General features: G+C 44.7%; 2 protein-coding genes and 1 pseudogene across 2 annotated transcripts; all 3 read right to left on the bottom strand.

Annotated features, from left to right (window-relative positions):
• Positions 1–34,591: 34,591 nt before the first annotated feature.
• On the bottom strand, positions 34,592–38,234 carry LOC122686128 (myosin-binding protein C, fast-type-like). The gene is given in 2 exon segments (XM_043891240.1): positions 34,592–34,926; positions 34,928–38,234. Coding segments are annotated over 2 exon segments (3,399 nt in total). The 5' UTR covers positions 38,111–38,234; the 3' UTR covers positions 34,592–34,710.
• A 9,378-nt stretch (positions 38,235–47,612) lies between these two features.
• Positions 47,613–122,596, bottom strand: ANXA10 (annexin A10). Its single transcript, XM_043891242.1, has 12 exons — positions 122,365–122,596; positions 88,320–88,401; positions 79,298–79,392; positions 69,412–69,525; positions 67,013–67,103; positions 65,960–66,039; positions 58,124–58,177; positions 57,943–58,036; positions 55,979–56,074; positions 55,413–55,471; positions 50,476–50,598; positions 47,613–47,949 (listed from the first exon to the last, which is right to left on the bottom strand). The coding sequence occupies exons 1-12, from the start codon at positions 122,380–122,382 to the stop codon at positions 47,881–47,883; spliced, it is 975 nt and encodes a 324-aa protein (XP_043747177.1). The 5' UTR covers positions 122,383–122,596; the 3' UTR covers positions 47,613–47,880.
• A 7,493-nt stretch (positions 122,597–130,089) lies between these two features.
• On the bottom strand, positions 130,090–134,827 carry LOC122685754 (annotated as a pseudogene).
• Between the last annotated feature and the right edge of the window lie 1,556 nt (positions 134,828–136,383).

Raw genomic sequence — 136,383 nt, 5'->3', positions numbered from 1 at the left:
TGGAATAATGCCAGATCTAATTAGTTGATGACTCAATCAGGTCCCATTTTCAACACATTGCTTTATTTCCACAATATATCTGCTGTTTTAAGCATGAGAGCATTCCTCTCTTTCCTTCCTCCCTCTGATGAGAGCATGCTTCTGTGTCATCAACCATGAAACTTGGTTAACACTGTGCTCTGTTCTTAGAACTAGAAAACCCATTTATGCATTTATTTTTTTCTGTTCATTATAAAATTATAAGAAAAATTGGAAAACTGAAGAAAAATAGACAATATGTACTCCTAGGCTACCTCTCAAACTGATGCTGGTAACTGTTAGTATTTTGACTTCATTTCTGCTCCTGTTTTATTTTAGGGCATAGATTTTGTTGTTGCTGTTTCTCTCTCTCTCTTTTTTTTTTTCACTTTTTAAAAAATTTGACTGAGTTGGGTTGTCACTGCAGCATGTGGGGTCTAGTTCCCTGACCTAAGGGTCAAACCTGGGTCCCCTGTGTTGGGAGCACGGAGTCTTATCCGCTGGACCACCAGGTCCCTGTGGTTGTTTCTTACATGGCTGCAATCATACTATATATACTGTGCATTATTTTACCTTAAAGGTATTTCCACTTTTCTCACAGCACTGTGAAAAAATAATTTTTATGACTGTTAAGTGTTGTTCAAGTGACCTACTATAGTTTATATAATCACTCCATTATTACAGAGCATTAGGATAATTTTCAGCTTTTATATCATAAATGCTGTTGGTCTCAAGAGTTGTGTTTAAAGATTTCCTTCTAATTTGGAATGAAATTCTTAGATTTTCTGAAATAGAAAGTGAGATTATTGGCCAAAAAGCTACTGAAAATGTGAGGATCTTCGTACCTCTCATCAAATTGTCATGGAAGGCAGTTAGTAACACGTGTGTGGGCAGCCAGCACACGAGTGAGTTAGTGCTCCTAGCCCCTCGGCTGTCCTCCCTGCTCTTCTTCTGGGCATTGGCTAGTTTCCCTCCCTTCCCCACCCGCAGGCATTGTGGTGAGACCCTTGGCTTCCTGCTCCTGCTGCTCTCTCTGCCTTCCTCCTTCCACACAAACTGGAGCTCTAGGGGCCACTCAGCCCACAGGGAAGGGGGGCCCTCCCAGAGGTCAGGCTCCCCTTCTCCAGCAGGCAGCCTGGCTTGGAGTGCTGTCCACCCCCGGGGACCACGGGCACTGTCCCTTTGGTGCTCCCCAGGGTGCTCCCCCAAAGTCTGGTCTCCTCTGTAGGCTTTCTTCTCCTTTTGCCCCCACACCAGTCTCATCTCCCCGACCTGTCCCCTGAAGCCCAGAGCAGCTGCTTCCGCCCCCAAACTAAGCCCAGGCCTTTGGTTCTTTCTGTCACAGACTTCCCCCAATAGATTTCCATATGTTGTATTTTTGTTCACATTTGTTTCTAGATATTTTTAAATTTTTCCTTTGGTTTACTTGATGACCAGTTGATTATTCAGCAGTGTTATTTAATTTTTTGTGTTTGTTTTTTCCATTTAAAAAAAGTTTTGTAAGTTTTCTACTGAAAAATCTGCTGGTAGCCTCATGGGGGTCCTCTTGTATGTAACAAGTCGTTTTATTCTTGCTGCATTTAGGATGCTTTCTTTATCCTTAAGGGCTTCCCTGGTGGCTCGGTGGTAAAGAATCGCCTGCCAATGCAGGAGGCGAGGGTTCAATCCCTGGGTTGGGAACATCCCCTGGAGAAGGAAATGGCAGCCTGCTCCAGTATTCCTGCCTAGGAAGTCCCAAGGACAGAGGAGCCTGGTGGGCCACAGTCCCTGGGGTCGCAAAGAGTCGGACAGGACTGAGCGACTAAACAACAACAACATAGACCTGCTGAGGAGGACCGGGTCTCTTCCGGTTTAAGACCCACTTTGCAGGCCGTAAGGGCTCAGTAAGGCTAACTCCCTGGGCTGTGGGAGGTGTCAGAGCATCCTCGTCTCAGAAAAGCTTATTTATAAACGCAGGTTCAAGAGGGAGGGGATACATGTATACCTGTGGCTGATTCGGGCTTCCCAGGTGGATCAGTGGTAAAGAACCCCCCTGCCAGTGCAGGAAACGGGGGTTTGAACTTGGGTTGGGAAGATCCTTGGAGAAGGGCATGGCACCCCACTCCAAATTCTTGCCTGGAGAATTCCCATGGACAGAGAGCCTGGTGGGCTGAAGTCCATGGGTCACAAAGAGTTGGACTTGAGTGAGAGACTAGACAATAACAACAGTTTTATCCTGAATCTTTACCACTTCAGTGTTCCTGTGCCTTGCTGTGGCCTCTTTGGGTTAATCTTATTCAGAACTCTCTGGGCTTCCTTCCTCAGATTTTTCCTTTCTCAAATTCCTTCCTCTGGTATTTCCTTCTTCAGATTGGGGAAGTTTTCAGACATGATTTCTTCTAATGATTTTTCTCTCTTGCACTTTCTCTTATCCTCTTGGGACCCCTATAATGCAAATGTTATTCTGCTTGATGTTGTCCCTAGGTCCCCTTAAGGTAGCTTTGTTTTTTTCTTAACACTTTGTTGTTTCACTTTGCTGCTCTGTCTGGGCGAGTTCCTCTGGTTTGTCTTCCCGTTTGTTGATTCCCTCCTACCCGCTGTTGAACCTCTCTGGTGTGTTTCTCAGCTCAGAAACACGACTGTTTGGTTTTTTTCTATCTCTTTGTTGAAGTTCTCACTGTGTTTGTTCATCATCTTTTCCCTGAATTCAGTGAGCACTTTCAGGACTATGACTTTGAACTCTTTATCAGTTAGATTGCTTATATCTGTTTCATTTAATTATTTTTCTGAGATTTTTTTTGTCTTGTTCTTTTGATTGGAACACATCTCCTTACGTTGCCTAGTTCTCTGTTTCTATGTATCAGGTGAGTCAGCTCTCACATCCGGTCTTGAAGGAGTAGACAGCATGATAGGTTGCTTGTGGGCTCGGAGGCACAGCCCCCCCGGGCCGTAAGAGCCAGCCGCCCAGGGGCTGCGTGCCTCTCGGGTTGTGATGAGGCTGTGCAGTGGGTGCGGCGGCCCCTGGAGTGACTGTGCGGCCCGCCACAGCAGCTGTGGCCGTGGTGAGTGTAGTTCAGTTTGTACCACGTTAATCTGGCCAGATCTGAGGCCCTTACTAGGAGCTAATTTCCCTTTCTTGTCCAGTGTTTCAAGCCCACACCCCAGCCGCCTCCCATATAGAGCTCCCACACTCCAGGCCACCATGCACCTGCCCTTGTTACCCCCAGGCAGGTGCCGGACAACCAGAACTGGTGGGGTTTGTTTGGAGTCTGGACTAGGCTGCTCACCCTGCCTCACCAGCTCCTTTGCATGGAAACCGCAGGCCAGGCACCACCTGCTGTTCCCCTCTCCTCGGCCCCCTGCCTGACCCCAGCGCTCCCTCTGAGGGGCCCCGCGTGGCCTGCTGTCCCCGTGGAACTCGAGTGATGGAGCTGCTGGGCTCTCTGGTCTCTCCTCTGCTTCTGGCCTTGCTGTCCCTGACTGAGCTGACGTTGTGAAGGGGAGTCCCACGCGCTTCCCGTTTACCTCCACTGCCCATTCCGCATGCATTTGAGGCTGGGAGATGAGGAGGGGAGTCCGGGGCCTGTCCTGGGGGCCCAGTGCAGCCTCGACGCAACTGCTTCTTCACAAAAAGCCCTGCTCTTTCATATGCTGGTCGTTGGAGTGGACTGTCCTCCACCCACCTTGTTGAATCAAGACCTTGAACTCATCTCGGCTCTTGGCTTTCTTCTCCACCCCAAGTCCTGCCATAATCCTGGGTGACACCAACACCCACTTGTCTGTCAATTCCACACCCTGGAGTCTTGCTTCCTGTCTGTGATTTTATCTTCCTACACCTGCTGCTTTTCACCTCTGTTCATTGTCTACCCCTTGATTGTCCGGCAACACTTATGTCCTCCACTTCCAAAATTCCAGATCAAAATATGTATCAGTATGTATTGCTGTATAAGAAACTACTCTCAAATTTAGAGGCTTAGAGCAACAGCCTCAAACCTCATGTGATTTTAACCAGAGCATTAAATGAGCCTCTCTGACTTTAAATACTTGAAACGAAGTGTCCTCTACTTGGGGCCAGCTCTCGTCTGTGGACTGGCAGATCTTTAGTCCATTTGTAAGTGGATTAGCATCTGCACACTTTAAATGTTCACACTTTACAGCATACTTTGACCCACTCATTCTCTCCTGCTTTGAGCACATGTGTGATGCCATGGTCTGTATAACAGTATTTATAGTAGCAAACAGTCAGTAACAGCCTAAATCTCCAGGGTATGGACTGGCCAAGTAAATTCATGGAGTTTAAAGTGGTCATAGAAAGTGATGTGAGTGAAATGTTTATAATTGCATAGGAAAAGCTCTCTGTAGAATGATAATGAGAAGAAATAATAATCATCTGTGTTTACAGTATGAATGCATTGTTTAAAATGCAGCATCTTTTAGAATGTATCTGTTTTCTGTTGTGCTGGCTCCTCACTGCTGTGTGGGCTTTTCTGCAGGTGGCAGTGAGCCGCGGCCCCTCCCCAGCTGTGCGGGCTTCCCGGTGTGGTGGTTCTCTTGCCGTGAGCGTGGGCTCCGGGGCTCGCGGGCTTCAGCTGCTGCGGCTCCCGGCTTCTGGAGCACAGGCTCAGTAGTTGTGCAGCACAGGCTTAGTTATTCCGCGGTGTGTGGGATCTTCCTGGACCAGGGATTGAACCTGTGTCCCCTGCATTGGCAGGCAGATTCTTATCCACTGCATCAACAGGGAGGCCCACAGCATCTTTTTTTTGTTGTTGTTATGGTGGCAGACTGCACTGTTTTAAGTTGAGTCGATATAAATAAAAGGAAGTAAAGCCTTATGGGAAGAGGTAGTTTGGCTTTTTTCTCCATTACAGAGGAAGGCAGATTTGCCAGGATAATTCGATGTCTAATAGTGGCTTTGAGACTTCACAGCCTCAATCCCAGCTGACAGCCTCTGCTTCTCCTAGAGGTCTTGTTTTCTCTGCCTTGGGGAGACATGGGGTGAGGCGCATCAGACTTGCCTGGGGAGCATTTGCTGCAACAAGTGGGGACATGGGGACAGCTGCCCACAGCTTCAGGGGCAGCTCCCCACGGAGCCTGCCCTGGACCATGTGGCCAGGACTCCCCGGGGAAAGCAGACAGGAAGGAAGAATGTATCAAAGGGGGAAAGCGGCTGTTGGAGCAGAGAACGATTTAGACGCTGAGAAAAGGCCAGCGTGGGGGCCAGTTGCTGTCCACAGAAACCCCGGCTCTGCCCTGGCCCGCTGCGGCCGGACTTGCTCTTTGCTCAGCGCCTGCTATTCTGGGAAGGAATCTGCAGGAGCTGGCAGGTCTTCAGCCCCGAGGTTTCCTCTGATGGACTGACGAGCAGGTGTTGGAGAAGCCCGTGTCAGAAATGTCACACACCCGGGGGCTCATCTTCACTTTCTACTGGAGCCTGTGATTGTGTTTAAATGTTTTATGTGTTTCTTCATGATGAAGAGATTAGTATATTATTGGTGACACTTTTCCACAGGGATACATAAAAATTGATTAAGTCCATTGTTTATTTATGTTTTGTATATTTAATACTGAGGTTATTATTACACAATTCAAACCAAAGCAAATTCAGTAGAGAGGAACTCTGTTGGTAATAAAAAGTGTTGACTTTATGACCTTAAGAAAGCATGAGACTATATTGGTGCTAAAAAAAAATTCATTGTGGGACTCCCTGATGGTCCAGTGGTTAAGACTCTGAGCTTCTGATGCAACAGGTACAAGTTCAATCCCTATTCAGGAAACTAAAATGCCACATGCTTTCTGGCAAGACCAAAAAAATTCAATTACATCTGAAAAAGTAAGTCTTGAGATTCTATAGAAAGCCACATGTTAGGTAAACTCCTGAAACAATAATCACAGCATAATCAGAAAAAAAAAAAGTAAAAAGTGAAACAGCAGAGTATTCAACTGCTGCACTCTTGACAAATAGTTTTCATGAACTGAATCATGTCTGTGTGTGTGTTGGACTCTTTGCGACCCCATGGACTGTAGCCCACCAGGCTCCTCTGTCCATGGGATTCTCCAGGGAAGAATACTGCAGTGGGTTGCCATTTCCTTCTCCAGGGGATCTTCCCGATCCAGGGATTGAACCTGCATCTCCTGCTTGGCACCATCATTGACCTCGTGGTGAAGGGGTGGTAGCCCTCACTGGCTGTCCAGGCAGTGAGTGTGCAGAGTGTGCACTCTCAGCCTGAGAGTGCCCCCTGCCCCCACCGTGGATCCACTCCTTTCATGGCTCCGGGAAGCGCCCAGCCCCCGTCACTCCATGCAACGCAGCTGGTACATGACAGTTACAGAAATGCACAGCTGTTCCGTGCTTTGCCTGTTTCCACAGCCCCTCTGCTGTCTGCAGTGTCCCGGCTCTGAGGGGCCTGGCTCCCTGGGGAGGGGGCAGCAGCCTGGATGTGCAAGTGCTTTGTAGGTGACATCTTAGCCAGGTCACCTTTCTCCAGGGACACAGGTGTGTCTCATCTGAGGAGATCCCTTCTTTCACTGAAGTGCTCATCCTGGACTCACAGATGTTGACAAAGTGCCCAGTGCGTGCTGGGGGTGGATGCTGCACAGACAGACGGTGCCAGGCCGCCACCCTGGAGCGGGCTCAGGATCTGATTGGTGAGTTGAGGGCTCCGCTGCTGACAAGGAGTGCAGAGACCTGGTGACCGGCCCCCATCTCATGTGTGGACACAACGCTGACGGCCTTTAGTCCTGGTTGGGTCCTGGGGACAACACGATCTGCATCCACTCATGTCACCTGACCCCTGGTGTGACTTGCAAGTCACTGTCTCATGGGGGCCCCTGCACCACACGCTGTAAAACCTGCCCCTATGGAGCTCTGTGCACATTCCAGAGGTGCCCTCCCCACTCCTTCGCTGGAGAGGCCCCCTTGCGTGACTCCTCAGTACCTGGCTACCTGCAGTGGCCACAGGCACACCCAGGCTTGTGACGTCAAGTGCTGCCTTCCTCAGCCCTGCACTCAGGATCCCGGAAAAGAGGGCTCACGACCCTGAGCCTGTGACCCTCTGGACTCTGCCCTCCCCGATTCGGTCGGTAACAGCAGCACCCCACAGTGTGGCGTTGGGACCAGGCCTCTTGTGTAGGGCAGGGTGTGCGGCTGAGCCTGGGGCCCCCGCAGGCCCTGCCCTGGAGCAGGACTTGTCCCCTGTGGCCCTGCCCTCAGTCCAGGCCCGATGCTGGGGAGTTGGAGGAGGTACCCCCATCCCAGACCAGCAGCCCGGGTGAACAGAAACGGGAGTTGGCAGATTCTGTAGATGGAGTTACCGCCAGTGTGTGTGGGAACTCAGAGGTGTGGGGCTACTCTCGCATCTCTCAGACCAGGTGTCCTGGCAGAGGAGGGGGCCACGGCCGAACAGCTGGCTGCCCTTCCGCCGCGGTCTCAGCTCCAAGGCTGGCCGACCAGGGCCCTGTCTGGGCATCTCCACGTGTGCCTGCCCCTGGCCTGGAAGGCCCTCCCTTTGGGTGGAAGGAGTCCAGAGATCTTTGCTTTGCAGATACCCAAACAGAGAGCCAGTAGCAGACTTGTCTACATCTGCTAACCCCCAGACAGCCCTCCTGGGACATGCCTCGTCCCCTTGGGAGTGCTAGATGTCATCCCGATGTCACGCACAGCAAGGACTCCGGACCCATCTCAGAAGACATTGCTAGGCCTGAAGGGAGTGCTCAGGCACCTGTCTTCCACATACACCCCTGGCAGCCAGTCTAGCTGGCTTAGTTTAGACAACCTAGGGACTCTTCCAGAGCTCTGATTTAAGTTAAATAGTAGCACATGCCACCTTCCCACCTGCTGTGAGTGTCACCATTACTACAGGCACCAATCAAGCGAACTTTCTGCCCCAGGGACTGCACTTCCCCCAACATCCCCACCCCCACCACTCAGACACCCCAACCACCTTTAGTGGCCATGAGGGCAGGTACCTCTGAGGGTCTCATTTCCAGTGGCCCGCTCCCCACCTGACCCTGTCCCGCCTGGTCAGGGGCCTACTTTGCTTCCTGAGGAGCATTTGTCCTGCTCCCTGCGAGTCATCACCAAGGTTTAAAAGGATGTCAAGGTATTGTAAGACCTAAAATCCCATGTGTACTCTGTGTGTGCTCAGTCCTGTCTGACTCTGCAATCCCGTGGACTGTATCCCGCCAGGCTCCTCTGTCCGTGGAATTCTCCAGACAAGAATATTGAAGTTTGTTGTCATGCCCTCCTCCAGGGTATCTTCCCAACCCAGGGACTGAACCTGCATCTCTTGTGTCTCCTGCATTGGCAGGCAGGTTCTTTACCACTGAGTCACCTGGGAAGCTGTAGAGAGGACAGACCTCCTCTGGTCTCTTAGGGTGTGTGGCTGAGCCTAAGCATTAAACGGACATAAGACAGATGAGCAGGAGGAAAGCATACACATCTTACTGATATTTTACACATACTTGGGACCTTTCAAAATAGAATGAAGTCTCAAAGAACTGAGCAGAAAATTTAAAAAATTTTTTTTATTGGAATAGAGTTGATTTACAATGTTTTGTGGTTGTGTGTTTCAGATGTACAGCAAAGTGAATCAGTTATGCATTCACATATTTTCACTCTTTTTTAGATTCATCAGTGGAAGGAGGCTTATCAAATGGTTGGCAGGTCCCAGAAAGGAAGCCCTAATGAAGTTGATTTAATTCAGAAGCAAAAGAAAGTGTTGGAGTGTGTTCAACAGGGTCAGTCAGCCTCCATCTTACGTGCTCACTGGTGGCCCTGGCAGCAGGTGGAAATGGGATGGAGAGATGGCCAGCAGTCTGGCAGGGAAGCACTTGTTTCAGCCATCTAGGTGAGCATGGTGATGCTCGCGCCAGTCTGTGGAAAACGGGAGTACAGAGGTGCCAGATTCTCTTGGTGCTAGGAGCTCAGGTTCATTGGGATTTGAGTGAAGATGCCCAGTGAGCTTCAGGCTTCTAATATGAGCAGTGATTACGTGGTGATTGCATTAATCCCAAGAGAAGAGAGGAAGAGAAATAGATCTAAGAATACTATAACTGAAACCCAGGGAGAAGAAGCTCTTAGGAAAGGAGAGACTGGCAGGAATCTTCCACATGTTTCAGAGAGAAGTTAGTGCGCTGTGGGCCAGAGGAGCATTGTCTGGATTGCTCTATCACTGAAGCATCACTGGTGTTTGAAGAGCAGTGTCAAGGACTAAAGGGTCCCAAGAACTCAGAGGAAGGGGAGGAAGTGCAGACAATGTGTGTAGACCACAAGGGGAAACCATGCCAAAAATAGGAGGGAGGAAGTGCCACAGGAGATGGGTCTTGGTGGTGTTTTCAATGAAAGTGACCTCAGTCTGCTAGTGGAATGGTCAGCAGTGCCTTCCAGTTGCCTGGGTCAAGGGGAAGTACAACAGGCTGATGAAGAAGGAACTGGGGTGTTTGAGGTGGTGCCTGGTCCCATCATAGGGAGCTAGTGTTGGGTCTGGTGGTGGCTGGTGTATTCTCAGACTCTAAGACCAAGAGGGTGTTCATCACACCCTCACTCACCATTCATCACAAAGTTGAGAGAGAACTGAAAACAGAGATGTCCTGACATCACAAAGGACTGGAGAAGAATGTCAAGGGCTGTGGAGCTGTATCATCAGTTCTACCATCACTGTAGAACATGCAGAAGTCTTGGGGGAAAGGCATCAGCTATGTCTACAAACAGTTTGATGGGACACGAGCAGGGTTAACTTCCCCTGTGTCCAGAGAGAACACTGGGGAAAGTGGATCCAGATTGTCAGCTGCGGGCAAGGTATGGAGGAGAGCCAGCAGTGGAATGGAGTGGAATGGAGAGCTCACCAACAGGACTTGCTTCTGGGAGGTCCCCGGGGAGGCAGCTGGCGGGGGCGGGGGTGCTGATGCACAGAAAGGGGGTTTGTGATCGTCGACATACTGGACGCGGTCCAGGTGTGGTCACGGGAGTAGGTTGTTGAAGTGGAAAGCAAGACTAGAGCTCCCAGTGCTGCTGAAATATGCTGGGTGGAGAAGGGGAAGGACTGGGTTGCCGAGTTTTCACTTCCTCAACTCATTAAAAACCCTGAACAACCACAAAACACCATGCATACCGAAACACTTCCCGTCTCAACAAGTGACCTGAAGGAGAAACCAGAGTGAAGTCAGCTGTCCTTCAGTGAAAGGCTCTCAGTTGAGGAGCTTGAAGGGTGGATCAGGTCACAGAGAAAGCTGTGGGCAGACCTGTGGGCCAGACAGGGTGTTGGATCTTGGCACCATTTACTGTTGTGTTACCCCTCTAAGTTTTATTTCTCTCATTTATGAAATTATAAAAATAATAGTGCATATCTCATGGTATTGTTATGAAGGTTACTGTGGGAATAAATGTAAAAAGGTCAGCATATTTTGAACATACAGTGGCTTTGGCTAATGCTACCTCTTATAATGCAAAGTCCATATTTCTGCTGTTGACAAATGTGTTATTACTTTCTGACCATATTAATTTACAATATTGTGGTAAAGTACAACAGACTTAGTGGTTTGAAACAGCACCCATGCACTTCTTTACAGTTCTGCAGGTCAGTCCCATGGGGCTAAAATCAAGGTGCAGGAGTGCTGGTCCCCAGAAGCTCTCCAGGACAATCCGTTTCCTTGCTTCGCCAGCTCGTAGAGACACCAGACTCCTTACACTGTGGCCTGCCCTCCTCCCGACGCAGCAGTGTGGCCGCCTGGGCTGCTGATCTCAGTGGGCCTTGGCCTGCAGTGGCTTGGAGCAGGGTTCGCTTCCCCACCAGAGCCTGAGGTCGGCCAGTGCAGGGACAGTGCTGAGTCTGAGCCGTTACACCACCAGGACCAGGGGCCAGATTTGGCCTGTCGGCTGTGCAGAGATGAGTTTCCTCATAGAGATGGAAAGTGGTGAAACCAGTAAAGTGTCTGTTAGGAGGAAAAAGAGTACCCGTGTAGACACATGGGTGGGCTCAGAGATGGTCATGCCCTCATGGTGGTTTGGATCACATTTATGGGGCCTGTCTTCTGGGTTTCCTTTCACCAGTCATCTTGTTCCTCTGAGACCCTGTTTAGTTCATCTCAAGACCAGCCCCTGTGTGCACAAGCATCTCTTAGCCAGGACGTATTCTAGCGAAGAGGCCTATGGGTGGCTGCCATCACTTACTATGGGGTGGCATTCCCTCCCTTTTGACCTCCAAGGAGCCTCTCTGCCCCTGTGTAGTTGGGGAGTTCTCCTTGACTATGCGACCACTACATGGTCTTTTATCTCTTATCTGGGCAGGGCCCAGCCTCCTCCATCTTGCTGCTGAGTTTCTGTCCACAGGGGAGAAACTGTTCAGCCTGGGGCCATCTGTCTCCTGCCTCACTGCCACAGATGCTGATATCATCACAGAGCCTTCTTGGCCTCCCTCTAGTAAGGACCTTCTGTGATGGTAGGTAACCCATCACATACTCAGCTCAGAAGTCTCCCTGTTGCCAAACTCTTGGCTGTCTGTGCACCAGTGCCAGACAGAAACACAGAGTCCTGGAGGAGGAGGGAAGGGTGGCTCTGTTCCTTTGCCAGTCAGAGGCGGAACGCGGTAGGCCAGCTCCTCTAGAATGGTACCCCCTCCCTGGTGATGAGGCAGGGGTTATATAGTCAGGAGGGGACTGTGATAAGGATCAAGGCAGTAGCAGTCTTGTATGCTTTCTTGCAGAGTTTCAAGAATATGGGGTTGCTGATGAGATTAGAGTATGTGCAGGGTCTTAGGGAGTCTCCTCCTCTTGAGGGGCATCTCTGGTCCTTTTAATCTTGCTTCAGGTGGTTTCCTAGCTGCTCCTCTCTTGATGAGCAACTGTTCAAAGCTGCCCCTTGGAACTCAGGAAGGTCATGGAGACTGGAGTCTTGCCTACAAGAAATGGGGGACAGAAAGGCCCAGAGCCCCACAGTGCCCTGCTTGGCATCAGTCTCCCTTTCGAAACTTTGAAACTCCTCAACCTTGAGGAGCATAGCAACCCTTTCATTTGTCTTCAAGTTGCTGCTCAGGACCCTGCTCTTTTTAACACTTTCAGCAGCATATCTCCTGCTTTGAAGGGATATAAGGGAGCTTCCAGGCCAGAGGGAGGCCTGTGGAACTACTCCCTATGACATCAAATACTGGAGAAAACTAACTAAACTAAAACTAAACATCAACAACTAGAGAAAACTGCATGGGGCCTAAAACCTGTCAGACTAGAAGGCTTCATCTGACAACAGAATTTAGACTATCTCTAACTTGTTCAGTCTTGGAAGGAAGGAAAACTGTTGCCTAATCATCACTTTGAGAGGCAACCAAAGCTTTAATGGGCCATCCTGAGAATAGAATGGAAAAGGAAAAAAAATGGAAGGAAAATTAAGAAATCTCCCCCTACTCAAATCCTGGAGCCCCAAATGAGGTCTCCTTAAGACTTCCACCTTTCTGATTTACATCACGCTGTGATTGCTATGTCAGTGAAAAGCATCTTTGCCTTGTCTAACCTAATTCACAGTGATCAAATTCTCATGGGTATGAGACACTGTCCACCCAAAGTTGTCACTGCACTGAGAGAAGAGACAGTGTCCAAAAAGGTGGATAGATGGACATGGGTGCTAAGAAGGAAAGTGGGCAAAGATACATCCCATCACATTTTCTCAACACCTTCCCACTACATGTGGCACAAAATGCAAACTCCTGAACAGTGCGGACGTTGTGTTGGGGGTCAGCACCCCCACCAGCCGGCTCTCCAGCCGCATTCCAGCCCCCTTCCCTTCGTGCACTCACTTCTCTCCAGACACACTGCCTGAATGATGTATCTGGATCAGAAACCCAGCTTAGGTAAATAAATAAGATAATTTGGATCCTGCTGAGCCTCTGATGGCTTTCTTTTGCAAACAGCCAAAGGCACAGCTCCTTGGTCAGGCTTCCAAGGTCTTCCAGGACCCAGCCCCGAGTGCTTCCTGCTCATCCACTTGATGGATTTTACTGGACGCCCTCTTGGTTTATCTGTAAACTGGAGTGTTTCACCACAGATGCACAGTACCGGTCGTCCAGACCCTGTTCATCTCTGATGGCTCTTCTCATGGGAAATCTCTTCAGAATCCTCTGTGACCTGCTTAGCTGGAGGGAGTCTTCTCCCCACACACCTGGTCTGTATTTTCTGTCCGACAACAGTCTTGGTTGGCTTGCTGCTGAAGTTCCTTAATGGCTTGTCTTCTTACCGGAATAATTCCTTGAAGACAGATTTTGTGCCCTTGTGGTTTGTAATTAACTGGATTGAAATGTTTGTTCCATGAATATAGACACCCAGAGTGAGCACATACTTTGGGCTCTAAGGATTTTATGTACCTTGCCTCCTTTAAGCTTTGCAAGAATACGATGGATGCCTTCCCGATACTCCTGTTTGACAAGCAAGGGAGGTAGGGCAGAGAGAACCTATGCTGCTGAGGAAGCGGTGGGGCTGGGGTGCCGTCTCAGATGGACGACTCCAGAGCATGCAGTTTCATCGCTGTGTTCTGAACAGCCTGGTGGACAGGCGTGTGAGGGAGGGACTGACTGAGAATCACATTGTGGCCTTTGGGCTGTGACGCAGTAGCTTCTAAAAGCAACAGAATGAGTTCAGCGCAGTAATTTTCCAATAGGATTTTCTTACGGGACTTTCTTTTTTGTGTGGCAATGGCTCCATCTACATCTAAAGAAAACTGAAATGTGGGTGAAATTCCTGTGACCTAACTCACACCCCAAAACTGGAGTAGTGATGATAACCCACACATAGATAACAAGCCCCTTTCTCTGTGTCCATCTCCTTTTCTCTTCTCTTTCCACCTTGTCACCAGGCATTTCAGTGCAACATTTGCACAGTCCTCTGTTCTGTGTAGATGGTTCAGGGCAGGCTGTCTTTAGGTGGCAGTAAGCACAGTGATTGGGAGAACTTGGTGAGGTTGGCATCTTGCTCCAAGTGCCTGCCTGCTATCTCAGTGGCTATTAATGGGATGGCTGGGAAGCGGCTCCAGCTACTCTAACCCCATGTGACTCCTGCAAAGGTCATGCTGCTGCATGAGTCTCCTTTTGCAATAGGAACCCAGCTTGGACAGCATTAAATGTGTATGCTGACAGTGTGTGTGTAGCATGTGTTCATATGGAGTGTTTCCTAAAGCATCAGTGGTAAAAGGCGTGGCAGCCTCCCTGAACAAGGAGATGATTCCTGATCTTGAGTAGTAGACCTCAGGTAGACGTGAGGAGGTTGGGTGGTGAGGCCACATGAACAGAAGAGCTGTCCCCATAGGTGTCTGCGCTATGGCTCTGCTGTGGTCTCTTTGAGATCCCATGGACTGCAAGTTGCCACTTTTACATAGTAATAATAAGAGAACAAATGCTAACATTTCAAAGTAGCATATTCAAGTACTATTTGGCAAAAAGCAATTTTTTCTGCTCAGCTAGTTTACTGCTGAGGTTGAGATGCTGAACTGTGGTCCAGGCACTCACCTACGTTCTGTTGATCTTTACAAGCTCAGTCAAAGCCTGATTGATTATTATTTTTTTTTGATTGATTATTTTAATTGAAGTATGTTTGGCATAAAACCTTGTGTAAGTTTAAGGGGTTCAGCATGTTGATTTGGTATATTTATTTTGCAGTATGATGGCCATCTGTGTCAAGTCTGAGGCCTCATCCTTTTTTTTTTTTTTTGTGGTGGGACAATTAAGATCTAGTCCCAGCATGTGTAGGGCCCCCCAGGTGGCTCAGTGGTAAAGAACCTTCCTGCCAATGCAGGTTTAATCCCGAGTCGCGAAGGTCCCCTGGAGGAGGAAGTGGCAACCCACTCCAACATTCTTGCCTGGGACATCTCATGGGCAGAGAAGCCTGGTGGGCCACAGTCCTTGGGGATGCAGAGTCAGATCTGACTGAGTGACTGAGCGCACACATCCTCAGAATGGTTGGTGTTCATAATACGGCTTTGTTGCTGTAATCACTGTACTGGGCATTAGCTCTTCAAGTCTTACTTGTCTCCTAGTTTAAAAAGCCCAAAACCTTGTGCTGAGGTGTTTGTCTTATTTGCTTTTACCATGACTGAGCGACTTCACTTTCACTTTTCACTTTCACACATTGGAGACGGAAATGGCAACCCACTCCCGTGTTCTTGCCTGGAGAATCCCAGGGACGGGGGAGCCTGGTGGGCTGCCATCTATGGGATCACACAGAGTTGGACATGACTGAAGTGACTTAGCTGCAGCAGCAGCAGCGGTCTGTAAGGTGGCAAGAGAGATACTTGGATCCTATGTTGTATGAGCAACCAGCATTTACAGGTGGAATTAGAGTTAGATCTTCTGATTCAAACTTGACTGTACTTTCCAGCCTAACAAACAATTTTTTTCAACTGTATTATTTGAAGTGGCTTTTTTTTAGCCCTGAATTTCCAAACCTGAGTTTCATAACTTAGTAGCTGTTTGTTAAAACTCATTCCCTATTGTTAAATAACTTTGGAGAAATCTGTGTACATAGCCCCTTCTTGAAGACATAACCTTTCCAATGAGAAACCTTGAGGAAGCCTATTCATAAACCAATCCCCCCTACCCCAACCTTTTCTTTTGAAGGAAATCTACCAGCATTTCAGGGATCATAGTTTCACAGGCAGTGGATTCGTAGCAATAGTGGTTGAATCCAACAGAACTTACTGCAATACAGGCTTTTGGAGAACAGGACTTTTAAATTTATATATTAAAATATCTGAGGAAAAATGAATGACGTGGATATCCAGAAGTCTTAAAGCAGAACCAAGTCAGTGACCTGGGGAGAAGTTTCCTTGAGTGTTGTGAAGGTGACCTTCAAGTGATCTTAGGACTTGAGACTTGCCCCTTTGAGGCTGGTGCTCAAAAGCCGGGAATCATATTCATAATGAAATCAGTTTCACTTCTGGCGCCAGTGAGAGGGTAACAGGCAGGAAGGCCAGGGGTCTCCAAATGGAGGAAATAGGCTGCAAGTATCAGACATTTTTATCTCTCTTAAGCGGCAGGAGGAAACAAACTAGCTATATTTTTTTTCCTTCTCTATACAAATTTAAAAGGAGGTTTCTCTTAAAATACTGTGTTGCCATGACACCTGGTTTCACCTGAAGCTAACTATTCTCAAACCTTGAGTTAACCAATACATTTTTCTTATGGAAATGTTTGTCTTAAGCTATGTTAATGTGCTATGCATTTACCCCAGACTCTGTCTTTAACTCGGTTCTGCCTAATGGCTCAGAACCTACTTGACAAACCAGTATGTTATACTCAGGTATTGTTCCCCTAATCTATGTAAACAAAACTATTTGTATGGTAATCTGCCCTTCTACAAGATTTAAGTCAATCGTTTTATGGCCTGGGATGAATCATCTGGTGCCAAGATTATCCCAAAATGCATCTTATGGATGAGGGGCCTGGTGCCATTCTGAGTTTTAAGACATTCCTTCCTTTTCATTAACAGACTGCTAGTGACTATAGAACATCCAGCTGAAGACTAGCAGGGGGGTGCTCTTTCTGCCCCCTTCTGATGCATACATCATAAGCTTTCTCTGACATGTAGAGAAATTTCTTCTTTATATTTTAATAAAACTTTATTACACGAAAGCTCTGAGCGATCCAGCCTCGTCTCTGGCCCCGGATTGAATTCGTCTCCTCTGGAGGCCAAGAATCCCGGTGTCTTATCGTTCAGCAGCAACCTTTCGCCAGGGTGGAGGCTGTGTGTTCTTGTCTGAACTGAGTTCGTAGATCTTTTAGACACCCCCTCACCTCTGCCCTTATAGAGAACTGGCCTGGCTGCAGGATCTCAGGAAATATAAGAACCCGGTGGCGGGCTGTTGGGTTTTTCCCTCTCAGTAAATCAGGGACACTCTTGGTTAGTACTGTGTTTGCATCAAGCATTTTAGATCAGGGATAGCTTCAGTGTCTGGGTTCACGATAGTGACTCTGAAGCAAAGGTTAGAACTTCCAATGAAATAGAAAGAATATTAAATTTTTCAATTTTATTTTAAATGTAGATTGAAAAGTTTGGATTCCCTTCTGATCTTACCCTTTCACCTCGAGAAATGGTCCAACTTTATGATACCATGTTTGAATTCTGGAAAAGTTGTCTCAGTGCTCAAGTAAACAGTAATTCTGTAATTGCTTTTGAATTGATTACAGTGGATGGTAACTGCCATTCACAGAGAGGAGCTATCACCCTTCCTAACCGTCTGCATCTGATCTTTGAAAATCACCAGTGGATTCTTTACAAAATAAGGTTGCTCCTCCCCTGACAGCCTTCCTGCTCACGATCTGTGTTTCCCTGTAACTGGGCGGAAAGCCCCTCAACTCCTGACCTTGCTTCCTCTCTTGCTTTCTGGGACAGGACCACCCTTCCATCTCCCCCACTGTGTGCCGAGTCCTGGGTTCTATTCTTGCCTGCCTCTCCTCTCATGCCCCTTCCTTCTCTCTGCCCATCTGTGTTCACCTCCTGGTTGGTTTTGCGGCACACTCTTCTGTAAGGGTTCACCATCCTATTAGTTTTACGTACCAGGAATGATCGGGAGATAGTTCGCCCCCTGTTAACAAGACACTTGTAACTCTGTTAATGAGGCATATCGTTGAGAAGCACTTGGATTTTCTTGGATGATTTTACTAAACTCTGTGGCATTCCTTTTCAAGGAGTTGTGTCCAGAGGAATTCATTCATTTTAAGAATAAAATAGGAAGATGGATGCTAGAAAGAATGAAGAGAGCTTAAAGGCAGAATTGGCAAGCTGGGTGAAGAACGGCCACACCAATGAGATAATTTTCACACATGTTTTGGGTGAAGCATCTCTGTGTTCTTGTTTCCTTGAGTTATACTGTGCAGTCATGACTATTGTCTGGACTTTTTAATCTTCAACCTCTATTTTAGGATTTTCAGTTGAGCGTGAAGTCCAGTGGTTCTGAGATAGACCAGAGAGAAAGGACATTGGTCCTTGACTTGTCCCCTGTCCCCACCCCCCACGGGTGCTCTGAGTTCTGACGGATGCTGGGAGCCCTTCCCATGGACCAGATAGTGATGCCCAGACAGTGTGGGGCTGGAGTTACAGTGATAATAGCCGAAAAGAGCTTTTGACTTCTTTATCTCTTTTTCAGAAAGGTTTTTTTTTTTTTCTTTTATGACTTTTGTTTTAATTTGCAGAAACTATGTTTGTGTTAAAACCTTCACCCGGGGTCATATGAGTTATGCATATTTAAGTAAGCTGATGATCTTTTTTATTTTGGTGTTTGCTTTGTTGTCATATGTTGAAGTTTCTGGTTTTTAGGGTGTGACACATATTAGACTTCTCAGGTGAGCTTTTCCCATTATCTTTTAACTTAGATTATCTCCTCCTGCTCAGAAACATAGTTTTATTTTATTCCACTTATTTTGCCAAAAAAAACCTTTAAAATATATTTATAAGAGATTTTTACATGATAAAGAGAGAAACTGATTCACCCCATCTGCTGCCACAGTGAAAGTAGCATTATTTACCAAATAATCCTCTTCCTGACTGATTTGTGTTGCCTTAAAAAGTCGCATGTTAAGTTGCACCTGCGTGCATGGTTATTACTTTTTATCTTTTTGTTCTCTAGTGTATTTCTTTAGTTCTTTTGCAGTGTTTTATCTTATACTTTCATCTTAATATTTTTGTTATATACTCTATTAAAGAGCCAGAGGCATATAGATTAGATAGCGACGAATATGTTTTATCAAGAAGTAGGCACTCGTGTCTTCATTGTGCAGAACTTAAAATAATTTTATTTTCCTGCTGCAGGCTGGAATGGTCCTGAGGAGTGTTGGTCCTCCTTCAGTCTGCGTCCCATGGTTGTTAGCTCAGAAAACATGGCAATTACGTCTCCACTTCTCCTGAAAAGTGAAGGGAAGTGGAGAAGTCACCTGCCCTGTTTTTCTGTGAGTCACTTTGTTTTTATTAGATGCATTCCTTTAAGGTAAGAGTTATTCAAACTTGACTGTCGCAGCGTTCAATATGAGTTTTGGTTCCCTTTTGTTATCAGAGTACATATTTACAACTACACCTTTCCAGTTCAACTTTAAATGTTCTCACCACAAAAGGAAAAAAAGATAACTTTGGGAGGTAATGGTTTTGTTAACTAACCTTTTTATGGTCATCATTTTGCTATATATACCTGTATCAAATTATCGTGTTTTCTTTACCTTAAATGTGTACAGTGTTATATGTCAGTTTTGTCTTAATAAAACTGAAAACAAAAAACACAGAAAAAAGCAAAGGAGGCACTACAATTCACAGAAGATTTGACCATCAAGAAATCTAACTTACTTCGCTAGTCATAATATTCTCTGGTGAAATAAGTCAAACAGAGAAAGACATACACTCTATGATCCCACTTAAGTGTGAAATCTAAACAGTCATACAAATGAGTGTACATTGGAAACAGAAATGGTCCCACAGACATAGGAAACAAGCTTATGGTTACCAAAGGAAAGAGGGAATGTGGGGAGGGACAAACTGGGAGTTTGGGATTCACAGACACACACTATTAATACTGTATATTAGATAGCCAACAAGGACCTCTTATGCAGCACAGGGAATTATAATCATGGTCTTGTAGTAACCCATGATGGAGTAGAATCTTCAAAAACACTGAATTACTATGTTGTACAACTGAAACTAACATGATATTACAAATCAACTATACTTCAGTAAAAAATAAAGTCAGGACTTATTTAGCTCATACTAAGGGTCTCTGGGGGCTTCCCAGATGGCGCTAGTGGTAAAGAAGCCGCCTGCCAATGCAGGAGACATAAGAGACACGGGTTCCGTCCCTGGGTGGGGAAGCTCCCCTGGAGGAGGGCATGACAACCCACTCCAGTATTCTTGCCTGGAGAATCCCATGGACAGAGGAGCCTGGCAGGATACAGTCCATAGGGTTGCAGAGTCGGACATGGCTGAAGTGACAGCACGCACACAGGGTCTTTGATTCTGTTACAAGACAGATGTAAAGGCCACTGGAGTTAAATACAGGGACAGCTATAATAACAATAAAAATAAATTTTAAAATAGTAGAACATTTTTTTGTTAATTTTTTCCCCTCTCTTAAGAGTACACAGGGGCGCACCTCTCTACTGTAGACAGAGAGGGCGCACTGGGGCCGGCCCCTGGCCTGTGGGTGCCTGACCCCGCCTACAGCAACATTCTCCAGGGGCGCGGCTTGCTGCTGCCCCGGAAGGGGGACTTCTGACCTCCCAAAGGTGGTTAGTGATGGGTCTGTGACCCAGAGGGCCCCGGGTGCCCATTCAGGTATTCAGTCTTGACAGCCTATGTCAGGGGCAGCAGTGGCTGCCTGGATAGTTGAATTGTCTTTATCACATCACTTTCAAGGCACGTCTTCTTTTCCTCGGTTTCCAAGTTTGATTTAGGGGCGGTGGCGAGAAGGGCTGAAAGTGTGAAAAAGTTTCTAGAGCAAAAGCCGGAGCACAGAAGGCCCCCCAGGGCAGATAAAGAGGCCCACGACACAGCGAACAAACTGCGCAAAGTGAAAAAAAATCCGTGGAGAAATACAAGACAGTGTGAGAATGCGGCTCAGCACGTCGTGCTGGGAAGCCCGAGATAGTCGCACGTCCCAGCAGGGCGGCCGCTCGCTGCACGGACCAGGTAGTTGTTGCTTGGACTTGTTTGCTGGCCAGTTCTGTGCTTGGAGAACTGTGTGTGCGGTGGGCCCCTCTGCCTCGGGGCCCTCATCCTGGGGTCTAATTCTGACTCCTCTGGGTCTGAAGTGCATCCCCCCGGCCCCCATCCTCATGTCCTCAGTGACGTCCTGGTCTCGAAGTGTCCACATCTTCCTTGGTTGATCACAAAGTCCTTCTTCTTGGAACCTGCCCTTGAGGCTCCCTCCTATATTGCAGCTGACATTCAGCCTGATAAGCTCACCTCACTTGCTCTTCCTTCTTCTGGACTGCTGTCCACAGGCCAGCACATGTGGGCTTTCCCTCACCGCTTCAGGCGCACTTCCTGCTGCTCTCATCCGACAGGACCGCACACACGCCTCTCCCTGGGGCCGCGTCCCCCTGTACTGTCCCGGAATCTCGGGCCCTCCGTCCCATGCCCCAGAGCTTCTGCGCAGCAGCCCGCCTCCCTCCCCCACCCCTGCCTGGACTTGCCCCTTTCTCCCAGGCTCATGCCACACTGCAGTGCTTGGTGGGTCAGTTGTGATGCATCGCTCTCTTTCTTCTAAATTGCCGCTTCCTCACAGCAGGGACCGTGCATTTTCCTCTTTTTATCTCCAGCTGTTATTTTATGTGGGGTCCTGCTGCCCACCGCTTACAAAATCAGTTACATTCTCACAAATGTTGGTAGAAAGGAAAGGTGCTTTTAATCAGGATGCCGGCCATCTGGGAAGAGGGCGGGCTGAGCATCTGCTAGAAACACCTCTGAGATCCTGCTTGGCCATGAACGTTTTAAAGGGAAGGAGGGGAGTCATCTCAGTGAATCACTGAGATGGGGGGGTCAGTTACCATCCCCTCCAGGCTTGAGGGTGCCTCACAATCTTCCTCTGGATGTTCTCTTGTTCACATGGTTTGGTCATGCAGTTTGCACGGTGACTGAAGCGGAAGCTCGGGAAGAGGTCTGGTCACCTATTAATTACTAATTCTCATTTCTTCTTCTCTGATCTCTGTAGAGAACCAACCAGTCAGGCAACATATCGTGTGTCAAGACTTGAAAGGTGTGCTTGGGCAGAGATGAGTAGAGCCTGGGGCCCTGGTTAAAAGTCTGAGCCAGTGTAGCTCTGCTACGTGACAAGGACAGGACTTCGTGCTGAGGAGGGCTTCCTGCAGAGAGCTGCATCCACAGGCCCAACGCACTGCTGGGTGGGTCACAGCCGTCCATAACTACTTTGCAGTGAACGGTAGTTACTTCCTTGAAAGTGGAAACAGCTTTCAGAGCTCCTCTGACTCCGATTTCTCACGTTCTAGAGCAAGTTAGGATTTCCTGCTGACACTCCTGTGTGTCTTCCTTCTACCGGCTGTGGTTGTTTCCTTGGTCATGACAGCAGGTGTCGGCCTTTTCAGTCTCTAGTCTTCCAACAGTTTTTCTTCTGGGCTCTAGAAGTCACGGTTTCAAGATGGATTGGTGGCCAACAATTCCGACTACAAAAATAAGGAGAATGTTTTTGGGAACTAGGAATGCTGCTTGCCATCTTGGTACACAGAGGGTGTTGCAGCTCTCAGCCACTGCAGCCATCCAATCCCCCGGCTGGGCACTTGAGGGGACTCAGGATGGGCAAGCCCAGGACACAGGCCCAGATGTTAGCTGAGGGCACATCAGAGAAGTGATTTCAGAGACCCCAGACTCTTGCATCTTTCTGTACGTAAAAGGGCGCTAAATTCCCTAACTTGAGATGTCTGACTTTCTTTAACAGTGATCTTCTGATGTTCTGACTACCTGTATCCTGACTCCTCCCTCCCCTCTTTGGAGCGGCCCCTCAGAGCTATCTGAGACACCACATGGGGGCCTCCGTTAATCGTCTGCCTGTGCTTTGCTGACAGTCAGGCCAGGCCCGCTCGTCCTGGCACTGCCGCGGGGGTGAGGGGAATATCAGCGGAAGGGAGTTGGTGGCTCTGCTGCTTGGTCTCACCCATGACACAGGGTCAAATCAGACACTCGTGAGCACATATTCTCATAGTAGGAGCCATGAGCACAGTCAAGAGTGTCAGCTGAAAAATAAAGCACAGCCTACAAGCTGAGAACTTACTCATTTGGTAGACATTCTGGGGACTTAGACCCAGGACACAGCATCTCAGATAGCTCTGAGGGGCTGCCTGAAGAGGGAGGGCAGGGGCCAGGATACATAGGAGTTTTTGCAACAAAGACCAGTAAACATCACAAGATTAATGTTCATTAGAGAAAACCAGACCTCTCTAGTTGATGAATGTAGGGCTTCTCTGGGTATGAAGATGCAAGAGGCTGGGCCCCATGAAGTCACTCCTGTGACATGCACTCAGCTCTCTGGGGCCAGTGTCGAGTGCTTTCCCGTCCTGAGTCCCCTCAGGGCTCACCGACGGGGGGCTGACTGCAGCAGCTGAGGGTTTGCAGTGGGCAGCAGCTTCTTTCCTTCACAAGAGACAAACCAAAGAAGGACCAGAGATGTGTGTGTCTGTGAATGGTGGTTCCCGTGAGGAGTGGTGGATGAAGTCCAAGCCAGTGTGTTGGGGGCAGTGTCTTAGGTCTGGTCCCCATGGGGATCTGGACCTCATTCATGCAAGTGATCTGTTGAGGGGTGTGCTTGTGAGGAGCCCGCAGGAAAGTGAGGGGCAGAGTGGGGTTGCTTGTGAGGGGCAGAGCGGGGGACTTAGGAGGACGCATGAGGGTGTGCCTGTTGCTGGAAGGCTGCCGACCCTGGCCAGCACGGAGGGCTGGGGGTGTTGCAGAATCACGCCGGCCTTGGGCGAGGTGGCTGATTTGTGCCACCTCCCCCCCAGGAGCCGTTGTACCTTCCAGGCGCTGCTCAAGGCTTTTGTCAAGTGGAGGACAGTATTGTCACCAGGAGCCCTTGAAATCCAAGTTCAGAACATCTGTGGCATCTGCAGTAGGGGAGGAGGGGGGCTGCACTCCGCCTGTGGAGCCTGGGGGCACCTACCTTCCTGCAAGCCTGTTGTCAAAGGGCTTCGAAAGAGGCAGTAGTCATCAGTGTAGTAAGGGGAGGGGGGCCATACTGGGAGAACTGGGCTGGCAAGTACGGGGGCCATACTGGGAGAACTGGGCTGGCAAGTACGGGGGCCATACTGGGAGAACTGGGCTGACAAGTACGGGGGCCATACTGGGAGAACTGGGCTGGCAAGTACGGGGGCCATACTGGGAGAACTGGGCTGAAAAGTACTGGGGCCATACTGGGAGAACTGGGCTGGCAAGAAGGGGGGCCATACTGGGAGAACTGGGCTGGCAAGAAGGGGGGCCATACTGGGAGAACTGGGCTGACAAGTATGGGGGCCATACTGGGAGAACTGGGCTGGCAAGAAGAGGGGCCATACTGGGAGAACTGGGCTGGCAAGAAGGGGGGCCATACTGGGAGAACTGGGCTGACAAGTACAGGGGCCATACTGGGAGAACTGGGCTGACAAGTACGGGGGCCATACTGGGAGAACTGGGCTGGCAAGAAGGGGGGCCATACTGGGAGAACTGGGCTGGCAAGAAGGGGGGCCATACTGGCAGAACTGGGCTGACAAGAAGGGGGCCATACTGGGAGAACTGGGCTGGCAAGAAGGGGGGCCATACTGAGAGAACTGAAGGGGGCACCATACTGGCAGAACTGGGCTGACAAGAACGGGGGCCATACTGGGAGAACTGGGCTGACAAGAACAGGGACCATACTGGGAGAATTGGGCTGGCATGAAGCCTGCTAGACCTGGAGGAAGGAGGGGACAGCTAGAGACAACAGAGGACTTTTCTGACGATGGACACAAGTTCCAGAGGCTGCTGAGGGAGAGGACTGGTTCATGGTAGTCCAGGTATTCGTAGGACTGAATGTCTCAGCAATGAGGGAGATCCAGGAAATCTTGGGCTTCCTGTGATGGCCAGATCCGACCGTTCATTACTTAAGATTGTGAAGCCAGAAGAATCCCAGAAGAAGGAATCAAAGCCTACTCCATGAAGCTGAGCATGATAACCTACTCAAGGTTCTGGAGAAGAACTTGGATATCCCTCAGGACTGCACGTATGCCGACCAGAAGGCCACCGATGCTGAGGTCAGCCCTGGTGGAACAGTTCTCGGGGCGGTCACGCCACACTCTTCCTACTGCTGCTCCATCTGGACGGGGCTGGGTGTGGCCCCGCAGGGCCCACCTTTCCAGAGCAGAGCTCCCTGGGCACACCCTCTGGCTGCGCTCGAGCCCACGGGCCTCGCAGAGCTTGTCTGAAACGACAGGTGAGCTTTACAGATGAGCTCTTGCTTGCTGACTGTTAACCCTGCCGGTGCCTGCCCTTCCATTCCCTCTGTCTGTGATACTGCTTTTCACAGTCCAGATTCTACACTCCGCTCTCACTTGCCTCCACCGAATATTTCAGTATGTGGATCCAATACACTGGAAATAATTAATATATACACAGTTTTTCAAATGCTGAAGCTTTTTCTGTATTGTAGTCAACACATGTCACCAAAAAGACATTGACATATATAAACATGGTATGCCATTTCTTCTTCAAAATGTTTCTTAATGCAAGTAATGCATGCGTTTGGTAGACAAATTTGAAATACAAATTAGTAATAATAGAAGCCGTGCCAGCAGTCAGAAGCAACCACTGCCCTTCCAGGTGAGACTGTCATCTTTGTGACCACATGTGTGTGCACACACGCACACACGTACACATACACATACACGCACACACACGTATGTGAGTACACACAGGCACATGCATGTGCATTGTGTGCATTATATATAATATTGGAATATTAATAATATAATAAAATAATAAAATATAATATATCATTATATTAACAACAAATATAAAGTATATATAAAGTAATATAGTTTATTTGTATATATAAAGTAATATAATTTATTTGTAATTAATTTTATTTATTTAGAATTCACCAAACATCTGAAAAGTGACTTCAAGTCCTTCTTACCTTGAAATTTTAAGTTTAGGTACTAAGAACTGATCAAACATATTTCTAAAATGATGACTTTTGTTCTGTAAAGTTTTGAAAAATTACATTCTTTGTTTTAAACAGGCCAAAAGACATTTTCTGAAGACATAATGGAGACTTTAGTGGTGCTGTTAGCAAATCTTTTTGGGCGACAATATTTTCTTCAGTGTGTGAAAAACTTTGAAAGAGATTTTTTTCATTCAGTGGTGAGAAAAAAATATACCACCACCTTGTGATTTTATCAGAACTCTTCCCATTGTAACATGCAGTGAAATTGTATTCTTATAATGACAAAAACTTCGCTGTTGCTCACTAGAATCACTTCTTCACCCTGCCTCAGCCAGTTCTGGGCGTTTGCCAGAACTTCTCAGACAAAGCTAAGCTCAAGCTCCTGTTTCAATATGGAAGACTTTATTCCTGACAGAGATTCTTAGCAAGCTATAAGAGAGGAGTTTTTTGTTACATTAAAATCAATTTCAAACAACATCACATTCAAAATGGAGAAATCATAGCCACAGGGACATTTACATCTGAAATGAGAACATGTGAGCGTTCAGTTAAGCGGTCATTTCAAAATGTCATTATGGAAATTTTAGTGACTGCCAAATGGCACGAAATAAAACTAGGATGGATGCCTTGGGTAGGTGAGCAGAGCAAGCAGGGAGCAGGGTCGACTGATGTAAAACCGGGTTCTGTCCTGGCCGAGCCACTTAGCACGTGGGTGGCTGTAAGCACTTTCTTCATCTGTCAACCTTTGCTGGGAGGACTGAATGAATGGATGTGTGTGGTGGTGTAGAACAGCGCGTGGCACAAAGGAACAGTAAGTGTTCGATCTCATTTCATAATTATTGTTGTTTATGGACAAAATGGCCCCTGAAAAAGGCAGAAGACTTGGCAGAAAAATAATTACAATTCATAGCAGTTTAGTATGTCTTCAGATGCAAAATAGGACAGCTTTCCCATATGCTAAAGTGATGAAGGAAATAAAGTATAAAATAATTGAGTAGAAAATGGAAATTAACAAGACACCACAGCTCTCTTGTAAATCTGGCAACGATTACAATGAACAGTTATGTTGATAGGATTATACATAGGTAGCTCCTTTGCAAGTGTTAATATAGTATCTACTTCTTGAAATTTACAGTAGTGATGCAATCAGAAATACAAATACAGGGATGTAAACTCTGTCATTCGTTTCCTCAGGCTGCTGTCAGACACGGGGTGGGTTAGACACGGAGTGCTGCCTTCTCACCGCTGGAGGTGGGTCCAGGCCGGACTGGTCCCTCCGCAGGCAGTGAGGGAGGGCTTGCTGTCCGCCTCCCTCCGCCCTCCTCGGCTAGTGGACACATCACCATCATCTCTGCCTCTGTGTGCCTGAATACAGTCCACATCTTCCCCTTTATGTGGCACTGGCCACTAGGTTAGAAGCCCGCCCTGCCTCATCCTAGCTGACTGGGTGTGCAGTGACCTCTTTCTTTTCTTTCCCCTTTTAAATTTTATTTATTTTTGGCCGAGCTGAGTCTTTGCTGCTGTTCAGGCCTTCTCTAGATGCAGAGAGCAGGGGCTAGTCTGTCGTGGAGCATGGGCTCTCGGCACGTGGGCACAGGAGGTGGGGAGCCGGGGTCAGCTGCTCTGCAGCGTGTGGGACCAGGGACTGAACCCATGTCCCTGCACCAGCAGCTGGGCTCCTGGCCACCGGACCACCAGGGACATTCTGGCCCTGTGTCTGTTTTATTTTTAATTAATTAGTTAATTGGTTTCTGGCTGTGCCGGCTTCCTTGCTGCGTGGGCTTTTCTCTGGTTGTGGCCAGTGGGGGGACGCTCTCTGGTGGTGTGCAGGCTTCTCACGGCAGTGGCCTGATTGGTGTAGCTCCCAGGGCGCACGCTCAGTAGTTGGGTGCACAGGCTTCGTTGCTTTGGCATGTGGGGTCTTCCTGAACAAGAATGAAACCCATGATCCCCACATTGGCAGGCAGATCTTTGCCACTGAGCCACCAGGGAAGCCCTGACCCCATTTCTTAATAAAGTTACATTTGTAGGTACTGGGGCTTAGGATTCCAGGATAGGATTTATTGAGGGACACAATTAAACCTAATGTAGAGTAATTATTCATCATTGAAAATTGAATGCCACTCACATGTCAACAAGAAGGAAATGGTTAGGTGAATTCTAACATACCTCATATGGAGTAATATTATATAGCCACTAAAATTCATCCTTTCAGAAAGTATCCTGTGATGTAGAAAAGTGCTCCAGAGGTAATGTTGGGTATAAAAATCACACAAAAATCCTGCAACATCAGTTTGTGTGTAAAAGACAGGAAGGAAATAACATATGCCAAAACCTTTATAACCTGTATGCCTGGGTGGTAAGATCACAAGCAACTTTAGTGTTTTTTTTTTTTTAATACTTCGCTGTAAATAATGAAACTTACACTTAGAAACATAGTCCCATCCAGACTTGTAAAATTCTTGTGACCCTGTGTCTCCCAGACCCTGGTCTCCCCTGCCTGGACTTTGATTGGCCACACCCATCTCTTTCCTGTCCCCAGGTAGTTCTGAAGGGCCAGCCTGAGGACTTTGCCACCGAGGTAGAGGAACGCAATGACAGCATCCAGAAGAACGCTGTTTCCTTCCTCCTGACAATTTCTAAGCTGGCTGACATGAGAAAAGATTGCCAGCAACCTCTCTCAGAGGTTGGTAAGGCTGAGAATGTCCATGCTGTGTAGTCAAGAGCAAAAGATAAATGTCAAAATCTTGAGATAAAATTAAACATTAGAATACAAGGAGAAAACTCAGGCAGAAAGAACACTTAGGAAACACACATCATCCTCCAGACTTTTGCCATGCAACGGTGCTCCTACACTATGTTATTTGGAATTAGCTAAACCACCATGGATTTGATTTGACACTAAATGCTTAAAACATCTCTACATTTTCTGGCATTACGATAAGCTAACAGACCATCAGTTCAGTTCAGTCACTTAGTCGTGTCCAACTCTTTGCGACCCCATGGGCTGTAGCACGCCAAACTTCCCTGTCCGTCACCAACTCCCAGAGTTTACTCAAACTCATGTCCATTGAGTCGGTGATGCCATCCAACCATCTCATCCTCTGTTGTCCCCTTCTCCTCCCACCTTCAATCTTTCCCAGCATCAGGGTCTTTTCAAGATGAGTCAGTTCTTTGCATCAGGTGGCCAAAGTATTGGAGTTTCAGCTTCAGCATCAGTCCTTCCAGTGAATATTCAGGATTGATTTCCTTTAGGATGGACTGGTTGGATCTCCTTGCAGTCCGAGGGACTCTCAAGAGTCTTCTCCAACACCACAGTTCGAAAGCATCAATTCTTCAGCGCTTAGCTTTATTTATAGTCCAACTCTCACATCCATACAATTTAGTCCATAATATCCCTTTTTCTCTTGATGCTGTTTTTCTTTTGGTCAGTACTGATGTCCTCACTAGTTAAGCTTTCAAATCTGAATAACTTTGGAAATGTAAGAAAAGGACCATTGGCACATTTACGGGGCTCATCAGTATGTGTGAACTTGCTTGAGTACACTATGAAGGCAACAGGGAAGTCCTGGCATTGCGCATGCTTTTGAGGAAAGGATAGAGTAAATGAAAAAAAATAATATAAGGAAAGTGCACCCATCTGTGCCAAATGAAGTAAAGGCTTAGGAAGTAGAGAATACACTCCATGTCCAGGACGAAGAGGAGGAGGAGAAGAGGAGAGGGACTGAGAGGGATGTCAGAAGGGGCAGCGTCCTTCCCTCCCTTCTGGAAGAACCAGGCCGGGAAGAGGAGCCGTCAGCTCCACCTAGCTTCATTCATATTTCTGGATAGACTGTTCTATTGGAGTGTGGGAGGCTCGGGAGCGACCAATAGGAAAGTGTGGGTTCATTCAGTCATGGGATATGAAATTAGATAGCAGTGAGGCACTTCGCAGGAAAGAATGTCACTGTTTCCAGGAAACCACTTGCATTTCTGACGCGGGCTCAGTACACTTATCTGTCTTCTGACTTTCTCTGGGGTGATGTCTATGGGCAGGCTAATGCCCCCTCCCCGCAGAGAAGTGGGGCCCTGGTCCTGGGACCCCCTGAGTGGGTGATATGGTCAAGAGATGTTCTCTGCCCTGCTGATCTCAGAGAACAAGTCTGGGGCGGGGGAAGGGGGTAGGGGGAGGGCAGAGTGCAGACAGAGGGAGATCACATGAGACACTGCTGTACCTCTCCTCCACTCACACTCACCTCTCAGGCCTGGGTAGGGGGGGCTCAGTCATAGCTGGTGGGGTACAGGGAGGGGAGTGAGGCCGCCATTCCCTGCCCTGCTGGGTTATCAAGAGGAAACCTAGCCTAACTGGGCAGTGAGGCCAATTTTCACACTGTTACAAGAAATCTTGCAGCTTTTGTAGCTCTGGGGCATCTTTTAAAACAACTTTTTATTTGAAATACAATGATTTACAATGTTGTGTCAGCACCTTGAAAGCAATTAACCAATGATGAAATGCATTTTAAAGGACTGGTTGGTGGTCTTGGGGTTTGACCTGAGACTGTCAGATCACTGGCCTCCGTTGCTTTGTCAACGGTGTTCATCCAGTTCCCCGGTGGGGACGCAGCAGCCCCCCGGGGCCCGTCGATGAGGACAGACAACAGCGCCCGTGACACAGACCACAGCGGCTGCAGTGCGGGAGGAAGGCCTGCCCAGCGCTGGTCCAGCAGTGCCGTCCTTAACTGTTCATCTTAAACATTTTCCTCTTGAAAACCCTCAATCAGGGAGGTGGGAGGGGGGATCGGGATTGGGAATACATGTAAATCCATGGCTGATTCATATCAATGTATGACAAAACCCACTGGAAAAAAAAATAAATAAAATAAAATAAAATAAAAAAGAATTAAAAAAAAAAAAAAAAAAAAAAGAAAACCCTCAATCAGTTGCCTGGTAACAATGGAATAAACTGGGGCTTCCCAGTAGTGCTAGTGGTAAAGAACCTGCCTGCCGATGCAGGAGATGCAAGAGAGTCAGGCTCGATCCCTGGGCTGGGAAGATCCCCTGGAGAAGGAAATGGCCACTCCTGTATTCTTGCCTGGAGAATCCCACGGACAGAGGAGCCTGGTGGGCTACAGTCCACGGGGTCACAAGAAGTTGGACATGACTGGAGGAGTGACTGAACAACAAGAACAAATATATCTTACTCTTATTCCAAAATAAGAATTCAAGCTTTTCACTGAAGTGTAAAAACAAATCTTTTTAAAATACTTGAGTGTTTTAAGATAGAAAGTTAAATGAGGTAAGGAAGAGAATGTCACGTTCTCAGCTTCTCAGCACTTGTGGATTATGCCTGACTGTGAGGATGGTCTCCCCAGAGTCCCTGGCTGCTCCGGTGTGGACCAGAGACCAGCACCCCGGCCAGAGACCCCACCCCACGGGCCCTGAGCAGGCGCACATCAAATGAGGCCCCTGCAGTAGGTTGTGTTTGTGTGTCCTCATTCTTGTGATCCTGGCACCTAAGATGGTGTGGGATAGAGGGGAAACAACAGATATATAACACACACTTTAATTTTTAAGATGAACACAAGAGCCGCTGTTTCCTGCCCCAGGTGATGAGAGTAATGAGCCTGCTGGCCGGCCCTGCGTAAAATCCTGGCGCCTTATCCACGACACATGAAGAAGCAGTACATTTTTGTTTTCTTAGATGGAACTTCTGGCAAGTATTTCCTCATGCTTTTTTAATTGAATTATAGTTGATTTGAGCTTCCCTGCTGGCTCAGATGGTAAGAATCCACATGCAATGCAGGAGACGCAGGATTGATCCTGGGGTCAGGAAGATCCCTTGGAGAAGGGAATGGGAACCCACTCCAGTGTTCTTGCCTGAAAATCCCATGGACAGAGGAGCCTGGTCAGCTACAGTCCATCGGGTCTCGAAGAGTCATACATGACTGAGCAACTAAACCACCACATAGCTGATTTACAACGTTGTGTTAATTCCTGCAGCACAGGAAAGCAATTCAGTTACACACACATATACGTATGTGTCCGTTTTTCACAAATTGTCTCTGTTACGGTTTATCACAGGATGCTGGATACAGGTCTCTGTGCTGTACAGTAGGGCCTTGTTATTTATCCATTCTGCACACAGACATTTACATGTGCAGACCCCAGCCTCCCACTCCACACCGCCCTCAGCCCTGCCCCCCTTGGCCACCACGTCTGTTCTCTGTGATTCCGTCTCTGTTTCCTAGATACGTCTGTGCCGTATCTGAGATTCTACACGCAGCAGGATCACATGGTGTCTGTCTTTCCCTTCTGACTCGCTCCCCTTGCTGTGATCATCTGCGCTCTCTTCCCTGGGGCTTGAGCTGGCGTTATGATGGCCGAGCCATTAGCATGCACTGTGTCTGTGTCCCCCGTCTGCTGGATCCACTCACTGTCCCTCTTCCCTTAGGTCGCCTCTGCACCTTGGCTGTTGTACCTGGTGCTGCCCTGACCATCGGACTGCAGCTGTCTTATAAAATTGTGGTTTTCTCCAGATCTGTGCCCAGGCACGAGTTGATGGGCCACACGGTCCTTGTATGTCTAATGTTTGAAAGAACCCCCATACTGTTCCCCCTAGTAGATGTTCGGATTTCCATCCCACCAACAGTGTAGGAGGGCTCCCTTCTGTCTGCACTCTCTCTAGCGTTTACTGTTGTAGATGTTTTGAGATGGCCCTGCTGAGTGGTGTGAGGTAATGTCATTGGACTTTTGACTTACATTTCTCTGGTAATGAGTGATGCTGACTCATGGGCTTTCATGGGCTTCATGGCCATGTGTGTGCTTTCTTTGGAGAAATGTGCATTTATATCATTGCACCATTTTTATTGGATTGCTTGTTTTGATATAGAGTGGCACAAGCCATTTGTACGCTTTGGAGATGAATAGTTTGTGGGTATCTTTGCTTGCAAATATTTTTATTCCACTCTGAGGGTGATCTTTTTCTTTGGCTTGGTTTTCTTTGCTATGCTCAAGCTTTTCAGGTTAATTACATACCATTTCTTTATTTTTGTCTTGTTTTCCATTATTTCTAAGAGATAGGAAAAAAGAACTTGCAACGATTTATGTCAAAGTGGATTCTGCCTGTATTTTCCTCCAGAGTTTCCTAGTATCCTTACATGGACATCTTTAATCTCTTTGGGGTTGATTTTTTTGTATGATGTTAGGGAGTATTCTGATTTCACCCTCATTTTCACCATTTCAGGAACCTGTCCTCCATAGTGGTTGTTCCCAAGTAACATTCTTAACACCATCTCCAACACTGATTGTTTGTAGAGTTTGTGACAGTGGTCATTCTGATCGAGGCAAGGTGAACTCTTTTTGTAGTTTTGATTTGGATTTTTCTAATTTTTAGTTGATGTTGATATCTTTTCATGCGATTCTTTATAAACAGTGTGAGGTAAATTTACCTCTTGAAATTGGTTTCTTGAAGTACTGCCCTATTTGGAGTTCTTTTTGATGACCTTCCTTAGGACATTTCTTGAGGGCAGAAGAAGATTTTTACTTGCAACCCTACAAACCTTTCCTTGTGTGTACATTAAGTGCCCATTAGCAGAGGTTTTATAGTTGCAGTTCCTCAGAATGGCCACAAAGCAGCAGCATTTCTCCATGCTGCTCTTCTTGCTTTGGTGGCGGGGTGGGCTGTGGAGGATTTCATTTTTCTTTTATACTGGAGTAAAGTTAATTTACTCTACCCTACCTGCCTCCTGAGAAGCCTGTATGCAGGTCAAGAAGCAACAGTTAGAACAGACATGGAACAACAAACTGATTCAAAATTGAGAAAGGAGTACGTCAAGGCTGTATATTGCTTATTTAACGTCTATGCAGAGTACATTATGAGAAACACTGGGCTGGAGGAGGCACAGGCTGGAATCAAGGTTGCTGGGAGAAACATCAATAACGTCAGATATGCATATGACACAACCCTTATGGCAGAAAGTGAAGAAGAACTAAAGAGCCTCTTAATGAAGGTAAAAAAGGAGAGTGAAAAAGCTGGCTTAAAGCTCAACAGTCAGAAAATGAAGATCATGGCATCTGGTCCCATCACTTCATGGCAAATAGATGGGGAAACAATTGAAACAGTGACAGACTTTATTTTTTTGGGCTCCAGAATCACTGCAGCTGGTGACTGCAGCCAAGAAATTAAAAGATGTTTGCTACTTGGAAGAAAAGCTATGATAAACCTAGACAGCATATTAAAAAAGCAGAGACATCACTTTGCCGATAAAGGTCTGTGTAGTCAAAGCTTTGGTTTTTCCAGTGGTCATGTATGGAAGTGAGAGTTGGCCCATAAAGAAGGCTGAGCACCAAAGAATTGATGCTTTTGAAGTGTGGTGTTGGAGAAGACTCTTGAGAGTCCCTTGGACTGCAAGGACATCCAGCCAGTCCATCCTAAAGGAAATTAGTTCTGAATATTCATTGGAAGGACTGATGCTGAAGCTGAAACTCCTCTACTTTGGCCACCTGATGCAAAGAGCTGGCTCATTAGAAAAGACCCTGATGCTAGGAAAGACTGAGGGCAGGAGGAGAAGGGGACGACAGAGGATGAAATGGTTGGATGGCATCACCGACTCAATGGACCTGAGTTTGAGCAAGCTCCAGGAGATGGTGAAGGACAAGGAAGCCTGGCGTGCTGCAGTCCATGGGGTGGCAAAGAGTCGCACACGACTGAGTGACTGAACAACTACAACAACAAAGATTTCTGATGTTGTCGTTGTCTTAAGTGCACGAGAACTTGATGCAGTTATACTCAGACGTATATCTATTCTTTACTGTGTTCTTTTTCCCACTTAGGTTATTAAAGTATGTTCAGGAGAGTCGCCTGTGCACTTCCCTGTCATTTTTGATATGTATTTGATAAATGTTAGTGTGTATATGTGAATTCCAAGCACTTCATTTATCCCTTTCCTCTTTTTTTCTATTTATAAGTTGTTTTTTTTTTCAAGACAAGACTACCATCTTCTCACTTATAATTCGGGAAAGGGAAACGTCTCTGGGGAAGTCTGGGTTAGGACTCAGCAGCCAGTTAGTCATCTTGTTAGGTGGAAGACAGAACTTCACTGTGGCACTCGGACTTCCAGCTTGCACTCGGCCAGGGCCTCCCCCAGCTCGTTGACGGCCCGACACGAGTAAGTCCCCGAGTCGAAGGGGGATGGGCGGCGGATGTTCAGCGTCAGGACCCCCTGGTGGTTGGTCATCACGAACTTGGGATCTTCGCGGATCTCCATCTTGTTCTTCATCCAGACCACCTTGGGCTTTGGGTGGCCTCTCACTGGCACAGTTGAGAGCTGCAGCGTAACCGGCCACCACCACCCGGTCTAATAGAGGCGTCAGGAACTTGGGGGCCGTTCGGAAGTCGTGCTCCTTGAACTCGGGCAACTTGAGGGTCATACCTGTCTTGAGGATCCGGGCTGTGTTCTTGGAGACACCAGGCAAGTCACTGAGCCCACAGATGTTTTCGGTGTAAACTCGGAAATAGTACTCGTTGCCCATGATGAGATCGGACACGGTGCAGGAGGTGTGCCGGCTGCGCTCATAAACCGTGAACCACTCCATGGTTTTCTTGTCGGCTTTCTGGACCAAATACCCGGTGACCTCACTGTTGCCGTCATCCCTGGGGGGCTGCCACTCCACCAGCGCGTTGGTGCCCCACACCTCCTTCACCATCACATTCTCCGGGGGCCCTGCCTTTTCCACAACGCGGATGCGGATGGTGGCCGTGTCCTTCATGTTCTCGATCTGCACCGTGAGCTCGTACTCCCCGGAGTCGGAGCGGGCCGCCTGGCGCACGAACACCGTGTCGAAGTCGCTGGTGCGCACGTGAACTTGGGAGGTGTCGAGGGGCGCCCCGCCCTTGGTCCACACCACCTGCGGCCGCGGCTTTCCCTGGAAGGGGATGACCAGGTTGAGATACTCCCCGACTTTGCGGACATAAGTCTGGCGAAGGTGGCGGGGTAGCCGGATTTCGGGTTGTTCCACAATCTCCCGGATGGTGACCGGCTGGGTCAGGGTGGCCGGCTGGCTGCGGCCCGCGATGTTGACCCCGACCACAGGGAAGGTGATTTTGGCTCCTGTGGGGAGATTCTTGACGGTGAAGCCACAGCGCTCCACGGGTTCCGTGTTAGCAGGGATCCACTCGTCAGAGCCCTCCACGCAGTACTTGATCAGGTACCCATCGATGCCACCCGCCCCGATCTTATCCGGGGGCCGCCACTTGAGGGTGGTGGTGGTGTCGGTCACGTCCTCCACAGTCAGGTGCTGCGGTTCACTCGTGGGCGCAATAGGCATGAAGGGCTTGGTGTTCATGCTGGGCTGGGAGACCCCGATGGCGTTGACGGCAAAGACCCGCATCTCGTAGAGGATGCCCTCGATCATGTTGGTGGACTCGTAGGTGGTCTCCGTGAAGACCTCGAAGTTCAGCTTCATCCAGCGCTGGGAGCCCTTCTTCTTCCGCTCCAGGAGGTATCCAGTGACCGGCCGTCCCCTGTCATACTTGGGGGGCTCCCAGACCAGGATGGCCCAGTCCTCTCCAACCGACGTGACTCGCACTGCCTCCGGGGGGTCTGGGACATCCACAACCTTCAGGAAGATGGAGGCCACGTCCTCGCCCACAGGATTGGTGACCTTGATGGTGTAGCGACTCTCGTCACCTCGCTCCGCGCTCTCGATCACGAAGCTGCTGATGTCACCTCGCTCCTCGATGCGGACCCTGCCCTCGGTGCCCGTGAACACCTGATCCTCCTTCATCCAGGTGGCAACAGGCCGGGGCTCCCCTGTGATGGACACGTCCAGCCTCAGCTTGTTTCCGGCCACAACCACAGTGGAATTTTCTGAGGTCTGCCCGGAACAGTCAAGGTGGATTTTGGGTGGCTCCTGTTTGGGGACATACTCCACTTTGATTTCCAGGAAGTTGAGCTTGGCCGAGAGGGACAGGGCATAGCCGTCAGGCACAAACGTGTAGTCTCCCTCGTCCTCAGGCCGGACGTCATCGATCACCAGCTTGTGGAACCTCCCCACATGGGAGATGGTGATCCGTTTGCTGGGCCGCACCTCCACCCCGTTCTTGTACCACTTGCCCGTGACCTTCTCGTCGGACACCTCACACTTGAACATGGCCTGTTCCGAGGCTTTGACGGTCAGGTCCGCGATGTCCTGCAGGACTTCCAGCTGTTTCTCTTCCACGATGAGCTCCGCCTCACACTGGCCGCCGTTGGTCATGACCTGGTAGTGCCCCTTATCCTCCATGGTCACTTCCGAGAAGATGAGGATGTGACGCTTCCCATCCTTCTTGAGGCGGTACCTGGCCTTGAAGGAATCCTCCCGAGTCAGTTCCACGCCATCTTTCAGCCACATGACTTGGGCACCCTCTTCTGACACTTCCACTGCCATTTCTACCCGATCGCCCACAAACACCTGCTGGTCCTCCAGGGGTGTGACAATCAAGACTGGGGGTTCTTTGACAAAGAGCTCGGTGAAACACTTCTCGTCTTTGAAGGCAACCTCATAAGCAGCATCGTCTGCCAGCGTGCACTTGTTGATGGTGAGGATTCGCTTCTTACCAACGTTCTCAAACACGTATTTGCTTCTTGGTTTGATTTCCTGGCCATTCTTGAACCACTTGAGGGGAAGGTCTGGATCGCTGATCTCTACCACCAGCTTGATCTTGTTGCCTCTGTCCACTTGGTAGGCTGGATCCAGCTTCTTTGTGAAGGCTGCGCTCTTCTTGACCTCAACCTTGGCCTTCTTGAGCCACTTCAGCATGCCCCGGAGGTCGGTGATGCCGTACTGGAAGGCGATCCTCTCATACTCACTCTTCTTTGCCCCTTTCAGGAGCTCCCAAATCTCTGGCGGGATGCCAAGGTCATCGTCATCTTTCTTCTTTTTCTTCTCCTCCTCAACCACCTGCCTCTTCTTCAACAGCCCGCTGAAATCCAGCTCACCCGCGGTGTCTGACTTCGCTTCACCCGATCGCTTGAAGCTTTCTAGACTCTGTCCAGCGGAGTCCTGACGGGGCGCCTCCACATCGATGTTAAAGGCACAGCTATCACATGAGTCCTTGGCTTTGACCTCGATGCGGTAATCCCCGCGGTCCCCCAGTACCACCTTCGAGATGTGCAGCTCCACAGTGTGCACATTGCTGGCGGCGTCATGGGACTCCTTGAAGGGGAATCGGGCACCACTCTTGCTGCCCAGCTCCAACCACTTCCCCTTGAACCACTTGATGTCGGGTTTGGCCGGCAGCTCTTTCCCATTCAACTTGGCCACGATCACAGTTTCCTTTCCAGTCTCCACCGACACGGAGTCTGGCTTCTTCAGGAAAACGCCGGTGGGTTCCTCCGCGGTGGGAGACTGGTCTTCGGGTGGGGCTTCTGTAGGGGGCGCTTCCTTGGGAGCCGGCTTGGCAGCAGCGTCTTTGCCCGCGGGGGCCTTTTTGGCCGCTGGTTTTGCCTCAGGCATGTCGTAGGGCCTCCTCCAGCTCCTCCGACCGCAGCAGTGTCCCGATGGGCCCTAGGAAGGACAGGTGGGCCCCCCCGGGGGGGCCCTTTAAAGAGTCGGGAGACTCCCAGGAGGCTCCGGGAGGCATTAAGTTGTTTTTTTAATTCTGTCAGTCTGTTTCTGTTGTGAAAATTGGTTTTTTGTATGAATATGTAGATTCCCCCTTTAAGTATGCTGTATAATATTATTCTTTCTATCTCTGATTTACTTCACTTAGTAATGTTATCTCTTTGTCTGTGCTGCTTCCAGTGACACTGTTTTGTTCCGCTTTATGGCTGAATAGTATTCCACTCATAGATGTAGCAGTATTCATTTTTCTCTGGTTGGACATTTTGGTGGATTCTGTGTCTTGACTGTGGTAAATAGTGGTGCTGAGAAAGTAGGGGTGCACAAGCCTTTTGGAATTATGCTAGCCAGGTGTTGGCATAGGAGTGCAATTGCTGGATCATGTGGTACTCCTGTTTAAAGGAACTTTAATTTCTAAGGAACTAAAGTTCCTTAAACTTTAAAACTTAAAAACTTAAGGAACCTCCATGCTATTCCATCCTGGCTGCACCCATTTCCATCTCCACCCAGAGTGATGGAGGATGCCTTTTTCCCGATGCCCTGAGGCAGCATTTATTCTTCATAGATCCTTCAGATGATGGTCCTTCTGACCGATGGGAGGGGATTGCTTATCATGATGTTGATTTGCATAGATTTACCGATGAGTGTTGTGGAGTATCGTTCCATGTGCTTTTTTACCTTATACAGTGTGACTCCAACTTTCTGCTTGAAACTGGCTTCTTGTTAAGTCTGACCTGTTTTGAGTTCTCAGATGATTTATCCCAGCACATTCCTTGAGGGCAGGAGTCCTTTACAGCCCCACAGGCCTTGTGAATATGAGGAGCCCATGACCACCGGCTTCCAAGTGGTTGTTCCAAAACAAGGCCACAAGGGGGCAGCATCGTTTCATGCCCCACTCTTTTTTTTCCCCCACAATTTAGTCTATTGGATTTGAGTTGATTTTCAATGTTGTGTTTCTTTGAGGTGTATGGAGTCTGATTCAGTGATTCATAGACATATAGTAGACGCATATCTACGTCTATATCTGGGGCCTGGCCTCTTCTCATCATCAGGATCTTTTTCTCAGGCCTGGCAGCCTTAGAGAGCCAGAATACCGCCAGCCACCCCACTCCCTGCCTGAGCCCGGCTCTGGGAAGGCCCTGGGTCAGTGTAAGTCACCCCTTCATGTAAGTGTGGGTCAGATGGTGACGGTTAAAGCCGCAGTGGGCCCGGCTCTGGACACTGTGCCCACGCCTGGCATCATCTCAGAGCCGTAGAGCAGAGCCCCTCAGTGCCCACAGGAGCCAGAAGGACGATCTCCGTCACAGGGAGCTTCTTAAGCTCCCTTCGCTGGGGTCCAGTCGGTTTGCAGCGTTGTGCTGTAAGCCAGCACAACAGCGCTGTGCTGCACGCCGACCCAGCTCCACATGCTCCGAGTGTCCTTTTCCACTGTGGTCTCTCCCAGGAGAGTGAGTGCAGCTCCCGTGCCCCACGGTGGGACCTGGCTGTTCACTCCTGCAGGGACGGGTTTGCACCTGCTCACCCCGACCCCCCAGTCGTCCCCTCGCCCACTCTTAGGCCTGGGCGACCACCCGCCTGGGCTCTGTGTCTGTGAGGCGCGTCTGTTTTGCAGATGGGTCCTTGTGTCCAGTTTTGCTCTGCACGTAGCTGATCTTGTATGCTTGCCTTTCTGTTTGACTTACCTCACCTGCTTTGATCATCTCTAAGTTCATCCACGTTGCTGCAAGTGGCATTATTTCCCTCTCTTTTTGACTGAGTACGATTCCCGTCTTCTGTATCCGTTGATCTGTCCGTGGACAGTTAGGTTGCTGCCGTGTCTTGGCTGTTGTGAACGGTGCTGCTCTGAACCTAAGGGCCGTGTGCTTGTTGGAGCAGCCTTCTGGCCAGAGCGGGGCTGCTGGGTCATGTGGTGTTTCTGTTTCTAGCTTCCTGAGGAGCCTTCATCCTGTGCTCTGCGGTGACTGCACCCACTTCCCCCAGCAGTGCAGGCGTGTTTAATGGGCAGTATGTTCTAAGGACTGAGGACAAAGTCAGATAGTTATATTCTGAAAGGCAGTTTAAGAAAAAAAATAGGTATATGTGGAGAGGGGAATGCTACTTCTCTTATGTGTAGCTGGTACAATATCAGTTTGTAAAGTCATGAATATTTTTTCAGGAAAAATGGATTTCAGAAAAATATTTGTAGTATACCAATGTGATAAAAGTGACTCTGACCGCACACTTCAAGCTCCGGGGGTTAGTGAAGGACAGGGAGCCTGGCGTGCTGCAGTCCATGGGTCACAACCAGTCAGATACGGCTGAGCGGTGACCTGATTTCTATGATTTCTAAGACTCAACATTTTGAATATTGATTTTTTTTTTAACTGACTTCGGTCACTTATATTAAAGTGAAGAAAACCTTAATATATGGCTGCAACACTTGACAGTACTTAATTAAAACATATTATTGTTTAGATAATAGATGTAAGGAACCAAGATAGTCAAATTTTATAATAGACTAAAGTGAAAGTGTTAGGAGTTCAGTCGTGCTTGACTCTTTTGTGACGCCATGGACTGTAGCCCACCAGGCTCCTCTGTCCATGGGATTCTCCAGGCAAGAATACTGGAGTGGTTGCCATTTCCTTCTCCAATAATAGACAAAGGTGCATCTCAAAAAAGAGATGGTAACAGTCTAAAATCTCTGCATGTCCTCATGCTACGTTACGAACAATTGATGTGGATGCAGAAAATATTCCTCTCCTTCCCTTGAGTAAATGCGACAACATTGGAGAGCATTCCCTTTGAACGGTTATGTACTGAACACGGCTCACTGCCTGCCCTGACTGAGGATAACTGGTATGAGCTTTCCTGTGTTAATATGCTCTACAGACATGCACATGTGTTTGTGTAATGAGGGCTGTTTCATCATGACGTATGAGATTAGTTTTAAGATACACTGATTTAAAAAGAATCACTAAGATGCAATTTATTTCAAATGGTTTAAAGGATGCTTTTTCAAATTATGATTGAGGTAACGGTCACGTATAAAATTGACTATTTTAAAGTTAACAACTTGAGGATGTTTGATGCATTCAGAATGAACAACCACCGTCTCCATCGGGGTGTTAAATACTGTCAGTAGCCCAAGAGGGAAGTCTGCATCCATGAAGCAGAAGCTCGCTCTCTCTCTCCTCCCTCCCCCTCTGGCAGCTACTGTTCTGTCTGCTTTCCATCTTGTGGATTTAGTTCATCTGGGCGGTTAGCATGAATGCTCTTTCAGTTATGTGACTTTTTGCATCAGACTTCTCTCACTGGGAATTTTTGAGGTTCACCATGTAACATTATCAGTTGTTATTGTTCAGTCGCCAGATCGTGTCTGACTCTTTGTGACCCCATGGACTGCAGCATGCCAGGCTTCCTTCTCTATCACCAACTCCCAGAGCTTGCTCAAATTCATGTCCATTGAGTTGGTAATGCCATCCAACCATCTCATCCTCTGTCGCCCCCTTCTCCTCCTGCCTTCAGTCTTTCCTGGCATCAGGGTCTTTTCCAATGAGCTGGCTCTTTGCATCAGGTGACCAAAGTATTGGAGCTTCAGCATCAGTGCTTGCAATGAATATTCAGGGTTGATTTCCTTTAGGATTGAGTTTGTGTATATACAGATTGTTTATCTGGTGGATGAACATTTGAGTTGCTTCAACTTTTGCCTGCTGTGAATGGTGCTGCCATGAACATATGTGAACATGGATTTATTTCAGTGCATGTTTCCAGTTCTTTTGTGTGTATCCCCAGACATAGAATTGCTGGGTCATGCATTAACTCCATATTCAATTTTTGTAGAATTGCTGAAATATTTTCCACAACTGAACCATTTTACACCGCCATCTGTACTGTACAAGGGTTCTACCTTCTCTATAACCGCACTACTCTTGTTTTCCTTTAAAAAAAATTATAGCCATTCTAGTGTGTGAAGTGATCCACATCTCATTGTGGTTTTAATTTACATTTCCCTAAACACTAAAATTTTGAACTTGATCTTATACTATGAAAGAGATGCATGTAGTCTTTGGAGAAATGTGTGTTCAAGTCCTTTGCCCAGATCCAAGGTCATGCAGACTTAGCCCTGTGTTTTCTCTAAGAGCTTTTCTATCTGAGTTGTTGGTCCATTTTGGATAGATTTTGGTGTGTGGTGAAAGAGAAGGTTCTGACCTCATTCGTTTGCACGTGGATACGCAGTGGACCCAGAAAAGTCTGTTCAGTTCTTTCTCCATGGAATGGTGATGACCCCCGTCAGGACTCAGCCGACAGATATCTGTGCCCTTCTTTCTGAATTCCTGGTGCTCTTCCATTAGTCCAGCTGTCTGTCCTCATGCCAGTAACACCCTGCTGGAGCTTCCCTGGTGGCTCAGATGGTGAAGAATCTGCCTGCAATGCAGGAGACCCAGGTTCAATTCCTGGGTCAGGAAGATCCCCTGGAGCAGGGCGTGGCAACCCACTCCAGTATTCTGGCCTGGGAAATCCCGTGGACAGAGGAGCTATATACAGTCCATGGGGCTGCAAAGAGTCGGATACAACTGAGCAACTAACAGTTTCACCACCCTGTTTAATAAATATAGCTTGTGAAATGCGTGGGTCTTCCAACTTTCTTTGTGTCTAACATGGTTTTGGCTGTTCCAGGTCCAATGTAATTCCACATGAATTTGAGGATTGTCTTTCCACTTCTGCAAAAACAGCTGTCCAGGTTTCCACAGAGACTGCCGTGAATCTGTCGATCACATTTAGGAGCACTGGCATCTTAACAGTGTCAAACCATTCAATCCATAAAGGCAAGATAGCTTTCCATTTTTAGGTCTTCCTTAATTTCTTTCTGCAATGTCATAGTTTTCAGGGCACAAGTCTTTGACCTCTTCTGTTAAATTTATTTCTAGGTATTTCATTCTTTTGCATGCCATTGCAGTTGAAATTTTCCCCTTAATATTCTTTTCAGAATGTATTAATACCTTGCTTTCAGGAAGAGATACAATTGGTTTTGAGTGTTGTTCTTGTACTCTATGGGGCCTCCCTGCCTGCCAATGCAGGAGACCGGGGTTCAATCCTTGGTCAGGAAGATCCCCTGGAGAAGAAAATGGCAACCCACTCCAGTATTCCTGCCTAGAGAATTCCATGGACAGAGGAGCCTGGTGGGCTACAGTTCATGGGGTTGCGGAGTCAGACACCACTGAAGGACTGATTAACCTTTTTTGGCTTGTACTCTATATAACTTTGCCAAAGTTGTTTATTAGCTCTGATAGTTACTTTGTAAATCCTTCAGCATTTTCTACATATGGGATCATGCCATCTATGAATAGAGGAGTTTACTTCTTCCTTTCCTTCTTTTTCTTCTCACCTGAGGGCTCTGTCTAGTACTTCCAGTAGAACGTTGAGCAGCGATGGAAGCAGACGGTTTTCCTCCAAGGTGTTCGTTGCTCAGTTGTTTGGCCTCGCCTGTCACGTTTCTCCCTTGGCAGCTGGGACAGCTCTGAGCTCAGAAGGACAGAGACGAGCACCTCACCTCAGTCCTCGCTGCAGCTCCCGACAGGTTAGGACAGACACATTTGGGAGCCAGCGGCCAGTATCCCACAGGGGGACACAGGCTCTGTCTTCAAGTCTGATGCTAAGCTGGTTGGAGGGCAGGGAGATGGTGAATAAACATGTCTCAGTGGTTTCCTGCTTTCCCTACTGTGTTCTTGACTGAGTTAAATCCCAGCTTATTTCCCACACTTCTCAGCTGATTCTGGCAACTTTTGCTTGCGTTTCTGATGTTTTTCTGCGGGGAAGGGCCCTCACTCTGCCTTCTCTTCCATCTTCTGAGACATCCCAGTTTGGCACTGTTTTAACATGTTCAGTGACAACTTTGGTCATAATAATGTTCTACTATATAAGAGCACTAAAAGTCACTTTTTCTTAGCCAAACAACTAGCCTCCTTTCTGATTCAGTCCATTTAAGGTTTTATTTTGTCTCTGGAAATGCCAGCAATTCAGTGCTAATTTATCTTTTCCTCAGCTGTAGACTAAGAACAAACCCAAACAAAACTCATGCCTTTTACGCTGCTGGCTCTTTTCTATAGGTTAAACACCGGTGATGGGTTTCAGTTCATCGGAGGCCTCGCGCTGGTCACTTGGGCCATCGGGTAGATACACCTCCCTGTGTTTGGGGTTCCCGTGACCGCTGCAGGTCAGTACGCACAAACAGCCACGGCCCTAACATAACGCGTCCTCTAGCACAGGACCTCAGTGAGTGAGTTATGAGAAGACGAGGAAGGCAGTGTTGTGCTGGCATTTAAACAACTAGGTGACGCTTTCAACAGAAAACTTGGGAGAAAAGAAAGGCCCTGACTGTGTCCAGTTTTCCTGAGCCCTGGGCACCTGGGAAACTCAGCTGGCCCAGATGCCCCCTTGCGTGTCAGGATGCGGTCACCACCCCTTCCCACATGGCTAAGATGGGCTTGAAGCGACTCCTCCTTACCCACGACCATCCTCAACGTGCCCTCCACACTCTTCTGCTTCATCTCACGTGGGATGAGCTGGACTGGTTTCCCCTGCTGACCAACTGGACAAACATTTGCTAGCTTGACCAGATGTTAGGTTTCTCCTGTCCACCCCACAGGTCCCTGAACTATATAACCCACCTTCAGGCTCCTCCGAAAAGCTGCCTGGAGGGGCCCCCAGATCTGTCCGCACCCAGCCCCTGTGAGGGTCACTGTGAGGTCAATGGTACCATCACACCACGCCCCCCACTCCCACACTGATCCTCTCCAGCCTCTTGTACTAACCCTATGAATTGAAGCTGTTTCCTGCTGACCTCTGAGACCCTGCACACCCGTGGTCAGCGTCTTCCCTTTGTGTTTGCCTCCTCCACTTACTGCAATAAAATCTCCTTACCTAAGTCCAGAGGTTTTTTATTCCCCCCATACTATGCCAAAGACACAAAAGATATTACTTAGCCGAAGTATAAGTTTCACAATTCCTTGAACAATGTATATAAAGATGTCTTAAGGTGAAAAGTTTTTTTCCAAGGAGTTTTTTTTAATTAATTTTTTTATTGAAGGATAATTGCTTTACAGACTTTTGTTGTTTTCTGTCAAACCTCAACATGAATCAGCCATAGGTATACACATATCCCCTCTCTTTTAACCTCCCTCCCATCCCCTGCCCCACCCCACCCCTCTAGGTTGATACAGAGCTCCTGTCTGAGTTCCCTGAGCCGTAGAGCAAGTTCCCGTTGGCTATCTATTTTACATGTGGTAATAAGTCTCCATGCTACTCTTTCCACACATCTCACCCTCTCCTCCCCTCTCCCCACGTCCGCAAGACTATTCTCTATGTCTGTTTCTCCATTGCTGCCCTGTAAGTAAATTCTTCAGTACCATTTTTCTATATTCCATATATATGCATTAGAATATGATATTTATCTTGCTCGTTCTGACTTACTTCACTCTGTATAACAGGTTCTAGGTTCATCCACCTCCTTAGAACTGACTCAAATGCATTCCTTTTTTATGGCTGAGTAATATTCCATTGTGTATATGTGCCACAACTTCTTTATCCATTCATCTGTTGATGGACACCTAGGTTGCTTCCATGTTCTAACTATTGTCAATAGGGCTGCAATGAACAATGGGATACATGTGTCTCTTTCAATTTTGGTTTCCTCAGGGTATATGCCTAGGAGTGGGATTGCTGGGTCACATGATGGTTTTATTCCTAGTTTTTTCAGGAATCTCTATTCTGTCTTCCATAGTGGCTGTATCAGTTTACATTCTCACCAACAGTTCAAGAGTGCTCCCTTTTCTCCACACCCTCTCCAGTATTTATTGTTTGTAGACTTTTTGATGAGGGCCATTCTGACCTGTGTGAGGTAATATCTCATTGTGGTTTTGATTTGCATCTCTCCAATGATGAGTGATGTTGAGCATCTTTTCATGTGTTTGTTAGCCGTCTGTATGTCTTCTTTGGAGAAATGTCTGTTTAGGTCTGTTTCCCAGTTTTTGATTGGATTGTTGTTTTTCTGGCATTGAGGTGTATGAGCTGCTTGTATATTTTGGAAACCAACCCTTTGTCAGTTGTTTCATTTGCTATTATTTTCTCCCATAAGGTGGAAAGTTTTTAAGTTCTCATCGGGAATTCTAACAATATTTTTCTTCTAAGAGTTTTGGCTTGTATAACAGCTATGTTAAACATCTCAAACAGTACTACTTTGGCTTGAAATGCTAATGATTTTTTTAAAAAATGGAAATAAAACCCAAGTTAAAATTATATAACATCATATGCATCAAGACAATCAGTTGAAGTCTTGGAAGTAGTTTCAGAAGTCTAATTATGAGCTGTTTCTACATGTCCTGCACCGTCCCCCCAGGCAGACCCCAGTTCTGAGCATGTGCACTACGTCCCTGAGCCCCGGGGCCTGGTCTCCCGGGACTGTGCTGTGAGCCTGCACAGTGCTCCCCGGGGAACAACGCACCCCTGTGAACGTCACTTAGGTTTCTGTCTGCCTGTCCTTATCTCCCTTCTGGCCTTCCTCACCAGCTGCCTCCAGGGTCTCGTTTGTGCACTCACCCCTGCCCCCCGGCTCTGTGTATCCTGGGACTGCACCCCTCTGTCGTGGGCTCACCCATCCCTGTCCCCGATTCTGTTCTTGGCTACACTGTGGCTTCAAGCTCCATTCTCCCCAAATCTGACTCTGTGAGTACATTGTCTCTGCTTCCCCTACTTTACCAAATCTCTAGACACCAAAGGGATCGGCCTCACTGATGGTGCTAATCATGCGCTTGCTTCCAGAGAGACCTTGCTGCTGCTGTTGAGCAGTGAAGATGGAAACCAGGAGCGAGGACTCCTCTGAGCGGCTGGTTCAACACCAACGCCAAGGAGAACAGAACCTGGGATGAGCTTCTGTCACGAGGGCGGCTGTCAGATACACACACGCATGCCTGTGTTTATGTCTCTCACACAGCTCAGCTTGACAGGCATAAAGCTGGCTGCATGATGCTGTTTTGTGTCTTTGTGGTGGTGGTTTAGTCCCTTCAGTTGTGTCCAACTCTTTGTGACCCCTTGGACTGTAGCCCACCAGGCTCCTCTGTCCATGGGATTCTCCAGAGAAGAATACTGGAGTGGGTTGCCATTCCCTTCTCCAGGGGATCTTCCTGACCCAGGGATTAAACCTTCATCTCTTGCATTTCATGCATTGCAGGCAGGTTCTTTAAGTGAGCCTGATGTCTTTGCTTTCATTTAAAGGGGCTTTAAATGCTCACTTAGCTTTATTTTGCCCAGAGTCTTGAATGGGGGAGGGGGTGGCCACCCACAGGTTGTCCTGGTCTCCCGCTGGGACAGACATAAGCCAACCCACTTCTTGTAGGAACTGACCCTTCACATTCAATAGCATATATTTCAATGCAATGATTTCCTTTATTATTTCAGTATATGTACAATTTAACAAATTGCTGATTTAGATATCTCCAATCCCATGTACTTTCATCAATAGGTTTTTATTGAAGAACCTATTGATACTAATTATTCTTAAAATACTTTTAAAGACAGAAAAGAAAATACGATTCTATACTTTCATAGTAATGCTCCTAACAAGGCAAATTAATAGCCTATATGTGACGTGTCTGTGAAGATGAGCGCGTACTCCAGATTCTCCTTTTCACTTAGTAGTCATCAGTGTCACCCGCACAGATGGCCAGCAGAGCCTTCTCATAGTGCCCTGATGCGAAATTCTGAAAAGGAGCAAATATACGGCATTTGAAACACAATGTCATAAAAAGAAGCATAATTCCTCTAAACTGTACAATGAGACACCATGGGCCATTAGCATCTCAAAAAGTATTTGTTTTTTCCATCCTGATGTAACATGTCCCGGGGACTCTTCCCAGTGGAGGCTATTGAAAAGTAATGCCTTGGTCACAGTCAATAAAAGGGGTTTATATAAAGCTGATGCAACCCTAATGGTTTTTATTTATTTACTTATTTTTGGCTGTGCTTGGTCTTCATTGTTGCATGTGGGCCTGAATATGTTTTTATAAAGAAGAATGCTTAGCAGTAGAATTAATTCTTCTCCTCACCTTTAGATAAAGAGGTGTTCTAATGTTGTTACAAATTAGTGTAGAGTCTAGAGGGCACACTGGACAATATGTCTCAAAAGGTTTAAAGATGTTTATACTCATTAATGCAGTCATTCTACTTCAAGAAGGCTATCCTAAGGAAATAACGATCAATTGTTGATGAGCCCAAGATTTGTGCTCCAAAATATATGTCATTATAATTGTGTACAATAATGAAAAAGTAAAAGATAATATTTAATAATATAGGGCAGTTTATGCCCTTTACAACTTATACAATGGGATCCATGATTTAAAGAAATATTTCTTTAAGTAGTAAAACTTTGATATTTACGTATAGTTCTATAAAGAAAACACATACAACAAAATTTCACTGTTGGTTATCTGTGGTGAATAATTTGCTGTTATTGCTCAGCCACTCCGTCATGTCCAACTCTCTGCAACCCTATGGACTGCAGCACGCCAGGCTTCCCTGTCCTTCACCATCTCTCAAGAGTTTGTTCAAACTCATGTCCATTGAGTCAGTGATGCCATCCAACCATATCTTCCTCTGTTGTCCTCTTCTCCTGCCTTCAATCCTTCCCAGCATCAGGGTTTTTCCCAATGAGTCAGTTCTTCACATCAGGTGGTCAAAGTATTGGAGCTTCAGTTTCAGCATCAGTCCTTCCAATGAAAATTCAGGACTGATTTCCTTTAGGATTGACTGGTTTGGTTTCCTTGCAGTCCAAGGGACTCTCAAGAGTCTTCTCCAGTGCCACATTAGGGCAATTTAAACCCTTTTATCATCTTCTATAGTTTCTACATTGTTTTCAAAAGTGATAGTAATAAAAGTATTATAAAACTTATCTTTGTTAAAAGTCAACTCTCACGTTCACGTTCTCTTACACAGTGGTTACTTATAATTCACTGCTTTAAGTGCACAAAGTTGCATTAATTATTTGTGAATATTAGTAGATTTTGAGGTGGCCAGTTAACTGCTGTATAGCATTGAGCTAGTTTATTCATTGAGAAAATGAGTTAAGGATTTCTCAGTGAGAAACGTTCATCTTCACTAAAGGTTTATAGCTTTGAAGGTGGATGTGAGAAGAGTTTTATCAGAGACAAAGGAAGAAGATGTCTCTTAAGTGCTCCAATAATCCTTCCTCTGAAACCATCTCGACTTCCTGAGGCCTACAAGGTCTCCTGGGTTATATGGTCTCTTGGTCCTCTGGTTGTCAAGTTTCTCCTGGATCTTTCAGTAAACTAAAAAACTATTTTATGCAATTAAAATTTTCAATGGAAACAATATGGACAAGATAACAGGACTTTTTCAGTGGCTGAGTCATGTCCGACTCTTTCCAACCCCATGGACTGTAGCCCGCAAGGCCCCTCTGTTCATGGGATTTCCCAGGCAAGAATACTGGAGTGGATTTCCATTCCCTTCTCCAGGGGAATCTTCCCAGCTCAGGGATGGAACCCAGGTCTCCTGCTTGGCAGGTGGATTCTTTCCCACTGAGCCTCCTGGGAAGCACAGAGGACTCAGCTGTGCTTAAAATACACCTTAATATACATTCCAGGCCCCATCTTGGAGTTCTTTATACTTTTTTGAACCATGGGTCAAACATCATCATTTTCCACTGTGTCCCCAAGTTACACAGATGGGCCTCCATATGCTGACAGTTCTTGGCTGGGCTTTATCAGGATCCAGGGTAGAGTCTATATGTGTTAGAGTGAAGACTCCAGGCTGCAGATTTTGGAGTCATTGCATCAGCACCCTCCAGGGCTCATGGGTGCACATGTGCAGAATGTTACGGCCCCACCGTGTGTGGGGACCCGACAGGCTGCCCTCCCCTCTGGTGGCACAAGGCAGCTGATCTCAGAAGGCGCTCTGCAGTTAACGTGCTGTCATTGCAGAATGAGGTCTTCTGGTGCTGGTGGTAAGGCCTCATCACACCATCAGGGGATGAATAGCACGCATGACCAGACCACTGACTTTTGCTTAAAACACATCAAAGAGGAGTAAGTGAGGTGAAGGGGTTTTCTCCCCTACTGATGCTCTCAGGCTGCCTGACCCATTAATGTAGACGACCCCTGCCGGAAGCTTGATTGAACTTTTTAGATTCCACCATGAAGTTAAAGTTAGGCTCTCTTTTCAGTTTCAAAAAGGATGAAATATGGCTGCAGGTAGATGATGAGGAGACTTACCTTGATGTCGTGGAAAAGGGACTTCCCATATCTCTCTTTGTATCGCTTCCTTATGCTCATCAGGTCGATTTCACTTCTGGAGATTAGAATCCTGATCACGGTTTTATTGTGGAAGCCCAAGTCCTAAGAGACACAGCCAAGTGGGGGTGACCACCATGAACAAACAGCAGCTTAAAGACAGCGTGTCTGAAATGGACCCAGCCCTTTTCGTGACCGTGTCCTGTATTCCTCAGACCCTGGTGTCCCCACCCATGAGCACTGACTCAGACTGCACCTCAGCTCTGTGACCACCCCCGACCATGGTGCACACACAGTGAAGCGGTCCATCTCCTCCGCTTCTCCAAGGCCCTGTCATCTCTATTTCCAGGGACACAGCCTTGATGCTGGCCCTTCTCATTTCACCAGGTTCAGCAATAATCTTCCCTTTTCTTTTTATTTATTTTTAAATTAATTTTTATTGGAGTATAGGTGATGCACAAGGTTAGCTTCAGGTGTAGAGCAAAGTGAATCCGTTGGACCAGAACCTGAGTCGCCCAGCCATATCCGACTCTGTGACCTCATGGACCGTAGCCACCAGGCTCCTCTGTCCATGGGGTTCTCCCAGAAAGCATACTGGAGTGGGTTGCCATGCCCATCTTCAGGAGGTCTTCCTGCTCCAGAGGTCGAACCCGGGTCTCTTACATTGCAGGCAGAGTTTTTACTGTCTGAGCCACTAGGGAAGCCCTCCCCCCCCACACATATGTATGTATGCATATACATATCTGCACTCTTTTTTAGGTCCTTTCCCCATATTATCATTACAGAATATTGAGCAGAGTTCCTTGTGCTATACAGTAGGCACTAGTTGATTATCTATTTTATATATAGTAGTGTGTATATGTTGATCTCAAATTCCTGTATTTATCCCTCTCTCCTCTTACCTGCTGGTAACCATGAGTGTTTTCTACATCTGTGACTCTAAAATTCTCCCTTTAAACCTGGCCAGCCTCCTCAGCGTCTCCCAGATGCTACATTTTAGGATGCAGATTTGCTCTTTCTATGTAAACATTTTTCCTAGGCTGGGAGGTGGTCCCAGCTCTGGTTGAGGAACCATTGGTATGTCTCTAAGATCATGATTACATTTTTAAAATGAATTTATTTATTTTATTTGGAGGCTAATTACAATATTGTAGTGGTTTTTGCCATACATTGACATGAATCAGCCATGGATTTACATGTGTCCCCCATCCTGAACCCCCCTCCCACCTCCCTCCCCGTCCCATCCCTCTGGGTCTTCCCAGCGCACCAGCCCTGAGCACTTGTCTCATGCATCCAACCTGGACTGGCGATCTGTTTCACACATGATAATATACATGTTTCAAATCATCCCAACCTCACCTTCTCCCACAGAGTCCGAAAGACTGTTCTTTACATCTGTGTCTCTTTTGCTGCCTTGCACATAGGGTCATCGTTACCATCTTTCTAAATTCCATATATATGCGTTAGTATACTATATTGGTGTTTTTCTTCAAAAGAAAAACGATTACGTTTTTATTTTATCATCTGCTTGTTGTGGTAAACGGTGCAAATAAGAATTCCAGGTATTCAAAGTACTTGATGATTTAACCTCTAGTATTGAAAAATACACAAAAATTAATTTCTGTGTACTTTCTTCAGAAAGAATACCTCTGCACAAAGCAAGGTCAAATTGCCTGTTCAGATGGAGTGATGGTGACACCTGGTGGCCAGGAAGATCAGCTAATTTTTGAGGTATGAATGTTTTATGTATAGTAGTAGTGGTGTTAATCACTCAGTCGTGTCTGACTCTTTGCGACCCCATGGCCTGTGGCCCACCAGGCTCCTCTGTCCATGGGATTCTCCAGGCAAGAATACTGGAGTGGATTGCCATTCCCTTCTCCAGAGGATCTTTCCGACCCAGGGATCAAACCCAGGTCTCCTGCATTGCAGGTAGATCCTTTATGTCTGAGCTGACTCAGGGAAGATCCAGTTTTATGTATAGGCTCCAGTATTCTTGGGTTTCCCCGGTGGCTCAGCTGGTAAAGAAGCTGCCTGCAATGCAGTAGACCTGGGCTTGATCCCTGGGTTGGGGAGATCTTCTGGAGAAGGGAACAGCTACCCACTCCAGTATTCTGGCCTGGAGAATTCCATGAACTATATAGTCCATGGGGTCACAGAGAATCGGATACGACTGAGCAACTTTCATTTTTTTCAGTGATCTGTCTGCCAATTCAGCAACCATGGGTTTGATCCCTGGGTTGGGAAGATTCCCTGGAGGAGGGCATGGCAACTCACTCTAGTATTCTTGCTTGGAGAATTGCACAGACAGAGGAGCCTGGGGGTCGAAAACAGTTGGACGCATCTGAGCAGGCATGCACGCGCATGCACTACTAACAAACTTTGCCGTAAGATGAAGTGGTGAAAACGAATGATTAACCAAGTTTCTGTATTTAAGTTGTGTGATTAGAGTGCATTGGAGAAAATCAGAGATGCTTTCTTTAGTGAGGGCTGGTGAAAACAGCTTTCACCTGAACTTGACACTGGAGGGTCCTGTGTTGACACAGTCCTGACTTGACATAGTCCTGTGCATGAGATCTCTGACTGCTGGAACACAGGCCTCTCCTCTATACCCGTGACTGTGAGTACACACACTTTCCTTTTTGCACTGACACACCTCAGCAAAGTAGTTTTTATTTATTATTGGGGGCTCTCACTTGGCGCATAATTGGAATCAGTAATTGGATTATCTTCCCAAGGTCACTCACAAGCAAACCTTTACTCTTGTTGGAGAAAGAAGAGTTGAAGTCATCCAAAGTACATGCTAAGCTCTTTAGTCGTGTCTGACTCCTTGCAAATCTATGGACTGGAGCCCGCCAGGCTCCTCTGTTCCTGGGATTTTCCCAGCAAGAATACTGGAGTGGATTGCCCTGCCCTCCTCCAGGGGATCTTCCTGACCCAGTGATTGAATCTACATCTCCTTTGGCTCCGTCGTGGCAGGCAGATTCTTTACTGCTGAGTCACAGGGTAAATCCAGTCACCCAATTCTTCAGTTGCCCAGTTGTTCAGCTGACTCTTTGTGATCCCATGGACTGCAGCATGCCAGTCCTCCCTGTCCCTCATTATCTTCTGGAACTTGCCCAAATTCATGTCCACTGAGTCAGTGATGTCATCCAGCCATCTCATCCTCTGATGCCCTCTTCTCCTTCTGCCTTCAGTCTTTCCCAGCATCAGGGTCTTTTCCAGTGAGCCATCTGGTTTGCATCAAATTACCAAAATACGGGAGCTTCAGCATCAGTCCTTGCAAAGAGTATTCGGGTTGATTTCTCTTAAGATTGACTGGTTTGATCTCCTTGCTGTCCAAGGGGCTCTCGAGACTCTTCTCCAGCACCTCAGTTTGAAGGCATCAATTCTTTGGCGTTCTGCCTTCTTTATGGTCCAGCTCTCACAATCGTATGTGACCACTGGGAAGGCTGTAGCCTTGAATATATGGACCTTCGTCAGCAAAGTAATGTCTCTGCTTTCCAATACACTGTCTAGGCTTGTCATAGCTTTCTTGCCAAGAAGCAATCGTCTTCTGATTTCATGGCTGCAATCACCATCCGCAGTGATTTTAGAGACCAAGAAGAGGAAATCTGTCACTACTTCCACCTTTTCCCATGCAGTAATGGGGCCGGATGCCATGATCTTAGTTTTTTTTAATACTTAGTCTTAAGCCAGCTCTTTTCACTCTCCCCCTTAACCCTCGTCCAGAGGCTGTTTAGTTCTGCTTCACTTTCTCCCATCAGAGTGGTATTATCTGCATATCTGAGGTGGTTGATGTTTCTCCTGCCTGTCTTGATTCCAGCTTGTGCTTCATCCAGCCCAGCATTTGTCATGATGTGCTCAGCGTATAGGTTAAACAAACAGGGTGACAGCAGACAGACATTCCTTTCTCAAGTCACTCAATAGCCTTGCCCAATACACTTTTAGACAGATATTTAATCCAATCAGGTTTTCTTCTTGGAAATAGAATAACAAAGAAGCAGGGGACTGTGAGCATCAATCTTCCTCTTATGTTCCAAGGATATAGAGGTTCTTGTACATAATAAAAAATACGTACATAAGTATAAGTAAATAAATTATTCTTGATGATTAGCATGTTATCCATGCTTTCTGGCTACCTCTAAGAAGCTGGTCTCTAAAAATCACTTGGAGGATAAAACACTCTATTAAAATTACTCTACTACTGAATTTTTAAAATGATTTCCATTGAGTTTTCCGGGCTGTGATGTGTATAACGATTGGCATCAGACCTTATCAGTTTCTCAGTGTTTCGTGCATGTTGTGGATGCTGTATGCGTCGTCTCAGGCATGTAAGCATTTGTTTCTTTGAACATGGATGCACCAAAGGGTGTGCAGTTGACTATCACCTGAAAGTAAAGACGTTTGTACTTAATTACAAATACAGCTTTAGAGTGTACTGTTGTCCGGCTGTTGCCTTTTAAGTGGCTTAAAAAACCACTATGTTGAGAAACAGTCACTTCTTACTGAAAGTGTGTAGTGCTTTGACATTGTCTTCTTGACTCCATATGCCGTGTGATTGCCTGAGTATGAGGTGGCGGGGCTGGGTGGCGTCTTTGGAAGCTGTGAAAGCATTTGGTCTTTCAGTTTGTTCAGATGCTAATAAAAATGCTGAAGCACACCTCCTGGGGGAAAAGGCGCTAAGAAATACTTCTAAGACACCTCCATTTGATATAGAAAGCAGAGCATTATTTTTACTTGATGGGTCTCATTTTGGTGTGTAATAACTTTTCACTTGAGCATATCTACTTTGAAGGGAATATATTTGCATACAAATTCAAAAATGAGAATCAATACTTAAATGATTGAAGTAAAACTAGTCCTTTGGGAAAGTATACATGACTTCTGGAAAAATATTAAAAATATGTGGGTATACTTACATGGATTGCAGTATACAGTCTATAAGCAAAATAGGCTGGTTTGTCTCGAACACAGAGAACTAGGAAAAACCAGAGAGAAAAGAAGAAAGTTTGAGAGTAACAGTACATGTTTTTTTTTTTTCAAAATTTGGGAAACGAGAATAATTTTTGTTTCCAGTTATAATCCTAGAAAAGTGATATTTTGTGAGTTCTCTGTGGGATCCCTCATTGTACACTATATTACAATGTCAACATTTCAAATAGTGGTAAAACCATAACCTCTTTACAAGGGAAGGAAATTAGCATGTATACAATGAATTTAAAGATGTGAGACCCCAATGACCTGAGAAGTCAAGGTTTCCTACTGTGAATACTGACAGCTCTTAGGAAGAGTGTAGGCTCATGAAAGACATCAGCTTGCCACTGTATCAGGAGCTGATGAATTTTTTTCTCTACAGAGAATGCAGAGAAATGTCTAAATAATTAAATTCAGGGGAAACTAACTCCATCAGTTTAATTCAACTGAATGCATCTTTATGTCAGTCAGAGCTAATCGGCACTGATGCATCAAGTAGATGATTACTCACCAATAGCTACTAGCAGCTCTCGGAAGTATCCCTCGTAACACTCATTAATGGCGTCTACTATGTCTTGCCCAGAAATATTCTGAAATTCCTGGAAAACTTTAACAAATTGATTCAAAAGAGATTTTTATGAATATTATAAATTTAAAATGTAGGTATTGATTCGACTGGTTATACCCAGGAAGGCATCTGCAAATAAGTGTTGGGTTGGAGGGGGCCACCTTTTAAATTATTATAGACTTCTGTGTGTTATGGATAGTAGGAAAAACAAAACAGAAAAAGTATTGTAAAAAAAATACTGCCTGACCTGCCTCTTGAGAAACTTGTATGCAGGTCAGGAAGCAATAGTTAGAACTGGACATGGAACAACCTACTGGTTCCAAATAGGAAAAGGAGTACATCAAGGCTGTATATTGTCACCCTGCTTATTTAACTTCTATGCAGAGTACATCATGAGAAACGCTGGGCTGGAGGAAGCACAAGCTGGAATCAAGATTGCCGGGAGAAGTTTCAATAACCTCAGATACGCAGATGACACCACCCTTATGGCAGAAAGTGAAGAGGAACTGAAAAGTCTCTTGATGAAAGTGAAAGAGGAGAGTGAAAAAGTTGGCTTAAAGCTCAACATTCAGAAAACTAAGATCATAGCATCCAGTCCCTTCACTTCATGGGAAATAGATGGGGAAACAGTGGAAACAGTGGCTGACTTTATTTTTTGGGCTCCAAAATCACTGCAGATGGTGATTGCAGCCATGAAATTAAAAGACGCTTACTCCTTGGAAGGAAAGTTATGGCCAACCTAGACAGCATATTAAAAAGCAGAGACATTATTTTACCAACAAAGGTCCATCTCGTCAAGGCTATGGTTTTTCCAGTAGTCATGTATGGATGTGAGAGTTGCACTATAAAGAAAGCTGAGTGCTGACGAATTGATGCTTTTGAACTGTGGTGTTGGAGAAGACTCTTGAGAGTCCCTTGGACTGCAAGGAGATTCAACCAGTCCATCCTAAAGGAAATCAGTCCTGGGTGTTCATTGGAAGGACTGATGCTGAAACTGAAACTCCAATACTTTGGCCACCTGATGCAAAGAGTTGACTCATTGGAAAGGACCCTGATGCTGGGAAAGATTGAGAGCAGGAGGAGAAGGGGACAAAAGAGGATGAGATGGCTGGACGGCATCATCGACTCGATGGACATGGGTTTGGGTGGACTCTGGGAGTTGGTGATGGACAGGGAGGCCTGGTGTGCTGAGGTTCATGGAGTCGCAGAGTCAGACATGACTGAGTGACTGAACTGAACTGAACTGAAAAAAAAATAAGAGAAACAGGGACTTCCCTGGTGGTCCAGTGGCTAGGACTCCAGTTTCCACTGCATGGGATGCGGGTTTGATCCCTGGTCAAGGTAGTAAGATCCCTCATGCCACGTGGTGCAGCCAAAAAAAAAAAAAAGAAACAGTTAAAAAATAGTAGAAATAGAAAAGTACACAGCAGCTTGGGGAAAGCCAAAGAAAGCACCTTTAAAACCAATAAGGCAGCTTCGTGTGAATCACATTAGTCACAATGACCTTGGCTCCTTCCAGACTTATTAACCTGTGTTCAGCATATTCTGTTTAAGACAACGTGTGACACATTGAACCGGACACAGGTAATATATGTAGGTTCTTCAGCAAAACCAGAGATGGCTTTCAAAGGTTTAGTACTGAAAGGTTGTTGCTGTTCAGTCGCTAAGTCGTGTCCGACTCTTTGTGACCCCATGAACTGCTATAATTCAGTTACTGGCAGAATAAAATTCTACAGAAACTTCCTTCCTGAGCAGTGTTAATAGATGAGGCGTGTCTGCACAAACGTAATCTAAAATAGGTGCCTTGAGAGGCCTGGCTTTCCTCTGTTTGTAACACCCCCTTCCCCGCAGTCACCTGCTTGCTTCTTACTGCATGGTCGGAGAGGAGCTATAAAGGAGGACATTACCCAGGCCCAGCTGCTGGCAGCTCTTGTTACACAGCATCACTTGCAGAAGCGTCTTGTGCTCCCCTGTCCTCTGCTGGCACGCCTGCCACAGCACCTGAAACACCCAGGCCGCCCAATAGCACCGCAGCCCCGGGCTTCCCGACAACGGCGCCACAGCTGCCCTGGGCACTGGTCTAGTTACCATCGCGTCTTGAGTGGCCGTGGCTGGGTCCGCGTATCCTTCCTCCCTGGTTCCCTGGGAAGCAAGCACAGGTTTCCCTTGTAAGTGTTCTTTGTTTTTAAATCGGAGCATGGTTGATTTTTCATACTGTTTATGTTCATGGGGTTCTTACAGCAAGAACCCTGGAGTGCTTTGCCATTCCCTCCTCCAGGGGACCACATTTTGTCAGAACTCTCCACTGTCATCCGTCTATGAAGCTCCAATATTTTGGCCACCTAATGTGAAGAGCCGACTCTGGAAAAGACCCCAATGCTGGGAAAGATTCAGGTCAGGAGGAGAAAGGGGCAGCAGAGGATGAGATGGTTGGATGGCATCACCGACTCAATGGACATGGGTTTGAGCAAACTCTGGGAGATGGTGAAGGACAGGGGACCCTGGTATGCTACAGTCCATGGGGTTGCAAAGAGCTGGACATGACATAGCAACTGAACAACAGCAATAGTTGCTTTACAATGATGTGTTAGTCTCTGCTGTAAAGCAGAGTGAACCAGCCACATGTATACATATATCACTCCCTCTTGAACGTAGGATAACTGGGTGACAAGCCTTTGAACCACCAAATACAGTGGAGATGCCTATGAAAGTGCTGTCACTAGTTAGAATTAGTCTACATTTCTTGGATACTTTATAAAATGCTGGTCTGTTAAAAAATGTGGGCACTTTTCGTTTTTTCTTTGCAGCCGAGGTAATCTTTCGAAGGAGTTGATGAGCTTTTCACTTTGCCAACCCTCTGTGCAGTATCTTCTCCTCCCTCCAAACAGCGTCTGCTGCCTGGCCAGCTGGTAGAGACAGGATTTAATGTTGTAGGAGAAAAACACACAAAGAAAGCATGAGTTAATACTGGACCTCTGACTCGGAACATCACACATAGGCAGCAGGAAAATAACCATGAAATCCAGATTTCGTGCAGTGAGAAGAGAGCATTTTGTACTTTGTTTTACTCCTGCCTCTTCATCATATAAGGAAAGAACAGACATGGCCAAGCTGACCTGAGAGGGCATTTCGAACAGGATGGAAGTAGGGCTCACCAGCGCAAGGTCCTCTGGTCCCTGAAGGTCATGAGGACACAGAAGAAAGACAGGTGGGAGAGACATGTGATACCCCAGTTTATGTCACGCTTCCTGTGGGAGATCTGAAGGAAACACGCTTTTTGAACTTTGCAGAAATACTGAGTACTCTGTCTTTTGCTCTTACTGTTTTTCGGACTCTGCAAATGAACTCAGTGACATGGGACAGGGCAGGGGAAGACACCTCTCTGCGTCATCTCCATCCGGGAGTCCCGTGAAGGACCCCAAGTGTCTCACCGCTCCTGATGGAGAACCCTGACTGCTGGCTCAGAAGCACACGGGGGAGCCTGACAGGTGGAGCGGCTTGTGGCCATGGCAGGCAGACCCCTCCAGCAGCCCAGGGCCACGAGGCAGGCCGCAGAGGCTGGAACCGTGTAGGGGACACAGCTGGACATGACGGGATTCTTCAGTGAGAGCAAAGGTGAGGCCAGACCATCAGGAGAGGTTACCTGCTTCTGACCAAACTGAAACGGAGAGAGGGCTCTCCATTAACCAGCTGAGGCTCATCGTCTCAGTGGAATTTGCTCTGACAGCTATGGCATGTCTTAACTGACCCACCATCCCCTCCCCTGCTCTATTCTTCATCAGCTAACATGCTGGGAAATGCACCAATTTATTAGCTTTCTTCTGTCTGAATCTCCCCTCTACATTGCAAGCTTCTTAAGACTGGGGTCTTTGCCTCTTTTGATAATTCCCAGTCATGCTTGGCATACTGAAGGCTTTTGATGAATACTCATGGAATCAATACTGCACAAAGGAAAGAAAGATAAAGAAATACCTTCGATGTCACAGAAGTTAAACATCAGTTAGTAGAGATGGGAAGATTTTCTGGATCACTGAAGTGTTTTTAGTGATTTCCAATCACACGATGTAACTAAGTTGTGAGAAATATTTAAGAATTTTCTGCAGTTCTGTGCATCTGATATTTTTTTGAGAGGTAAGAATTTTGGACATTTAACTTGAAATGGGGCCCATATGTGTACTTCTTTGTGCAATTAATTGCCAAAAGCACTTTAAGCAGACAGGTAGATTAAGAAAATCAGCTAACGTGTGATGTAGCTTTTCCCATCAAGCAGATTTGGTCACATAAAAAGCCCTAGGTTAAGACAGTAGCCTGTTAGGTGATGCAAATGCCAGAGAAATGGCATAAACAGGTATTTGGGTTAGGAATAGAATAAACACGTGACAGGAAGAAATTAACGGGGTTCAAGTCTAGCCAGAAGTGTCGGGAACAAGCACAGTGGCTGCAGATGGTCCCGGGGGCTCCAAAATCACTGCAGTTGGTGACTGTAGCCAAGAAATTAAAAGATGCTTCCTTCTTGGAGGAAAAGCTATGGCAAACCTAGATAGCATATTAAAAAGCTGAGACGTTACTTCACTGACAAAGGTCCATAGAGTCAAAGGTATGGTTTTTCCAGTAGTCATGTATGCATGTGAGAGTTGGCCCATAAACAAGGCTGAGGGCTGAAGAACTGATGCTTTTGAACTGTGGTGTTGGAGAAGACTCTTGAGAGTTCCTTGGACTACAAGGAGATCAAACCAGTCAATTCTAAAGGAAATCAGTCCTGAATATTCACTGGAAGGACTGATGCTGAAGCTGAAACTCCAATACTTTGGCCACCTGATACGAAGAACTGACTCATTGAAAAAGACCCTGATGCTGGGAAAGATTGAAGGTGGGAGGAGAAGGGGACGACAGAGGATGAGATGGTTGGATGGCATCACGGACTCAGTGGACATGAGTTTGAGTAAATTCTGGGAGTTGGTGATGGGCAGGGAGGCCTGGAGTGCTGCAGTCCATGGAGTTGCAAAGAGTCAGACACGACTGAGTGACTGAACTGAACAACTGAACTGATTCATTGGAAGGACTGATGCTGAAGCTGAAGCTCCAATACTTTTGTCACCTGATATGAAGATCTCACTCACTGGAAAAGATTCTGATGCTGGGAAAGATTGAAGGCAGGAGGAATAAGGGGATGACAGAGGATGAGATGGCTGGATGGCATCACCAACTCAATGGACATGAGTTTGAGCATGAGTCTATCTTCTATCTATCATTTATCATCGATCATCATCTATGTAAGGAATCTACCTGATGTATCTATTTGTCTATCTATCATCTATCTGTAGAGAGAGCTTGGGGCAGAGAGAACAAGGATCCCAACTGGGGGAGAGAACGGTCTTGGTCCTGTGACAGCACCCTCAGTTGGCTGATTGTTTCAGCTGTCTCCATTATTAGCAACTCTCAGTTTCACAAACCTGTAGGACCAATTCCATTTCCTTTCTGTGAGATATCGGGACTGATTCTGTGGCATGGGGTGTACCAGAGATCGTGGTCAGCGGACATGCTGGACTTCTTCAGTTCCCTAACTCACTTTTCATATTTTTCCAGTCCTCTAAGTTTACTGATTCCAATCCTAAACTAGGAGTTCCAAAATGAGTCATTAATGTAGAAATCAGAGTAGTGGTCAAATTTCAAAATATTTAAAAATTTATGAGAAATTATACATTTTACTAAGCATTGCACAGGACTCCTGATCTTGAATAAGACTATTCATAAAGGGTATTCTACCATGTCTTTTGTAAATTTCTTACATCCAGTTTCAATTGCGAGTTAAGTAACTTCTGTAAAATCTGTATTATACCCATAAGGTGTGTTTTACAGTTTAAGGGAAATACACTGTGAAACCTCCTAAATATATAATATTTAAGTACATATTATTAATTTTCCTTGGCTTCTTATAAAATGTAGAACTCTCCTCATATTTTATATTCTATGTTGAAAGGGCAATTTTAATGCTCTGAAAAGCTATTTTAAGGTTAAACACACACACACACACTAAAGTTCCAACTCTAGAAATTGAACTTCAGAAGTAATACTTTATCCTGTGAAGTCATAATCAAAATCAGGTGAAAGCCAGTGATAAAATAAATTGTGTGTTATTTCAAAATATATATGTCTATACAGATAATATTATTGCATATACATGTATAATCTATAAAAAATAAAGCATTATTGTTTAATTTCAGGAAAAAGGAACTGCAGTTTTGCCAAGGAAAAATATTGTGCACTGATTTTTTTCCCTTTGTGACTTATTTTCTCTCATGTTTAATTTTCAGAACTGTGTGTTTTTCCTGAAATACAGAGCGTTTGCTTTATAAAAATCCACTGCAATCCTCATCCTTGGATATCAGCTACTTTTAGGTGGTTTGTAGCTCAGCCTTTGAAGAAAGGCAGAGATTCTGAGAGGCAGAGCACTTGATCACTGGAATATCACCAAATAGAAACAGAAGTGGAGAGGAATCAGGCAGGGGTGGAAACAATCCCACTTACAACTGTGCTACCCTGTTTTCGGGCTAGGCTGTTACTCAGCAGACGTGAGGTGTCCGTCCAGCCACAGGGCCTGTCTGAGCTTCCAGGGAGGAGGTGCCGTCAGCACGCTTCCCTGGGGAGCTGATTCTGAGATGCAGGCCAGCAGTTATCTTTGTTTTTTTGCCTTAAATTTTTTGTTGTTGGTGTTTAGTTGATTTATAATGTTGTGTTAATTTCAGGTGTATACAAAGTGATTCAGTTATATACATATCAAAAAGATACATGCACCCTAATGTTCACTGCAGCACTAGTCACAAGAGCCAGGACCTGGAAACAGCCTAAATGTCCGTCAACAGATGAATGGATAAAGAAGATGTGGTGCGTACACACGATGGAATATTACTCAGCCATAAAAAGAATGAAGTAACACCATTTGCAGCAACATGGATGGGACTAGAAATTGTCATTCTGAGTGAAGTTAAGTCAGAGAAGGACAAATATCGCATGATATCACTTATATGTGGAATCTAAAAAATGGTACAAATAAGCTTATTTACAAAACAGGGGCCTTGTAACTGTGGGGAGTGCTCGGGACCAACTGTGGACCAGAGAGAAAAGAAGCCAGGCTTGGAAGGAGAGTCTGGACTGGGATACAGCCCCAGTGGATACAAAACAGTCCTCATGAAAAGCATTTTTATCCTACTTTTATTTTTCTTTAATAAATGGAAATACATTTGTTTGGATACTAAGAAAATAAAGAAATGTTTGCTATTAAGATGCAACTTGTGGATTTATAACAGGACTGTTGTCTTTACTCTGTTGGGGCAGTACTAACGCCAATATGAATTTCTGACTGGAAACTGTCGTTTTAATTTACATTATGGAGTGTTAGTCCTAGAAAGCCAAGAAATGATGACCCTTCTAAGTTGAGAGAATCTTGTAGCTAATCTTACAACATTTATAAGTTAGAAAATATTCAATTGACGCTTTGCCAAGTGAGATTATTTTTAATATTAATAATGATTATTAAAAACTTGTTTCATATAATGACTCAACTTCTGTCACAAATTTAAATAGGCTTATAGCTTAGTTAGTAAAGAATCCACCTGCAATGCAGGAGACCCTGGTTCAATTCCTGGGGCAGAAAGATCCACTGGAGAAGGGATAGGCTACCCACTCCAGTGTTCTTGGGTTTCCCTGGTGGCTCAGCTGGTAAAGAATCTGCCTGCAATGCGGGAGATCTGGATTCAATCCCTGAGTTGGGAAGATCCGCTGGAGAAGGGAAAGGCTACCCACTCCAGTAAAGAGTCAGACACAACTGAGCTGCTTATTATTATTTATTATTTCCACAGCGGCTTACACAGAAGCCTCCTGTTGGGCAATGTAAAGCCAAGCTCTGTGTTCTGTATTGATGCTATCATCCCAGAGAGTAGAATCCTCAGAATAGGACTTGATGGATTATATGGGCAGTTTTGTGAGGTACACAGCCATGCTGTGCAAATCCACTTAAAACAATATTTGATTTTGTTTTTACAAATGGAAAGTTTTACTTTAATTGTAAGGTCAATGGATTTGCTTAGTTCTGCCATTTTTTTTTTTTTTTCAGTTGAACAATTTGAAAAAAGCCAACCAGCCCATCACCAATCTCTCCTCCATTGGAGCAGCTAGTACTTGGCTTCCTCAGAAACCTTTCCTTTTGGGCTTCTTTATTCCTTGGGCACAAAAAAAAAGTTTAACAAATTAAAATTCTTGGTGCTTGGCAATGAATGGAATTCTCAGTTGGTGTTACAATCGGGCTGATGTATTTATTAATTTTTTAACTAAATGATACCAAATATTGTGAAGTACCATGAAGCTTTTAATCACAATAAACACACATTTCATTGGACATGTGAAGCTACCCTGGATGAGAAAGATGACAAAATTTGAAGATTAAGAAGGAAAATAAAGTAGTTATTTAAATTTGCACACTGCCATTAGTGTTTTAAAGGAAAAAAATCACTATCAATAGTTGTTTTCTCATTTTAACTCTTTTCTATGCACAGACTAGTTCTAGCCAGGGTAGAAATAATTCTTAAGTTTTACCTTTCTCATGCAAAGTGCTACACAAAGCTGCCCATTTTTTAAAAACAAAGTTTTGTAGAATTAAAAAAAAAGAAATTTCCCAAGGTAAAGATTTGAACCTGAAGTTTCAGAAGAGAAATTAGTGTACGGCTATGGGTCTGTCTACCGTGGAATTTCCTGGTGGCTCAGACAGCGAGGGATATGCCTGCAGTGTGGGAGACACAGTTTTGATACCTGGGTAGGAAGACCCCCTGGAGGAGGAAATGGCAACCCACTTCGGTGTTTTTTCCTGGAGAATCCCATGGACAGAGGAGCCTGGTAGGCTACAGTCCATGGGTTGCAAAAGAGTTGGACATGACTGAGCAAGCAACACTGTCACTATTTTCCAGAATGGGCAGGAGATTTTCTGCGCTCTTCCCTGACCTGATGCCCCCTTGTTCTCTTTCATTTGGTAAGTTCTATAACCTGGGCTGGAACATCAGGAACTCCACCCACTGCTCCCTGCTGGAAGGTGGCCGGTCAGCAATCTGACTGATGACACAGAGGGACGGGGGCAACTTTGCTTGATCAAATTCAAGCCCCTGGCTTCCTTCGCCGTGTCATCAGACACTGAGGCTGTGTCTGAACAATTCGGTCAATACAAACTCAAACAGAAGATGGAATTACCGACATAAAGAGCTGGTAAGGAGGGCTCCCTGGTGCCTCAGATGGTAAAGAATCCCCCTGCAATGCAGGAGACACAGGTTTGATCCCTGAGTCGGAAAGATCCCCTGGAGAGGGAAATGAAAATTCACTGCAGTATTCTTGCCTGGTTAATTCCATGGACAGAGGCACCTGTGGGCTATATATAGTCCACGGGTCGCAAAGAGTCAGACACGACTGAATGATTAACACTTGTACTAAGGAGGGAAAACTAGTTTTTGTTTTCAATAAGCCAGAATCTCTTACGTCATGTGGGAGGCTCCTGGATCCCAGTTTCTTGTATTTCATCTGGTGGTTCTGACTGTTCACCAGATGGGTGGATCCTGGGCTCCTGATGCCTTAGATGGTGTGCACATTTACTAATTGTAACTGTAATATTGTCAGTCTGTTAACTCCCTCATAATATTTAATCAACTATGCATTTATCTATAACTATGATCATTTTACTTAGAGTAGATTGTTTTGAGGACAGAGATAGTGTCTTATTCATGCTTGTTTGTCTCTATATTCAACCCAAGTTTCCATTGTAGTGCCTTGAATTTACTGGCATTCAATAACTGTTATTACTGGAGTTTCCTGTCCTATTTTTCGAAAATGAAACATATCTATTTTTCAGTAGTGCAAAGTGGAGCAAATCTAGGAATCTCCTACCTGGACCAAGCTCACGAGCATGTCTCTGAAGTGTCCTGAGGTCTCTGAGTAGATGTCCTCCTGCAGGTCGCGGCTGTATTCTGGGGAGGGCACACCCACATGGAAGGGTTAGTCACGACGGAACTGCACATCCCTGTGTTTGCAGAGGTCAGCGCTGCTCCCACAAGGGTGACATTTCTTGGTCTTCTACCACCTTCTACTCACATGAGGCCCATGAACAGTCCACCCAACCAAACTGACCCCAACGATAACACAGGCCCAAGTCTGCTTTCTTATAAAAATACTATCTCTATTCCAAAATTGAAAACCAACATTGAGAATCATTTCACATTCTGTAACCCTTAAAATTCAGGACTATCTTCTCTCTCCTTAGACAACCGCCTGGCCCAGCGGTCCCCCAAGTTTTTGTCTCGTCTTAATATTTTCAGTGAAGGGTCTTAATTCTCTCCCCCGGGAGAGCCTTGTTTTTGTCTGAGTGAAATGGAGCTGACTGTCTGGAACATTTTGTTCATAATCATTGTCACATGATACATGATGCAATGGAATTTAAGGTCTTGAAGCTTTTTTGAATATGAAAGTAGTTAACCTTTCAGCTTTTAAAATGCATAAAAATCAGATTCTGAGGTGGATTCAGTGATTCTGAGGTTTATGAAAAGTGAAGTTGTTGCCTGTATTTGTAGAACTCACTGAGTGATCGTTACACTTTGCTTTGCTCTGTCTTCATAACTGTCCCTCCGGGGTGAGAGACAAGGTCCTCCCTGAGCCGCTGACCTGAGTGCTCACAGTCCTAAACTAAGGTCCACCTCGTAGAAACTCATCATTACTTTCCTGGAAACTTTGCTTCACTCAATTATCTTGGGATCACTTTGTTTTTAGTGCCCTAATCACCAACTCTACTTAGACAATTCATTAGTCTTGAGTGAGTGCTATCTCACATGTGAGTGTCTTAGATAATTCTTTAAAATACATAAACTGGAGTATTTTTCCTGTTATTTGAAAAATATGAAGTTTATAACGTGTATAAAACATATGTAAAAATGTGTATTTCCTTACGCAAATAGTAGGCTTCTCGCATCTGGAAAATTTCTCTGTCTGTTCTCGAAGCCAATATGTCAATGAGGCAGTTCTCATCAGTGCCTGCTCCCTGGAAGGACAGAGCAAGAGACACATGAAGGCACCTCCACGGGGAGTAGCCCTGTAGTGAATGGATGCCGCCCTGGTGCTCCGGGAGGAGCTGAGGGCGGGCGTGTGCTCAGGGTCAAGACGGGCCTGCTTCGGTCTGGCTTTGGTATCGACTAGGTGCGTGGTACTCAAGAAGATGGTATCATCTGAAATGAGTTCCTTCGTAAAACAGAACAGCACGGGCATCTCTAAATCATGTGGGAAAAGACGTTTAAACAGCACTCATGACACTCCTTCTCTTTGCTACTAGAATGTCAATTCTTGGGCAAACTGGTACTTGATTCTGGGTCCCTAATTCCCCAAGGATGGTGCAGAGACCTCACCCCACCTCTCCCCAGGTGTGGAGTTTTGTACCATTTGCCTGAATATTTGGACTGTGTACTCTCTGCAGCCTTTTCCAGTCATAGGATATTCCTCCCTGATGGTGATTTGAAAGACAACACACCTTTTTCAGAGAGCTTCAGAAATCCATACTATTTTATGAGACACTGAAAAAATATAACAGTTTCATCTAAACATCAACATAGGACTTTCTCCTTAGGTTTTTAGTTACATCATTTTGCAAGAGGTACAGACTGACATATGCAACCCTTAAAAAGACGTTAGTTGAAATTCATATTTTATATAAGGCCTGTGCTGATCTCCCGGTCTTCCCTGGTGGCTTAGCGGTAAAGAAACCACCTGCCGGAGCCCATCATACAGAGTGAAGTAAGCCAGAAAGATAAAGACCAATACAGCATACTAACACATATATATGGAATTTAAAAAGATGGTGACGATAACCCTATATGCAAAACAGAAAAAGAGACACAGATGTACAGTACAGACTTTGGGACTCTGTGGGAGAAGGTGAGGGTGGGATGTTCAGAGAGAACAGCATTGAAACAAGTATACTATCAAGGGTGAAACAGATCACCAGCCCAGGTTGGATGCATGAGACAAGTGCTCAGGGCTGGTGCACTGGGAAGACCCAGAGGGATGGGATGGAAAGGGAGGCGGGAGGGGGGATTGGGATGGGGAACACATGTAAATCCATGGCTGATTCATGTCAATGTATGGCAAAAACCACTACAATACTGTAAAGTAATTAGCCTCCAACTAATAAAATTAAATGAAGAAAAAAAAAAGAAACCACCTGCCAAGTAGGAGATGCTGGTTTGGTCCCTGGGTTGGGAAGATCCCTTGGAGAAGGAAATAGCAACCCATTCCAGCATTCTTGCCTGGGAAATCACGTGGACAGAGGAGCCTGGAGGGCTACAGTCCATGGGGTCACAAAGAGTTGGACATGAGTTAGCGACTAAAACAAACAACAATGCTGATTTGTGAATATGATGGCCATGACCCAGGTTCCCTAATTTTCTCCCTCTCCCTTTTCGTGTTGTTCCCAGATGGGGGAAATCAGGTCATTGGCAGGCATCCCCCTGGAGTGATTGCAGCATCTCTATAGGTGTCTCGTTTAGCATTCGGAAAGATCTGGAAAGATGTGAAAAGTCATCTGTCCCCCTTCCCTAGCCAACAAACCTCTGACAAATCTGCAGTCAGTTTCTCTCATGACTTGCCTGTAAGAAAGAATTGTTCTGATCCTTTAGAAGCAAGATTTTGCTACATTTGAGCAGTAGTTTTGGTAAAGGGCTAATTTAGGGTCACAAAAATACAGATGTCATCTATGTTTTGCCTCTGCCTCAGCATTACTGACTCATTACTTTATGAGCCCAATGTATACAATAGTTTAAAGAGATTCACAAGAATGCTAACATTTCCACTTAACATAGGAAGACAAACGGACTGATGCTGCTGTTTAGTCGCTAAGTTGTGTCCTACTTTTTGTGATCCCATGGACTATAGCCCGCCAGGCTCCTCTGTCCATGGGATTCTCCAGGCAAGAAGACTGGAGTGGGTTGCCATGCCCTCCTCCAGGAGTTCTTCCTGATCCAGAAATCGAACATGTGCCTGCTTCATTGGCAGGTGAATTCTTTACCCCTGAGCCATCAGGGAAGCCGAAAGCCATACTGGGGAAGAGATAAAAGCAAACAGCCCCAAAAGAAGCTCATTTCCTCTTTCCTCTTGGCAGCTCTGCATGGGGCCAGGTCATGGGTCTGAGTTTGCTCAAAAGAAGAGTCAAGTGATCCTGCTGCTGGACTATGGAGGCCCCCCCCCACCACTTTCATGACAACCCCCTCTCCCCAAGTGTTTCTCTCGTTTCTTCTTTGCTGACATGCCCCCTCCCTCCCTGATCGCATGTGGCAGTATCACAGGGTGACCCGCTGTACCTTCATGGCATGCCACAGCTCGTGGGCATCATACGAGGGTGGGGGGTACATGAGGCCGACCATGACGTCCTTGAAGTGATTGGAAAGCTTCTCCTTCAAGTCCCCAACCAGGTCCTGTGCAGGGAAAGCAAATACTTGCATTACACCACTTCCCAAGTTTGTGGGGAAAATGGGATAATTGCAGAAAGTCTTCTAGCAGGATTCCCCTCTCCTTGCCCCTTCACATAATAGCTAGTTTGGTTTGGGTTCACATGTGTGTACGTGGGTTACATGAGATGATGGACTTGAGGGTTTGAAAATGAGTGATGTGGTCATATCTCCACTCCAGATGTCATCTGTATGGATATTCTAGTTACACAAACACAGAGCCATGATCCTTCTTTAATCCCAACACAACTCCTCTTCTGAGCTCATAAATAAAAGTTAAAATCTGAAAAGCTTAAAATAAATAAAAGTTGAAACTGAAAACATTTCAGTAGTGAGTATAATAGTTTTGTGTGGAATTAATGAAATATTAGTCCTTAAAGAAAACATTCATTTTGTTTTACCATTAAAGCAGTGTCTTTTAGTAAAAAGTTTCTGGTTATACTGTTGCCAAAAAGCTTGTGTAAATAAGTTAAGTAAGCAGTCTTGGAACTTTCTTCAAATAGTCACCTGAAAAAGAAAAACAAGCATGCTAGATTTTTGCCCTTGAAATACAGGCATAAAGGCATGAAACTGATGGTTTTAATTGAGTTCTCATTTTACTCATATAGAGTAGATGTTTAAAAACATAAAATATGCACAATTTATGTTTTCTAGGGTTACAAAGATATCTGAAAGATTTTTTAAATGTACCATTTCTTGTTAAAATGTACAATATATATTCAGTTATATGTTAAAATATGCAACAGTTTAGTTATGTGATGATTCAATAAGATAATTCAATAAGGCACAATAAGCTTTGTTACAGTAAAAAACAAAATGGTCATAATTTTCATTTTATTTGGTATAATCTGGCATTATATTTCCTGTGTTTCTTTTTGAGCAAAGAAAAGCATCACCCACAAGGTGGGTAATTGGCAACACAGAGAATCTATTGAATTGTTGCTCAGGTCAAGGCAGTTTGTTTAATGTCTGGAGTTGTGGCTGGTCTTGGAGTATATATAAGACTTAGAAGATCACCTCCTCACGGAGCTGGTATTCCAGTCAATTCCCTTGTCTTTTGCCATCAATTGTTTCTAATTTCTGTAACGAACAGTTCTGTGTGCTGTCAGGAGGCAGGCAAAAGCAATGATAAAGCCATCGTGAACACGTGAGCTTGTGAAGACTGTTCTCCTGCCCACGTGAGCTCAGCACATCGTTTTGAAGGAAAGACAGCAGTGGACTCAGTGGGTTTTTATTTCTGCTTTTTCTCAGACAAGATGGTGAGAGCTGGAGAAAAACAACACACAGTCTATTTTCAAGAGGACCCGCATCCATAAACATCCCAGACATAATGTAAGTGAAAATGCGAGCTAATGCTTTGGAAGGCTCTGATAGTCATTTTTCACATCATAAGATCCTAAACAGTAGTTTAAGAGGGTTCTAAAAATTCAGGGACGCGAGACAGTCAGACAAGGAAGAAGTTGCTTTGGCATGGGCGTTCAGAAGTTGCTTCTGATAGTTAACTTTATTCACTTTCTCTGGGCCATTAACATTGTTCTAGATGTTTCTGTGAAGGTGTTTTTAGATGATTTACTTTTTTAGATGATTAACATTTAAATCAGTCGACTTCCAGTTAAGTGGATTGCCCTCCACAATATGGGCGAGGCTTCTTCAGGCAGCTGAAGACTTCCCCTCAAGAGTTCTGCCGGCAGCCGGTCCTTGACAGCAGGCTCCTACCTGCTCTGAGCCTCCAGTTTGCCTGAGTCTCGGCTGGCCTGCCCTGTGGATTTTGGCCTGTCCGCCTCCACAGTCATGTGGCTAATCCCTGACATCTCCCCGCGTCTAGGTGCCTGTGGGCACCCTTCCTATGCGAGGACCTTGCATGACAAGCGTGACACGCTTCCTTTAGCATGGCTCATGACTGTCTCTCGGTGAGTGTGTTCTCCCGCCGCAGCAAAATCAACCGCAAACTAATAGTGAACATGTATCTGGGGAATCCCAGATGCGTTATTTAATGAACCTGAAAATGTAACATGTCAAAATTCGTGACATGCAGCTGAGACAGTGATTGAACATCCATTTGAGCTTTAAATATTTATATTAGAAGGGAAACAGGCAGTCAATGACCTAATCTTCCACCTCAAGAAAACTAGAAAGAGAAGAATACATTAAATCCAATATAACAAGGGAGGAAATGACAGGATGGAATGCAGACTGTGATAGATTAACGTAACTGTATTACACATGTATGAAATATATATTCATATAGTTTAAATTTTAAAAAATGTAGGAAATGAGAATAAGATCATAATTAAATGAAATAGAAAATTAATAAATACTAAAACTGTCAATGAAATCGAAACCTAATTTGCTGAATGTTAATAAAATGCTAATTAGACTGACAAGAAAAAAGAAAATGCAAAAATATTGGCAATGTAAGAGTAACATACACAAATACTATAGATATTAAAGGAAAAAAGAGAATATTATGAACAGAGTTATATCACTATATATATTTTTAGTTGAAATATAATTTATTTATAATGTTGAGTTAGTTTCAGGTGATTCAGATATACATATATATATATATATATAATATGTTTATATGTTCTTTTTCATAATCTATCTCTGAGGTTATTACAAAATATTGACTAAATTTCCCTGTGCTACACAGTAGGTCCTTGTTGTTTACCTATTTTATATATAGTGATGCATATATGTTAATCCATCCTGCTAATTTATCCTTCCCTCCCCTGCATTTACTCTTGGCAACCACAAGTCTGTTCTCTGTGCGTGTGAGTCTGTTTCTGCTTTGTAGATAAGTTCATTTGTGTCATATTTCAGATTCTACATATGAGTGATATCATGCAGTGTCTGTCTTTCTCTATCTGACTTGTTTCACTAAGCATAATGTTCTCTGGGTCTCTCTATGTTGCTGCAAGTGGCATTATTTCCTTGTTGTTTATGGCTGAGCAATATTCCATATACAAACCACATATACACACCACATCTTCTTTACACATTGCTTTGTCCATGGACATCTGGGCTGCTTCAGTGTCCTGGCTATCGTGAACAGTGCTGCTGTGAACACTGGGGTGCACGTGTCTTTTTGAATTACACCAGCATCATAAAGCCTAAGATAATACCTGCTGGAGAGGCTGCACTCAGCACCTGTAGGTCATTCCTGTGCCCTGGCCGCTGGTCCCCAGAGACCGCCTGTGGCTGTGTCACGGAGCCAGGCTCAGTTTGCTGGAGGGGGTGTGGGGGCAAGGGAGCCCTTCTGCACTCCTGCTGGGAATAGGAATTGCTGCAGCCTCTTTGGAGAACAGCATGGAAGCGCCTCAGAAAACTAAACATACAACTACCATGTGACCCTGCGACCCCACTCCTGGGCATATATCTGGAGAAAAACGTAAAGATACACTACTATATTTTAAAATTTAGTTGAAAAGTATAAATTTGTTGACAGCTACAAATTACCAAAATAGAGTCAAGGAAAATTTTGAACTCAATCTAAATTTCCTTATATTAACAAAACAAAACAAAACTGGATTCACAAGTAATCCACCCTCTTTTATCTCTAGACCCAAGCGGAGTCACTTCATAAAATCCACGACACATTTTAATGTAGAAGTAAAATCAAGTCTACACAATATTGTGTAGAAAGCAGAAGGTGAAAGAAGACTTCTCAATTTATGCAACTAATATTCTCCTAATACCCCAATTAAAAGAAAATTAAATCCAGTGCCGTGCCTCGAAGGTTTAACGGTTGGCAGATGGAAAGGGTAGAATCAGCAACTCTTTGCAAGCCTTCCTCCGCCCCGAGGGCAGCTGATTGTTTCTCTGCCACTGCAGCCCCTCCCTTGAGTTTATTACACTAGATGAATGACCATATCACATGAATTTAATCCCCACCGCCCCCACCCCTGCAAAGTCTTTTTCAGGCTTCCCAGGTGGCTCAGCGGTACAGAATCTTCCTGGCAATGCAGGAGAGGTGGGGTTGATTCCTGGGTCGAGAAAATGCCCCTGGAGAAGGAAATGACAACCCACTCCAGTCTTCTTGCCTGGGAAAGCCCATGGACAGAGGCACCTGGCGGGCTACAGCCCATGGGCTAAAAAGAGTCAGAGATGACTGAGCGACTAAACAACAAGAAACGGCCTTGTCACAAATGTTCCCAAATCTGGCCGAGTGCTGAGTGGTCAGATGTGCAGCGTTTATGGTGTATACCCTGTATAAACGAACCTGTAACAAGTTGGAGAATGAAGGAATGACGTGGGAGGAGAAAGCCCTGAATTTACTGATTAAACGTAAAACATACAGGCAATGGCTTGGACATGGCAGAATCCTCCATTTGATCTTCAGTCACGTCTGGGGTCCCTATCTCTCCCGAAAATTCGTAACAGCATCTTCCCCATACTTCCCCTGTGATCGCTGTGGGCTCTGACCCTGAACACCTGCGTCGGTTCCACTGCCCGGTGGGGCTCGCGCGGCCGCTAGATGGCCTGGGGAGCTGCGCGCCTGAGCGCGGGGTGCACGGGTGCGTGTGTGCGCATGGCTCTAGCACGCGCATTTGATAAGGGACCTCAAGGAAGCTGGAGCACTTCGGGGAGAAAGACTGCCGGTGGCGCCCGGGCGGGAGGTGGCCTGGGTTCAGTCCGGGCCGAGCATCAGCTGTGAGGTGGGTGGCTCCCCTGTGTGCCCGTCCGGTCTGTCCAGCGAGGACAGCTCCCACCTCAGCGTTGACCTTACTGGACAATGTCTGCGCAGGTGAAGTCCTTAACATGTTTTCTGGCTGGTATGAGGCACTCAAAATGTCTCTTTTCCCCCAAAATATTAGGTGATTTGCTGTAGGTTAAAGTGGCGGGTACTAGCTGTGTCCTCTCCCCTCCTTTCTCTCCACCTCATTGCTTTGTTCCCTTGGGTTTCTCGCAGGCTTCACAGTATCCAGTTGTCAGTAATTCCATGGCCTCTAACTTACGGATGCATCCAACGCTGACAATTTCATGCCCCGTTACCGCGGCAGCCGGCCTCTCCTGGTCATCGCTCCTGCGGTCAGTGCCCAGGCCTCCAGAGCGCCCCCTCCTGCCCTTCCGTTTGCCCTCCCAGCACACTGACAGGTGACCCTGGAACGTGCACATCAGCTAGTCACTTCTCCGCAGAAAGGCCCTTCCCCACTCCAAACTGCAGGATGATTTACAGCTACTTTTGTGCAGCTCAGCTCAGAATATAGCAAACATGCGGGTGTTTTATGTGACGGTCTCCAGGGCCTCGATGGGCCCGCGGTGGTCACATCCCTGCCCTCACCTCCCGCCGCTGCTATCCCTGCTCCCCACCCGCTCCACCCCGCGGGCTTCCTGCAGCTCCTGGGTCTGCAGGCCTCTCCCTCAGGGCCCGGCTTGGATTCCTGTCACCTCCGCGTTCCTTTGCTGTCTGTGGCCTCGGCCTCCTTCACAGAGCCTGCTGTCACTGTTTACAATATGCCCCGGGCCCGGCACTCTGTTTATCACCAGGCTTCATCTTTTCTCCAGAGCGCTAGTTCACTCTAACATGATATGCGTGCGTGTGTGTGTTGTTTCAGTCATGTCTGACTCTTTGCGACCTACGGACAGTAGCCCGCCAGTCTCCTCTGTCCCTGGAATTTTCCAGGCAAGAATACTGGAGGGGGTTGCCCTTTCCTTCTCCAGGGGATCTTCCTGACCCAGGGGTCGGACCTGGATCTCTGAAGTCTCCCGCATTGGCGGGCAGGTTCTTGGCCACTAGCACCACCTGGGAAGCTCGCTGTAAAAACGGGTGGTGGCTCGTTTTTCAGGACGTCATGAGACAGTATTTTCATAGGGAAAATAGATATTGAGTAACATGTGAATTAGCCAACTTGTCAAGCTCAGAGCAGAGCCTTCAACTGTGTTGTCTAGTCAGCGTCTTAAACGCTCTCCGGAGGGGCAGACGCAGCTTTGCAGATGCAGTCTTTGCAGGGTGCCTCCCCCCAGCCTGACGGCCGCTCTTTCCTGTCTGCCAAAGACTCGCCCCAAAGGGGCTCCGTGGGCCCCACGGCCTGAACTCGGCTGGTGAGCAGGTGCTGTGCAAGCGGATCTGCTGGAGCCGCAGGTGGGCCGTGTCGCAGCTCCGTCAGCTCCACTTGAACTAAAAGTGCCCTGGCGGTTCCCTTTTCTTTCTTCCTTTCGCCTTCACCTAATTGTGTGCACTCAGGGCAAGACACAGGAGGATGGCCAGCACTCTGCTTGCTGGAATATGCTTTTAGCTTCTATCGCTTTTCCTACTTGCTGTTGAAGCCATGCTGTAGACCTGTATGAAGTGTGGCTTAGAAGCTGTCTTAACTCTGCCCACCCCAGTGCTCATCGTGTAAATGCGCGGAAGATGTCATATTACATTATAAAAACACCTGTGCAAAAAAAAAAAAAAAAACACCTGTGCAGTGGTAAGTAAATCTTTAAAAAAAGTATTTACTTGTAGTGACATATAGTTGACTTACCATGTTGTATTTAGTTTCAAGTATACAGCAGAGTGATTCGTTATAGGTTGCTACAAGTTATTAAGTAGAGTTCCCTGTGCTATACAGTAAACCATTTTTGTTTACCTATTTTATTTACTGTGGTATCTATCTGTTAATCCCGAACTCCTAATTTATCCCCCCACACCTTTCCCCTTTGATACCATATGTTTGTTTTCCATGTCTGTGAGTCTGTTTCTGTTTTCTGTGTAGATTCATCTGTATTATTTTTAAGGATTCTATGTTTAAGTGATATCACATGGTATTTATCTTTCTCTGTGACTTCATTTGGTATGATAATATCTCTAAGTCCATCCATGTTGCTCCAAATGGCATTATTTCATTTTTTTAATGGCTGAGCAATATTCCATTGTATGTATATACATATCGCATCTTCTTTATCCATCCTTCTGTCACTGGACATTTAGGTTGTCTTACATGTAATAGTCACATCTTGGCTATTATATGCTGCTAGGGACACTGGGATGCATGCCCAGGAGTGGGGTTACTGGATCGCATGGTAACTGTTTTTTTTTTTAAGGAATCTCCATACTGCTCTCCATTCGTCTGTCATTGGACATTTAGGTTGTCTTACATGTAATAGTCACATCTTGGCTATTATATGCTGCTAGGGACACTGGGATGCATGCCCAGGAGTGGGGTTACTGGATCGCATGGTAACTGTTTTTAAGGAATCTCCATACTGCTCTCCATAGTGGCTGCACCAGTTTGTATGCTGGAGCATGACTTCAGGTGAATCTGCCTCCTCTAGGAACCACTGTCAGATTGCCCAGCCCTTCAGCTGGGACAGTGCCCCGAGCCCAGGGGCGTCTTGGGTCCCAGCCTCCACTGCACTGGGGAGAACTGCTTTGGGTCAGGGCCTGGAGTGCCCGCACTCCTTACATGACCAGGGTGTCAGCAGTGTTCCAAGGCGTCTCTCCTGTGTCTCAGGACGAGTGTCCCCAGCTCGTCTCTAATGTAAAGTATCAAACTGTAAGAAGTATTTATGGAATGCGCCCAGAACTGTACCTTATTCAGCAGCTAAGAAAGTAATTTCCTCTCATCTTTATTATTCATGTTAATAAAAATCAGTGATGACATACAGGAAATCTATCAGCTCTCCCACAGGAAGGGAAAGCTAGCCTTGTCCAGGTGGAATAAGTCATTCTGAATGTGAGCAGTGGGGGTGGTCAGGAAGCCATCCCCAGTGTCCAGCAGGGTGACTGGGGGCGGCCAGAGGAAAAAGTGAAGGAAAAGGGAAATTTAGGAAGTTTGTCAGTGTTTTTTTTAACTGTTAAGTGTACCCTAATGGGATTTTTTTCCCTCCTTTTTATTTGCAGGCAGAGTGGACTTCTGTGAATGCAGTTCCTGTTCTGTGTCAGACCCTGGCTGGACCTGGTCCCTGACTCCAGGAGGTGAAGGCTGAGGGGCGGGAGGTGAGGTCAGTCCGCACACCTGGTGGGGAGGGAGGGGCAGGGAGCCAGGTCTGTGTGCGGCAGGAGAGGATGTGGTGTAGTCTTGGGGGGTGTGTCTGGGGCGGCCTGAGTGTGCAGGTCCCTGGGGGAGTACACGGAGCCCTGGCCGGGCAGTTTGCAGACCTGCTGGGCCTTCTCTTGATGCAGTGGGCAGAGCAGGAGGTGGCCAGCCCAGCTTGAGGGTCAGAGTGCAGATGCTGGGGACGTGATGAGAGGGGTGGGAGGATGGATTGAATTCGGTGCACAGATGGGTATTTTAGGGGGGAATTGAGATTAATGCTCCGGTATTAAAGCTAGACAGTGGAGATTTAGGTTTGGACTCCTCCTGCCTTCAGTTTAGGGATACCCAGGGTAAGGTCCCGGGGCAGCAGCTTGGGGGGGGCCCATTTCCACATCCATCTGGGTACCACGTGGCGATGCCCATATCAGGCCCGTGTGAGCCAGGGACCCGCAGCAGTGAAAATGACTAGGAGACTGGGTAACTGCCCTGATGGGGTCTCTCAGAGCCGAGGGGCCCCACTAGGCTCCTCTGAGGGTCCTCAAGCTCCCTGGAGGCCTGGGGCCCTAGCACAGGGGGTCTGCCCACTCTGAGACCTTGGGCGTGTGGTAAGGCCTCTTCCCTGGAGGATCCAGTGTCTGAGAAGGTACAAATGCCTCATTCTTAGTTTTTTCTTGGTCTGTTTTAGGGCCATTTTGTAGAGAGTGATAAAGTATTACTTTTACCTAAGTTAACCTCATCTATGAAAAGCACAGATGTATGTGAACTTTTGGGATAAGAAGTTACTGAGAATGACCTCTCTTACGGCAGTATGCACATTACAGCAACATTGGGTGGCTGATGCTGCAACTCGTATAGCTTTTACGTTTCTTTCAAAGGAAAAATACTCTGGGTGTCATAGGAACATAAGAAAAGGAACAGTTTTACCTGGAAAAAAAACAACTGGTTTCCTACTATGGCTTAATTCAGCTAATTTCATGAGCAGTGGTGGCTTTTTAGACGTCATTCGTTCTAAAGCAGAGAACACCTTTGTTTTGTGTACTGTGGTTGTTCAGAGCCTGGGGTTTGGAGATGGAGTAAATCTTTACGAACTAGTCTTAGAGAGAAAGAGTTATGATGGTATTTCATCTATAATGGTCAGTTGACAAAAAGTAATTGCTATTCCATGTCCTTTTGGACTGAAGAGTTTTCATTCTTAAGCTATGGTTTAACTGCAGAAAAAAGGAGAGAAATCCTTAATGGCACCTGCTTCGAAACCAGTGCATGATTATGTAAAGTACTCTGGACGGCTCTATTGCCTGAAACTATTTTTGAGCACCATTCTTTTCTAATGGTCTCTAACTGTAGCTTTGGGAGGAAAAGCTAGTGGGGAAGCCATTTGGATAGAGATGCGGGTGAGGACCTCAGGAGAACTGCAGGAAAATATCTTATTTTTGGGCCTGGATTATTAGTCCCTGTATGCCTTCCCTGGAGCTGAACATGGGGTGTTCCTAGGCAGTGCCTAATTGGACCAGCTGGTGGTGTCGGGCTGTGAAAGCTTCTACGTTATGAAGCTTAATGATTTCTAAGGAAGGGCTGGTGGGGTCACACATCACGTACAGGCACTTCTGATGTGTCTCTCCCCCACATTCTGTGCAACACGTTTGAGGCAGAGGAACTGTCTCTGATGCTTGGTGAAGTCAGACACCTTTGGGATCAGAGACTGGAGAGCGTACTGGACCCTGTTCGGAGGTGACTCAGAAGTTTGCCTGGAAACGGGAGGAGTTGGGGGGACTCACCCGGCCGAAGGCACCCAGGTAAGCCTCGGCGATCAGCAGCCTCTGGGTGTTGCAGCGCTGGGTCAGAATGTCGATCAGCAGGTCCTTGTCACAGCCTGGAAGAGAGTTGTGTTGGAGAGGCAGTGAGTGCCGTGAGTGCCGCACTGCAGGCAAGGAGAGCCCACGGTGCAGGGGTCAGGCCGGTGGGCCAGCTCGTCCCCTGCCGCTCCCAGTGGAGGGAGGGGGCCCAGCCTGAGTGGAAGGGTCCGGGTACCCCTGCTGTGGCCAAGGTGCCTCTGTCTCCCCCTCTCCTGGTGCTACAGACTTTTCTTTTAAAAGATTCAATAAAAATAGAGGGAAGGAGAGAACGTGGCCTTTCTTCCATCTCGCTCCTACCCCACCAGCAAAAGGCTTCCCTGAACTCCATGCTCATCCGGTTTGAACAGACCCCATGTCCTTCTCACCACACAGCTCTGAACGACTTACAACAGATGTGCATTGGGAGAAAAGTCACTGCTCTGGTCCTGCTGACAGCAGGCGAGACCACCAGGGTCCTTGTCTTTTTTGGAGGAAGCATTCCCCACAGAAATGGGGTGAAGCAGGCGCAGAGTTTATTGGCAGCACAGTTTGTGCAACGGGAACAAAGAAGCAGTTCATGTAGAGCAGGAGCAAAGCAGAAACAGACCCGGAGAAGAGAGCAGGCAAGGTCCCTAACGAGTGTGCCCGAGACGTGGTTTAAATCACCGATGTGGGGCCCTTCTTCCAGGGCTCTGTTCCGCTCTGGCAGGTTATTGCGCCTCTTTCCCCACATCTGACCTGTCCCAGGGCCCTCCCCATATACATGCTCATCTTTTAGCCAAGATGGATTCTAGCATAGAAGACTGGGAGGTTTGACAGCACTTACTATGATGTGAGAGCTGGACCATAAAGAAGGATGGATATGAAGAATTGATGCTTTTGAACTGTGGTGCTGGAGAAGACTCTCGAGAGTCCCTTGGAGAGCACAGAGATCAAACTAGTCAATCCTAAAGGAAATCAACCTTGAATATTCATTGGAAGGGCTGATGCTGGAGCTGAAGCTCCAATACTTTGGCCACCTGATGCAAAGAGTCAAGTCATTGAAAAAGACCCTGATGCTGGGAAAGATTGAAGGCAGGTGGAGAAGGGGACAACAGAGGATGAGATGGTTGGGTGGCATCACTGACCCAATGGACGTGAGTTTGAGTAAGCTCCAGGAGTTGGTGAAGGACAAGGAAGCCTGGTGTGCTGTAGTCCTTAGGTCGCAAAGAGTCGAATGTGACCGAGCAACTAAACAACAGCCTTATGGGATGGTGCCCCCCCATGACCCCTGAGGAGCCTTCTTGCACACTTGTGCCTGGTGGGACGGGGTCTAGTCTCCCTGACCTCAAGAGTGACAGATGTGCTCGTCCTCTCACCCCTGCAGAGCTGAGCTCCTGCCACTGACTCTGTCCGGGCAGTATCAGGGAAGACTCAGCCCCAGTTTAATCCACCTGACAAACCCCAGCTGCTCTGCTCAGGGGCCCGTCTGCCCCTGACTCAGCGCAGACCCTGCAGAGGAGGAAGAGCCTTGGCGGAGGGAGCTGTGAGAGGAGGGAACCAGGCCCCTGCTTGTAACAGAGGCCCTGCCCCTCGGCTCTGGGGCCTGCGCTTCCTCCTTCACCAGCCCATCCACCTGGTAAAATGCCTGGATGCACAATCGCTGCAGGGAGATTCAGCTATAATTGTGGTCACATAGAACAGCCTGCCAAAAAAAAAAAAAAAACAGCCTGCCAGTGCAGGAGACATAAAAGACACAGGTTCGATCCCTGGGTTAGAAAGATCTCCTGGAGAAGGAAATGGTAACCCAGTTTTCTTGCCTGGAGAATCCATGGACAGAGGAGCCTGGCGGGTTGTAGTTCACGGGGTCGCAAAGAGTTGGACATGACTGGGCAGATTAGCATGCACACACTCAGTCACATAGTGACCAGGAAGACCTCAGCCGCCCCTCAGCTTGACCAATATTTAGATAAACTTCTCCTTATCATAAGCCTTTGATCTCTTTTCTTTTTCTGAGAGCATTTACTTTGGAAAACTTGTGGTTGTAAATTCTTTCTTTACTCCTTTGAGATGTAAATCTTCTCCCAACCACTTGCTAGAAGGCTAGAAATGCCTTCCTCCAGGGCTTAGGATCCACCCCTTTAAGCTGAGTAAGACACTTGCTGTCCCTGGGCTCTGTGGCAGGCAGAACCCTCAGTACCAGTGGGCAGACTCAGATGTCCTCATTGCGTTGGCCGGGTCCCCACCCTATGTCCTCTGAACTACTCGCTAGCTCAGCCCAGGGCTCAGACCTCGCCTGCCTCTGTCCCAGAGGAGCTGGGGTCAGTCTCTCTCCTTTTGTAAGGGCATCCTGGCCTATTGAGTTGTGTGCGGTACACTTTTTCTCTGACACATTATGGAGATGAGTAGAAAAGCAAGTTGAAGCACTAGGATGTTAAGCAGATCATATTTTGGGGATTTAAAGCCATCCTGGAAATGTTGGGCTCATAGGAAGGCAATGAGTCGGGTGTGGAAGCATGCAGTGAGTAAGGGTGAGGATTGGGTAAAGGTGGATGAATGTATCTCTAAAGACCCAGTGTGGGGCAGGGTGTCTATTCATGTGAGAGAGATGGTCTGGCAGCTGCAGAGTGGAGGTGGGGAGGCAGAGAATCTTCTCCAAAGACTGGAATTTCAGATTTGTGACAAAAAGGTAGACTTTGGTGAAGTGGAACCGAGCAGCAGGGTGCCCAGGCTCCAGGGTTAAGTCCTCGACCCAAGGGACACGAGATGGTTCCAGAGGAGTCTGTTGACTGCGTGATCCAAAATGAAGGTGGTTTTAATAATAAGTAGAAGGCTTTTTGGTATAAACCATCTGGTGATGTCCATGTGTAGAGTTGTCTCTACTGTTGTTGGAAGAGGGCATTTACTATGACCAGTGTGTTCTGTTGGCAAAACTCTGTTAGTTTCATTTTGTACTCTAAGGCCAAACTTGCCTGTTACTCCAAGTATCTCTTGACGTCCTACTTTTGCATTCTAGTCCCCTATGATGAAAAGGATATCTTTTTTTTTTTTTTTTTTTGGCATTAGTTCTAGAAGGTCTTGTAGGTCTTCATAGACTTCAGCCTCTTTGGCATTAGTGTTCAGTGCATAGACTTGTATTACTGTGATATTGAATTGTTTACCTTGGAAATGAACAGAGATCATTCTGTAGTTTTTGAGATTGTACCCAAGTACTGCATTTTGGACTTATTTGATGACTGTGAGGGCTACTCCATTTCTTCTAAGGGATTTTTGTCCACAGTAGTAAAATGATCGTTATCTGAATTAAATTCACGCATTCCAGTCCGTTTTAGTTCACTGATTCCTAAAATATCCCTGTTGGACCTTACGAAGCATTACTATGAACAAAGCTAGTGGAGGTGATGGAATTCCAGCTGAGCTATTTCAAATCCTAAAAGATGATGCTGTGAAAGTGTTGTACTCAATATGCCAGCAAATTTGGAAAACAGCAGTGGCCACAGGACTGGAAAAGGTCAGTTTTCATTCCAATTGCAAAGAAGGTCAATGCCACAGTGTGTTTAAACTACCGCACAATTGCACTTATTTCACGTGCTAACAAAGTTATGCTCAAAATTCTGCAAGCTAGGCTTCACATAGTGACGCTAGAACTCCCAGGTGTTTCAGCTGGATTTAGAAAAGGCAGGGGAACCAGATATCAAATTGCCAACATCCATTGGATCATAGAAAATCAAGAGAATTCCAGAAAAACATCTATTTCTGCTTTATTGACTATGCCAAAGCCTTTGCCTGTGTGGCTCACAACAAACTGTGGAAAATTCTTAAAGAGATGGGAGTATCAGATCTCCTTACCTGCCTCCTGAGAAACTTGTTTGCAGGTCAAGAAGCAACAGTTACAACTGGACATAGAACAACAGACTGGTTCCAAATTGGGAAAGGAGTGTATCAAGGCTGTATATTGTCACCCTGCTTATTTAACTTACATGCAGAGTTCAGTTCAGTCCTTAGTTGTGTCTGACTCTTGGCGACCCCATGGACTGCAGCACACCAGGCCTCCCTGTCCATCACCAACTCCCAGACCTTGCTTAAATGCATGTCCGTCGAGTCGGTGATGCCATCCAACCATCTCATCCTCTGTCGTCTGCTTCTCCACCTGCTTTCAATCTTTCCCAGCATCAGGGTCTTTTCCAATAAGTCAGTTCTTTGCATCTGGTGGCCAAAGTATTGGAGCTTCATCTTCAGTATCAGTCCTTCCAATGAATATTCAGAACTGATTTCCTTGAGATAGAGTATATCATGCAAAATGCCAGGCTGGATGAAGCACAAGCTGAAATAAAGACTGCTGGGAGAAATATCAATAACCACATATATGCAGATGATACCACCCTTATGGTGGAAATGGAAGAGGAACTAAAGAGCCTCTTGATGAAGGTGAAAGAGGAGAGTGAAAAAGCTGGCTTAAAACTCAACATTAAGAAAACTAAGATCATGTCATCTGGTCCCATCACTTCATGGCAAATAGATGGGGAAACAGTGGAAACAGTGGCTGACTTTATTTTCTGGGGCTCTAAAATCACTGCTAATGGTGACTGCAGCCATGAAATTAAAAGACGATTGCTCCTTGGAAGAAAAGCTATGACAAGCCTAGACAGCATGTTAAAAAGCAGAGGCATTACTTTGCCAACAGAGGTCCATCTAGTCAAAGCTATGGTTTTTCCAGTAGTCATGTATGGATGTGAGAGTTGGACTATAAGGAAGGCTGAGCACTGAAGAATTGAAGCTTTTGAACTGTGATATTGAAAAGACTCTTGAGAGTCCCTTGGACTGCAAGGAGATCAATCCAGTCAATCCTAAAGGAAATCAATCCTGAATATTCATTGGAAGGACTGATGCTGAAGCTCCAATACTTTGGCCACCTGATGTGAAGAGCAGACTCATTGGAAAAGATCCTGATGCTGGGAAAGATTGAGAGCAGGAGGAGAAGGGAACAACAGAGAATGAGATGGTTGGATGACATCACTGATTCAATGGACGTGAGTTTGAGCAAGCTCCAGGAGATGGTAATGGACAGTGAAGCCTGGTGTGCTGCAGTCCATAGGGTGGCAAAAAGTCAGACACAACTAAGCAACTGAACAACAACAAATAAGATTTTTCAGTTATATATACATATTGATTTTTCTGTCATCACACATCATTATTATAATGTGATTTTTGTTGTTATTCTTTTGGGATTATCCACAATACACCTCTCTGAATTACTCTCCATTTTACAAAGTTCATAGCAATTCTGGCTCATTTATTCTTCTAGAAATATTTCAAAATATTTTCATATGGATCTCAAAAAATGTTATTCAAATATCAATTAAAATAACTATAAACTTAGGAATCAATTTAGAGAAGTCACTAACATGACATATCTGTTGAACTATTTATGTGTTTTTCTTTTCTAAAAGACTTAGTGAACATCTGTATGTTGCTGCTGCTGCTGCTGCTAAGTTGCTTCAGTCGTGTCCGACTCTGTGCGACCCCATAGACAGCAGCCCACCAGGCTCCGCTGTCCCTGGGATTCTCCAGGCAAGAACACTGGAGTGGGTCGCCATTTCCTTCTCCAATGCATGAAAGTGAAAAGTGAAAGTGAAGTCGCTCAGTCGTGTCCGACTCTTAGCGACCCCATGGACTGCAGCCTACCAGGCTCCTCCGTCCATGGGATTTTCCAGGCAAGAGTACTTGAGTGGGTTGCCATTGCCTTCTCCATAAAACATTTGTATAGTTTTGCAAATTACAAGAAACTTTATTTGGTTAAAATTATTCATATTTGTATTTCTATCAATATTTCAAGTTATATTATTTTTATTTTGGTCTTAACAGAATAATTCCTTAATGAAATAGATGATATTGAACTTCATGTGGACCTTGTGTCCAGAAAAATTATTGAACTCTCATGCTGCTGCTGCTGCTGCTAAGTCGCTCAGTCGTGTCCGACTCTGCGAGACCCCGTAGATGGCATAGACGGCAGCCCACCAGGCTCCTCTGTCCCCGGGAGTCTCCAAGCAAGAACACTGGAGTGAGTTGCCATTTCCTTCTCCAATGCACGCATGCATGCTAAGTCGCTTCAGTCATGTCCAACTCTGTGTGACCCTATGGACAGCAGCCCACTAGGCTCCTCTGTCCACAGGATTCTCTAGGCAAGAATACTGGAGTGGATGCTATTTCCTTCTCCTGAACTCTCATACTTCTAATAATTTTTTACTGGATTACCTTGGATTTTGAAATTTGCTGCTAACGTCTGCTGCAGAAACAAATAATTTTGACTTATTCTTTAGACATTGTGTCTTTTTCTCTTTCTTGTCCTATTGCATTAGGGCCAGGAATTACTAAATAATTCCTACTTGATGGTTTAACAGAAAAGCATAGCGTAATGATCCTTAGCAATTTTATGGGCTTGCATGATGTATGGTTGATTCTTGTTATTCGTGATGTGTTTCTACAAAGTCACCATGAACATGAATTGGTAGATGCTGAATGTTTGCTTCCAGGGGAGATACAGGAAAACTCAGACACTAGGTGTAAAGGGACACTTCCTCCACTTGTATAAATAGCGTCTGCGCACACCCTACAGCTCACACCATATTATTGCTGAGTAAGGTCAAGGGCAGGTGGTGGTGGATCTAACTTAAGTAGCACTGAGGGTCCCACAAAGGTTCGTTTTGTCTTGCAGGCAGCTTTGCTGTGATTCAGGCGTGTAGGTCAAAGATAGTTCCCGTTGTTCAGGATCTGACAGGGATGGTCTGGAAATTATATATGCTAAGTGAGACAAAATAAACACAGGTGTCTGTGCCCTAAGAGTGCATGGGCAGGAGAAGCAGCTGGTCACAGTTGGGATTGGCAAGTGGACTGTTCGAGACCGTTACCTGGGAGGTACTGCTTTTCCTTGGTGAACTGTTATACACTGTAAGACAAGTTTTATTAAAACAACTCCCTTTCATTTGCATCAGACCATATTTTTGCTTTCTTATTTTTCTAAGTATTAATAAAACACAGAGCCAAGTAAAAAAATCAACAAGTAGGATTACATCAAACTCAAAAGCTTCTGCAAAGGAAAAGACTACAGTTAACAGTACTGCATTGCATAGTTCAAAGCTGCTGAGAGAGTAATCAGTGAATGTTCTCAGCATAATAACAAAAATGGAAATGATGGGATGAGAAGGATGTGTAAGCTAACCTTACTGGGTTAAACATTTAGTGACGTGCATGTCAAATCATCACATGTACATGCACCTTGAACTTACACTGTTGGATGTCAGCTATGTCTCAGCAAAGCTGGGAAGAACCCACAGTAGCCAAGGAGAACACTCGCAGTTGTCATTTTTGGTTGAACTTTGCCAGGAGCATCAAGATGGCTTGACTTTCCAAGCATGTTGACCTGTGTCCTTGCTCTGCCACACTGAAGCATGCCTGTTCTGTCACATGCAGAACCTCCTGGAAGCCTTCAGCTAAAACACTGACAAGCAAAAGGCTGCAAGGGTCGAAGTGAATCTGAATTCTGACCCTAAAATTGCAATGACAAGAAAACTGAAGCTGGTGCAAAGAGAAAAACTTTTTTTTTCAATGAGTAGATTGCTCTGATCTATAGTTGTAAAGCAAAATATTCTCCAGAAGGAAGAGTTCATCCATAACTTTCTATTACCCTCCCTTTAGATTTTTCTAGTGATGATTGATATTTCAAAAGGCATGGAAGCAGTGCAGATTCTTAAAGTGGACTTCAGAGCATATTTAAGTTCTTTATTGTTTTCTTCTGGGGTCCTGCCAGTGGACACACACACACACACACACACACACACACACACACACACACACAAATACACAGACACACACACATACACATAGTATCGCTCTCATAAAAGTGACCTTGTCTTCCAAGCTGACGGTTCGCTTTCTCCTGAAAGGCTTTGTATGTTTGGTGCGAATGTTCTGGTGTCAGTGTTTATCTCCCTGCTCACCAGCAGCCTCCTTAGCACAGATTGACGTCTCACAGCTCTGTGTTGAGTCTTAAAGATTAAATCTTTTTTTAAAAAAACTCAACAACTTCCCCCTCCTCTCTACATTTCTTTCCTAAACTCTTGTTCGTTCATTGGACATCCACGTCTAAGGTGGGCGACCCAGCCTCCCCACCCTGGGAACTCACAGACTGGTCTGCAGTTGACAGAGGTGGACAGCCTGGGTGGAGGGGGCGGGGACAGGACTGTGCAGAAGGAGGCGTCTGGCCTGATGAGTTTGGAGGACAGAGAAGGGTTCCAAGAGGAAGGCTCACATGAGGAGGTTCCTGAGAGATGAGAGTTTGAATGCCAAGTGGATGGGAGAAGAAAACAGCCTTCCAGGTGGGGTGGAGGAGCGGTTGCGGGATTCTGGGCCAGTTTGCAGGATGTAGAGGAGCTGCCCCCCGGAAACAGCAGGAAGAGGGCTGGTTTAGCCAGATATGGAGGTCGCAAAGGAAACAGGCTAGAAAACAGACATGGTGAGAAAGGATGCTTATCCCAGATAAAGTTTTTGACTTAAGAATTTCATTTAGGAGTAGTGGTGAGACACTTAAGAATTTAAGGCAAGAACATATCAATCACATGTGCAAGGGTGAGAGGCAATTCTGTTCATCTTGTCTATTTTTTTAAATTCTACTTCTTTGCCCAGCTTTTTGTTTGAATCTGTGTTTGCCTTCTGTAGGGCTTCCCTGGTGGCTCAGATGGTAAAGAATCTGCCTGCGGTGCAGGAGAGCCAGGTTCAATCCCTGAGTTGGGAAGATCCCCAGGAGAAGGAATGGCAACCCACTCCAGTATTCTTGCCTGGAGGATCCATGGACAGAGGAGCCTGATGGACTACAGTCCATGGGGTTGCAGAGTCAGACACAACTGAATGAGCATGCACACACAATCATAAAACAAGGTAAAAACACAGAAAAAATAACCCCAAAGGAGCTAGACATCCCCAGGCTTACCGAATCCCTGGAGTGCGCCTCCCAGCAACTCGGCATCCATCACTGGGTTGAAATTAGGAGCTGGGAAGATGGTACCCTGAACCTGGTGGGAAGGGGCAAAGAGAGAGGAGCTGGGTAATTCTCAGCAAAGACTTCAGCGTGTTTTTCATATAAATAAAACAAAAGTACATTCTATATGCTTGAATTACTCTAAGACACACACACGGGTATTTTAAACAGATGTGTTAATTGTATGTCAGTTGTGGTGACTTAGTTGTGTTCTTTTTAATCCCCTGTTCTCTCCCGTATTGGGATCTAGAAACTGAGAAACTAGAACTGATAGTAGAAAAGTGTAAGAATCAGATAAATACATGTCTTCTTAGTAAACTGTAAGCATTTTCTTAGGAATTGGAGACTACTTAGAAACTGAAAAGAACTATTATGGGGCTTCATCCCATTTAAATGCTGCTGCTGCTGCTGCTAAGTCACTTCAGTAGTGTCCGACTCTGTGCGACCCCATAGAGGGCAGCCCAGCAGACTCCCCTGTCCCTGGGATTCTCCAGGCAAGAACACTGGAGTGGGTTGCCATTTCCTTCTCCAGTTCATGAAAGTGAAAAGGGAACGTGAAGTCGCTCAGTTGTGTCTGACTCAACCCCATGGACTGCAGCCCATCAGGCTCCTCCATCCGTGGGATTCTCCAGGCGAGAGGACTGGGGTGGGTGTCACTGCCTGCTCCGCCATTTAAATGAGTTACAGATTAAGCCTTTGTCTGTTGCTTCATTTGCAGATATTTTCTCCCTTTCTGACTGATGTCTTTCCCTCTTGCTCATGATTTCCTTTGCTGTGCAAAAGCTCTTAAGTTTACCTAGGTCCCGTTTGTTTACTTTTGCTTTTCTTTTCATTTCTCTAGGAGGTGGGTCAAAAAGGATCTTGCTGTGGTTTATGTCAAAGTATGTTTTTCCTAGGTTTTTCTCTAATAGTTTTATAGTGTCTGGTCTTATATTTAGGTCTAAACCAGAGAGAGAAAAATAAATATTGTATATTGACACATATATGTGGAATCTAGAAAAATGATGCAGATGTACGTGTTTCCAGAGCAGAAATAGAGACACAGATGTAGAGGATGGCCTCGTGGGCGTGGGGGTGAGGGGAAGGGGGACAGGTTGAGAGAGTAGCATTGACGTGTATAAATTGTTGTTTGTTGTTCAGTCACTAAGTTGTGTCTGCCTCTTTGTGACCTCAGTGGACTGCAGCACGTCAGGCCTCCTTGTCCGCCATCTCTGGAGTTTGCCCAAGTTCATGTCCATTGAGTCAGTGACGCCATCCAACCGTCTCATCCTCTGCTGCTCTCTTCTCCTTTTGCTTTCGATCTTTCCCAGCATCAGAGTCTTTTCCAATGAGCTGGCTATTCACGTCAGTTGGCCACAGTATCGGAGCTTCAGGTTCCACGTGTAACACAGATAGCCAGTGGGAAGCTGCGGTGTGGCACGGGGAGCCCAGCTCGGGGCTCTGTGATGACCCAAGGGCGGGACGGGTGGGGGGAGGTCCCGGGGGGTACATGTATACGCGTGGCTGATTCCTTCACTGTACAGAGGAAACCTACGCAACACTGTAAAGCAACTGTACCCCAATAAAGAATAAACAATGACTTAGAAGTGGCAGTTACCACCACAGCTTAAAAAAACATTCAGGGGCCCTAAAGTCATGTAGAAAGTTGAAATATTGAATCCAGAATCGAAATTCACAAAAATCTAGATGATGCAGGTAGGGTGGAGGGTTTTTGGCAGAAGCTTGGAAGTGCAGAGGAAGACATGAGCTTCCGAAGCCCCTCCTTTTACACTCTGTGGTGTACCAATAGTAGAGTGACCCTGCGTCTCTTACTTGAGACCGAGCCAGCAGCACTGGGCTGGGTAGGATCACACGCAGAGCAGGAACCGCCAGTTCAGGTGTGCTGAGAAGGGAGCTCCCCCTGTTTGTTGTGAGTTTGCCCAGAGATGATGGGGAGAGAGCCTTCCCATGGCGACAGGTCTCTGGGCCCTTGAGCAGGCAGCTTCGCAGAGCAATGCTGCTGAACACACAGCATTCTGGGGCCCATGTTATAAGAGCAGAAAATTAGTTAATTGATGAGCCTGGTTTCTAGTCTTAAGAAACATGCATATACCACTGCCAAAAGATTAAGGAAAAAAATTTTGGGGGGGGGGTGGTAAGAACATTGTTCACTTGTGTTGAAGCTAAGAATTAAATTCAATTTGTGTTCCACTTGGCCAATATTAATAAGTTTTTATACTCAGAGGCACAAACGTGTCCATGAAACGTTCTTTTTAAATCCTAGATGGACAGATGTGTGATTAAAATACGGACACAGTTTAGGATCTTAGGATGCCCACACGTGTGTCTGCAAGCCGGTGTCCAGTTCACTTCTGATAAAGTGAAGGTTGCTCAGTCGTGTCCGACTCTTTGCGACCCCAAGGACTATACAGTCCATGGAATTCTCCAGGCCAGAATACTGGAGTGGGTAGCCTTTCCCTTTTCCAGGGGATCTTCCCAACTCAGGGATCAAACCCAGGTCGCCCGCACTGCAGGCGGATTCTTTACCAGCTGAGCCACAAGGGAAGCCCAAGAATACTGCAGTGGGTAGCCTATCCCTTTTCCAGCGGATCTTCACGACCTAGGAATTGAACTGGGGTCTCCTGCTTTGCCGCTGGATTCTTTACCAGCTGAGCTATGAGGGATATCTCAAGCTTATTGGCAATGAGCCAGAACTTAGTTTTCTTGAGCCAACCCTCATTTCTATACACTATTGCACAGGAGACGATAAGAGTTTTATTTGCCTATTCACTATCATCCCCTTGAGTGAGACTCTATTAAGAAAACAGACTTTGATTTTTCTTTCAGTCACTAAATTGAGTTCAGAAAGTAGACTCTAAGGTAAACTCCTAGACTGAGTTCTCTTCACCTCAGTTGTTTTCTTTGGAATCTTATAGTCCTAGAGCAATTTAAGATTTAAACTTTTGAAAGACAAGCCCTGCCTTCAAATGTGAAATTTATTCTCTGCTCTTTGTCACTGTCTTTTACTAAGTCCCTTTTGTCTGCGTAGCTTTTTCTCAGTTTTTTCATTGGGAAAACTAAAGGCTCTTTGAAGCATGTTCCTTGTAGGAGTGAGAAGGCTGTTGCACAGGTCTTGGGTGATGGTGCCATTCATTGCCTGCTGACCTCGGTCTTGCTGCAAGCTCTCAGACAAAGGGCAATCTTATTTATTTATTTTTTAATTCATGGGAGTATAATTGCTTTACAATGTCTTGTTAGTTTTGTTGTACCATGAAGTAAATCAGTTATATATATATACATATATCCTCTCGAACTCCCTCCCAGCCCCCAGCCCACCCTTCTAGGCCATCACAGAGCGCCGAGCTGAGTTCTCCTTGCTTTGTGGAAGCTTCCCGGCCATCTGTTTTACACATGCTGGTGCACATATGTCAGTCCCTGTCTCCCCGTTTGTCCCTGTCTTAAAAGCGTAAGAGAGAAAATGTGTTTGGAAACAGTGAGACATATTGTTGCATATGTGTAAGTAGCCTAGGCAGTCTAGTCTCTGAATGTGCAAATGTCCGTCACAAACTTGAGCATTTCATTCCTGGCTGGACTAGGGTCCTCCAGAATTCCGACTGGAGTAAGTGCTATAAAATGAAACCCTTCATATATTTTGCAAAAAGAAAAAAAAGACACACACACAAAGCTCTGAAAGTAATACATAAGGAAAGGAAAGTTGTTCAGTTGCTAAGTTGTGTCTTGACTCTTTGTGACCCCATAGACCGCAGCACGCCAGAGTTCCCTGTCCTCCACTATCTCCTGGATTTTGCTCAAACTCACATCCACTGAGTCAGTGATGCCATCCAGCCATCTCACCCTCTGTCACCCCCTTCTCCTCTTGAACTGTCTACAGTGATTTATTAGACAAAATTTGTATGTGAAATAAAAATCCACAGTTTTTTCTTCATAGTTTTTTTTAAAATCCTCACACAGACTACTAATACAATGTATTTTTACAATATAATGCAAAAATTCTTTCTTTCTTTTTACACTTCTCATCTCTTTTGCCACTTAAAGTTCTCTCCTTATCTATTCGTCTTAGAATAAATCAGTAAAAATGTTTTAGAAGTAAATTCAACACTAAAAGTAAAAAATAATTGTGAATGGTCAGTAATTCAAACAACACTTTTCTAGTGAGCTCTTGTCATTCATGCCCATTTATATAGCATATTAAATCATTATATTAATTTCATATCAGTCATTATGTTTCAGTTAAGCTGGAGTCAGCAACGCTGTTCCATGTAAGGTACCTACTTCGGGTTCCTTGGAATGCTGACCCCGTCGTTTAATGGCCATATTTCCGTGTGTCCCTCAGAAGTAATTGGCGTGTAGTGCTGGGCAAATGCGATATGATGCCGGTGTGAGCTGTGAGTGCTCCCCTCAGTGCGGCTAGTTGGCACGGCTGCCGCCTCACATGGTCTGGCTTTCTTCTGATGAGGACACTTGAGACCTGCTCTCTTAGTTGTTGTTGTTGTTTAGTTGCTTCTGTCATGTCAGACTTTGTGACCCCATGGGCTGTAGCCCACCAGACTCCTCTGTCCATAGGACCCTCCAGGCAAGAATACTGGAGTGGGCTGCCATTCCCCACCCAGGGATCGAACCTGCGTCTCTAATATCTCCTGCATTGGCAGGCGGGTTCTTTGCCACTTGCGCCACATGGGAAGCCCAATACAGATTGTAGGGGTGTCTCATTCTGAGTCCCCTGGAGGTATAATGTGCACCTGAACTGAAGCAGATGGCATGTTCTCGATGAATACAGATCGCTTGTCTGACCGAGTGTAATTTTACTTACTGATTTTCTAGGTCTATTTTTAGTTAACCCAGTCACTGTAATTTAACCTTTTGAAAGAGTGAGAGACTGTTATGTTAGGTATTTTTCAGCATGTATGCCTCTTAAAGCAAAGTCCCTTTTTATATATGTGTTTCTAAATTGTTCATGTCTTAGAGCAAAATGGAAATTTTGAAAAAGTGGACACTTTCCAATGTGACATAAAAAATGCATCTATGATAAAAAAAATTTTTTTGCCTTGAAAATTGACAGCTTTAGACATAGTGTCACTTGTTACAGGAAAAATAAAAGTCCTAATGCCTGTCATTTCCACTTGAATTCTTACCATAAGGTAAGCAGAATATGATCTTCACTTCTACTCATTTGTGAGTTTAGATTTTGATAGAGGAATGAAACATACTCCCTTTTAAAGAGACAGAATAAACTGCCTCATCAATTTACTATGCAGAAGGTTATGAGTAATTTGTAAATTTAAAATTGGTTCCAAAAGCTACTCCCCTGAGTGAATAATGAAAGAATTTCTTTAACTGACAGAAACATGTCAGAATTATTATCTGGAACTGCATACAGCCTGGAAGACTCACAGATTGTTCATGAAGTTGATAAAAAACGTCTTAATCATCTCATATCAATAGGCACATGGATCAGTGTATATTTCACCTCTTCATGGCTGACCTAGGGGCCAAGGTCCGTAATCCCACTCAGCGCCCACCTTTAAGTCCTTTCTCTCCTCTGCCTTTTGCGTCACCCACACACTAACCGCAGGGGAACCTCAAGAGTTCCCACCGTGAAACGTCAGCGGGCCTGACTGGTGCCTGCCAGCGGCCGGGTTTCAGAGAATGACTCAGCTTAGTTTCCATGTCATGGGGATTCCAAGATCTCCAGGGAACTGAGGAGTTTTGGAGCCCTGTGAGGAATCCCTCCAGGGGTCCTGGGCCTTCATTCATGAGCATATTGTTACCTTTGGGGCACTGGTCCCTGGTCTCCACTGACTGTTCTGAACACCCTGCACCCACTCACCTCTCACGCCTGTCTGCAAGAACGTCCTGAAGGATTTCAGTGGCTTGGAGACAAACAGCACCGTGGGGGTGATTAACCCACCCTCTCCCGGCTTCCAGGAGCCATCTTCAGTCCATCTGCTCCCCGCACACCTTCCTTGGGTCCCCTTATCTCAGCCGCTGCTCCTGCTTCCTTGATGCTCCTCTCTCCCCCAGCACCCCCACACCCAGCAAACTGTCCCCGCAGCCAGAGAGGTTCCTCCTGGGTCAGACACACCACCTATCCTCCCCTCAAGTGCCCCTGCCCAGAGCCGGGCTTCCCATGCTGGTTTTCTGCTCTGGTGCACAGGGGGGATGCTGTTCATGTGAGAGAAACATCCGGGGACACCGGGATTTATGCGCACATCCCGGGGCCTGGCCTTGAGGACGCTGCAGGGCGTCATCAGAGCCGTCCTCACACCCCGGAGGGGGGGGGTGCAGAGCAGGAGCCTGAACCTCAGCGCAGCGGTCGGCGTCCACGTCGACTCTGCCCACGACTGAGGATTCACCGCAGTCCAGAGGTTTCAACCACGTGAGCTGAGCTCTCCCACCATCCCCGGCTGTCTGTGTGGGTTCCTGTCTGACTTCCTCTCTCCTGAACCCCTCGGCTCCCGCACGCAACAGCCCCACGCTCCAGCCCCCGGGCACTGCTGTCGCCCACCCGTGCCCACCCCCGGACTCCTCCGTGATTCTGGGGAGCATCCACTCCGGGTTTGACTGATGGCTCCAAGGCCGTGTGCAGGAGTCCCTCCTGACGTCCCGCCCACCCCGGGATTGTCTGCGCCCTTCCAGAGTGCAGCCGTCTGCCATCCCTTGCCAGTGGTTGGTACCCCATCAGGAAACGACCCTACTTCCCTCCTTCCTTCAAAATACCAACAGAAAGCCGCCCCTGCAGCACTGCGCAGGACCCCAGGCACCTCTCAGACACTCAGAGGGGTGGAAGAATACACACAGACTGGATCAGTGGGCCGGAGCACCACGCACAGAGGGGAATGTTCCTCCCAACTTTCCCGGGGCTTCCAGAGCACGAAGTCTCCTTAACTGGGCTTCCTGCATTTCGTTGAGGATGGACCTGAATGTGACTGGTCGTGCAAGGTTAGAGATTGAACATTCTCATGAATAAAGGAAGAATATTTGGATTTCCAGGCATCAGTTTAGGAAGAGACACAAGTCACGAGAATGGAAGTAACCCAGGATTACACTCTTTCTTCCCAGACTCTGGAGTCAGCTCAGATTGTACCTGTTCTGTGGAGTCTTCCCTGATTTTATCGTGTATTACCTGTGGCTGACATTGCTTATTAAACATGGCCTTGCATTTTTTGCATTTACCTTTTCCTCCAAATTTTCAGTTTCTGCAGGGCAGTGACACTTCCTGCTTTTCAGAGCATTTAGGGCAGCACCTAATTCAGGAAGTGGGCCCTGAGGATGTTTGTAAAATGCTAATTAGAAAAGTGTATGCACCCAAAGGCCTCTGCATGCATCCCCCAACTTCAGAATCCGCTCTTCACACAAGCGGACTGTGCTCGGCACGCCTTCACCTGGGCTTCCTGGGCAGTTGCCACAGCGGTCTCATGAGGCTGGGGTGTCAAGTGTATTTCACAGGTGAGGAGGCGCTGGGGCTGAGTGAGTGGTGTGTCAGGAAGCCCACACTCAGCTCCAAATTTACTTTCCTGGCTGGTGCTTTTTCCATTAGAGCTGGAGTTGATGTAAAATAAAATAACATGTACTGTTGAGGCCCCTTATTCATTTCTTTTTGCCGGGGAAAATGTCCCTATTTGCAAAGGTTCCTGTGGGTAAAACCAAAACTCCAAAAGCATAAAATTCTTACTCTTAAGCCAGTTCTAATAGAACAAGAAAGGTGCGTGTGTGTGTATGTGTGTGTGTGTGAAGGAGGGGTTGAGGAAATTAGAGAAAGACAGTAAAAAATAGATCCAGTGGCTAGGCCACTGAAGTGCATTCAATAATAGAATGTCTAATAGTTAACCTCACAAAGAGCGTTAGTCACTCAGTTGTGTCTCTTTTGAAACCTGACTGTAACCCACCAGGCTCCTCTGCCCATGGGGTTCTCCAGGCAAGAATACTGGAGTGGGTTGCCATGACCCTCCTCCAGGGGATCTTCCCAACCCAGAGATTGAACCTGGGTCTCCTGGGTCTCCTGTATTGGCAGGTGGATTCTTTTTTTTTGAAGGATAATTGCTTTACAGAATTTTGTTGTTTTCTGTCAAACCTCAACATGAGTCAACCATAGGTATATATATATATCCCCTCCCTTTTGAACCTCCCTCCCATCTCCCACCCCATCCTACCCCGCTAGGTTGCTACAGAGCCCCTGTTTGAGTTTCCTGAGCCATACAGCAAATTCCTGTTGGCTGTCCACTTTACATAGTTTCCATGTTTGCATGTTACTCTTTCCACACATCTCACCCTCTCCTCCCCTCTCCCCAAGTCCATAAGTCCATTCTCTATGTCTGCTTCTCCATTGCTGCCCTGTAAATAAATTCTTCAGTACCATTTTTCTATATTTCGTATATGTGCATTAGAATACAGTATTTATCTTTCTCTTGCTGACTCACTTCAGCCTGTATAATAGGTTCTGGGTTCATCCACCTCATCAGAACTGACCACTGAACTCACCTGGGAAGCCCAAGGAAATATGCATCTAGCATGTAATAAAAATAAAGCTTAGTGATCTGATGACTACCATAGCTACTGATATTAAGATGTGCTAAGTCATTTAAGTGCTGTCTGACTGTTTGTGACACTATGAACTGTAACCCGCCAGACTCCTCTGTTCGTGGGATTCTCCAGGCGGGAATGCTGCAGTGGGTCGCCATGCTCTCCTCGAAGGGATCTTCCCTGATATTAAGATAGGCTGAGTTATGTTCTCAAATTGATGCAGAAGTGTTTATGACTATGAACCAATTACTAAATTAGTTTCTGTAAGATCTTTATAACTTAGTAGATGGACTTAAGGAGTTTAAGAAAAGGATGGAGGAACCTGGATTCAACCACACAGTCTCTAATGATTGTGGTCCAAGAGTGTCTTCCCTCACAGGACTTTATATTTTGAGGAAACAGTTATGAAGGAAGATGTAACTGAAGATAACTTTATCTGAATAACAGTTACTGTGAACATTATCTTAATAATATGCAGTACAACGCTATAAAACTTACCCTCTTCAGAATGAATTGATGGCATCAAGTGACTGCTTTCTCTTGAAGCCTCAAAATATTCAATTCCTAATCCCAGGAATCTAAGCTGCTCCCGTATTTGTAGGTGTGATTAAGTGAAGGGGTTTGAGGTAGAGAGTATCCTGGATTATCTGGGAGCCCCAAGTATAGTCCTACCTATTGAGGCAGAGGGAGATTTGACTACAGCAGGTGATATGAAGCTGACAGCAAGCTGCCATGATGCAGGCTGTGAGGATGAAAGAAGAACACTTGTGCAGGGAGGTAGGCGACTTCTAGCTGTTGAAAGGGTGAAGAAACCCCCTTCCCAGAGGCTCCAGGAGGACCCAGCCCTGGGCACAGCAGCCTGGTGAGACTGATTTCAGGTTCCTGAGTTCAGGGCTGTCCGAGGATACCTTGGTATTGTCTCCACCTTTCTGATACTTTGTTACAGAAGTAACAGAAAATGAACCATTCACCTTGGAATCCTCCTCTCCCTGTGTCCTCCCAGCCTGAACTCTTAGCTCAGGAACTTGCTCAATCCATCAGGAACCCCACCCCCTCGTCAAATGACACCCTTAAGCCAGCCCCCCGCATTCATAAATATCCAGCCTTCCCCCACACCCCGAGACGCTGTTAAGACTGTCAAGGTAGAACTTCACCTTCTATTCAATCTGCTTTATTGTTGGAGTGCTTTGGTGCCATTTCTAGGAAGCTCGCATTTGATATGATACAATGAGGAAATCTGAAATAACATTCTGTCTGGATGAATAAAAGGCAATCGGTTATTCAGTTCAGTCAGTTCAGTTCAGTCGCTCAGTCATGTCCGACTCTGCAACCCCATGAATTGCAGCACGCCAGGCCTCCCTGTCCATCACCAACTCCCGGAGTTTACTCAAACTCATGTTCATTGAGTTGGTGACGCCATCCAGCCATCTCATCCTCTGTCGTCCCCTTCTCCTCCTGCCCCCAATCCCTCCCAGCATCAGGGTCTTTTCCAACAAGTCAACCCTTCGCATCAGGTGGCCAAAGTATTGGAGTTTCAGTTTCAGCATCAGTCCTTCCAATGAACACCCAGGACCGATCTCCTTTAGGATGGACTGGCTGGATCTCCTTGCAGTCCAAGTGACTCTCAAGAGTCTTCTTTTTTTTTTGAACACCACAGTTCAAAAGCATCAATTCTTCGGCGCTCAGCTTTCCTCACAGTCCAACTCTCACATCCATACATGACCACTGGACAAACCATAGCCTTGACAAGATGGACCTTTGTTGGTAAAGTAATGTCTCTGCTTTTTAATATGCTGTCTAGGTTGGTCATGACTTTCCTTCCAAGGAGTAAGCGTCTTTTAATTTCATGGCTGCAGTCACCATCTGCAGTGATTTTGGAGCCCCCAAAAATAAAGTCTGACACTGTTTCCACTGTTTCCCCATCTATTTCCCATGAAGTGATGGGATCAGATGACATGATCTTAGTTTTCTGAATGTTGAGCTTTATGCCAACCTTTTCACTCTCATCAAGAGGCTTTTTAGTGCCTCTTCACTTTCTGCCATAAGGGTGGTGTCATCTGCATACCTGAGGTTATTGATATTTCTCCCAGCCATCTTTATTCCAGCTTGTGCTTCTTCTAGCCCAGCGTTTCTCATGATGTACTCTGCATAGAAGTTAAATAAGCAGGGTGACAATATACAGCATTGATGTACTCCTTTTCCTATTTGGAACCAGTCTGTTGTTCCATGTCCAGTTCTAACTGTTGCTTCCTGACTTGCATACAGGTTTCTCAAGAGGCAGGTCAGATGGCCTGGTATTCCCATCTCTTTCAGAATTTTCCACAGTTTATTGTGATTCACATAGTCAAAGGCTTTGGCATAGTCAATAAAGCAGAAATAGATGTTTTTCTAGAAGTCTCTTGCTTTTTTGATGATCCAGCGGATGTTGGCAATTTGATCTCTGATTCCTCTGCCTTTTCTACAACCATCTTGAATATCTGGAAGTTCACGGTTCACGAATTGCTGAAGCCTGGCTTGGAGAATTTTAAGCATTACTTTACTAGCGTGTGAGATGAGTGCAATTGTGCAGTAGTTTACTGTTCTGTAAGTATTGAACTGTGGTGTTGGAGAAGACTCTTGAGAGTCCCTTGGACTGCAAAGAAATCCAACCAGTCCATCCTGAGGGAGATCAGTCCTGGGTGTTCATTGGAAGGACTGATGTTGAAGTTGAAACTCCAATACTTTGGCCACCTCATGCGAAGAGTTGACTCATTGGAAAAGACCCTGATGCTGGGAGGGATTGGGGGCAGGAGGAGAAGGGGACAATAGAGGATGAGATGGCTGGATGGCATCACTGACACAATGTATATGAGTTTGGGTAGACTCATATGATGGACAGGGAGACCTGGCATGCTGTGGTCCATGGAATCACAAAGAGTTGGACACGACTGAGCGATTGAACTGAACTGAACTGATTTATTTATTTTAACTGGAAGATAAGTATAATATTGTGATGGCTTTTGCCATATATCAGTAGGAATCGGCCCCAGGCACACATGTGTCCCCCATCCTGAACGCCCTCCCACCTTCCTCCCACCCTCTCCCTCTAGGTTGTCTCAGCGCACTGGCTTTCGGTGTCCTGTGTCATTCACTGAACTCACACTGGTCATGTATTTTACACACGGTAATGTACATGTTTCAGTGCTGTTCTCTCAAATCATCCCACCCTCGCCTTCTCCCACTGAGTCCAGAAGTCTGTTCCTTACGTCTGTGTCTCCTTTCTGCCCTGCATGTAGGATGGTCAGTACTGTCTTTCTAATTCCACATGTGCATTAATATATAGTATTTGTCTTTCTCTTTCTCACTTCAGAAAGAAATAAGCTTTGTTTTCTAAGATGTGGTACCTATATACAATGGAATATTGATAGATATTATGATATCGGTATGATATTATAAGATAGAGATTACATTTAATGTGTGAATGGAATATTATACATATGTACAATATATACAGGCTTTGTTTTCTAACCCTAGCCCTAACCCTAGGCTTTATTTTCTAAGATGTAGTACATATATATAGTTCAATATTACTCAGCCATATAAAAAGAGTGAGATGATGGCATTTTCTGCAACATGGTTGGAGTTAGAGACTGTCATACTGAGTGAAGTAAGTCAGAGAAGGACAAACATTGAGTGATATCACTCATATGGAATCTGGAAAAATGATACAAATGAACTTAAACAAAACATTGAGTCACAGACTTTGAAAACCAGCCCCCATACTTCCTTCCATACGTGGAACAGATTCCGGAGGGAATATTTTATCATTAAATAATTAACCTACAGTTAGTATAGTCATGTTAGCAAATAAGAACAGAACATCTCTGACAAGTTAAGACATCATTGGTGATCTCATTGTCTACAAATTATTGGTGAATATTTAGTGGCAACAACAAAAGGAAATATCTGCCAAGTCCTCTTCTTGTGCTTGTCGTATCTTTACATATAATTGTGTTTGTCCAAATGGAAGCATGTTTTACATATGTGGTAATTTGCCTTTTCCTATGGGCTTTCCTGGTGGCTCAGATGGTAAAGAATCTGCCCGAAGCGGGGGAGACCTGGGTTCAATCCTTGTGTCGGGAGGCTCCCCTGGAGGAGGGCGTGGCAACCGGCTCCAGTGTTCTTGCCTGGAGAATTCCTTTCCCTAGTGCACCAGTCTGTAGGAGAGAGCTTACAGTCTCTTCTGCTCTCTTCTCTGAAGATAAAATTATGCAGCAGCTCTAAAAATGCTACTCAACCTGACTTACAAATAATCTAGTTAGTAGTAAGGTATCCTAACACTCTTTTAGTTCTCGTCTATGTCATTTAAAGAGACCTGACTCATACATGTGTGCTGAGCCCTATGGGCTGTAGCCCACCAGGCCCTTCTATCCATGGGATTTCCCAGGCAAGAATACTCGAGTGGGTTTCCGTTTCCTTCTTCAGAGGATTTTTCTGACCTGGGGATCGAATCTGCATCTCTTATGTCTCCTGCATTGGCAGGCAGGTTCTTTACTACTAGCACCACCTGGGAAGCCCAAAGAGACCTGAAATCCACGTCCCAAAGGGAACCAAGTGTACGTGTGGGTTTGCAGACCCTGGTGTTCTGAGGTGAAGGAGTCCTCTGTACCTCTTGCTCTCTGCCTGCCTACTCTGCAATTTAAACAGTGCCTTTATGGTCTTTGTTTGATTCAACGTTATCAACAAGGCTGTAGCAGGCAAGGCAAGTGTTCTTATTTCTATATTACATATGAAAATGATGACTCAATATTTGCATAACATCCTTGGCTTAATAATTGGCAAACCAGAATAATAGTGTTCTGATGTTAAACCCAGTGCTTTCCCTGTATATCTTCTCATTCCTCTTCTCTCTTTTTTTTAACCCTTTGTTCATTATTATTCTTATATTTCAAAAAATTAATGCTGCTTTCATATTTGTTTGTGTCTCTTTTAAAAAAATTAAAAAACCCTAGTGCCCATAACACAGTATAGAGGGAGTAAGAGATATCATAACTTCAAATTTTTAAAGGTTAATTGGGAAGCAAATTCAATATAGGATCCATAGCTCAAACTCAAGGAACATGTGGAGTCCTGAATTTCAATCTTAAGACAGAGATTATGTTGCAGTTAATGAGTGAAAAATTGCATTTCATGGGTTTATTACAACAGTTTCTACAAAACGAGGCTACTCATAGATGAATGGTGATTTCAGCCACTCTACTCTAATTTTATATTTTTAGAGGTTGGTAACCAGCAGTCTCAAAGCACAGTAATCTGTTTCACAAATAGAAACAGGCTCCTGGTGATTAGAAATCCCTTACCTTTGTAACAGAGATCAGTGATAACTTGATCTGGTGAACTGCCTGTTCTTGAGACGTTAATGAGAAAAAGAGTGGCTTTTCTGGGCTACTGTTTTACTTCCTTTTAAACCCTGAAAGACTGTTGTGGAAAAAGAATCATGATACTCTTTTCCCACCAGATTTTACCTTTATATTGATGCTTGATTCTAGCTGGGTTGACATTTTTTTCTTTTTTCTCAGTTAATATTAACTAAAGCAAGAGAATATAGTTTTTAAAGAATTATCAGCTAAATAAAATTCTGGATGGATAATCTGTAAATAAGTTGTTTAGCTATAAAATGAAGGAAATTTATATTTCTTTATTAAGGAAAATTTAATGCAAAGATTTTAGGATTTCACAATAATTTAGATAGATACAACATATGACTAATACATTTTACACAGTTAAAGCAATGGCCAGTTTAGGGCAATTTTTGCTTTGAATTATTTTAAATAAATATCCTGCAAAGCAATTCTGTTTCATTCTGTGAATGAAGATGTGTACATCTAAAACAAAGCAAAGCACACAAAAACACAAAAGCAGAGAATATTAGTGAAGATAAAATATGGAGTCATAGTAAAGATGGAAGACATTCATTACTACAAGATTTCTTTATAGACATTGGCTGTGCTTCTGCCATCATTGTGCCAAGGATGAAGAAGACAAAAGGACCACTTGGTACCTTGACTGGTTTTATATCAGTTGGTTCAAGGTCTCTATTTCCTAAATGAAAGGCATGATGGTATCATAGTAAGGGATCAGGGAGACATTAGTTAACTTTATGGTTAGATAAAGTACTTTTAAATTGTGTAAAAAAGCAAGAGAGTTCCAGAAAAACATCTACTTCTGCTTTATTGATTACTCCAAAGCCTTTCACTGTGTGAATCACAACAAACTGTGGAAAATTCTGAAAGAGATGGGAATAACAGACCACCTTACCTGCATCCTGAGAAATCTGTATGCAGGTCAAGAAGCAACAGTTAGAACTGTACTTGGAACAAAAGACTGGTTCCAAATCAGGAAAGGAGCATGTCAAGGCTGTATATTGTCACCCTGCTTATTTAACTTATATGCGAAATGCTGGCCTGGATGAAGCAAAACTGGAATCAAGATTGAGAGACTTTATTTTTGGGGGGCTCCAAAATCACTGCAGCTGTTGACTGCAGTCATGAAATTAAAAGACAATTGCTCCTTGGAAGAAAAGCTTTGACCAACCTAGACAGCATATTAAAAAGCAGAGACATTACTTTGCCAACAAAGGTACATCTAGTCAAAGTTATGGTTTTTCCAGTAGTCATGTATGCATGTGAGAGTTGGACTACAAAGAAAGCTGAGCACTGAAGAAGTGATGCTTTTGAACTTTGGTGTTGGAGAAGACTCTTGAGAATCCCTTGGACTGCAAGGAGATCCAACCAGTCCATCCTAAAGGAAATCAGTCCTGAGTATTTATTGGAAAGACTGATGCTGAAGCTGAAAACTCTAATACTTTGGCCATCTGATGCAAGGAACTGACTCATTCGAAAAGACCCTGATGCTGGGGAAGATTGAAGGTAGGAGGAGAAAGGGACGACAGAGGATGAGATGGTTGGATGGCATCAGTGACTTGACGGACATGAGTTTGAGCAAGCTCTGGGAGTTGGTGATGGACAGGGAAGCCTGACGTGCTGCAGTCCATGGGGTCACAAAGAGTTGGACACAACTGAGCAACTGAACTGAACTGAATTGTTTGAAGTATTTAAAGGTAATTTTTAATTTCTCAAGAATACCTGGTTTAATTGGATTTAAATAGTGTTATGCTTTTAATTGAAAAAGTTGATCAATGTTCTGATAAATAGCAATCAATATAAGTGATCTCATTGTGAAGAAAAGATCTCAGAACTCTCAAATGTTTAGGAAGGAAAAGATAATTCAGAATCTAATTTTATGGTAAATTTGCCCCTATTTTTAATCTTCATAGTAACCTGTCAGCCAGGTGTCAACCCCCACAGTGATACTAGGATCTACTCAGAAAATGACAGCCACCTGCTTCAATGGGGGATCCAGTTTTATTTCATTTTTCAAAATAATACTCAATTGGCCACTTTTACACTTTGAAGTGTTGGTAATGCACCTACAGTTTTCCTTATAGGTACTTAAGTACAGTGCTCTTTTCTTCTATAAATTACATTTAGCATGTTTTTATGTTACTTTTCTTACTTTAAAAATGTAATAGCTACAGAAATGTAAGTGTTAAAGCAGTACTCATATTCAGATAATTTGAAAAACTTGAGAACATGTGTTGAGGAGACCAAAATCCGTTAACATTCATGTGATGTCTTATATTAAAGGAAAGATTTCTGCCACATAAATATGGGTGTGTTGGATAGGAGTCTGTGGTGTGGGCTGCACCACAGAAGACACTTTCTTTCACTTTCTTTCTGGAAGGTGAAGGTTGGGAGAGATAGGTACTCATTTTATAGACCAACTATAGGGAAAAAGTAGAAAACTGTCAAGATGTTTATATAACACTAATAGTGGGATTTGGGGCTTCTCTGGTGGCTCAATGGTAAAGAACCCGCCTGTCATTGTAGGAGATTAAAGTTCAGTGCCTGGGTCTGAAGGATCCCTTGGAGAAGGAACTGGGAATCCACTCCAGTATTCTTGCCTGGAGAATCCCATGGACAGAGGACTCACAGACTCACAGACTCACAGAGTCCACAGGCTCACAAAGAGTCAGACACAACTTAGCAATTAAACCACAGCAATACAATAGCAGGATTTTAACACTGGTCGCTTCGTCGTGCAGTTTTCTGGCAAGGCAGTGGCCACCATTGGCATTCACGCTGCAGAGTGAAGTAGAGCACCTGGCTGTGGCTGCAGAGAAGGTTCTAGATGCCCGTTTTCTAACTCAGCTATTCAGCAGCCTAGGAGAGGGGAAGAGGCTCTAAATTAGAGATGGGGTTACTTGGTTGGAGGTGACAGTGTCCTGAGACCCTCCGCTGCCATGGGAACCAAGGTGAACGGTTCCGGGCGGCGGGGGGGGGGGGGGGCTTTACCAAGGGAGCCGCTACAGAACTTGAATGTGACCATGGACTCCTGGGTAGACAGCAACTCACACTGGACAAAGCCTAAAGCTGAGACTGCCCAGCTGCCTGAGGTGTGGAGGGTAGCTTTCCTGGGACTGCAGCTCCAAGTGTTTATTCCATCCAGAGTTGGAGGGGAGGTAGGCATGTGCGTGTTAACCACCAGCCGGGTGAGAGCCACAAAGCAGGTGTGTTGATCCCAAGTTAATCTGAAGGGCTCTGGCTCCATGTCTTCCTTCAGGGGGTAACAGGAACTTTGAAAGCAGACAGATAAACAAACCTAAGGAGAGGATTCCTAGAGGGAGAGGTATCCTGAAACCACAGTGGTCCCAGAGGCATCCTCCAAGGCCACAGGGCATCTTGACTGCACATTACTTAAACAGTCTTGATCCACACACCGTGGAGCTTATATGGATGTTGTGTTCACCTGAGTTATTTTGAAGAATGAGGTATCAAGTCAGTCAGGTGGTTGCTTTTTTATTGAAGTATATAGCTGATTTACAACTTTGTGTTTCAGTTGTATAGCAAAGTAATTAATTTATAAGTACACATATGTCTTTTTTTTTTTAAGATTCCTTTCCCTTATAAGTTCAGTTCAGTTCAGTCACTAAGTCGTGTCTGACTCTTTGCAACCCCATGAATTGCAGCACGCCAAGCCTCCCTGTTCATCACCAACTCCTGGAGTTTATTCAAAGTCATGCCCATTGAGCTGGTGATGCCATCCAACCGTCTCATCTCTGCCGTCCCCGTCTCCTCCCGCCTTCAATCTTTCCCAGAATCAGGGTCTTTTCCAGTGAGTCAGTTCTTCGCATCAGGTGGCCAAAGTATTGGGATTTCAGCTTCATCATCAGTCCTTCCAGTGAAAATTCAGGATTGATTTCCTTTAGGATGGACTGGCTGGATCTCCTTGCAGTCCAAGGGACTCTCAAGAGTCTTCTCCAACACCACAGTTTAAAACCATCAATTCTTTGGCCCTCAGCCTTCTTTATGAGCCAACTCTCACATGCATACATGACTACTGGAAAAACTATAGCTTTGACTAGATGGACCTTTGTTTGCAAAGTAATGTCTCTGCTTTTTAATATGCTGTCTAGGTTGGTCATAGCTTTTCTTCCAAGGAGCAATCGTCTTTTAATTTCATGGCTGCAGTCAACAGCTGCAGTGATTTTGGAGCCTAGAAAAATAAAGTCAGGCACTGTTTCCATTGTTTCCCCATTTATTTGCTATGAAGTGATGCGACCAGATGCCATGAACTTAGTTTTCTGAATGTTGAGTTTTAAGCCAACTTTTTCACTCTCCTCTTTCACTTTCATTAAGAGGCTCTTTAGTTCTTCTCTGCTTTCTGCCATAAGGGTGGTGTCATCTGCATATCTGAGGTTATTGATATTTCTCCTAGCAATCTTGATTCCAGCTTGTGCTTCATCAAGCCCAGCATTTCTCACGATGTACTCTGCATAGAAATTGAATAAGCAGGGTGACAGTATACAGCCTTGACATACTCCTTTCCCAATTTGGAACCAGTCTGTTGTTCCATGTCCAGTTCTAACTGTTGCTTCCTGACCTGAATACAGATTTCTCAAGAGGCAGGTTACATGAATGGTATTCCCATCTCTTTAAGAATTTTCCACAGTTTGTTGTGACCCACAAAGTCAAAAGGCTTTGGCATAGTCAATAAAGCACAAGTAGATGTCTTTCTGGAACTCTCTTGCATATTCGATGATCCAACAGAATTTGGCAATTTGATCTCTGATTCCTCTGCCTTTCCTAAATGCAGCTAGAACATCTGGAAGTTCACAGTTCACATACTGTTGAAGTCTGGCTTGGAGAATTTTGAGCATTACTTAACTAGTGTGTGAGATGAGTGCAATTGTGCAGTTGTTTGAGAATTCTTTGGCATCGCCTTTCTTTGGGATTGGAATGAAAACTGACCTTTCCAGTCCTGTGGCCACTGCTGAGTTTTCCAAATTCGCTGGCATATTGAGTGTAGCAGTTTCACAGCATCATCTTTCAGGATTTGAAATAGCTCCACTGGAATTCCATCACCTCCACTAGCTTTGTTCATAGTGATGCTTCTTAAGGCCCACTTGACTTCACATTCTAGGATGTCTGGCTCTAGGTGAGTGATCACACCATCGTGATTATCTGGGTGGTGAAGATCTTTTTTGTACAGTTCTTCTGTGTATTCTTGCCACCTCTTCTTAATATCTTCTGCTTCTGTTAGATCCATACCATTTCTGTCCTTTATTGTACCCATCTTTACATGAAATGTTCCCTTGGTATCTCTAATTTTCTTGACGAGATCTCTAGTCTTTCCCATTCTATTGTTTTCCTCTATTTCTTTGCACTGATCACTGAGGAAGGCTTTCTTATCTCTCCTGGCTATTCTTTGGAACTCTGCATTCAAGTTGGTATATATTTCCTTTTCTCCTTTGCTTTATAGGTTATTACAAATTACTGAGTGTAGTTGCTTGTGCTATACAGTATGTTCTTCTTGGTTACCTATTTTACATATAGTAGTGTCTGTATGTTAATCCCAATCTCCTAATTTATCCCTCCTTCCTCCTTTGCCTCCAGTAACCATAAGTTAGTTTTCATGTCTGTGAGTCTGTTTCTGTTTTGTAAAGAAATTCATTTTAGATTACACATATAGTGATACCATTTATTATTTGTCTTTCTCTGTCTGACTTAGTGTGATAACCTCTGGTCCACCCGTGTTCCAGCAAATAGCACCACTTTGTTCTTTTTACAGCCGAGTAATACTCCATTGTGTGTGCACCACATCTCCTCTATCCACTCCTCTGTGGATGAAGGCTTAGGTTGTTTTCACGTCTTGGCTGTTGTAAGTAGTGCTGCTGTAAACCCTGGGGATGTATCCTATTCCTCATTATAGCCATTAGCTTCAGCCTGTAACTTCACTTAGGTCTTCACTGTTCTTCTGAGAGTTTCATGGGACTCTATCATTTTCAAGAATCAATTTTATATAAAATTAGAAATGTTAACTTTGTTGAGATGTAAAATGATCACTGTAAGTCTTATAGGTATCCACAGATAAATTTGTAGTACTTTCCATTTTTTATCTCAGAAATTCATAATAAATGCTTCAAAATATTGTTGATCTGTAATCGTTTCTACCATGTAACATTAAAAGTTGATCACTGAACATGACAGTTTTTAAGACTTTATGGAACTTTTCTGATCAAAACCAGGCAGGATAAACAAAGTCAACTGTCTCCTCAGTTTCTTTCTGTTATTAAAGGAACACTTATAGCATTAAATGCAGATGTTAGAAAAAAATTATCAAATTAAAATTTTAAGATTTCATGATAAAAAATGGGAAAGATAGTGGAAGATTACACTAAAAGTAACAGAAGGAAGGAAATGAAAAAGACAAAGTAGAAATCAATAATACTGAAGAGAAAAAAACATGAAAGAAATGAAATGCAAGAAATGAAATCATAAGCTTGTATTCTGAACAACAGTAGAATTGGTAAAACTCCAGCCAGGCTGACAAAAACAGAAAAGATACAAACTATAAATATGAAAATAGCTGAGACATCATTACGAAAAAGGAATGCTAAGAACAATTCCATGCCCATAAACATGATAATTTAAATTCCTTTTCCTTGCCAGACAAAAACTGTCAAGTTTTACTCAAGAAAAACAAATACTATGAATAGCCAGATCCTATTCAGTTTCCTGAATTCATAGTTAGCATTTCATCAAGAGGAAGAACTTCAGGCACATAGTTTCACTGGAGATTTTTATCAGTCATTCAAGGAATACATAATAGCCAATTTCACAAACTCTCTTATAAGAAATAGAAGAGAGCACTTTCTACCTCATTCTGTGGAGCCAGAATTGCACTAACCCCAAAGCTAACCATTACAAGAAAAGAAAATTACAGAATAGTAACTGAAGACTCTTGAGAGTCTCTTGGACTGCAACCAGTCCCTTGGAGATCCAACCAGTCCGTCCTAAAGGAGATCAGTCCTGGGTGTTCATTGGAAGGACTGATGCTGAAGCTGAAACTCTAATACTTTGGCCACCTCATGTGAAGGGTTGACTCATTGGAAAAGACCCTGATGCAGGGAGGGACTCGGGGTAGGAGAAGAAGGTGACGACAGAGGATGAGATGGCAGATGGCATCACTGACTCGACGGACGTGAGTTTGAGTAAACTCCAGGAGTTGGTGATGGACAGGGAGGCCTGGCATGCTGTGATTCATGGGGTCACAAAGAGTCGGATACGACTGAGCAACTGAACTGAACTGAACTTAGTAGGTGATTGCAGCCATGAAATTAAAAGACAATTGCTCCTTGGAAGAAAAGCTATGACAAACCTAGACAACTTATTAAAAAGAAGAGACATCATTTTGCCTACCAAGGTCCATGTAGTCAAAGCTATGGTTTTCCAGTAGTCTTGTATGGATGTGAGAGTTGGACCATAAAGAAGGCTGAGTGCTGAAGAATTGATGCTTTTGAACTGCGGTGGTGGAGAGGACTTTTTCAAGTCCTTTGGACAGCTAGGAGATCCAACCAGTCAATCCTGAAGGAAATCAATCCTGAATATTCATTGGAAGGACTGATGCTGAAGCTGAAGCTTCAATACTTTGACCACCTAATACGAAGAACTGACTCACTGAAAAAGACCCTGATGCTGGGAAAGATTGAAGGCAGGAGGAGAAGGGGGCGGCAGAGGATTAAATGGTTGGATGGCATCACTGACTCAATGGACTTGAGTTTGAGCAAACACTGGAGATAGTGAAGGACAGGGAAGCCTGGCGTGCTGCAGAACATGGGGTCACAAAGAGTCAAACACAACTTAATGAGTGAACAACAACAACTCATAGTAACATAAATGCAAAAGTGCCCAATCTAAGACAATCCAGTGCAGCAATATGTAAAAACAATAAGTAGCATGACCAAGTAAGGATTATTCCAAGAATGCAAGGCTGATTTGATGTTCAAAAATCAATCAGTTTATTTTATTATACCAGACATCAAAGGAACTAAAATAGCTGAAACAGATTTGAAAAAGAAAAACATAATTAGAGGAATAATGCTGATTTTAAGAATCATTATGAAGTCACAGTAAGAATGAGACTGTGACATTGGCTAATGTTCTAGAAAATAAGATGAATGGAACAGAATAGAGAATGAAGCAACAGATCCACATAGATACAGACAAATAATCTTGAGTAAGTTGTAAAAGCAATTCAATGGAGAAAGAATAGTTTTCCCAAGAAATGGGCCTATAGAAAGTGAACATCCATATGCTAAAAATGTAAGCTTGACTTATACCTCCCATCTTATACAAAAATTAACCCCTAGTTTATCTTAGGCCTAAATAGAAATGTTAAGTGTGTGAAATATCTGGAAGAAAATATAGAAGAAAATCTGCATGACCTTGGGTTAGTCAAAAGTTTTTAGTCACGACAACAAAAATGTCATCTATAAAAACAAAAAGATAAATTGAACTTTGTCAAAATTGAAAACTTGCTCTGTGAAAAATGTTAAAAAATGAAGACAGGGAATTCCCTGGTTGTTCGGTGGTTAGGACTCCATGCTTCCGTTGCAGGGAGCATGGGTCTGAAGCCTGGTTGGGGACCTAAGATTCCACAAGCCATATGGTTTGGTGAAGGAAGAAAAGGACAAGTCGCAGAATGGGAGAAAATATTTGTAAATCATTCCCTGATGCATCAGTGGTAAAGAATCTGCAAGCAGTACAGGAGGCCTGGGTTCAATCCCTGGGTTGGCAAGATCCCCTGGAGAAGGGACTGGCTACCCACTCCAGTGTTCTTGCCTGGAGAATCCCATGGATAGAGGTGCCTGGCGGGCTACAGTCTATGGGATCACAAGAAGTCAGCACAACTGAGCGACTAACACTTAAAGATACTAAGAGATAAGCAGACACATTTTCAATGAAGGTACGGTAAATAAGTATATGAAAAAATATTGACATCCTTTACATTAAAAAGTTCAATGTAAAACTACAGTGAGATATTGCTGCATATGTTGCTGGGTGGAAGGCAAACTGTGGGCCAGCGAGGAATGACAGCTGGGCAGTTTCTTATAAAGTTTAAACACAGTCTTACCATACAGCCTGATGATCTCAATCCTAGGTATTTGTCTAAAAGCAATGGAACCCTATCTTTATTCAAAAACCTTAATTTAAGTGTTCTTAGAAGCTTTATTTGTAATTGCTAAAAGTTGGAAACAAGCCAGATATCCTTCAAACTGAACAGATAAACAGGCTGCAGAACACCCATTCAATACTGCTTTTCAGTCATAAAACGACAACCTGTGACTAATTCAACAAATTGGATACATGTTAAATGCATTCCACTAAGTGAAAGAAGCAAAATCCAAAAGGTTTTATAGTCTGTGATTCCATTTATGTGAAAATCTGGAAAAAGTAGAACTAGAGTAATGGTAAATAGGCCAGGGTTTGTCAGGGTTTGAGGGCTGGGGTCTTTGTTGACTCCTGACCGTAAGTGTGTATAGTGTTTGAGGTGATGGAAGTGTCTATAAGGAAATATATTGGATCCATAACTCAAAACTCTTAAAACTGTGTACTGCAAAGAACATATTTTACCACACATGAAGTTAACAAAATCAGCTAGGGCGGAGAGGAACCTGACAAGGGAACACAGATGGTAGCAAAGCTGTTTAAACTGCAGGTGAACCTTGTAACCACAGTCCAGTGGATTGGGAGAAAGAGTGAGCCCTAAGGAACTTGAGAAAATAGTGTTTGACCGGAAACTAACACTCAGGATGAAAGGACCCCAGGTAGTCTCCTCTTCCTGGCAGTTTCGCATGTGTTAAACTCCATGGACATGTGTTTGCATGCGTGTGTGCTCAGTCGCTCAATCATGTCCAACTCTTTGCAAGCCCATGGACTGTAGCCCGCCAAGCTTCTCTGTTCATGGGATCCTCCAGGCAAGAATACTTGGAGTGGATTGCCATTTCCTTCACCAGGGGATCTTCCTGACCCAGGGATCGAAGCTGCATCTCCTGGATTGCAGGCAGATTGTTTCCTCTGAGCCACCAGGGAAGTCCTCATGTGCATGTGCAATAGAGTTAAAGAAATGAGCTTGTGAAATTTAGGTAGTTTCAGTTGTAAATAATGGAGAAGCTAACATGTAGAGCCTGAATTAGGTCGAATGTATCAATATGAAGACAGAAGACAGATAGCTAAAGAGAGAACAGTCACCATAGGTAGCTGTACTGTGAGCCAGCTGTGTGGACAGGGAGGTGCCTGCAAAGTCTGTTAGCATTCCTCTCTGCCCCTCTGTCTCTGCTGGACCAGCTAACACGTGTTTACCAAACACGTGCTTTTCCGCCTCCATGTGAATTGCCTTTCCTCCTCTGAGGTCCCAACCCCCTACCCCCAGCATCCTCTTTGTCTTTAGCTGAGATGTGGTTTAAGCTGAGGGTCTCAGCCATTTTGGTGAGAGACTCAGTTTTCTTGGGCCTCTCCCATGTATACATGCTTTTCAACTTTGGTGTGATTTTCTCCTGTTCTCATGTCCGTTTAATTCTTACACCAGCCAGAAGAACCTAGACAGATGGAAAATTGCTTCCTCCCTGACAGGGTTATTATTTGTACTTATTTTGGCCTGTAAAATCTAAAGTAACATTTTCCAAAACCATTTCCAGTCTCTGAAGCATTCAAATTACTCGAAATCAGTATTATATGTGAGAGAAAGACCAAGCTCACTAAGGGAGGCGGTCAGAAGTCACTGACCTCCTCTTGAAGGAGAACTTGACACATCCCTGTGTGGTCACCCTACGGTGTTTGGAATGTGTCTGAAATGACCCAGAGAAGAACTGCAGCAACTGAGTCTCCAGGAGCTTTTGTAGGTCATTACATTGTCGTAGGTTCAGTTGTGACCTTGGCTGCACCAAAAATTCCCACTTCAAAACCAGTAATTCATGTGTCATTGAGGGTTCATAAATCTGACCCATCTTTGCTTTGAAGGGACTACTGTACTCACTGTGAATATTTGCCTTTTTAAAATATGAGCTACGTGCTTGATTAAACACACAGCAGTCGGCACACAGGTGATGAAGGGTACACAGGTGTGTGACCCAGGTACAGGGCCTCTATCTTTATGCACCCTTGTTGGTTTTTTTATTTACCCTTTAAAACAATGACATTTTGAGACTGGCAACTAAATGAAAGCTTAGTAGAATGTATATGTATATTCAGTACCTCTAAAGAATTGAACAATAATTCAAGCAGATTACTTTTATAGTGAAGACAAGAACAGGAGTCATCCAACTCTAAAATACAATAGGATTCATTTATTTTTTAAACCATAACTAATACACATTTCTTAGAACAATATGTCTACTGGGATTAATGTGCTTTTTTTATAACTTGAAAAAATATTTCTTCCATGCTTTTAATCCTTCTCACTTAAAAATTAAATAGCACTAACGCCATGAAATTAAAAGACACTCCTTGGAAGGGAAGTTATGATCAACCTAGACAGCGTATTAAAAAGCAGAGACATTACTTTGCCAATAAAGGTCTGTCTAGTCAAGGCTATGGTTTTTCCAGTGGTCATGTATGGATGTGAGAGTTGGACTGTGAAGAGATCTGAGTGCCGAAAAATTGATGCTTTTGAAGTGTAGTGTTGGAGAAGACTCTTGAGAGTCCCTTGGACTGCAAGGAGATCCAACCTGTCCATCCTAAAGGAAATCAGCCCTGAATATTCATTGGAAGGACTGATGCTGAAGCTGAAACTCCAATACTCTGGCCACCTCATGTGAAGAGTTGACTCATTGGAAAAGACCCTGATGCTGGGAGGGATTGGAGGCAGGAGGAGAAGGGGACAATAGAGGATGAGATGGCTAGATGGTATCACTGACTCGATGAACTTGAGTTTGAGTAAACTCCGGGTGTTGGTGATGGACAGGGAGGCCTGGCGTGCTGTGATTCATGGGGTCACAGAGAGTCAGACACGACTAAGCGACTGAACTGAAGGTTGTAATTGATAAACAGAATGATAAAATACATTGATATCTTGTTACTTTATTACAAATTGCCACAAAATAAACTGAAAAGATAATCCAGAGTGGCCTATGAGTGAAAATGATTCCCACTTTCTCTCTAACAGGACCATATAACACACAGTGTCGTATGCACAATAGCCTAGAATCACTGTTTTGTACATCATACGTGTCATGGTCTATTAGCATTTTATTTTCCTGGTTCCTTCAAGTGTAGTTATCAGAATGTCTGAAGGTTATATACATCAAAGTATAATTTAGAAAGACTGTATTCACAACTCTGCACAGTGATAATGAGACAGGAAGGGTGTAGGGCATAACCTTTGAAGGAATGACATAGCCCAAAGACATGACGTAAACTGGTTAGACCCAAATAGGTATACAGTGGCGGATGGGTTGACCTCCACTTGACCTTGAGCCTCAGTACGCACGCACTGGAATACACCAGCAAGCTGAGTGACACACCCCAGGCACCATGACCCCAAGGTCAGAAAGTGGGCAGTGACCCAATTCCTGGAAATCACAGCCCCTTCCCCCAAAATAACTGGAATACTCCTCCCACTCATTAGCCTATGAAATTTCCCACTGCTATAAAAACTGACTCCCCATGCCCAGGGGCCTGCTCTTGCCTCCTGAGATGACCCACACGCTGTCTATGGAGTGTGTATCTCTGAGTAAACCTTCTTTACATGACTGAGCACAGACACACACACACACACACACACACACACACACACACACACACACAGCACCATCGCTCACTCTTGAATTCTTTCCTGCTCTAAGCCAAGAAGCTACACTTGGCGGCCGCCCCAGGGACTCGGACGTGATCCACTCTCTCTCCTGTGTCAATAAGACGGGATGGTGACAAAGAAGATGAGTCTTAAGAAGCAGTCTTTTCTACTCCTTGGATGAGAAAGGCATGTCCACAGGCTATAAGCAGACAATTGTCTTGAAGACAATTCCAGAGAGGCTAAAGGAGGGAGACTGATGATGTGAACTCTGAAATACATTTAAAAAATTCCCGTAATCTTTTTGCTTTTGATGAACGATTATAAGAAGTTTGCACTGATGGCAGAAATCAGTGGTAGGTGGAGGGCTGGGCGTTGGTCTACAGGCAGTGCTACAGAAATGCAGTATCAGCAGGTAACGCCCTCTGAGCCGTCTCTCTATCTGCTTTCCCCACTTCCTGTTATCTTGGGAATGCATGATTCATTAGAGTAACCATAAGTCTCATTGCTCAGTCGTCACTGCTTCAGAATTTAATCTCGAGACTTAACAAAAGAAGTATAGTTTTTGAAAGTGATTTGTGATAAACTGATGACGTCCTTGTACTGTTTGTTAAGTGGGTTGATTAATTAGAAAACATAAAATTATCATCAATCATATTTTTCTTGTTCCTTGGGTTTTACAACTCCTAGTGCTATTTACATTTGCAGTTGGTTCTGGCTTTGCCCTGATGCTATGGAAATGAGCACTGTGTGTTAATGAGAGTAGACGTATAATGTCAAAATATCTTTCCTGATAATTTGCAGTCACCTGGAAACCTTGAGCATTTACAAGAAGTCAGCATATCCAGAGAGGTATGTGAGAAAGGTGTCTTATCTTCCACAGACCCTGTAGTCTGTACACTGTAAGCACTTTGGAAAATGAAAATGATACTACAACATGAAACCGGGTTTCATCCTTGCTGTCACGGTGAATAATAACTTGTAGACCAAGAGCAGACGCTTGTTCCCATGCTCCTCTTTAACGTTTTTACCTCCTCCTCTGTAACTCACTCCTGAATGATGTGGTCCCTACACCATCATCAATGGAATTTGTCATCAGTGGAATTCGTGTTTTTGACAGTTGTACTCACTGCTGTGTCCCCAGGACCCAGAAGTTAGAGCAGAGAGAGAAGCGGGAGCCCAGGTAGGAGGCAGCTGCAGGAAGCCATCAGGTAACGGTGTTGCTGGCTGCAGAGGAGCGGCGAGAGGGGTCGTGTAGTGAGCACTGTGAGTGTGGAGCCTACAGGTTCTGCTGGTGGATCGTTGTGAGGTGTGAGGGAGACCGAGGGCTTCCCAGGTGGCTCAGTGCTGAAGAATCCGCCTGCAGTGCCAGAGACTCAGGTTTGGTCCCTGGTCGGGAAGATCCCCTGGAGAAGGAAACGGCAACCCACTCCAGTGTTCTTGGCTGGAGAATCCCATGGACAGAGCAGGCTGGTGGGCGACAGTCCGTGGGGTCACAGTGAGTCGGACACAACTGAGCACACACAGGCTCATGAGAATCAGAGGAGGCAGGAGTAACTCTGATTTTCAAGGTTTTACCTTTCTTTCCCTCTGACCTAAACCAAGGATGGAGCAAGTTTTCACTTCCTGAGTAGACACCTGCTTATATGAATCTGGGATTCAGGCACAGGTGCTGAGTTGAGATGTACATTCCAAGAAGGCTCTGTGTGTAGATTGTAATTGAAACCAGTAGATTGGATGCTATGACCGAAGGAATGGCTATAAGTAGGAAAGAGAGAAGGTCAAGGATTTAGCCCTGGGGCTTTCCCTGGCAAAGAGTCTGAGTTAGACCTCACCCACATGTCTGCAAGAGAAGGCAGAGAATGGGGTATAGGTCAGGTCATGGAGGTCACTGCCAAACTCCACAGGACCCTGCTGGTGGAGGGGGTGGGTGACAGCCCAGGTAGGATGGAGCCAGGGAGATTCAGAGGCGAGGAGCTGGATAACACAAGTACAATACACTTTGGAGGACTTGTGCCATGAAAAGCAGAGTTTGCAATAACTGGCGAAGGAAGTGGGATTGTGAAAAACTCTTTAGCATGGTAGAAGCTATTTACAGATAAAGAGAATTTATTGATATAAGAGAATATATTTCTATTTCCACCCATGGAGCTTTTGCTGGTATTCAAATTTGCTCATAAATGTTATGAATATATGAATATACATACATGTGTGTGTGTCTATGTGCATGAGCGCATTAGTAATGGTGCAGACTTAACCTCCTCTCTAGAAGCCGTGTGCTAGCATGTTGAGGGCCAGGGCTTCTGCATTAGTTGGGTTCAAACTCTGGCACAGCTACTTAATAAAGCTGCTAATAAGAGTTCACTTTCCCAGGTGTGTTTGTGCTCCAGGTCTTCTCAGAGCTTTACCTGCCAAGTAACCCTCGAGAGACTCATATAATAGAGGTGCTGTTATACCACCCACTTCACTGTGCTGTGTTCTGTGCTAAGCGGCTTAGTCATGTCCAACTCTTTGCGATCCCATTGACTACAGTCACAGGATTCTGTCCTCTGTCCACGGGATTCTCCAGGCAAGAATACCGAAGGCAGTTGCCATGGCGTCCTCCAGGCGATCTTCCTGACCCAAGGAACGAATCCACATCTCTTATGTCTAATCTGTATTAGCAGGTGGGTTCTTCACCACTTGCACCACCTTGGAAGCCCATATCACCCATCTCACAGGTAGGAAAATTGAGATGCAGAAAGCTTAAGTAAGGGCTTCCCAGGTGATGCTCAGTGGTAAAGAACCCGCCTGCCAAGACAGGAGATGCGGGTTCAATCCCTGGGTGGGGAAGATCCCCTGGAGCAGCCGACTCTAGTATTCTTGCCTGGGAAGTCCCATGAACAGAGAAGCCTGGCGGGCTACAGTTCATGGGGTCGAAAAGAGTCGTACACGACCGAGTGACTAAACAACAACAAAGCTTGGGTAAATGGTCCTCAGCACAGAGCCTTGGAGGTGAAGCTGGCCCCGAGTGCTTGCACAGTTATGTCTGCCCTGCTCTCACAATAAAGCAATCCACAGCTGTTAAAGGAGTTTTGAAATATTATTAGCAATATGCTTATATATGACTACAAGGAAAACGTGACTGCATCAAATTTTCCAGCCCAGTATGCATGAGTTCAACAGAAGCTTCAGTTGCAGTGGAGGCCCTCACCCACATGAGTCATGAGTCTTGTTAAATCCTAGCATGTCAAGTTCAGACAATGCAGTCCTGTGATAGTACAATGCAATCGCAGTACGAATAACCTTTTCTTATTATTTGTTCAGTGAGTCATACTGTAGATAAGCTATCAAAATCACATTTCTAGCTTGGAATGTTTCTCTCAGGAACCCTTTTCTATAGGAAAAATCTGCTTTTAAAATGATCTTGCCTTTGAATCAACTGTACTCCAATAAAAATTTTTTTTAAAAAGATCTTGTCCCTCCCAGCTTCTGCCCCCAGGGGAGGGAGGCCTTCTCAGCCTGCAGGCCCTCCAGGATTGAAAGCCTGGACTTGCTTCTGATTTACTGCCTGTCTGCCCTCCTCACCTCCATTCACACACAAGCAGCCGTGCATTTAATTCATGTTGCTGTTATTCAGTCCTCAGTCATGTCCGACTGTTTTCGACCCCATGGACTGTCACCGTCCAGGCTTCCCTGTCTATGGGATTTCCCAGGCAAGAACACTGACGTGGGTTGCCATTTCCTACTCCAGGGGATCTTCTCCACCCAGAGATCCAACTCAAGTCTGTGCCTCCCGCCTTGACAGGTGGATTCTTTAATATTGAGCCTTGTTTCGTGTTAGTTGGACTGAAATGCAGAATGCCTGGTTGCCCATTCTAGATGTTAGCTCAGCTGCCGTTGTCAGACTGTTCTCAGGCCATTCTGGAAGCAAAGCTATGAGTAACAGCATCTCTGTGAAAATACTGCTGCTAATTTCCACTCTCAATTGGACTGACAAAGGGTCTGCTCTTTCCTTCATAACATAACCTCTAATTATGTAGGATAATCACACTTAGGGGCTTCCCTGGTAACTCAGCTGGTAAAGAATCCGCCTGCAGTGCAGGAGCCTGGGTAGGGAAGATCCCCTGGAGGAGGGCATAGCAACCCACTCCAGTATTCTTGCCTGGAGAATCCCACGGACAGGGGGGCCTGGATGGCCACAGTCCATGGGGTGCAGAGAGTCGGACACGACTGAGCGACTAACACACAGCAGTCACACTTAGATCTGTTTAACCTCTAACTGGGACGGATACAGTTTTGGAGTTACATTCTGTTTCACCACTTCCTGCCTTTTCATTCCTGGAAAAATTATTTAACTTCTCTAAGCCTCAGTATATTCATATGGAAGCTGGTAGATAAAATTTTCCTTGAAGGTTGTGAAACCTAAAAACAATATATTTAAAACCACTGAGCAGAATGTCTGGAGCCTCCAAGAAGAATGGAAGGACCTTTGCATGTCCAGGAGTATTCTTGTAAAAAGATTCACAGTGACTGTCCCATCAGACAAGGCGTGCAAAGCTCCTGCTGTTTATCACAGACTCAGGAAATTTTAATAGTGATAACTTCTCTCTGTGTAAAATAAAATGTAAATTCAGGTATGGAATGTGGGCTCAACATATATAGCTTGTAATCTTCCTATGATTAACTTTTTTCAGAGTCAGTAAATGTGGTAGAAATAGGAAAATTGTCAAAAGGAAAGGAAAAGGACTAAAATTTCCTTTGAGGCAAAAAGGAAGAGTGTTACCAAATAAAGGAGTCTATAATAAATAAAATGCTACTGTACAAAATGATGGAGGAGGAAATGATAACCCAATCCACTGTTCTTGCCTTGGAAATCCTGTGGAGAGAGGAGGCTGGTGGGCTACAGTCCATGGAGTCACAGAAGAGTCAGACGACTAGTGACTGAGCACGCATACGAAAAGGGGAATCAGTTGATGACAAAACAGGACCAAAACAGCCCACAGTTTTGGTAGAAGAATCAGGGCGATGTACGTGGAAGAGACAGTGCTCTTCTGTGGATAAGAGCTTGAGTTACAGTGTCAGAAAGAGCCTTGGTTTAGATACTGATTTGGGCAGGTTCTTGGTAACGCTCTGCAGTGAAATTTCTTCCACTCCAAGAGACATGTTATGATACCATCTTCCTGACGGGTGATTTATATCTGGCTAGGTAGTAACTCGAAACAATTCCAGGCTTGCCAAGTCATTTCATTAAATCTTGCTTTTAACAGTTTTACAGTCAAGCACACCTATAAAATACTTACACCTGTAAAATACTTACAGGAAGGTGAATTTACCTTCTTGATGTAATTAACCCACTTGAATTACTTTAATCCCCGAGGGTCATCTAACGCCAAAATTCTGGAAAGCAATTTTCAAGGAGTGCATATGCTTCTTTCCTATAGAAATACAACTGCTTTACTCTAATTCTTGCCTCTTGCTTGATTTCTGTTTAAATTTTCTGTTTTGTAACTGACATAATGCTTTATTTTGGTGGCCCTAAAGATAGTCATGTGTTTATACCAAGGGGGTGAATTCAGGTGTCATTCAGTCAGAGCTGCTGAGAAGAAGGCTCAGTCAATAATTTAACTTTAATTTAAACTTAATAGTTTGACAAGCAACCCAGTCAGTAATTATCTCCCCTCTGACTTGAGGACTTTGGCTTATTATGCAAAAGCCTGCCTTTAGCTGAAGGACACACACCCAGAATGGAGATTAAACAGGTGAACTTGACTTCATATATTGGCCTCTTTAATATCCAATTCTTCCTAGTTAGTCCATAAATCTTAAGGATATATATATATATATATATATATATATATATATAAAACTGGATTTATAAATATAAATCCTAAAGAATATAAATATTAAAATATAATAACATTATTATGTAAAACCATTTATCATCACAAGTTTCTGAGATAATTTATAAAATCTAATGTTTATCTCTGAAATAGATGATCAGAACACTTTAAATGAAAGTTTAAGTCTGCTGAAATCTAACTCTTTAATCCCTGATATTCTTCTTTATCTACAGAAGCATGGCAAACTGTTGTATTTCTTTAAAAGCTTGTTGTCATTGGTAACTTTGAGTAGTCTCTGAAATGTAATTTAAATATTCTATGAATATATCTTTTGATAGATTGACATGTAAATGTTAATATAAAACCATATGTACCACACAGAATATAGTTTTAATTACTTCCAAATAATTGTACTTGAATGAACAAAAAGGGAGAAATTTTCCATTCATCCATGTACAATTATTTGAAAGTAATAATTGGGAGAAAACAACTTCTTTTACAAATTAAATCATTTACTGTGCTAGTCTAAATTATGTAACAACTTCTGTTTCTGTAGTAGAATGTAACTGCCTTACAATTAATAAGATGATAAAGGAAGTTTCAACTGCAAATAAGATCCTGAAATCTCAAGATAAAATTAAGATTCATGAACCAGCAGTGATGGAAAGTAGCTACTTTTTAGGTCCCATTCAATATTTAATTTGAAAAAAAATATAAGTAAATAAAAATTTCTAGGGATTAATACCTTGTAAATGGGTAAATAACATCATTTTTGTGCCAAAGTTTAACCAAATAGGTGTTTTCTTTTCTTGCATAAAATTTTTGCACTAAAAATAAAAGGCTTCTGGAAAGAATTTTTAATGATACAGATTTTTAGAAAATCCTTAACAAATGTATATATGATTTCCAAGGCTGTGTGAAGTGGATATCTTTTCAAATGATGTACATTTAAATAACTCAGTGTCTCTATGGGCTCTTCCAAAGTTCATGGACTGTTAGAGCAATTGGATCAAAGTGACTCAGGCAAGGAAAAAAATAAAATGACTAAACTAAGTCTTACATTTGTTTAAATTCAAAATGATTGTTAAAAAATAAACTGTATTTTCTGAACATACCATAAATTTTAAATAAAAATTAGCAATCAGGTTTACTTTTGGTTTCTTATAGAGAGAAGTAAGTATGGAGACAAAAATAGCTTATTACTACTTCAGCTAGAATTCTGAGTCAGGTGACTTAGAAAGTAGGGATCACTGAATTGCCTCTAGAGAATAATACATTATTTCAAAATTAGCATGAATTTGATATTTAATAACACAAACTTTGTTTAATAGTTACATTGAACACCTACTCATTAAAACTTTAATGAAGATAAATTAAAACACCAATATTTCTTATTGAAAATGCCAAGTACCACAAATGAAATTTTGTAAACAAGGTTCACATCTCAAAAAACTGTAAAGTTTTATGAAAATAGCCATTATACTCACATAGTCTCCGCAAAACATTTTGATGATGGTGTTTAACTTCAGGGCAGATCAGAAGGTGTTTAGTGTGTGGTCAGTTGAAAGGCTTGTTTCACCGTGTCCCTAGAAAGAACTGAAGTTCACTGTTCAATCCAATTTAAGTATGTCCACTGTCCACTTTGGTTTCTCAAGCAAGAAAACACAGGGTCAGTTATGGACAAGCATTTATTAATATACTGAGCCACCAGTCACAGGCAGAATTAATGCACAAAACAAACAGAACCAGTAGCCTAACCCCTGGCTCTGTGTTGATTTAAGAAACATTAATTATCGAACCAATCAAAGCAGTGTAATCTTTTGAGAAAGCTGGTGACTTATGGAAAGTGGGTTGATTAACCACATAGTTAATGATTTATTTTCTGCTTTGTTGTTTTTAACACTCAGACTTTTTCAGTTCCTCCAGCCTCTAGCTTCATGCTTCACATGGCTAGGTTTTATATGCATCTATACCATTCACTTGGAGAAGGAAATGGCAACCTGCTCCAGTATTCTTCCCTGGAAAATCCCATGGATGGAGGAGCCTGACAGGCTATGGTCAATGGGGTCGCAAAGAGTTCCACACGACTGAGCGACTAACACACATACCATTCACTAAATATATTAAACTGTTATGTATCTTATGTTACAAAATAGTTTATTTAGGAAAGAAATGATTACCCAACAGGAGAAGTTTTGGAGAAATCATATACGTGCACCATCATTTGTACACTTGGGCTTCCCTCATAGCTCGGTTGGTGAAGAATCCGCTTGCAATGCAGGAGACCCTGGTTTGATTCCTGGTTTGGAAAGATCTGCTGGAGAAGGGATAGGCTACCCAATCTGGTATTCTTGGGCTTCTCTGGTGGCTCAGCTAGTAAAGAATCCGCCTGCAATGTGGGAGACCTGGGTTCGATCCCTGGAGAAGAGAAAGGCTACCCACTACAGTATTCTGGCCTGGAGAAATCCATGTATAATCCATGGGGTCACAAAGAGTCACACACGACTGAGTGACTTTCACTTTCATTTGTACACTTTCCTATGTATATACATTATTTTAGGATTTAGCCTTATTACATTTTGAGGAAACATTTTTAAAGACAGCTTCAAAGTCCAACATATTGTTAGGAAATATCTGTAAGCATATGTTTCATACATTATTTCCCCAAAATCACAAAATAGATATGTATTATAGCATTTTACTGCTACTTGCCACTTAGTGAACAATCCAGTGTTCATTTGTTGTTGTTGTGGGTCAGTCACCAAGTCCTGTCTGGCTCTTTGAGACCCCATGAACTGCAGGCTTCCCGGTCCCTTGCCATCTCCTGGAGTTTACCCGAGTTCATGTATGTTGCATTGGTGATACCATCCAACCATCTCATCCGCTGTCGCCCCCCTTCTCCTTCTGCCTTCAATCTTTCCTGGCATCAGGATCTTTTCTAATGAGTCAGCTCTTCCCATCAGGTGGCACACGTGTTGGAGCTTCAGTATCAGTATTTCCAATGAATACTCAGGGTTGATTTCCTTTAGGATTGACTGGTTTGATATCCTTGCTGTCAAAGGGACTCTCAAGAGTCTTCTCCAGCACCACAGTTCAAAAGCACCACAGTTCAAAAGCTCAACTTTCTTTATGGTCCAACTCTCACATCTGTACATGACTACTGGAAAGACCATAGCTTTTTTTTTTTTTCCATTTTAGAATTTTTTTCCCCTTTATTTATTTATTTATTTTTCCAGTGGGTTTTGTCATACATTGATATGAATCAGCCATAGATTTACACGTATTCCCCATGCCGATCCCCACCTCCCACCTCCCTCTCCACCCGATTCCTCTGGGTCTTCCCAGTGCACCAGGCCCGAGCACTTGTCTCATGCATAGCCGCTATGGAAAATAGTGTGGAGATTTCTTAAAAAACTGGAAATAGAACTGCCATATGACCCAGCAATCCCACTTCTGGGCATACACACTGAGGAAACCAGATCTGAAAGAGACACGTGCACCCCAATGTTCATCACAGCACTGTTTATAATAGCCAGGACATGGAAGCAACCTAGATGCCCATCCGCAGACAAATGGATAAGAAAGCTGTGGTACATATACACCATGGAATATTACTCAGCCGTTAAAAAGAATTCATTTGAACTAGTTCTAATGAGATGGAAGACCATAGCTTTGACTAGTCGGACCTTTGTCGGCAAAGTGACGTCTTTGCTCTTTAAGACACTGTCTAGGTTTGTTAACAGCTTTCCTGCCAAGAAGCAACTGTCTTCTAATTTCTTGGCTGCAGTCACCAGCGGCAGTGATTTTAAAGCCTAAGAAGAGGAAATCTGTTATTGTTTCCACCTTTCCCCCTTCTATTTGCCATTAAGTGATGGGACCAGATGCCATGATCTTAGTTTTTTTAATAATGAGTTTTAAGCCGGCTTTTTCACTCTCCTCCACCCTCATCAATAAGCTCTTTAGTTCCTCTTCACTTTCTGCCATTAGAGTAGTATCATACACATATCTGAGGTTGTTGATATTTCTCCCAGCAATCTTGTTTCCAGCTTGTAACTCATCCAGCCTGGCATTTCACATGATGTACTTAACATCTAAGTTAAGTAAACAGGGTGGCAATAAACATCCTTGGAATACTCCTTTCTCAACCTGAACTGGTCAGTTGTTCCATACAAGGTTCTAACTGTTGTTTCTTGACCTGCATACAGGTTTCTCAGGAGACAGATAAGATAGTCTGGTATTCCCATCTTTTTAAGAACTTTCCACAGTTTGTTGTGATCCATGCAGTCAAAGGCTTTAGTGTAGTCAGTGAAGCAGAGGTAAATGTTTTTCTGGAATTCCCTTGCTGTCCCTTGATACCATAGTTTTCTTCTGCTGATTTGCATCATTGTAGCTATGGGGGTTGAGAAGATCAGGAATCAAAGAGCCACAAATTCAGGTCTGAAAGCCTCACATTCACACTTTTTTTTTCATGGCGGAAATTGCTTTATAATGTTTTGTTGGTTTTAGAACAACGCGAATCACTGATAATTATATATACGCCCTCCCGCTGGAGCCTCCCTCCCACCCCCACACCCGCCCCACTGGGTCATCACAGAGCGCGGGGCAGAGCTCCCTGTGCTCACAGCAGCTTCCCACTCGCTGTCTCACACAGGGCTGTGTGTACATGTCAGTGTGACCTCCCAGTCTGCCCCACCCTCTCCTTCCTCCCCGCATCCACAAGTCTGCTCTCCACTAGGCTCATCAGGACCGTTCTTCTAGATTCTCTACATATGCTTTAGTATTCCCAGGTGGCTCAGAATCTGCCTGCCAATGTAAGAGACCAAGTGTGATTCCTGGGTCAGGAAGATACCCTTGAGTAGGATATGGCAACCCACTCCAGTATTGCGGCTGGAGAAATCTCACGGACAGGGGAGCCTGGCAGGCTACACACAGACCATTGGGTCACAAATGGTCAGACACAACTGATTGACACACACATATACAATACTTCTTTTGACTTACTTCACTCTGTATAACAAACTCTGTGTTCATCCACCTCACTATAACTGACTCAAAGTCATTCCTTTTCATGACTGAGTAATATTCCATTGTATGTATGTAACACATCTTCTTTATCCATTCAGCTGTTGATGGACATCTAGGTTGCTCCTATGTCCAGCATTATTATAAATAAAGATGCAGTGAACGCTGAGGTACATGTGTATTTTTGAGTTGTGGTTTTCTCAGGGTATATGCCCAGGGATTGCTGAGTCATGTTGTTGATTTATTCCTAATTTTTTAAGGAATCTCCATACTGTTCTTCACAGTAGCTGTATGAATTTACATTCCCTTTAACAGTGCAAGAGTGTTCCCTTTTCTCCACATCCTCTCCAGCATTTATTGTTTGTAGATTTTTGCTTTTTTTTTTGATGATGGCCATTCTAATTGAGGGCTTCCCTGATAGCTCCATTGGTAAGAATCTGCCTGTAATGCAGGAGACCCCAGTTTGATTTCTGGGTTAGGAAGATCCACTGGAGAAGGGGTAGGCTACCCACTCCACTATTCTTGGGCTTCCCTTGTGGCTCAGCTGGTAAAGAATCTGCCTGCAATGAGGGAGACCTGGGTTCGATCCCTGGCTTGGGAAGATCTCCTGAAGAAGGGAAAGGCTACGCACTCCAGTATTCTGGACTGGAGAATTCCACGGACTGTATAGTCCATGGGGTTGCAAAGAGTCAGACATGACCGATCAACTTTCGCTTCACTTCACTTCATCCTAACTGAGGGCTTCCCTGGTGGCCCAGACAGTAAAGAATCTGCCTGCAGTTCAGGAGTCCCAGGTTCAATCTCTGGGTTGGGAAGATCCCTTGGGGAAGGAAATGGCAACCCATTCCAGTATTCTTGCCTGGAAAATTTCATGGACAGAGAAACCTGGTGGGTTAGGGGTCCATGGGGTTGCAGTTGGACCTGACTGAGTGACTAAAACTTTTATTCTAACCATGTGAAGTGATACCTCATATAGTTTTAATTTTAATTGCTCTAATAATGAGTGATGTTGAGCATCTTTTCATGTGTTTATTGGTCATCTGTACATCTTCCTTGGACAAATGTCTGTTTAGGTCTTCTGCCCATGTTTTGATTGTGTTGTTTTTCCAATATTGAGCTGCATGAGCTGCTTATATATTTTGGAGATAAATCCTTTGTCAGTTGCTTCATTTGCAATTATTTTCTCTCATTCTGACGGTTCCCTTTTCATCTTGTTTGTAGTTTCCCTTGCTGTACAAAAGCTTTTAAGTTTAATTAGGCTCCATATGTTTATTTTTGTTTTTATTTCCATTACTCTGTGAGGCGGGTCATAGAGGATCTTACTGTGATTTATGTCATACAGAATACTACCTATGTTTAACTCTAAAAGTTTTATTGTTTCTGGTCTTGCATTTAGACCTTTCATCCATGTTGAGTTTATTTTTGTGTATGGTGTTAGGAAGTGTTCTAATTTCATTCTTTTACACATAGCTGTCCAGTTTTCTCAGCACCACTTATTGAAGAGTCTGTCTTTTCTTCATTGTATGTTCTTGCTCCTTTGTCAAAGATAAGGTGCCAGTATGTGCATGAGTTTATCTCTGGGCTTTCTGCCTTGTTCCATTGATGTGTATTTCTGTTTTTGTGCCAGTGCCATACTGTTTCAATGACTGTAGCTTTGTAGTGTGTCTGAAGCCAGGAAGGTTGATTCCTCCAGCTCTGTTTTTCTTTCTTAAGATTGCTTTGGCTACTTGGGGTCTTTTGTGCTTCCAAACAAATTGTAAAATTATTTGTTCTAGGTCTGTGAAAAAAAATATCTTTGGTAATTTATAGGGACTGCATTGAATCTGTAGTTTGCTTTAGGTAGTATAGTCATTTTCACAGTATTTATTCTTCCAGTCTGGGAACGTGGTATGTCTTTCCATCTGTTTGTGTCATCTTTGGTTTCTTTCATCAGAGTCTTACTGTTTTCTGCATACAGGTCTTATGTGTCTTTAGGTAGGCTTATTCCTAGGTATTTTATTCTTTTTGTTGCAAACACATTTCTTACTCTTAAGAACAGTTTTTTTTTTTTTTAAAGAGCAAAATTTCCTGTAGCCTCTATCTGATTTTGGATAATTTCTATTGCCTTTACATTTTCAACTTTTTATTTCATCTGGCTCTATAATTGTTATCTACTATAATTTTTTATCTACAGTGGTTGAGTCTACACAGCCATTTGACTTTAACATTCCTGGACATTCTCTCTCTGTGTCTCTCTGTTAAAAAAAAAAACAACATTTATTTATTTATGTTTGGCTGTTCTGGGTCTTTGTTGCTGCATAGGCTTTTCTCTAACTGTGGTAAGCAGGGTCTACTCTGAAGTTGTGGTGTGTGAGATCCTCATTTCACTGGCTCCTCTTGTTGTGGCTCCTGAGCTCTAGAGCACAAGCTTAGTGGTTGTGGCTCCCAGGTTTAGTTGCTCTGAAGCATGTGGAATCCTTCCAGACCAAGGATTGAACCTGTGTCCGCTGCATTGGCAGGTGGATTCTTAACCACTGGACCACCAGGGAAGTCCTGGATGTTCTCTCTTTATGCATGAAATGTAATTAGTAAAAATCCTGTGAACATAATCTTCTAAGTATTAAAATTTTCTTTCTTTAAAGAGATTTCCTTAGAGTATTAGTGCACAATTGGTAAAAAATATAAATATTTTTCAGGTATATTGTATCATAATGAGATAAATAAATGATTTTCTCAAATCCCTGTGGGTGAATGCTGCTGGTAGCTGGAATGAGAGAGTAATAGTAAACCAGCAAGCATTCCAGTGTTTTAAAAGAGGGGAAGCTTTGCAAAGCATATTCAGATCAGTATTGTGGTAGGAACAAGAGAAGTTTGTTTGTTTGTTTGGTTTTTCACAAGAACGTAATTCAGTTCTGTGAAGCTCTGAGTAATATGAACATTGTGAATGTCTCATTGAAATATTTACCAGTTTACAAGTTGACAAATTTGGTTCAGAAGGATTTGCTCTTGAATCATTATTATCATCATCTCAGTTTCTAATAAATACACTGAAAAGCACGAACTCCCTGATGACTATTAATTTTGCTCTTCTTACTTTCTTAGATACATCTTGTTTTCAGAGTTAAAATCAAACATAACTGGGGAAACACAATGCTACAAATAGGAAAAGTAGGAAAATTTTTACTCAAATTGTCACCTGGTATCAAAGACCTATATAACAATGCTTAATTTTCTTGGTTATCTTTAAATCCCTTGAAAGTACTTGAAAACTGGGCAGAAATCAGACACTGTGGAAATACTAGATGTATTAGTAGCTAAATACAATGTTTGAAAACAATTGATGGACAGGGAGGCCTGGTGTGCTGCAATTCATGGGTTCGCAAAGAGTCGGACATGACTGAGTGACTGAACTGAACTGAACTGAAGTATATAATTTAGACTTTTGCAGAATTAGAACAGCAGTGAACATCTGCAAGAAAGTAATTAATGTTAACCCAATGCAGCTGGTTTTCCAAGGTCCTAGGCATTACTCCCTGACTGCAGTGAGGGATGCTTCGCCTTACTCTGACTGCAGGGGTTGCACTGTCTCAGTCTCCTGCTCTGTGAACGTCTCCTCTTCCCCGGGACCTTCCTATTTGGAAATGTCCCCTGATTAGTATTAGGTCCTTTTCTGTTTCTGTGTAAACACTTGCCCTAATTTATCTCATTTAATTCCTGAGCTTTGAAACCATCTGTCTACTTAGGAGTCCCAATTTTCGGATTGGCCTTGAGTTCCAAAATGTTTATTCAACACCCTCACTTGAATGTCTAAAAAAGAGAAAAACAAATATCATGTGTTAATGCATATATATATGGAAGTCAAAAAAATTGATATAGATTATCTTATTTACAAAGCGGAAATATATATTCAGACATAGAGAACAAAGGAACAAATGCACAGACACCGAGGAGGGAGAGGATGGATGAGAGGCCGGGGCTGGCGCACGTGCCTGTTGACACTGGGGGTAGCCGATGAGCACGGCCGGCGTAGCTCAGGCGGCTGCACTCAGTGCCCCGCGACCCAGCAAAGGTGTCAGTCACGCGGTCATGTCCGACGCGGTGCAGCCCCGTGGGCTGCAGCCCCCCAGGCTCCCCTGTCCATGGGATTCTCCAGGCAAGCATACTGGAGTGGGTTGCCATTCCCTTCTCCAGGGGTCTTCCCGACACAGGATTTAACTCGGGTCTCCGGCACTGCAGGCAGTCTTCACCGTCAGAGCCAGCAGGGCGCCCGTGGTGGCCTGAAAGGGAAGGAGATTAAACAGAGGGGATGCGTGTACGTGCAGCTGATTCCCTCTCCTGTATGGCAAAGACCAGCGCAACACCGTAAAGCAACTATACCCCAATAACGTTTTTTTTTAATGTATCAGGAAGGACCAGACATTTTTATTCACCTCAATGCAGCCCACCCTCCCATGTGAGGCAAAGCCACCACATTCCTCCCACGACCCAGCCAGCTGCTCAAACCAGGATCTGGGTCTCACCCTCAGAGCCTTTGTGTGCCCTGACGCACCAGCAGGCCCTGCTGACACGCCTTGCACTGTGTCCTGACCTGGGTCGGCGTCTCCCCTCACACCAGCCAGACCTCTGCTCCTCACCCGCACAGAGCGGCAGGGTCCGGTCTCCATGCTGAACCAGAGAGTCAGATCCCCCTGTCACCCCTCTAACGTCCTTCCCTGACTGACAGTTCAAATGAAACCCATCTTCTGCCCCCACCTTGCCAGGCTGTGCATGGCCTTGCCCTGAGCCTTTCTGCCTGCTCATCTGCCTTTCCTTCCAGACCAAAGCCGTCTCCTGGAGGGCTTGTGGCCACCAAATGTGGCTCCTGCTCAGAACCTTAACTTGACATGTAAACCTGCTCTTCATTTATGTGGACCCCTGTGCCCATATTTGGCAAGCGTGGCTCTTTCTTCCTCCTGAGACCTCTGCTTGAACATTGCTTCCTTATAATATCTTAACCTGGCCAACCTGTCCTTTTTTTTTTAATTTGATTTTTTAAAACTGAAGTAGTATAATAATGAGTACAATTCAGACAGTGAAGACTCTGCCTGCAATGCAGGAGACCCTGGTTCAATCCCTGGGTTCGGAAGATCCCCTGGAGAAAGAAACGGCAACCCACTCCAGTATTCTAGTCTGAAAAATCCCATGAAACAGTGGAGCCTGGCAGGCTATAGTCCATGGGATCCCAAAGAGTCAGCCATGACTGAACGAGTAACACTTTCACTTTTCAGAGTTCGTTTATGGTGTTGTGTTAATTACTTCTGTACAGAAAAGTGATTGCTATATGTACATATATATACACACATATGCCTTTTATTTGTATTCTTTTCCATAAGGCTTATCACAGGGTATGAAATGCAGTCCCTTGCTGTGCAGTAGGACTTTGTTGTTTATCCATCCTCTATGTAAAGCTTGCGCTGTGCTTGGCTTAGTCGCTGCGACGTGCCTGACTCTTTGTGACCACGTGGACTGTAGCCCTCCAGGCTCCTCTGTCTATGGGGATTCTCCAGGTGAGAATGCTGGAGTAGGTGGCCATGCCCTCCTCCAGGGAATCTTCCCAACTCAGGGATCAAACCCGGGTCTCCTGCATTGCAAGCAGACGCTTCACCATCTGAGCCACAAGGCAAGCTCATACATACTTATATATGATATATATAAAGCACCCAAAATATTTTTGAAGGCATGAATTTGCTTTTCTAAGGGTTGGGAACCGACGGCAAGGCAGCCTGTCGTGTTGGCGGCCGCTGGGCGTCCCTGTATGGCCATGCTCTCTCCATGTACGGTGCGTTCGGGTCACCTGTTAGTGTAAAGACCAAAGTTACAGGTCATCCAAATTCATCTACTTTTCAGGAATTTTCTTTTCCAGGACTTTAAAAATGTTATCATTGGTCATCCTAGCTAGCAATTCCTGAAACCTCCATCTTTGTAAACCTCAAGACTCTCTCCAAAGCAAAATAGGAAATGTTAGCTTTCCTGAATTGTGTTGCTTATCAGTTATAACAATAGATTTTCATTGTATAAACCACATTTGTCCAACTCTAAATGTCACTGTCAATTTCATATATCCTCTGACTCAGACAATTGCCCTGCTGTGGGGATCGGGCCCCTGCTGCTATTCCCCCACCTGCCAAGGATATGTCCACGCCTACTAATACTCCTGTTTTCCCCCCTAGTTCCTTCATCCTACTGAGTTTTGCATGGTTCTACATATGCTTTTCCACTGGTCAGGTCTTCCTGTACACTCTCAGCTGGTGTTCTGTATGCACTTCTGTGTCTGAAGGTGTATTCCTGATGTATCCATGGAGAGAGATGTATCCCACTGTCACCTACTCCTCCACTGTCTGTTCCCCCTCATCTTTTTTTTTTTCAACTGTACAAAAAATAAACAAATTAACTTAAGTTACCACTTCAGTCCTTACGTTGATTGTTTATAAAAATAACAGTTTGAAATACATTATTGAAAGTGAATACACATAATAAATAGAAAATAAGGATGCATGGTGCTGCAGACATATCAACCAACTTATCTTGATCTAACGCCCACTGCTGTAGACAAAATCTGACACAAATTCAGCATTACTGACACAGCAGTCAGAGTATCAGGGTTGCAAACTATGAGAAAATTAGCTTAAAACTCTGGAACAAAAAAACCCTCTGGATCACTCACCAAAAGAAAAAATACAATTGTTGTTTATCTGGAAGTTAACCTCAGTATAATACTGAATTATCTACTACTACCCATAGGGACAATTTAAAAAATAAAAGTGCCAGGAAAACTTCATTAACAGTATTTTTAAGTCAGTTTTTACTTTAAATATCTGATTATTACTCAAATATCCTAAGCCATGAGGCAGGCCCTAAGGCAATAAATTATAAGTAGTCTGAAATTAATAACTTAAACGTGACATGGTTAACACAGTACACACTGCGTGAGTATCTCAGCCAACCTCTTTCAGGTGAGGTGACAGAAGGTTTACATTTACAGTTTCAACTTCTGCTCAAAAGAGTGATGTCAGTATTCTAGCAACAGTGATGACATCTTATTATTGTAAATATGCTAACATACACACTTCTCTGAATTATGCTTGATTGAATTCTATGTACATGTGGTTCCATATTCCAAGTGTAAAATTTCAACGTTATGGGCTTATAATCAAAGCTGGGTTTCTGAAAGCAAATGATGAAAGCATTTCCTAAAAGTGAATAAACTAGATACAAGTAGGTGACCATTTCATTTTTTCTTTACATGTGATGAACTTCAGTTCAGTTAAGTTTAGTCGCTCAGTCTTGTCCGACTCTTTGCGACCCCATGAACTGCAGCACACCAGGCCTCACTGTCCATCACCAACTCTTGGAGTCCACCCAAACCTATGTCCATCGAGTCGGTGATGCCATCCAACCATCTCATCCTCTGTCATCCCATTCTCCATCTGCCCTCAATCTTTCCCAGTATCAGGGGCTTTTCCAATGAGTCAACTCTTCGCATCAGGTGGCCAAAGTATTGGAGTTTCAACTTCAGCATCAGTCCTTCCAATGAACACCCAGGACTGATCTCCTTTAGGATGGACTGGTTGGATCTCCTTGCAGTCCAAGGGACTCTCAAGAGTCTTCTCCAACACCACAGTTCAAAGGCATCAATTCTTTGGCGCTCAGCTTTCTTTGTAGTCCAACTCTCACATCCATACATGACCACTAGATGATGAAGCATCAATTCCCGAGGTATGTTTGTTTCTGGAACATACAGCTTACATGCGCTGCTTTCAAAGACAGCCACCATCTGCTTTACAACTTCACTGAAAAACACTGTGGCAAGCTGAGAGTGTAGAAGTGAGTAAAATTCAAAAGAAATTGAAAAATCCAAAGTACAAGTTATTGGGTAGCCAGGAAGACCTGGGTGAACTTGCCAAATAGTCTCCAAATGAAGAGCTTCCCATCAGCACAGGATACCTTCACCAAGTGTGGTTTCACTACGGTTACTACTGGTGTACTGCACTTCAGTACAGGTGGAAATCCAATTTCTAATCGTGTTTTGCAGTATTCAGATCTCCTTGACATTATATCTGATTTTTTGCACCAAAAAACAAAATGCTTGTAATTCTCCATTCCATCATACATTGCCTGAATAGAATAACCTACAATTCTCCTTTCTGAATATTCCTTTCTTTTGTTTATTAATGGTGCAGCGATTCTGAAGAAGGTTCCTGCGTGTATCTTCTTAGGCAAACTTGAGGTACATAGTGGAAGAGTTCTGCCATCAGCATATACCAGAGGAAGCTGAATGACGTGCCTCACAGGCTCTGGTGTCTGCTGCCGACTTTGGACAGCGTCCCGAGACCACCTTTGGGCTCTATTACCTGATGAGCTGCCACGATCATCTTAGTGAAGACTGCCACCAGTAAGCTGGGACCAGGCCCCAATCATCATCTTTTCAAGTGAATTTTGGTCTCTTAAAAACTCTGAGGGAAAGAATATTTCTTGTGTTTTTAACTGCAGGAAAGTAGATTTTAAGTCTATTTAGACAAAGGCTTTTTAAATATAATTAAATATATAATTTTTAATATAGTTAAATTATATAATTTTTTATATAATTACAAAGCAACAGCCATACAACAGAAAATTCACAATTATCTTTGCTGATACCCTAAACTCTCAAGTTTGAAAATAGCAATTGGCGAGACTTAGAACTTCCCTAAGTGAAATTTTGGCAGCTTGTCACACAGATAGAAAAGTCAGAGTAGAACAAGGAAGACTCAAGTACTCTTACATGACAGAAGAGGACAATGCTGTCTTCTAAAATTACTACGGCCAGAAAATAATGAATGTACTTTTTATGCTCTTACCACTCTTCTCTTTTACTCCTCTTTTTATGTACTGCGCAAGAATTTTGGTATGCAGATATTTAAAAATGCCCATTGTCACAAAATTCTTTCTTTTTTTTAAAGTGAAAGTTCTAATAGAATCATGCAATGCTCTGCATTAGGCCTAACCTTGAAAACCACTGTCTAACCACTGTCATCTAGTGGTCATATTTTAGAACACAGTGACTCTAATCATTATTACCCTCTTTCCAAGACAAGTAACAGCTTTTTAAAAATGGCTGTGATGACCATTAAAGCAGATATACACACATAACCCATAAAAAAAAATCCCCAGATAGCTAACATACTGAAGTACCCCAATACATCAAATGCATCTTAATATTTTGTAATACATTTATCTTTACCTGTTCATGTTCTTGAGCATTATAAATGATTCAACTTAATGAAGCTAATCCCAGGCAGAGTTGAAAAGAAAATATCAATTCATACTTAAGTATGAACAGACTAATAATCTCCATGTCACCTCACCTCTGCCCCTCAAATCTCATGGGGTTGTTCATAACATTTTTACAAGTTATGCTCCTTTTTAAAATTTTAGAAAATGTTTTATCCTTTTTATTCTTCTTAGCCCAAATGACCAAAATATAAAATCAAGTTATTGGAACTAAAATGATAACAACCAGTATTAGAAACCCATGTATTTTAGTATCCCAAAGATAAACATGCACAGTTATTCTTAGCTGACACATAAGCCATGTGAGAGTCACTGCAGAGAACCTCACAGCTCAGGCCATCCCAGTGGAGCTGCTCTGGTAATAAGAGTGAGATAGAAGATTTCTGGGCTCAACATCAAGGAGGATCAGGCAAACACATAAGCATTAAAAATAAAAAGAAAGGAGGAAAGGTTTTCAAACACAAGCAAGCTAGAAAGAGACAGGGAGACCTAGCCAAGATGGTCATTCCCTCTGACTTAATCATAGAACTGAGAAAGAAAAAAGCTAAAAGGAATAAAATCCAAGCTCCACAGCTTTGCATGGGAAATGATATAGCAAACTCTCAGAGCCAGAATATAAGAAATTAAGACGCAAGGGAGGAAGTGAAGGGGCTTCTCTTTCCATCACACCTAAGAACATTAACCCTCTTTGCAATTCTGAGAGATGCCAGTCAGAGAGAAGTGGATAATGCTGCTGTGAGGTGACACATCTACGGTTTCATTGCACTGGAATATGAGACTCCTGCTTGGCCTCCTCATGCCACGGAGGCAGGAGGCAAATGGGTTGTGCTGCCAGTGAGGGGAAAGGACAGCTATGTCCAGAACTCCAGGGATTCTCTGAGCTATTTCTTAGTACTGCATGCCTAGTAGCAAGATTACTGAAAAATTACAGGTACCAATAATAATAATAATGATGATGATGGTACAACTACTGAGGGTGCAGATCCATTAGTAATTTAGATCTTGGTCACCTGTCAGAAAACCCCAACAAGCTGAAGGTCTATTGAAGGTCAAGGAAATGGAATGGGTAGAAGCAGAAGTTTTAGATATTAGCCAATTCCAGAAAAATATCTACTTCTGCATCATTCACTATGCCAAAACCTTTGACTGAGTGGATCACAACAAACTGTAGGAAATTCTTAAAGAGGTGGGACTAC

Source organism: Cervus elaphus, chromosome 29, assembly GCF_910594005.1.
Source record: "Cervus elaphus chromosome 29, mCerEla1.1, whole genome shotgun sequence".
Taxonomy (NCBI): Eukaryota; Metazoa; Chordata; class Mammalia; order Artiodactyla; family Cervidae; genus Cervus; species Cervus elaphus.
Note: the sequence above shows the minus strand (reverse complement) of the source record. Positions and strands in the feature narration are given on the sequence as shown.

Excerpts from the sequence above, each read along its gene's own strand:
- ANXA10 (XM_043891242.1), bottom strand. Across the intron at positions 58,178-65,959 it reads TGCTCGTGAGCTTGGTCCAG|GGAACCAGGGAGGAAGGATA; the intron begins GTAGGAGATTCC and ends CTTGCTTCCCAG. Across the intron at positions 50,599-55,412 it reads GACTGTATACTGCAATCCAT|GACTTGGGCTTCCACAATAA; the intron begins GTAAGTATACCC and ends TGTGTCTCTTAG.